General features: G+C 44.1%; 1 protein-coding gene and 1 non-coding gene across 4 annotated transcripts; one reads left to right on the plus strand and one right to left on the minus strand.

Moving 5' to 3' along the window:
* Nucleotides 1-39542: 39542 nt before the first annotated feature.
* On the minus strand, nucleotides 39543-95831 carry DHX15 (DEAH-box helicase 15). 3 transcript variants are annotated; one of them, XR_016229824.1, is made up of 14 exons: nucleotides 95599-95831; nucleotides 87898-88333; nucleotides 82732-82925; nucleotides 68731-68890; nucleotides 66484-66702; nucleotides 59505-59672; nucleotides 53467-53553; nucleotides 52089-52238; nucleotides 51614-51722; nucleotides 51030-51221; nucleotides 47760-47874; nucleotides 44361-44551; nucleotides 41393-41562; nucleotides 39543-40109 (listed from the first exon to the last, which is right to left on the minus strand). XR_016229824.1 is itself a non-coding variant. In XM_002709378.6 (14 exons), the coding sequence occupies exons 1-14, from the start codon at nucleotides 95667-95669 to the stop codon at nucleotides 39992-39994; spliced, it is 2388 nt and encodes a 795-aa protein (XP_002709424.1). In that variant the 5' UTR covers nucleotides 95670-95831; the 3' UTR covers nucleotides 39543-39991. The 3 variants fall into 3 exon arrangements, 1 of the variants encoding a protein (XP_002709424.1); XR_016229825.1 differs by having other exon boundaries at nucleotides 47760-48061; XM_002709378.6 differs by having other exon boundaries at nucleotides 47760-47882.
* Nucleotides 73750-73853, plus strand: LOC127490415 (U6 spliceosomal RNA). The gene has a single exon (XR_007918373.1). It is a non-coding gene; the product is annotated as a U6 spliceosomal RNA (small nuclear RNA).
* Nucleotides 95832-144179: the final 48348 nt, after the last annotated feature.

The raw sequence follows: 144179 nt of genomic DNA on the forward strand, positions 1-144179 counted from the left end.
GGTAAGGAAGATTTTTTTTCCCTAAAAAATGATGTTAGAGAGGACATTGAGAGATGAAAAATAATGGGCTAACTTCAGGTCCAAATAATGCTGACAGACCCTGGCTTCAAAACTACAATAGTTGTTGGTGTTTGTTTGTTTGTTTGTTTGTTTTTAAGTATCAGACCTCCAGAAATCCCATTCAGTTATCAGAATGAGTGCTGATCTCACCAATACTGAAGAGAGGGGCTTCCCCACGGCCATCCTTCTATTGTTTCTTGTGCGTCTTGGCTGTGTGTGTATGTGTGTGTGTGTGAGAGAGACGAGAGAGAGAGAGAGAGAGAGAGAGAGAGGAGACAAGCATTGTTTGTGTGGCCTCCACTCCCCCCCCCCCGCCCCCATGAACATGGTGAAATGCAAAGGGCCTGGCAAAAAGAAAATTAGGCCCAATGCTTGGGGTTTAGGGTTCATGTCGACACAGTCCTTTCGAGGACAGGGATACAGAGCATGATAGATACAGGCTGTCGCACGCTTTTCCCACGTCCCTTAGCCCAAACTAGCATCACCTGTCACCTCCCTGATTTCAGTCCGGCTCCCACCTCCACGCCGATGGAAGGTAAGTCAGTCTCTGTTATCCCCTCTCCTGTCGGAGTCAATGATTTTCTTACAACAATCCTGGGAGAATCCCCCTTTCACAGCAGTAGAAATGGGCTCAGAGACGCCTCATAACCAGCCCTAGGTCACACAGCTACAAAGCGGCAAGACCTGAAGCCAAACGTGGTGGCCCTACCTGCCTCTCTCCTCCAGATCTGAGCCTGTCCAAGCTCTGCTCTTAGCTGACTAGCTCGCTCGTGCCCACAGGCGCACACACACACACCTGCCACAAATGAGGCCAGCGAGCCCAATCTTCTGATTGCACCAATGTGAGAGCAAGCGTGCCTTTGCCCTGGGTTCTGTCAGGCAATTATTGTTTTTGTTTTATAGATGAGGACTCTGGGCTCAAATCCCTCAGACTTGCCATCCCACCTATAGCTAGCAAGCGGCAGAGCTGGGTCTTGAACCGAAGACTTCCGGCTGATAACTTCTGCTTCCCAGAAAGTTAGTCTTCCCCATTGCTAAGCACACAGCAAAACGAGTGTTATGCATGCAGGGAGCAGGCCCAGGGCTGCAAAGGCATGGGGGTTGGGGGGAGGCTCTGCACAAACAGGTGAAATGGATCCTGTCTGAACACAAACAGAATGTTTGTACAGAGCAAGTCTGGCCTCCGGCCCTAAACAGTTGGCTCCCATCAATTCTCCAGCTCTTTCTTTAAACAGGGAAGCCCCAAAGAGGGCCACCTGAGTAGGTTTCGGATCCAATGCCTCCTTCCCCGCCTAGCTTGCCCTCTCCTGGGGCAGTTTGCCACCCCCTGCAAGAATTCTGCCTCCGTCGGTAGATTTGTTCACCTGGCGTTAGTGCAGGAACATGGAGGTTTGTTTGCTAGTTCCCAACAACATAAAAACAAGCCACCCGCCCCACCTCCACTGGGGCCAGAACAGATGGAGGCGGCCCCTGGGGAAGCAGAGGGAGCTGCGAGCTCATTGAGAAAAGATCACTCCAGCCACCTTGCCAATTCCTTGCTGTGCAGTGTTCAGAAGTCTGAGGAAGCAAACCCCAGACAGAAAGCTTTTGATTTCCAATCCACTGTGGTCGGCTCTCTCCAGACAACCACTCCACTCTCTTCTTTGTGCCTTTCTCTGTTTACTGCCAAGTCACGATTTGTCACACGGAAGATGCATGATTTGGTGACTTGATATCACCCCATGAATGAGAAATCCACACTTTCCCCCCAAGAAATAAGTTTTTTGCATTAATTGCCTGTTGGAAAGTGGTTAATAGTACGGATGACGCCAGGGGTGTTTTCCTGGCTTATAAATGAGGTGCAGTACCATGCCTCTACCACTAGGGTATCATCTACACAATGGGTGCCCCGCTCTGCAGATGCGAGAGGCCAAATTCTTGCAGATGTGGATTTAAAAAAAAAACAATTGTTTCAGCTAAAATTGCAGATGGGAAGCAAGTTGTGATGCACAGAGGAAGCAGATTTTATTCAGTCTCCTGCCCTTATTACAATGAAGTCTGTTAATTTATTTTTAAAAGCCCTCCGAACACACCTGCAGGTGTTAAAGCCAGGTGGAGTGAAAACCAGTATTACCCCTGCCTTCAAGAAGGTGATAGTCTCTATCAGTTTTCTTAATTGCCACTTTTTCCTTTTAATTGTTAAGAAACAATTGTCAAGAGATATGCATTCTCTCATCAAAATTGTAACCTGGGGAAAGGCTAAAATTAAGACATAGTGAGACACAGAGAGTTGAAAGCATGGCAGGAATGATGTGACCAAGAAAAAGAGGGTCTCCCGTGAAAAGCACAGGAAGACAAGGGCAGGATGGAGATTCTCCAGCTGACGGAGAAAGTAAAGGAAGATATGAGGGGCCAGCGCTGTGGCGTAGCAGGCTAAGCCTCAGCCTATAGTGCTGGCATCCTATATGGCTCATGTCCTGGCTGCTCCTCTTCCAGTCCAGTTCTCTGCTACGGCCTGGGAGAGCAGTAAGAAGATGGCCCAAGTGCTTGTGCCCCTGCACCCCCGTGAGAGACACAGAAGAAGCTCCTGGCTCCTGGCTTCGGATCAGCCCAGCTCCAGCCATTATGGCCATATGGGGAGTGAACCAGCAGCGGATGGAACATCTCTCTGACTCTCCCTCTCTCTGTCTGTAACTCTACCTCTCAAATAAATAAATAAAAATAAAGGTAGGCATGAACCTCAAAACAGCAGCAACAATAATAAACATCTGCTGAATGTTTAAAACACACTGGGCATGATGTTAAGCACTTGACAGTCTTTCTTAACATTGGGCTTCCCTGAGACAAGGATTGGAGTACAAGTTCATTTGGGAGGTGATCCGAGGAGCACAGAAGGGAAAGTGGAAGTGGGAAGAAGACTGAAGGAAGCTGCAATGGGTGCAACTGCAGGTAGCGGGGGCTTCACACTGCTTGGGACCCTCCAGGAGGCAGAGTAGAATGTACACTCCAGATTGCCCTACTTAAGGGATGCGGTGGCTGGGGTATGGACCCCAGGAAGGCTGTGCCCAGGAGTTGTTAACTCCCCAACACATCCAGCCTGTGGCCAGAATGGCATCCAGAAAAAGTTGTCAGAAAAAGGGATGCACCTGCCAGAGGTAGGCTTAGGGGCAGTGGAGGTGGGAATAGTCAAGCTGTGAGAATATAGGAGAACCTGGCATGAAAGTGAGGAGTTGCACCTGTTGGTACCCAGCTTATATCAATTCCTGGAGCAGCCCCAGCCCCCTGCTCTTCTTTAAGTCCCTCTCTTATCTCAGGGATCTGACAGATCTGCCTTGCCCCGGGGATGCACAGGGGGCCCAAGCTGACGCCATGAAGGCACTGTCCAGATTTGCACTGGAACTGCTGGGAGACAGGTGTGCTCTTTCTGCCAGGAGGCCAAAGCTGAGAGAATGGGAGCCTGGAGCCCTTCCAGGCCGTGTTCCTCCCACGAGAGTGAAGCCAACTGCTCGAGAGTGAGCCCAGCCCGGAGGAAGCAGTGCTGAGAAGCACCACAGATGCCCGACGCAGCTTTTGAGAAGCTGGATCCAGCCCAACCTGAAGCTAGACACCGCTCTGGACTTTTCAGGGGCACAAGCCAATAAACTCCACTTTTATTTGAAGCCAGTTTGGGCCTGATTTGCAGAATTTAAGCAACTCGGCCAAGATCACAGATCTAACGAGTATGGAGTAATCCTCAAACTCTCATAACTCTAATTCCATACACACCAGGGCTCACATGCTTGATCTCCATGCTGCACAGTGACCGTTAGCATCTACAGCAAGACGGAGCCCAGAGCCACATCTCACTTCTCGTTGTCTGGCCTCACTGGGAGCCTTTTTCCTTCCAGAAGCAATGGAAAGTTTAGTTAAGAAGACAGTGCGTCAGGATGCATCTCAGCTTTGAGTTGCTTCTTTCAGCAAATCCTGAGAAGTGTGGCCAGTCTTGATCCCTTGGAGAAAGGCTGAATGGAGGTCACAGGAAGTCTTTTTTAATATATATAATATAGAACTAATACCTTCAATCCTTGCCTCTCTTTTTTATGAATTGGTTGTTAGATGCCCAGGAACAATATCTGTATTAGCCAAGACTCTTGGTCAAAGTGACAGAACCTAACTCCATTAGCCAAAGTGAAAAAAAAAATGAGGGAAAATTACTGGCTCACCTGTCTGGAAAGCCCAAGAGTAGGGCTAATTTGAGGCAAGGCTGGTCTGTGCAAATCTCAGCACCAACAGCACAGTTTCCTGCCTCTGCCTGCCTTGGAGTTGACCTCATTCTCAATTCTCCTTGGAGCCCCCAGCAGTGCCTTGCTCACCTCTTCCTTGGGATCAATGATCCTACCAGAAAGAAAGTACTTACCTCTCTCACTCTTGCTCTCGCTCTTGCTCTCTCAGCAGTCCAGGCAAAATTCTTGAGCTTTCCAACGATTGGCCCTGGTTGGGTCATGTGCCCATCTTTATACAAATGATGGAAGCCAGGGGATTGCAAGGCTCTGAGTAGCCAAGGTGAACCCAAGTCCCCCCCTTCCCTGGGCTCCAGAAGTGGACTCATTACCAACAAAGCCAAATGAACTGAGACTGAAGAGGATACAGCTTCACAGAGGAAAAGTGGGGCACAAGGTGTTAATCCAGAAGAATGTCAATTGGTCATCAACTAGGTAAAAAATGGCGGGTGTCCGCATCTCACCTGCTACCTGCTCAGCCCTGGGGCTGACAAGACGGAGTGCATGTGCTCTCTTTCCTGGCCTGAGGGAGCTCACGCTATGTTCTGGGGGAAGTATCTCTACAGAGAAAAACAACAAAGGAAACCTCTACTAAACGATGTTAACTGCTGTACACATTGCAGGCTTTTCTTTGCAGGCAAAGGAATTCACTCAAGATACTTTAAGCACATAGTCTTGGCTTAAGTCAAACAATTCCTTGGAGAATCAGAGAACTGGGTGTGGATGCTACAAATAGGAAGAAGGCTGCCAAGCAAGCGCTGGTTGAAGTAGGGATGAGACACCAGGAATTCTGCCACCCACTGCCCTGGAGGAAAAGGCAGCTTTGTCCCCCCAAAACATCTGATCCCTGCACTTAGCAGCCTCCCTCCTTTGCTCACTGCTGTCTCTAGGTCTGGAGGAGTTTGCTGAGCGCACCTAAGTCACATGACCTCACCGCAAAGGAATCTGGGAAATGTAGTTTTTAGCTTTCTGGCCTCTAAGTACCTGAGGGGTCACTGAGAGAGTGCTGCAGCGGACCCCAGGGAGTCCCTCAGGACACCTGCCGTAGAGCAGCCTCGGAGACGAGAAAAGGCAAAGACGGGCTCTAGAGTCCATCGTACGTCACCACCACGGTCTGACGTGGCTCTGACGTCTGTGGACATATGACAGGCTTCAGAGGCCAGAGGATGAAACGCCCACAGAAGCCATACGTGGACCCTACTTGGCAGGCCTGGCAGATGGATGATGTCAAATCGTAATTGAAATGTTGATGAACTTATGTCAATCGTAATTGATGTCAAATAGTAATAAAAGGAGGGCCACCAGGAAGGACAGGTGGCGAGAACAGCCCCCGTGCCTCCTGCCCTTCACCACCCCATCCAAAGTCTCTCCTTCCTCAAAGCCTCCACGTCATGCTTGGCCACTCAGTCGCTCAGGGCCAGGCCGCCCTCCCCTCCACCAGGATCTTCCAGCAGACTCCTACCAGGTCTTCCAGCACCCCGTCTCACCCTGCAAGCACACTGCTCTTTTCAATGGAGTCATGGCGGCCCGCCAGTGAATGCCAGAGCCCTTCGGATCACACAACTCCTGATTCTTCCAATCCAGCCACCTACCCGAGGTCTGGCACCCAGGCACCCCATTCTCCGAGTCCCACCGCGCCCCTCTGCAGTCTCCTTCTCAAAGGTCTCCCAGCTTTCTCGCAGCCCCGGGACAGCCAGCGTGCACAAGCTCTCAGAGACATCAGATTCTTCCGCTTGGTTCTGACTTTGCCCACGCCCTTCCCCCTGCCCAGAATTCCTTTCCTGCCGTCCCCTCCTGGCTAAGTCCTCGTAGAGGTCTAGCTTGGAAGTCACCATTTTGGGCAATCCCCTGTGTCTCTCCTCCTCCTGCCCAAAACCTTGTATTTACCTTGGCTTTTCCCACGTGCCCCAGGACCCAGGCAGCAAAAGTTGCCTGAGCAAGACTGAATAAACTTTAAAAAGAAGAAGGGGGAACAAAAAGGCAGCCCCCCTACACAGAGCAGTAATAAAGAAAATGTGTTCTGCCGCCACCTCGAGACCTCAATTAATGTACTTCGCTCCTTGTGAATCCTTCCTTCCAAACAAACAGAATGTGACAGCCCGAATTAAATCATTTATCTTTCTAGTTCTCTGCCTTGGCTCACACAGCCATGAGAAAGCCCTGATATTTCGTAAGAAACTGGCAAAAGCGAGAGCTATGGCCAGGTCCCTCGACCTACCCGCTTGTACGACCCAGGAAGACATAAACACGGGCAAAGATGCTCCTTTCCAATGCTTCTTTTACCTAGGCAGAATTAAACCCCAAATTACCGTATTCGATTGTGTTGTTTGCTGCCATATGCCCTGAAGAGCCCCTGTGTGTGTGTGTGTGTGTGTGTGTGTAATAGTGTTATCCAACTCCATACACGGCCACAGCTGTGCATTACAGAGTGCCCATGGCACAGGTCCCAAACAACACAACCAGAAAGGCAGAAAACGACTGCTGGATGTTCTGTTCCAGTTCCTTCTCAGGCAAGCTCATGCCTTTCCACGCGGAATGACCTGTGGGTTTCCAGCCCTGAGCCAGCAGGGTGACAAAGACCCTTTTCCACTTCGCCCTGTGCAATGCAGTCCTTACCTGCTTCCGTTCTAGGAGCCCACAGCTGCTGCTCAAATCCCCTCACCACAGACAGACACCCCCGGGGGCCAGCAGAGTTCGCCTTTGCAGAGTTCTGTCACTAGATTCTTCCATCAGAGCACCCCGAACGGTCTTTAAGTGTTAATCGGAGAGGCCTACGGTTATGGTGCCTGCAAAGTTTATTTGTCCTTCACCAAGAAAACGTATCCTGTTTGCAATCGCTGTTTGGACGGGTTAACACGGATATGTGCCCTCCGCCAGGAATCCCTTCTGCCGCTCAAACTCTCAATCTAGGAGCTGCTGAGAGTCGCTCAGGAGAGTGGTACGAACGTCACTTCTTCTCCTGCCGAGACCTGGAGAGACGTGCCAGGTCCATCAGAGAGAGGAGAGGAGGTGGGGGGAGGAGTTGGGGACTTGGCACCACCGGAAGCAACCTAGAAACATCGTACAAGTGGCACAGACCAGGCTGCTCCAGGTGGATGGAGGCTGTCGATCACCCGGGCACCTGCTCACAGGTTCTGGCTGGGGACGGCTGGGCTGGGGCCTGGGACTCTGCACTTTCTAGCAAGTTCCTTGGCATGCTGATGCTGCCAGCCCCAGGGTCCACTGTTCAAGCCATGAGGCTTCAGATGGCAGGCCCCAAGTCATACGGGCCTGGGCGGGGCCTGTCCTGGGGCACACTGCGTGACTCTCTGGCTGAAATGCTTCTTGCTCCTCAGCATGTCCACTGTCACATCACGGGGACCAGAGCCTGCCTCCCCCTACTGCCTGGGAAGCGGCGAGCCTCGCCTCTTTCATGATTCTGTGACTTGTCAGACTTAGACTTTTCTTTGTGTTTTAAATTTTTTTTTTTATTGAAAGGCAGAGTTAAACATAGAGGAGCAAAAACAGACAGATCTTCCATCTGCTGGTTCACTCCCCAGATGGCCGCAATGGCCTGGGTTGGGCCAGGCCAAAGCCAGGAGCCAGCAGCTTCTTCCAGATCTCCCACGTGGATGCAGGAGCCTAAGGACTTGAGCCATCTTCTACTGCTATCCCAGGCCATAGCAGAGAGCTGGATCTGAAGTGGAGCAGCCGGGACTTGAACTGGTGCCCACAGGGGATGCCGGCACTGCAGGTGGAGGGTTAACCTGCTATGCCACAGTGCCAGCCTCCCCATACTTAGGCTTTTCTTGCTTTTGTTTTCACATTGCACGAAGTCATACATGTTTGGGAAAGGCAGCAAGGGAAGGGAGATAGGGTAAAGATGGAAAGAGAGGAGAGAACCAAATGAGACAATCCTCTGTATCCATACACTTCCTGTCATCTATGCACGTGCGTTCCCAGGGGAATTACACTGCACACAACATCTGGGAGTCTTCCACTTCCACCGGATACATCACAACCACAGTGGGAACCACCGTAGTGACAGCGACCACAGCGAGCCATTCTTGGGCTCTGAGTGTGTTCCAGGACGCCTCTGACGCACTGGGAGCACGTGAACCCCTTCATTTTCACAGCAACACCTTGAAATGGACTCTCATCATCCGCATTTCATAAATTACAAAATGAGGCACAGAAAGTATCCTTCGCCCGAGCTCGCACAACTGCTAAGTGGAGAAATCAGGCTGGAAAGCAGGCAGCCTTGGAGCACAGCCCTGCCTCTGACTCTCCGAGCTTCTTCCTCGTGCGTTTGTCCTGCAGCGTGGCCTCACCACCCCACTGGCCACACCATGAACCTCGGTCCACTCCATTCCGCATTTTTGCATCATTTTTGGTGGCCGTATAGAACTCAGTCTATTATTATCAGAGCCATTTTACAGATGAGAAAAGTGAGGTTTGTTAGCTCAATAGGCTGGCAAGAGAGTACGCGGGATGACCACCTCCTCCTTGCAAGCCCAGTCTCTGCCTCGCCAGGGACGCGGCCCCTGGGTCACCAACACCCAGCGCTGCTCTGCACTGGACCTCATCACACTGGACCGCAGGTTCAGACACACCAGAGAGTAAGGAAGCAAATCCCCAAGCGGCATCGTCTACATATGCGTGCCAGAAGAACCATCCGCCCCGCGCCATGATGGTTATACTGACGGCAACGATTTAGGAAGAGTCTGAGGAGGTGAGAATTGAAGCGCTACCCTATCGCCAAGCAGGAAGAAACCCCGCGGGCATCCAGCACTAGACTGATTGAAATCTCTTAACACAAAACTAAAGCTTAATGGAGACAGCAAGTGGCATTGCAACCACAGGCCCCAGAGCCAGAGGCTGATGGCGTGGCACTGACTCTGTTCTCCGTGGTCTTCCAGGCTCAGTCACTTCATCTGCACAATGGGTTTGCGACACCTACTGCGGGGCTGGGCTGCTGGGCACAAGAAATGGAATTTCCTTGTGAACGCCCAGGCCAGAGAAAGCTGCAAACGCTTCCACTGCTGTTGACACGCATGCTGCGTGTTTAGTCAGCCTGGGTTTTGAAGGGTCAGATCTGGACATCAGTGTGAACCCACAGTAGTACAAGGCCCAGAGACCGGTCGGAGTCAGGTAACACTTTGCACATCACTGGCTGAGTCTCACCAGAGACTTGAAGATTTAGAGAGAGGGTTTTGGTTTCCCATGTACCCCATCCCCAGAAGGCTGCATCGCTCCACCATTGGTTTTTCCACGGTTAACCAGGGCCTCATTTTCAGATCCCAGTGTGTGGGTCCCTTCCTTGGTGCAACACCCATGCCATGGCTCCCCAAGCTCAGCACCCTCCTCTGTGCAGACCCACAGGTGTTGCACAAACACCGTGGAATGCAGTGAGGTTCCGTCACGGTCATGGTCATTCTCATTGTGTGTGGGCAGGTAAAATCCTGCAGCCTGGGCAGGAGGGCAGCAGGGAGTCACGGCAGATTACAGAGGAGACACACTCAGCAGGTGCATCCTCACTCTCTCTCCCTCAAGTCCCCCTGTGCCTGAAGAAACTCACCTGGGGCCCACTGTGCCCAGCCGGAAGCAAAGGGCAGCAGCGGGCCTGCCGAGCCCTCCAGGGGGAGCTGGGTGGGGCCCTGATCTCCCTGTCCCAGGCAGTGGGACCTCCCACCAGACCCTGTCTCCCGGGTCAGAGTGAGGACAGGGACCTCTCATCTCTCCGGTGCCCCAGTGTTTTGAACTTGTTCCTGCGTTTCCCCCAGGGGAGGAGCATCGTGCCCTGGGCCCCGCCATCTCCCGTGCATGTTCTGCCGGGTGTCTTCCTGCACCTTGCCAGGAAGACCTAACCCAGCCAAGCTGTCTCCATGCCTCCCTCTACCCTCGCAGACCAGACCAACCTGGCTTGTTTGCTTTCTCCTGAATTTAAGAGCCTTGCCAACACAAGGCTCCTTTTAGCTTTTAACATATTTAATAATTTATTATTTATCTGATATTTTTGTAAATGTATTCCTCAGATCGGGCTTTGCATATCCAGTTTCCAATTTGCACCTGCCTGGCACAGTGGATCCTGCATTCCCTTGATGCTGGGCAGGCAGGGTTCCCTCTCTCAATAGTTTTTTATAGTCCTAATGAACTTCTATGCTTCATTTACTCAAGGAGATGTCTCGCTTCCCCCTTTTACATTTTCCTGCTCACAGGCATACAAATCATATGTGTCACTAATACACTGTTGATTTTCCCTGGCTTGGTGCTTTTTTTTTTTTTAAAGCATGTTTGCCCTTCAGCCTGCTATTAACCAGCTTCTTCCTACTTTGAAAAACTCGCTCTTTTAAATTTCATCATTCAGTATTTCCTCGGGGATTTTACCCTTTATTAAGAAGTCAAAACCAATTTTGGAGCAATCATAGATACCAAATGGTCTCATGAATCTTTTGTATCCTCCACGGCTCTGGCACAGGAGCGGGCTCACAGCAGGTGGTTGGTCCCTGGTGGTGAACAAGAGCCCACTAGTGAGGCTGGTTGGGGGACCGGGTAAGCACGCAGGTGCGAAACCGGATGCGGCAGGTTTGAAGGCAGGTTTGATCCCACCTTAGCGGTGTGACCTTAAACTTGTAACTCAAATGCTCTGTCTCCAGAGTCCTCAGGCATAGCACGGGAGTGAGCGTATCTACTTTCATCCCAGGCCTGTTGCACGCGCTCTCGCAATACACAGTAACTCATTCTCACTGACTGCGTTGAGATCTCAGGGATCAGCTAGGCTTACAGACAGCAGGAGGTGAGCCGCACCTCCCTGCTCCTCTCAAAACTCCCGTGGCAAGAGGACCTTGGTCCAGGCAGCAAAGCGTGTACAGCATCCTGTCATTGCTGTGTGAGCATCTGTAAAATGGGACGGAACCTGCAACCCCTGTTCTCAACCCTGTCCCTTTCATTTCAAGACTCGCTTGCCTTGTGCGTCTGTACCGGGCCGCCCAGGCAGCCGGCGGGACCCAGCCAGCTCAGGACCACAGCGGCCATCCGGTCCTCTGCCGGGCTGCCTCGCCTCAGGTGGCAGAGGCAGAAGTGCCCACTAGGGGGCGAGCACGGTCATCCTTTGTTCTCCATGGAGGGTTGTCGGTCCCCGCACTAAGAGGCAAAGTGAGCATGCTCCCACGCCCGAACCCATGTGCACCACCACTTCCAATGCTCCCACGGCCCCACCCCAGGGGTGGCACTATCTCCATTTCATGCCGAGGAAAAGTGAGCGTCCAGGGGTTAGGTGAGCCTGCCGAGGGTCCCGGGGAGGGACAGCGCTCCGTGCTGTCTGTAGGAAGACGAGGTGTGCAGAGCCCAGGATTGCAGACAGGGACCAAACGATGGGCCCCGTGCATCTTCCCCAAGGTTTGCCTTTCCCAACACGTGTCCCACAGAACACGAGCCCTGCGAGGTGCTCTGTGTAAGGGGTCCGGGGGTCCTAGCAGTCCGTGAAACGTGGCATCTGCTGTTCTCACTATGCCTTTGTTAAACAAAGGTCCTGAGAAATCCTGCAGGAAAGACCAGTGTGGTGAGTTTACTGAAGCCAGCCAGCCTTCCCCTGGCCAGGGTGGCATTTGAGTTGTTCCATACACGGAGTCACTTGGAGAAATGCTGGCTTGGGAACATAAGGGACGTGCTGAAGGTGAAGAAATGGGACTTCACACTTGTGGATGAATGATTGTCCTGCATGTCTCAGGACAGAGGGACATCTGCCAAGGCCTGGTGTTTGCAAGAGTCTTGAGTTAGGAAACAAAACCACACCCAGGGCCATAAGAAAACTGAAGTGTTTATGGTGTGCGAATCCATGTCAGCATTCAGGAAGACTCCCACGAGGAACCCAGAAGACCAACTATTCCAGCAACCAAGATGGGCCACACCACAAGAGGCAGTACCTGTATTTCATGAGGTTTTTTTTTTTTAAGATTTATTTATTTATTCAAAAGTCAGAGTTACAGAGAGAGGGAGGGAGAGGAAGAGAGAGGAGAGAGAGAGACAGTCTTCCATCTGCTGGTTCATTCCCCAGATGGCCACAATAGCTAGGAGCTTCATGCAGGTCTCCCATGCAGGTGGCAGGGGCCCAAACACTTGGACTATTTTCCACTGCTTTTCCCAGGCCATTAGCAGGGAGCTGTAGTGGAAGTGGAGCAGCCGGGACATGACCCAGCACCCATATGGGATGCTGGCACCACAGGTGGAGGCTTTATCTGCTACACTACAGCACCAGCCCCATTATATGAGTTCTTTAGCTCAAAAGTACGCTCAGGTGGCAAGGTAGTTTAAGCAGCTGCTCGAAATGCCACCAGCCCATATCAGGGTCCTGGGTTCAAGTCCCAGTTGTTTTGCTTCTAATCCAGTTCCCTGCTAATGCTCCTGGAAAGGCAGCAGAAGATGGCCCAAGTACTTGGGCCCCTGCCACCCCTGTGGGAGACTCGGCTGGAGTTCCTGGCTCCTGGTTTTGGCCTGGCCCAGCCTGGGTGTTGCAGCTATTTGAGGAATAAACCAGTAGATGGAAGATTGTTACAACTCTCTCCTCTGCCTTTCCAATAAATAAATAGTTTTCTCAGAGTTAGATCTTAGCATGGACTGAGTTTATGCGTGATCGTGCTGGGTTCACCAACACACACACCCCATCAGGCAAGCTTTTGCAGCAGCTGCACTGAACAGTTTAGAAAGTGCAATCCACAGGGACAGATGGTTCGACCATGGCTGGCTCCCAAAGCCGAGTTCTCCAGTTCAGGGAGAGGCCAGTGGAGATGAGGAAGGAACCAGCTGTGCCCCCAGCTGGAACAGCTGCAAGGACTGACCTTGACTAGACCTCAGTCAGCACAGCAGCCCATGGCTTACGCTGACCTCGTGCCTCAGGACAGCCTGCGGTGGAAAAGGACAGACATCCCCTGCTCTCCGTGGGCTGGAGACAGCTGCACGCTTTTCATGCTCCTCCTTCAAGATGTGGGCTTCACTTCCCCTCCCCTTGGATGCGAGCTGGCCCTTGGGACCTGCTTGACCAAGCAAACGTGGCAGCAGTGTTGTTGCGGGGAGCTCCCAGGCTACACCCCAAGAGGCACTGCAGCTTCTGCCGCTGTCCTGGAGGCACTGAGCCTGGGACCCCAGTCCCTGCTCTGTGAGAAAGACCACTTAGGCCTGTGAAGAGGCCATGTGGAGGTCTGGCTAAGCTCCAGCCAACAGCCAGCACCAATCTGGCAGCCATGGAGTGAGCTATCTTGGAAGGGGATCCACCAGCCCGGAGCGAGCCATCCAGCCTCCTTGGCCCCTCAAATAACCTGACTCCACTTTCATGAAATGCAGCCAACGAGTTGCTGTAAGCCACTACCTGTGAGGTATTTGCTGGACACAAACAGATGAGGGGACACAATTCCACTGGCTGCTGCGATGTGACAGTGTATGTGCTCTGTGGGAACCGTCACAACCTGCTCTAACTGTACAAGTGTGAGAATGAAGACTTGGACCCTGGGCCAATTGAGAAACAAACCTAAAGTCACACAGTGCCATGGCTTGGGTGTTAGCTCAGGCAGTCCCCAAAGTCATGTGAATGGCACTGAGATGGTGGAAACTCAATTCCGTGATGGCATTTAACACTGGAAAGCGGTTTGATTGGATTAGCTTGTTGGGTGTAGCCTCTGTGACTGGATTATGGTGGCTTTATAAGGACAAAGACAAACAGGTACCTTTCCTCTTGCCCTGTGATGCTCTCTCCAGGTCTCCTCAGGACCACGAAATAAACCTCCCTTCATAAGTACCTTCAGTATTTCATTGTAGGCACAAAAAGCTATTACACACAGGACCCCTGTTTTGGCAATCTCTGATATCATTAATGACCAGGAATAGAGATAAAAATGAGGGGTGGAAGAGTTTATGTGGGTACCACAAATGCACTTTGGATTCTGGCATACAACAAAACCAAAAGCTGTAGACAATGGAGAATGCTCATGAAAGCACTCAAGTGCTCCCCCTCCATCTTCACTTCGTAATAGCATCACTTCTGCAGGACCCAAGAGGCACAGGAATGCTCTCACAATGCCAAGATATTTCCCCTGTTAAATCAGCAAAGCCAGCACACTCGCTGGGCCCTTGGTGTTTGTCTTGACCAACAGGACTCATGGATTAGCACCGCACCTGCTATGGGTAAAGTAACCACAGCCATATTTCTACACATTTTTAAGGGTTTTAGAGCTTACAAAGTACATTTACTCACCCATTTTCATTTCATCATGAGAGCAGATGCTTTTCCTGGGGAACAAACAGGGCCAAATTAATCAAGAAATGATTAATATTTATCAGGCACCACCTATGTGCTTCAGAAATGTGACTCTTCCTTGTCCCCCCGCCCCCACTGGCTTGCTTGCTCCCCTTTGCTTTCTTACTTAACAGTTTGTGATAGCTTGCATCTGTTTCCCTCATGTGCCTATAAGCGTCTTTTGTATACCAACAGCCTGAACTGTAGTATTTAGGAAAGAATAGTCAAGCGCCACTGGTGAGATGAATGGATGGATAAGTGGGTGGATGGATGGATGGATGGATGGATGGAGAACAAGTGGGTGGATGGATGGATGGGTGGCAGGTGGATGGTGGATGGATGAAAGGACTGTATGTACAGTAAAGTGACTAAGAGTGGGTAATACTCATGGAATCACCCAGTCCTTGTTATGTTCCTACATGTTTGTGGACCAGGCACATAACTTTTCTCCACGAGGATTGCGTTACTTCCATAGACTTGTTCGGATGAAATGGTACCATGCACATAACAGGTCTCCATAGCAGCCAACACATGGCTCAGAAGTGGTAGCTATGAAGAGCAGCAACAGAAGGAGGCTGAGGAGAGGGAAGAGCCAGAAGAAAAGAAGAAAAAAGCATCAGAAAGTCAGCAAATAGGCATTAAAGAAGAAAAATGATCCATTGAAAATACTACCCAGTCCTCAAGGTACCCAGACCCCACTTAGGGAGAAATCAAACAAAGATAATAAACCCTACCAAGCGTCAAGACGTAGTTCAGATACTAGCAAGTGGGGCATTAAGGGATGGTTTCAAGATGGAGGGAGACGAGCAGGATTGGGCCTGGATGGGCAGAGGGAGGCTGGGGGATATGCTGTGGGAGAAGGAAGGAGAACAACCATGCATGGGCCATGGGAGGGTACTTCCAGGGGCACTGGGTCTGCAGAACCTAGAATCAGGCTACAGTGGAGTGTCCACAGAGGGATAAAGGTGGGCATGTCAGGAAGGGCAGGTTGTACATGCAAACCAAGGAAGCAGAGGTCCTCTTGACAAACACACACATTTACTTATAGGGGCAGTGACCAAAATCCCTTAAGCTAGCTGATAAAAATAGCAGCTTAAGTGTTATAAAGACCAAACAGATAGGGTTAAGTACTAAAGTGACCATATAGATAGGATCAAGTGAACAAGTGATCACATAAATAGGACTAAGTGTATGGAAACAATAATAAACAGAATTAAAAACGAGAGAAGGCTCCAACATGGGAAACAGTCCAAGCAGCAGACTCATAGAAGGGCAATTGCTTTAGGTAGCACCCTGACCTCAGAATCAGCACTTAAGGCACCCCAGTCAGGCTGAAAAGCCCTGGAAGAGCATATCAGGCATGGAAAGCCAAGACATTGGCAAAAGATGTCTTACACAAAGGACCCCTGTGGATGAGACTGTGGAAAGAAGGGGCCACCAAAGAAGGATATACCTTTCTCTGAAGGAAGGAGAGAACTTCCACTTTGCTTATGGCTCTGCCGAGCTAGTGGATCCAAAAGGCTTCCATAGCCAAGAGAGACCATGTCAAGAACCTTGGACAATTACTGATGTCATACCTAAGAGTGTTACTTGATAAATAAACAAGAGTTTCTGTGCACTAACTTCCCATGCAGGATCTCTTTCCCCAAAGAGTTTTACTGTGAAATTTAATAGTAAAACTTGTTCTCAAGAATCACTTCTTTTTAGTATATTAAAAGGAAGATATTATTATGTCTCAGAAGTTATAGTTATGTCCAAGTGCTCACAAAAAAAGTAACATCCTTGGGTTCTTCTTCAAAGACAATTAAGTTTCTTGGGGGCTGGTGCTGTGGCTCAATAGGTTAACGCCCTGGCCTAAAGCGCTGATATCTCACATGGGAGCCAGTTCAAGACCCGGCTGCTCCACTTCTCATCCAGCTCTCTGTTCTGGCCTGGGAAAGCAGTAGAAGATGGCCCAAGTCCTTGGGCTCCTGCACCCGCGTGGGAGACCTGGAAGAGGCTCCTGGCTTCTGGCTTTGGATCCGCGCAGCTCTGGCTGTTGTGGCCAATTGGGAGTGAACCATTCAATGGAAGACATCTCTCTCTCCTTCTCTCTCTCGCTCTGCATTTCCTTTCTCTGTGTAACTCCAACTTTCAAGTAAATAAATAAATGAATATATATTTTAAAAAAAAGACAATTAAGTTTCTAAAAGGAAAGAAGGGAAAATAGGAAAGGGGGAAAAAGCATGATCACCTTCCAGAAGCAATAACATAGATCAGCCCTTGTGTAGACAGCTGAGGATCACTTCTCTTAGTTTTTTTTATTCCATTTGTTCCTTTTTTCTTTTTCTTTCTTTCTTTTTATTTCTCTTTATTGGATAAAACGAGAGAGAACAGGATGGGGGAGAATGGATGGGAAGGCAGGCACAGTGGGAAGAATTATTATGTACATAATTATGTACATAATGTTGTATTTATGAGACACACACAGATTAAAAACTTTAAAAATGTATGGGTAGTGAGAGCATAGTGGTACACTGGGCTAACACACTATTGGCGTCACCCACATCCCGTATCAGAGGGCTGGTTTGAGTCCCAGCATCTGCACTCTCAATCCAGCTTCCTGCTAATGGGAGGCAGCAGATGATGGCTCAAGTGCTTGGGCATCTGCCACCACATGGGAGATCTGGATGTGTTCATTGGCTCCTGGCTTCAGCCTTGTCCAGCCCTGGCTATTGCAAACATTTGAGGAGTGAATCAGTGGCTGGAAGATTGCTCTCTCTCTCTCTCACTTGCTCTCTGTGTATGTGTGTGTGTGTGTGTGTGTTGCCCTCCAAGTATATGAAAACAAATACATTTTATAAATAAAAATGGGAGTTGAAGTGATACAAGGGCACTATGGTGGTGGCCACAGTGGTAACTTACTGGCCTCCTGAGGATGGTGGCTCTGAGTGTGCCAAGTACTGCACTAAGACAACCCCTTGGCAGCTCATTCATCATCCCCCCACACTCACCTGCTGTGCACTGTTGTCCTCACGCTCCAGATAGCAAAACAGGTTGGAGACAGTGAGGGACTCACCCAGGAACACACACAACTCAGAAGACAGGGAGCTGGCATTGCCCCCTCATTGCCCAACTCTGAAACAGGAGGCAGCAGCATGGCACCAAACCCATTTCCCATGCAGCTTGGAATGAGTCAAAGATCAGATCTGAGCCCAGCAGACATATTTCTGTTCAGAATTAGGGCTGAGCCAGGGGATGGGCATTGTAGCACAGGGGGTTAAGTCACAGCCTGGGATGCCCTCATTCTCTTTCAGAGGGCCACTTCCAGTTCCAGCTATTCCACTTCCCATCCAGCTCCCTGCTAATGCTGCCTAGGAAGCAGCACATGTACTTGAGTTCCTGCCACCCACAGGGGAGACCTGAATGGAGTTCCTGGCTCCTGGCTTCAGCCTGCCAAGCTCTGGCTGTTGCAAGGCATTTTGGGAATGAACCAGCAGGTGTAAGATCTGTGTATCTGTGTGTGTGTGTGTGTGTGTGTGTCTGTGTATGCTATCTCTACCTCTCAAATAAATCTTAGGGGAAAAAAAAGTAGGATGAGCCAGATTTTGTTCCAAGGGAAGTAGCCCCCTAGATTGGAGCGATCCCAGCAGAGGTGAGTGGTGGCAGGTGGCACCTGCTGAGCATGCATCACGTATGGTCCTCATGTTTCCTGGCTGTCCGGCCACCAAACACCCTTCCTACACCTAGTAACACAATTTCCACATTATGTGATTGCCCACCCCAAGCCCACAGTCTGAAAACTCACTCTCCCAGCCTCCTCAGATGGCCCAGGCCCCTCCAATCCATGCATGCACACACTCCCACTCACAAGACAGTGACATGTGACATGGAATCCAGTTTGCTGAAGAGGTTGGGTTTTCAGCGTGGGAGTGGCCGCAGAGCCTGCTTCATGGCACAGCGCTGCTCCTGGTGTTGGGGACAACTCTGAAGTCAGGTCCCTGGCACAGAAGCAGCCTTGCTGCTTGGTGGCAGCTCCAGTGGCGGCTTCCTTCTCAGCCAGACCCACCTTTTCCAGGGTACGTCTGAGACACGCGTCCCACGCCCCGGCACCTGCCAAGCTCCCAACATACCCTCCACGCATTCCTCTTCAGCCCCATCACCTGTAGCCTGCCTCCATTGCTCAGTGTTTCCAACACGGACCAAGACAAGTGCTGCAGACGGGATTTCTACGCTGTGTGGGGCTAGCCAGACACCTTTCTCTTGAGGCCATCACCTGACAGGAAGAGGCCCATTCACAATCGGGAGGCTCAGTACCTCAACGTCCCCCGTGGAATCTAAACTAGACCTTCACAGAAACACCTCCAACAGCGACTGATGTCCTGGGTGAGCGCTGTGGTGGGGCAGCCAGCGTTTAAGCCACCTTCACCGGACCTGCCCACGACCCAGATGGGGAAGAACAGTACCTGGCAACCACCGCACATGGGGCCAGAGACTCCTTCTCCGTGCACCCCTCCCGGCTCTGCTCTTCTTATGGGAAAGAGCCAGCTTGACGCTGCAATGTTTTGAAGAAAATTATGCACCGGGGCCAAGAAGCAAGCTTCCTTTTGCAAAAGAAGATGTTAAGAGGCTTGGGGTCAATTTGGGGCTGTTCTCTTTTGAACAACGTGGCACACTTTGAAAAGACCCAAAGAAGAAGAAAAGGCAATCCAAGGGCCCGCCACTTACCCGTCACTCAACGGCCAGTTCCAGAAAGCGCGCTGAGTACCTGCCTTGTGCCAGAGGCTGTGGCAGACAAGAGCAGTGTTTTTAAACCATGAGCCTCCACCTGCTGGGGAGCTGGGAAATGAGCTGTAAGTGGGTCGGGCCCAGCACGATGAAATAGATAAAGTGGACATGATGCGTACCAGCACATCCTGCAGAGCAAGGGCAACCAGTATTTCGTGAAACTTTGCTTTCAGTTTTTTCGTATTTACTAGGGTACTTTATAAAGTTCCTGGAAAATGGAATTAGATTGTAAGTTTAATTTAGTGCAAAAAAAAATCCACTGAGACAAGGGGTCTTCCAAAAGTTCAGGAAAAGCGTCGATTATGAAAAAGAAACTACGCATGGATTTCGATTTTTTTGCAACAAAATCAGCTTCCTTTAATTCAACTTTTCTGTGATTGTTTTTGAAGTCCCTTTGAACTCGTCCGTGAGTGTGTAGAGTGGGCTCCCGTGTAAAACGTGTTTCTTACTGTGGGTCACTGTCCAAAGAGTGTGAAAGCCACTGGGATACAGCGTGCGCCAGGAGCTTCTGAACAATGATTTTCCGACGTGTTAGGAGTGCTGACAGTTAGGATCAAGCAGTGCGGGATCACGGAAGACATCAGTTGCTTCTGCCCAAAGTGGGGTCCAGTGGGGGAGCAGCAGAGGCTGGCTGCAGCATTGCTCACCATCTGGGCGAAGTCCCCAAGCTTGTGTAGGAGTTGGGGGTGGTCAGGTTTCAAAGACCACATCCCATAGCCAGTGGGGAACAGAACCTGGGAAGGGCAGAGTCCTGAAGACACCGTGACGTCTAGCACTGCTGATTCTGTTTTCCTTCCTCAGTTTAGAGTCTCTGAGGAAGAGTCAAGCAAATGGGGTTTCGATTCAATGAAGAAATACTGAGCTCAGCAGGCTGATGTATGGAGATTGAGCAAAAGGAAATCGCTGTAAAGAGGAGGATGCTCTGATGGACGACAAAGAACTTGAACTTTCCATGAGAATCACACAACCTGGGCTCCTGCTATACCGCCGGGTCCCCACCACGGCAGGCAGCAGGGAGGAAACTATGGGGACTGACTCTGGGGGCGGGGAGGAAGATGGACCCAGAGACTTCCAGCACTGTGTAGGTCACGTGTACAAGGGATGATCTTCTGTCAGGGTCTCCCACTCTTCCAGCAAGTACTGCACAGTCTGCACTGGCTGCACACAGTGTCAACTGCTTGGTCACTCGATGGCTGCAGCGTCCATGAACTTCACCATGTGCCCCATTTCCATGAGCATCTACTGTCCAAGTGCTAACTGACCCCATCTCCCTAGACTGGGAAGACCACCCATGGGCTTTACCCCACGCTGGAAGTGACACTGGGGAAACACATGAAAAGAATCCTGCTGAAACTTATTTGGAAAGCTAGGGCTATTTTTATTTCTCAAAAATGGTGTTCAATATTTTAATAGATGTCTTCTTTTGTTAAAAAGCACAAATGACATTTCCCAAATCTATACCTTCATTGTTCCGTGGCCCTTAAAAGGTGCACTTCCTGTTGAGAATTTTAATTCTTCTGCAGGCTTTGCTGAGCAAGCTCGACTTGAAGGGAACTTGGATCCACAGGTGAACAAGCCTTCCTGGGACTTGCTGTCTAGAAGCTTCTGCATGTCTCCACCACGGTATTTTCATGAGCTGTGGTTTCTATAATTTGTTAAACGTAGTTTCAAATATATGATAATTATACAAAAGTTGTTTTTTCCCCATACTCTGTCTCTATATTCCTGCTGGAATGGAAATGTCACCCTCTTGCCCACCTTCTGCCCTCTGGTCAAGGTGCACAGTATGTCTTTGGCTGAAAAGAGACATTTCTTTATCCACAGAAACAAAGCAGGGGCCTCTGAGTGGTGTGGCGGCTTGGGTTGCCACCTGCGACACGGGCATCCCATATGGCGCTGGTTCAAATCTCAGCTGCTCCACTTCCAATCCAGCTCCCTGTAGATGCACCTGGGAAAGCAGCAGAGGATGGCCCAAGTGCGTGGGCCCCTGCATCCACGTGGGAGACCTGGAAGACGTTCCTGGCTTCTGGCTTCATTCTGGCCCAGCCCTGGTTGTTGTGGCCATCTGGGGAGTGAACCAGAGGGATGGAAGCGCGCTAACTCTGCCTTTCAAATAAATAATTTTTTTTTTAAATGATGCTTCTAAACCCTTCCCCTACATTTACACATAATATGGCAATAGCTTTTTCAACCAACTACCTCATAACCAACTGACTGGATTGACTGTGGACCACATTGACTTCTAGAAGCCACGTTGCTGATGCCCTTGGCCCATGAAATGCTGGAAGCTAGCACGTTCCACCTCAGCCTGCCCACATATCCACGGAGTCGACCCTTGCCGGCACACCTGTCAGTGCTAGTTTATCCATTCACATGACGTGCGTCTCAGCATGGGGGAGGGGGAGGAGGGCATCGTTTCAGGTTCTGGAAACAGCAGTCTGTCCTCAGGGAGCTTTACTCTAGCTACATTTCCTGGGTCCCAGAGTTGAATTACATATTATGAAACCCAACAAAACAAGTGGGAGAAGTTCTTGTTTCTAAGAAAGTCAAGCTGAATATTTCTATTCGTGACTGAACAGAAACTGCTAAAAAAAAAAAATGCTATTGAATTTGACATGGGCCAAACTTAAGCATTCAAAGAAATGGCAAAAATCTGGAATTCTTCCTTGCAACTGCTGAACCTGCAGACTCCAGACAAGGCGTGTGTGTGTGTGTGTGTGTGTGTGTGCTGTGTTCCAGGGTGTGGCTTATGTCAGACAACAAATTCCAGTCAACCAAAGTCCCAGACTGCAAAGTGTGCACTTGGGTGAGGCAAGGCAAGAGTCGGGGATCAACATGTAAGGAAGCCTTTATTCCCCGGACCAGGCAAGTGGAGGATCAGCACCAGAGAGTGAGCGTGCGCCTCAAAGCTTTAACTTCTGCACCAGGTGACCAGCATTGTAGTGTAGCACCTGCACCACCTGCAGCACCAACACCTCACGTGGGCGCAGGTTCGAGTCCCAGCTGCTCCACTTCCCATCCAGCTCCCTGTTAATGGCCTGGGAAAACAGCGAAGGATGGACTAGGTTCTTGGGCCCCTGCACCCACATGGCAGAGACCTGGAAGAAGCTCCTGGCTCCTGATCAGCCCAGCTCCGGCCATTGAGACCATCTGGGAGTGAACCAGCAGATGGAAGACCCCTCTCTTTCTCTAACTCTGTCTTTCAAATAAATACATGTCTTTCAAAAAAAAGTCCAAGGCATAGTGCCTACTACAAGTTCATGGTCTCACTGGGAGGGATGTGCCTTTGCCACCCACCCTGACACCAGCAAAAGCTGAATGGTATTAGACGGCCAGTGGATAGGTGTCAGGTGCACAGAGGATTATCAACTGCTGAGGAAGGCAGGGGCGTCAGGCAGGGTGGGACTTAGAGACAAGTTCGAGGCAGCTGGCAGATAAGCAGAACTAGGTTGAGAGACCTGGGATGACATTCCGGATGTAAGAGTGGCAGGAGGAGACGCTCACACGCTGCACTGAGCAACCCAGCTGGTTCTGGTGGAAACGAGGAAGGATTCCCAGCTTCCGTTTCCCAGGCAGACCCGAGCCAACTACTCAGGGCAAGTATTGCATTTGAGATGAGTCCTGGAAATAGTCGTAGGGAGGTGGGGACAGGAGAGGGAAGGAAGCCAACAGCAGCCAAGGAAAGGGGCGTCAGCAAGCCTGTTTCCGTGAGAGCCCTGGAGCTCCATCCTGCTGGGACCTATCCCCGCTGAGGGCACAGGCAGGGCGCTCATCCACAGCCCACCCTGGGAAACCGGGGAAAGCCTCAGGCAGCCGGGCGCAGGTGCTGGGCCCACAGGGTCTGCCACGACCACCTGGTAGCCCTCGTGCTGACCAAGAGTGACGGGACTGTATCCCCAACAGCATCCCAGAACCTAGCAGGCTGCAGCCTGGGAAAGGTGGGACCAGAGAGGGGGATGGGGGGGGGGGCGGCAACCAAGGGGCTACTGTTCTCCTGAAGCCCAGGAAAGACTTCAAGAGTCAACGTGGCAAAGGCGTGGTGTGGGCACACAGAAGATCCCAGCTCCGGCCCAGCTCCGCGCACCTGCCAGAAGCAGCCCAGGTGAGCCAGTCACTCAGCTTCACCGCCCTACCTCAGCCCAGCACACGGTGGCCCAAAACCCTACGAGCAGTCTTAAAAAGTCCTCGGCTTTGGACCGGCACTTCTGTGATTCTTGCGTGCAGTGTAGAATGGGCTCCAATCGCTTGGTGGCAACCTGTGGCACGCCGGAAGCCTCCCACGATCTCGCGGAGTGCTTGTCCAGCTGCATCAGCTCCACGGAGACTGCACAGAGGGACCCCTGCCCTGGAGGATTGCTACCACAAACAGGAGCCTCATTTCGCCTCGACACCTCTGTGCCAGGTGAAGAGAGAGCAAAACGCTCTCCCTGCTCCCAGAAACAAAAATACACACTTCTGTCTGGTCAGCAGGTCTTGGGCAACAGGAAGGTGAGTACTGCAGGGAGAGGGTGGAGCGCCTGGAAGGGTGTGTGTGATTTCAAGCAGGACCCTGGAGCGAGAACCGAGGCGGAGCAGGTGGGGGCCCTGGGGGGAGAGGGAGGCCAGGGACAGGTCCCCGAAGCTGCAGGCTGTGCTCCGCTCCTAGGACTGCTCTCACAGGATCACAGGCATCAGGGCTCCAGGAAAACATTTCTCATCTGACAGTTCCGGAGGTCAGAAGCCTGCACGCCTGCCAGAGGCTCCAGGAGGGAAGCTGTGTCCGGCTCAAGTTTGGAGAAGACAAGAAATGTGGGCAAGCCACTTCTCAGGGCTCACTGACATGGAGACCTCGTTCTTTCCAGCCCCGCCCCATGCCACAAACCTCACTGACAGTTACTCAACACTTGATCTTGCCTGTGCTCTTTCCCCTCTGTTAGATAATCTCATACTTAATACATACAATGCAGGTGCTACCTTCATTTTACACAAGAGAAAGTGGAAATAGAGATTAAGTAAGATCCTCGGCCGGCGTCGCAGCTCACTAGGCTAATCCTCCGCCTATGGCGCTGGCACCCCGGGTTCTAGTCCCGGTCGGGGCGCCAGATTCTGTCCCGGTTGCCCGTCTTCCAGGCCAGCTCTCTGCTGTGGCCCGGGAAGGCAGTGGAGGATGGCTCAAATGCTTGGGCCCTGCACCCCATGGGAAACCAGGAGAAGCACCTGGCTCCTGGCTTCGGATCAGCGCAGCGCGCAGGCCATAGCAGCGATTTGGGGGGTGAACCAACGGAAGGAAGACCTTTCTCTCTAACTCTGCCTGTCAAAAAAAAAAAAAAAAAAAAAAAAAAGGAATATAGGAATATCCTCAACAGACCCAGGATTTCTTTTTCTTTTTTTTTTATGTGACAGAGTTAGACAGTGAGAGAGACAGAGAGAAAGGTCTTCCTTCTGTTGGTTCACCTCCCAAACGGCCACTACCACTGGCGCTACACCGATCTGAAGCCAGGAGCTTCTCCTGGTCTCCCATGGGGTGCAGGGCCCAAGCACTTGGGCCATCCTCCACTGCCCTCCTGGGCCACAGCAGAGAGCTGGACTGGAAGAGGAGGCACTAGTCCTAGAACCCGGTGCCTATATGGAATGCTGGCGTCGCAGGTGGAGGATTAACCGTGAGCCACGGTGCCGGCCCCATCAGCCCCAGGATTTCAATCCAAATCTGACACCAGAGCCTGTGATTTTAACCCGATGGTTCTCAACCCTGGATTCACATTAGAACCACGTGAGAGGGGCCGACACTGTGGCTCAGCAGGTTAACGCCCTGGCCTGAAGCGCCAACATCCCACATGGGCACCGGTTTAAGTCCCAGCTGCTCCTCTTCTGATTCAGCTCCCTGCTATGGCCTGGGAAAGCAGAAGATGGCCCAAGTGCTTGTGCCCCTGCACCCATAAGGGAGACCTGGAAGAAGCTTCTGGCTCCTGGCTCCTGGCTTCAGATCGGCGCAGTTCCAGCCATTCTGGCCAACTGGGGAGTGAACCAGTGGATGGAAGACCTCTCTCTCTCTGCCTCTCCTCTCTGTGTAACTCTTTCAAATAAATAAATCTTAAAAAAAAAAAAAAAAAAGAAAAGAAAAAAGAAACAAACATGTGAGGACTTTGAAAAACACATGTTGTGTGGGCTCAAGAATTTCAGGGGAGGTGGGAGTGGGTGGGGTTGGGAGCCGACATTGTATCTCTACTATCAAGCAGACAGTCTCCCCAGCCCCCTGAAATGTGTTAACTGCTCACACTCCATGTCCGTGCACAGAAATGCACAAATACAGCTGTAGAATAAATCAAGATGGATTCATAAAGTGTGGTAAATGATATTCTTAAGCAATTAAGTGTTGCTAACTTCCAGCTACTCTCACTTATAGTCAATGCGAATCAATGTATCTGACCTTGCAATTTCAACAAACTGAATTGGCCAAGTGCAGCACTTGTAACTCAGATCACTTCCAACTGCTTGGGGGGTCTTTTTGAAGAGATGTGATTATTACAAAATCAGGAAAATGAATCAAGCAATTTAAACACAGAGCTCTGGGAAGAGTCCAGCCACAGTGGAGTGAGCTGGAACTTTCAAACCTCTTGCCAATCAGAGCTCTGCTGGATTGAGGTGACTTCTTGCAAGGTCATGGTCATCGAGAAAGGTCAAGCGCCAGTGGAGAGACCTGTATACTTTCCCTTCAGAATCCAGAGAAGGGTAAGTGACTCTTCAACTGGACAGCTAATCTTCAGCAAGCACAAACGCCTATCAGATCTTGAGGCTGAAGCCAAAATTGGCAGTGTCCGCATTCGAGCCACAGGAGGGCACTTAGCAATCTCTACAGGCATTTCTCCAGTTGTCCATTCACTGGCGATGTGACCCGGGACATGCACTATCTCCCAGCCTTACTGTATACTGCACAACAGGAATAATACACAGGGCCAACACTGTGGCGTAGCATTTACAGCCGCTGTCTCCAGTGCCAGCATCCCATGAGCGCCAGTTAAAGCCCCGGCTGCTCCACTTCCGATCCAGCTCTCTGCTGTGGCCTGGCAAAGCAGAAGATGGCTCAAATGCTTGAGTCCCTGCACCTGCGTGGGAGACCTGGAAGAAGCTCCTGGCTTCGGATTGGCATAACACTAATTGGGGAGTGAACCAGCAGATGGAAGACCTCTCTCTCCGTAACTTTCAAATTAAAAAACAAAACAAAACAAAAAAAAACCAACAACTACATAGGGCTCTTCCCAGAGCTGAGTTAGGTTTGATTGAGCTGATTTATGCACAGTGCCAGGCACGGACAAAAGGCTCACTAAACATCACATCTCCACCTTGTCCATCAACGTTCATGTGTGGGTAATGGAAATGGGGCTTGACTGAAACAAAATTTATCTGCAAAGGATCTTGGTGCTGTCTTCTGTCACGTCCAGATACTGGTTGCGGCCCATGGATTAGCCAAACAGCACAGCACTGCCTGAAACCTGGTCAGCACGGTCTATATTATACTGAATACCAGAGAGCCCCCAGACCCCAGAGATTTCTACAACACAGATTCAGCCCCACCATGGGTCAACTATGCATGCCTCCTTCTGGAACTCTGCCACTGCGGCCTGAGACAGCGGGTGCTTCCTCACCTCCCATCCCCAGGTGCGACTCACGTCACCTCTGCTCAGTCCTTCTTGGCCTAGGAAAGTCACCTGACCATACCCACTTTCAAGCACACAGTGCAAACTCAGCACATACCTCCACACCAGAAATATTTGGAGACTAGCATGAATGACTACCACAGGGACGAGACAATTCACAAAGCATTTGTCAGAGTGATTACCCAACTTTATCTTCACAAGACAGCAATTAATTCAGTAAATGTGATAATTCAATTATAAGGTGTCGGCGAACACCAACAAATACACAAAACTCAACGTTAATCCTGGGCAACTCCACCCCCTCAAGTGACAGCACCTCCTGTGTGTGAGAGGAAAGGTGGCCACAGTCCACCCATCTCAACTCGCTCACCTCTTGATGTGTGTTGTCATCTGCGCAGGGCGCTCAGGGGATGTATTCCTGTTCCCATGAAGACTCCATGGTATCGGAGAGGAAAGTGCCAGGACTTTCTCCTCGCAATGGTCCAGGCATGCATCTCCAACACGCTGGCATCTTGGGGAGAGCCCCTGTGGAGGGACGGCTGTATCTGTCCTAAGGCTAACCTGAGTCTGATCCCTATGAAAGCTATGTGACTTCACCCCTCCATAAAAGGTGAGGGCATGAACACAGCTCTGCAGGCAAGCCGTAAGGACTCTGAACACGGAAGCAGTTCCAGAAAATCCTCCTCTCTTCAAAGCACGACCTCTGTGAAGGGCTGGCTTACATGTAGCTCAAGAACTGTGTAGCTCTCCCCGGCTGGTCAAAATATTGTGTCAATATATTTTAAATGACAAAGCAGGAGGCTTAATCAGACATCTTTGTCCCTCTTAGTGACCCCCTCCCTCCTGCCCTCCTGACGGGAAGGTTCTGGTTTCAGATCCTGACCACTGAATACAAGGCTTTGGGGGAAGAAGATAAACAGAGATGGTTTATCAACCCCACTTAATTATGCCAATAGAATTCAAGTGAGATTTGCTAAAGGAGAGAAAATCGGCTGGGCCAGGTATGTCAATATGTCAGGGAAAGCTTACTGAACTGTCACTCATTTGACTACATCAATAAATATTTATCTTTCCTACATCTGTACAAGTAATTCACTAGGCAGCACAGTGATAGGACTGCAATCCTTTCTCTTGACTTAAAGATTAAGAGGGAGTGGTCAGCTTCTCTACCCAGCAATCCCACAGACAGCTGTGAAAGCGCCCCTGCAACAGAACATCTGGAATTAGAGGGAAACGGATGTGCCGTCTTTTAAATCCAGCTGCTGAGCTTGCCAGGACACAGGGAAACCCCAGGGTGGGTGGAGCCGAAAATTCAGAGGAAGAGTGATATGACTGGATATGCTTTGATGTTTGTCAAACTTACGGACAAAGGAGTAGAGGGGGGACGGGGGAGAAGGGGAGAGCTCAACTCTACACAGAGTCAGGGTCTTCAAAAAGTGACCTGTCTACCTCCCATTCCTCCCCACTGCAAGGGGGACCAGGGAGAGGATGACCATCAAGTTCTGCTGAGGTCAATGAGCTCCGGGGACTGTTTTTCCTATCTCACCCACTGTGTCCCCAACATTTGAAACCCAGTCCTCACTAGTCCTAGACCTTGGGAGGTTACAGGACTGCAGAATGCCTCATTTGCCTTGGCTGGGCCAATGTAAAGAATTCATAAATTTAGTATATGTTCAAGTGCTTAGCATAGTAGCTGCTACATCAATGTTTAAAAAAATGGAAGGGACAAATAGAAACTGGGAATGTGTACTTCTCCAAGAGTTCAACAGATGTTTCCTAAAGAAAGTCAGGATATGGTTATGCATTAAAGACAAATCTAATGACAAGGAAATGAACTTCACCTTTGTTGTAAGGAACCAGAGTTTCACAGCCTTACTGAATGCTAATTAAGTGATTAGGGAAAAAAAATAGTCTGAAATTAGCAAAGATTTAGCATTTCCATAGTTAAGCCTTTAAAATAATGAAGAAAAAATTTTCTTTTGATATCTGCCATCAAGTTTCAGATCTCCATTATCTTAATGTCATTAGCATAGTTCAAAATCACTTTTTGTTTATTTGGGGAATCCAAGAAATTGAGTGCTTCTACAAAACCTCGCACAGAGAGGGAAAGCCCCCATTTAGAATTCGGAGACAAAAACCGGAGTGACCGCGCACAAAACTTGGCTACCACTAGGCCTTGGTTTTCCTTGAACAGGGTAACCTGAAATCAACAACTGCTGAAGCCCTTTTCAGCACTTTCTCCAATTTTATGAGTTATTCCAGTCACCAAAGAACTACTCACTTGGCCCTCCCATTCACAAAAACAAAGCATACAGTATAATTTTAAGTCAACAAGATTCTTGCTTTGAATTTGGCTGCTGAGGTAAAAACTCTTTCAAAAACCAATGAGAAAAAAAAAAAAAAAAACCAATGAGAGGATAAAGCCCAACACCAGTGGAAATCAAAGTTGATTTTCAACCTAGTAGAAAACCTGAATCGGCAAACCATGCAACAATGAGCTCCAAAAGCTCCAGCCTTCCTATATAAACACCCTGGTAAATGCTCAGTAGTTCAAGTGCTATTGTTGACAGTGACGAAGCAATGAGGATAGAAACAGGAATGTGATACACCCAGAAGACAAGAGAGACTTCTTCAAGAAGAAATAACACAACTAGAAACTGCAAAGTCTTAATCTGAAGTGTTTAATCGTTTCAACAAGAGTTCTTAGGGGAGAGGAGAGCTGAATGGGAATAAATCACAAGCTACCAATTAAGTGCCTGCAACTTGCAATATTTTACCGTCATTGGATTTACATACAATTTTAGGCAAAACTTTTCCATGTGTACACACAGGGAAGACATTTTCTCAATAACTTTTGATGTAAAGTGGAACTTAAAAAAATCACTTAAGAAATCAAATCTTATATAATGGGCATACTTTCACCACAGCATTCGCACATTTGATTGTGGATTCCAAATGCTTATCTAAACAGAGGCAATGCAATTAAACTGCCTTCACTCAAAATAGTGGCCTATTTACTAGCCACTGATAAGTTATGACAACACTATTTCATAGCCTGTCACTGTATTTCTCTACCCCCACCCCTGGCAGTAGGATCCAGGATTTCTTGAACACCGAAGGGCTTATCTCAAAGGCTTTTGTGCACTAGCAGTAAAAAACCAGGGCTGCAATACCATATTTAGAATAACTTGGAAATGAAAGGGGGAATATGATGAACTGCCACTCACCTAAGTTTCCTGTGTGCTGGTAAATAACAAAATTTTAAAAGACTTACCATAAATTCTGTAAGAAACTCTATTACCATGGAAAACTCAGATCTCTACTAGGTCTTTGCCTTGTTCACATAATTCAATGACAATATAAAACTAAAACTGACACTGTTTACAATAATTACTAAGTAGACAAAATTAGTAAGACATCTAACTCCTAACAATGAGAATGATTTTAAAAAGAGGTTCTCTAGATCTCATATCCCTAGGAAAGTACCACTTTTTAATATGAAATGGCGCATGCTAATTCCCTAACACCATTCATTTTTAAAACTGTTTTAAAAAGCTTATTTTTGTTTTATTTGAAAGGCAGAGCAACACATACAGACAGAAACAGAGACGATGAGAAAGGAATTTTCAGCCACTCCCCAAATGCTTGTTGCTAGTGGGCTGGGCCAGGCTGAAGCCAGAAACTGGAAACTATCAATTCATAAATAAAACAATTATCCATGAATTGTTTGTCACACGCCTCAGTATTTCCAATAGGTCCTTTCTGGACACTGCCCTTCAAACACCTTCTAGCAGAGAATCAGAGAAAGCATTCAGCTTAGCAAACCCTCCCAGTCACACTCACAGCAGTGCCTACTTGTACGTGGAAGACCCTCTCCCAAGAGACATCACCTGAGAATCATTAAGTCAGGAGTTGAAGGGAAACAGCCTTCTGCAAGGTCCCGGTTTCAAAGGTCACAATAAAAACTTCCAAGTCCATGCAGTGGATGAACTTCACCCAGCCCCACCCCCATTATCTATGTAGCCCCAGTTTACTCACGGGCATCCACTGGGCTAAGTGTCCGTCATACAATCCTTCCTTCCTTCTTCGAGTCCAGCCTCCTGGACATGCTATTATGATTAATCCTCCCTTCACAAATAAGAAAGCAAGATGGGTAGGACAAGTCCAGGACTTCTCTGCTAGGTGAGGGCAGAGCTGGGATGGAGAATCTCATCAGCCTATTTACAAAGCTCACATTCTCAGTACATCGTATACCTATTCCACTCCATTCCATACACTTGGACAACTGGGTTTCTACCCTACTGGGAAAAAGAGCAGATCTAAAAAATAAGTTCTATCACTACCAGTAAGAAGAGGAATCACACTAGAAAACAAAACACAGAGAAAGCCATGGTATTTAAGAAGTATTAGCAAGGAAGCTAGGCAGCAGAAGCAATGTAGATAGGTGGCAGGCCAATCACGGCAGAGCTGCTTTACAGAGTGATCTGCCATCAAGGAGACCCAACAGGCCAGTCCACTGCATTGGTTTTCGATATGAAAAGCCAAGGCTTCAGATGGGCACAGAAGTCAGCTTTTGAAGAGCCCTGGCAGCTCCGCCAGCCAAGAGTTGGGTCGCCGGAAGTGGAACTGTCATCCTGGAGCCAAAGGACGCTCAGGTCAGAGCCGTAGACCTTGCTGGCTCTAAGCTGAAAAGCCCTTCACTCAGCCCAGCTTCCAAAGTGACCACCGCTGCTGAGGTGCCGGCCTAGTAGGGTCAGGGACACGGCAGGTGGAACTGTACATTTCTCTGAGATGCCACTCAGCAGCTCTCATGCCGGCCAGCTAGGCAATGGAGATAACAGGGTGCCTTCCCTAAGAAGGTTCACACCTCCCTTAAAGTCTCTTCCAGTACCCTACGTGGAGAGAGAGGTCTGGGTCTCAAACATACCTGGCCACGCCCTAAAGCCTACCTAATTATTATCAGGCCCCTTCTGTCAGTTTCCATTTACCTCTCACTGGGAAAACTTACTCATGGTTTAGACAGCACCTTTCTTAGGTCCTCTAATAATGACTGACCTTTGTTTTAGTTTAATCTGCTTGTTAGATTTGTCTTCTACAGACTTGAAACAATGAACTTCTAGGTGGTCATGCACATGAAACCCGGGAGGGAAGCAGTCTCTGCAAGCTGACACTGCTGTCCCCCTGGAGAGGGCCCCTCCTGCTGGAGCCGTCTGCTGCAGTTCCTAATGACACCCCTTTTAGGCATGATGCAGAGCAGTCATGGCCTTTTCCCTAACAAAGTTAGGGCCCATTCTTCTGGGTGGGGGGAATGTGAGGAGTTAGGTGGGTTAATAGGCAATTGGGGTGGTCTTAATGGAAAGAGTGGAAAATGTTCTCCCCAAACATTATCTGTAGCAAGGCCCAAAGTAACCGCCTGCCCACTTGTTCAAAGTTTCCAATCTTGAGAATAGCCAGGGAGTGGCAATTCCTCCTGAACTCCCAGTTTAGTCCAACAGGTATCCCATCCTTCTGATGGCTTTTTATCACGAGCAAGCCAAACAGCAGAAAAGATTACAAATCAGGCCTCTGTTGGGTTTTGTCCCACCTTGTAACTGAATGTCAGTTTTTGTTCCCCAAAATTGTGCTTAAAAACCCCAGCACCATGGGCCCCTTTGGGTTTTGCTTCTCTTGCAGCATGCCATTCTGGCTGGGAGGTCTCTGCTTTTAAACTTTAAAAAAATAATATTTCCCAGAAATGACATTGTGGCATAACAGGTTAAGCAGCTGGCTTCTCACGGGAGCATCTCATATGGGAACCAGTTTGAGTCCTGGATGTTCCACTTCCAACCCAGCTCCCTGCTAATGTACCTGGGGAAGCAGTGGGAGATAGCCACAAGTCCTTGGGCCCCTGCACCCATGTGGGAGTCCCAGATGAAGCTCCTGGCTAGTGACTTCAACCTGTCCCAGCCCTGGCCATTGCAGCCACTTGGGGAGTGAACCAACAGATGGAAGACCTCTCTCTAACTCTGCAATTCAAATAAATCTTTAAAAAAAAATTTGCTACAAGCTATCGCATACTAGGCTTAGTGCTATAGCTATACTAGGGATATGTGACAATGCTCCAGCCCTTAAGGAACTTGGAGCCTAGCAGAGGAAAACAGCCTTAAACACTTGAACGGACTCCAAGTACAGAGATGGAAAAGATAATCAATCATCATGATGGTCCCAAGTCATGGGTAAAAGCAATACAGAGTAAATAAGCAGAGAATGGAAATATTTTTAACTCCCAAATTGAGCAAGCAACATTTGGATTAGGTTCACTGCCAGACTAACCAGATCAATGCTCCATGTTAAAAAATACAATCAAGGAATGATGGCATCGAAAACCTCTACTATAGTGAAGCAAGTCACTGGTACCAAAATCATGTTAGAACCTTGCAGAACCACTTAAGGAAGAGAAAAACAGAAATACCGCGAAGTTGCCTTTCATGCCCATCTGCATGTTAACACTAAGTAAGAATGGAAAACCACCAGAGCCACACCACTCAAAGTGCTCATGCTCAATACAGCATGTGCCTTCTAAACCTGGGATGAACATCACAGTCTTAGAACCATGCAGTCAAAGCCTCCAACATACGTAGATCCAAGCTGACACCCAGCCTAAGGAAAACAGCTAGGTACAGCAACGAATGCCAACTCTGCTGACAAATGGCCTTGTGGTCGTGGGCCTTCGTTCTTTCCACTTTATATCTTTCACCTGTTAGGTCACACCCCCGATACTTCCACAACATGCAGGGAGGGGCCGGGAAAAAGGGAAGATCTCCCATGAGGGTGGCAGGAACCCAAGCACTTGAGACATCAGCACTTCTCAGGGTTGAGCTGGGACTCAAACCCTGGCACTCCAATATGGGAAGCCAGCAGGCCACGCAGTGGTTTAACTGCTGTGCCTAAAGAAAAGCCTGCCCTAGCCTCAGTTCTCGTGAACTAAGGAAAACAATGCAACCTGCTCTAGAGCTGAGAGCTGTGATGAACACTGAAGTCTTTCTGCTACGGCTGCTTTCTTGTTTCCTCCACCATGCCGATATCCCTTCTGGAGTATTCCTGTATCTTTCTTAGAAGATGACTTTGCCCACAAGTTACTGATACTATTAAAAGTTCTCTATACCAGAAGTTAACTAAACCTACATTTTTCTGTGCTAAGAAAACAATGTGGGGGGAAACGTGGACATCAGAATGCTTTCCCCATCTCCGACACGTGAACAAAAGGTGACATGTGGAGACTCTTGAGCTGTGTATCACTTTTGAGACGCATCCAAGCAGTCAGCACTATCTGCACCAACTCTTTCCCTAAGGTAATGAAATCTGTAGAAGGAAACTCACACTTAATGCTCAGAAAATAAGCTAAAAATCATCATTCCAGCCTCTCTCAAGTGTGAAAGGGTAAACAATAAGAAAATGAAATGAAAACTGTGAATTGTAAACTGTAAATGAAAACTGAAATTTCGTGACTACACACCACAGCCAAATAGAAAGCTTGTAAGAACTTTAAGATTTTTATCAGTGTTCAGGAGGCTTGTGAAGTGAGACTGCACACTAAAAAACAAGTACGCTACTGCTGCATATGCTGATTACCACCACAAATCAGAGAACTGTTGTTAGTTTGCTGCCCAAGGCTATCTATTATTCCTTAACAATCAGTGTGTTTAACACTGGGAAGTGTCCTCTGTACAGTGAATATTAGATTCTTTGCTAAGGCTCTGAATGGTGCTAGTACCCTAGAGATGAATTTATTCCCCAGAATCTAGGGCTAGTAGTTGTACTTCAGACAACCTAACATGAAACAACACACAATTCTGTAATTATTAAAACAAATTTCCACTCATTAACAGTCTTAAGTAATCATTTCCTAAAATTGAAAGTGCTGCAAGTCCCTGTGATCCTACTCAAGAATTGGCTAAGTCAAAATTTCTACTTCAAACCACTCAACAATTCATTATACAACCAGCAAACCCAGCGCTGAAATGAAACCTCTCAGCAAAGGCATCATATGTATTAATGAGAGAATACGTGTTCAGTGCCACAGGAACCTAGACATAAAATGCCCCTGCTTCCGGCTGAGTTTGTCGGTATAATTACCATGCAAAGCTAAATACACTGAGTGCGTTAAACCCAAAGTATAGACAAAGAACAGTTATTTTGCCTCGTCTTTCTTCTAAACGGCAAGATCTGAAAGGCGAAATGCCTACTTCACAACTGGGACCTGGGATACCATGTGTGTAAACACTAAAACAGCTATCTTGGAAGACTTCGAGTTTTTTACCACCACTTCATCTCTTGCTCTTGACTAATTCTTCATGTGGTTCAATCTCATTACCTGGGTTGTTATAAGACTTTTTTCTAAACGGCTTCAGTGTCTCCTCCCCTCTGATATCTGTCCTCCTTTTAGAAACTGGATTCACTCTTAACCTTCACTCAATTCCAACCTGAATTCACAGCCTCAGCCACCTTCACTCTGTAGCGAAGGTTTGGTGCTTTAGTCACACTAGACTCCTTGCTATCCTCCTAACATACACTAACTAAAAGTGGCCCAAAACCACAAACTATTTAAGAAAGCAAACGAGTAAACAAAAAGCAGAAAAATTAGACTTTATCAGTATTTAAAAGTTATCCAAACACACTTAGGAAAATGACAACACAAGCCAACAGACTACAAAACATTTTCTATAACACATATCTCAAAAAGGTTCAAAATTCTCTTAAAGGTTCCGAATAAACAACCTTTGGACTCAGTAATAACATGAATTATAAAAGGACAGAAATGTGATCACTTAATCTAAGAAATATGAATGGCAAACAAACATAAAAAAAACTTAACACCATTAATGCTTTATCTAAGTGAAATGTAAACTAAAACCACAATGAAGCATAACCACAAACCTACTCACTGGCTAAAATTTAAGATAAAACAAATTTAATTATGAAATGTTGTTGAGGATGCAGGACAAGGGAAGCATATACATTGCTGGAATAGAAAAACAAAACAGTACAGTATTTTGGAAAAATTCTTGGCTAGTTTTCATAAACACACACTAAATCACAAAACCTCATTATCTTCAGTTATTTATGCAAGAGAAACAAGAATCAATGTCAACATAAAGACCTGTACACAAATAGCCTACTAGAATCTAACACCTGGTAAATGTATAAACAAATACGGTCTACAATGGAGTACTATTATACAGCAATAAAAAAGAACATATTTACATACACAACGTGGATGAATCTCAAGAGCATTATTAAATGAAAGAAACCAGACACACAAATACTAAACACAGTTTGATTCCATTTCTATGAACTTCTGCAAAAAGCAAAATTAGTAGGCAGTTCAGTGATTGCCACATGAAGGGTATTAGCTGTAAAGGGAAATGTGGAAGATCTTTGGGTGACGGAAGTATTAAGTGTGATTAAACCATATACATTTCATCACACTTCATAAGCAGTAAATCTCTTTAAAAAGGTAGTTTACTGTATGTAGATTTAAGCAGAACTGTTTCCAAACCATGTGTCTTGGCTTGAAATGCTGCTCATCACCTGAGAAATCCTGAGTCTGTTGAAAGCCTAGGAATTGTCTGAGGTCCAACCAAAGTACTACCTTCTTCACATAATTTCTCCTGGTCACTTAACCCAGAAGTTGCAAATGGCCACCCACAATCCAACTTTAAGAGTTTGGAAAAAAAAATCTCAACTCTATGGAAATTTTACAGAACAAAAAATTCCCAGCTTTGTCTTCAGTACTATCTGGTAGTCGGACAGGGCAACAACTGGCTGGAGACAGGGAAGGAAGCTTATCCTAGACCCCAGTCAGGCTCTAAAACTCAATGGCTCACACTTTACAAGTTAGGTTACTTTTTTCCAACACTGTCCTGGCAGCTATTGGGGTGTGAATTTCCAAAACTTACCTAATTATGTCTTTCCTTCCCAATTTCTAATAGCACTCTAATCTTACCACATTCATTATACCTTGCTTTAATTTACAGATCTCTCTGCATTTTTTTAAAAATCCCAACCAGATTTTAAGTAACTTACCAATCTTTACAGTTTCACACAATGCCTTCCAGAGTTAGTTAATAAGTACCGCTCATGAATTTATACAGAAATATTACAAAGAAATAGCACCAAGTAAAATAAAAACTGTCAACAAGGTTACCTAAATGTGGTGTTCCCATATTTATGACTTGAGATCTCAAACAGCAAATACACTTACAAATATTCTACACAACGTAGCATCTTTCAAACAAATTTTTTAAATTCTAGGAAACTTGCCAAAACATAACTCCCAAGTTTGGGTTAAACTTAACTAGTGAAAGAGGTGGCTAAAGCGGGCTGCTTCATCTAGATTTAGTTCACGTACCCCAATAATGAACCCCTACAAAGAGTTCATCCAAAGAATTCACAATAAATGAAAAAATGTTCCCATAAGGTAGCCATGGTTATACTAATTACAAGTGACAGAAATTGGTTCTCAGTTTTCTTAGGGACCACTAAAAATGCCTGAGATTAGGAAACAACTCTAACATAAAGAAAAACTAAAAATCAAATCAATTCTAAGTAAATGATAAAAACTGCATCTAAGACAATGTGTAGGTTAATTTTTCACTATAAGAACTCCAAGACTATGAAGAAACATTTATACTTAAGACATTCCTATTGCACCTTTAATTCTTAAAACTGTTCTTCACTTTAATGTGGGGTGAAGTCTCCAAAAATTAACACTGCTGAAGGTCTGTGAAGGTCTTTGTTCTCAGCACTGAGCCACAAGGATCAAAAACTTTTATATAGTAATTAGATCCCTTCAACTCTTGAAAACTACGCTTTGGTAGCTTGAAGTGTCAATGTCACGTTGTGCTGTAATCATAGAAGCCAGTGGCAGGCCTGCTCTCCTGGGAAACCTATGTCCAAATAAGGTTGGCCCAGCTCAGATCACAGCATGGACAGCAATCCAGACACTATCTGGCAAAGGTTAACCAGGAGTGTGGAGGGGATCTAAAAGCACGTTAAAGAGGAAGGTTGGTTGAGGGAATGGCTACTCACCTCCAAACACCCCTCAAACAGCTTTATTTAACGACCTTTGCTCTACCAAAAATAATAATAAATCAGAAATAAGTAGTTACAGAGAAATACTGCTAGCTCAGAATTTCTAATGGAACTAAGACTTCAAAGGCAATGAAAGATTTTTCTTAAGTATCTGAGTAGAAAGGTGGCCATTAAAATAATTCCCCAATTCTCATAGGTAGGCCATAAACCTAAAATTCTAGGAATAAGTCATTATGAATATAAGAATTGAGTGTAGACTGCATCTTGTGTTTTGGATGCTAACTAAAGGCAGTACTATTTTTGAATAGGTTTTATCTTTTCCCATTTTTCATAAATTGTGTTAATTTCCTCAGCTTTCTCAATGTCAAAGGTTATATACTTAGCTGGCTTTCCTTATGTAACATTCACAGCAAAATTCAGCTTCCCTATTCTAAAAGAATGATATATAGACCCCCTTTGATAATCTTCAAAAATATTTTCTAAATATTATCTCAGAAGAAATTTTGAAATGTCGTTTTCTTGATCTATACCACAAAGAGATTATGTGGTAGGCACAATCGTGTTCACCTGCCGAGCTGGAGAACAGAAGTTCTAAAATCCATACCCTGGTTAATATCAGCCTAGCAAAACTGCACACACTGGGGTAGATGAAGAACAAAGCCAAGTTTACTCTTCTGATTCCATGGACATTCCCAATGTACACTCATCTCTTTCAAAATGGAAATAACACTTTTAATTCCTAGAACCTACAGATCCCAAACTTTGTTCTACCTATCCAAAATTCTATATGCCTCTGAATATATTTAAATCTTATTCCATTAACACTTTAAAAACTTTTAAAAGAGAGTCCAGAAATCAATCAGCACATTATTTGGTCTTCCAAATGAAAACAAGTGATTTAATATAAAATCTTAAATGGGCCTCATTAAATACCCCATTTTTTGTTCCAAAAGTGTTAAACTGTCAACTGCCTGATACAGGGAATGGAAGGCCAAAGAAACATTTTAACACATCATATGATTTTGTATAAAGAATGCAACTTCCAGCACTATGAGTTTAATGAAACGGATTGAGATCTATATGTGGTTCCCTCCTAATAGAAACAAATATGTTTTAGAGGCTAGAGTGCTTAAAATGTATATCTAAACATAATAAGACCTCATAAAAAGTGGCAACAAGATAATAAATTACAAACCTTAAAATATGAACTTTAAGAAAGGCAAAAAGAAAATGCTATCCTTTCATTAGTCTCTAGGGATCCAATTTCAAATGAATGCTATATGCTTTTTATCACATTATATCATGTCCTGGTTAATCTAACAAAGCGCTAAACTATGCTCTAATATTTTTTTAATGACTATCTAAGGGGTACTCTGCAGAAAGATGCTACATGTGTAATCGTAGTATAATTATAAGAAAAAAACAGAAAAGGCCCACTCTGGGGAAGAGAAGCAACTATACTACAGAGACTACAACAAAGATACCAGGGGGCTTTAACCAAAATTAGTATAAATAGACTTTATTGAAGTCAGTGCCTCTGTACTGAGACAGAAGATTGTGTCTACATAAGCACAAGTTGTAACATTTCACAACTTCTAAAAGGAATGTCAACAATTACAACGATCATGCATACCATGGTCGATAATCACATTTTAGAAGCATTTTCAACCATTTCTAAAGAAATGCTTGTAACATTGTTATATATAGAACTACTTTCAATAAACTGCAAAACATTGATCGACTTTTCCAGTATAAGCTACAGTGTCAACACAAAAGGGAGGCATAAATGTTTAATTTATGAAATCAGAATGGAATATTTACTGTAAAGAAAAATTAAAAAGCTTTCAAATAAAGGCCATTATTGAACCAACGTGAAGAGCACAACTTGAACTTTTGAGTTCATTCATCTTTTAAAGCTGTCCTCTGAATAACTTCAGTTCTAAGCATTGAATTCAGTACTGTGAATATTCCTTGGATTGAAGTTTGGCAATGATGCGGTCCAACTGTCTCTTTGCTTCACACTGTGGGAAATTGCTCATGTCATAATATTGAGGGGCAATTTTCACCAACCTGTCCAGAAGGGGGGGAAAAATTACTAAATTAACATTTATCAAAAGTAATGGAGTTGCTAAAAGGATAGGCATTATTCATTAACACACTGATGAAAAGGAAATCTAAAAATAAAATTCAATGATAAAACACAAACTTTCCAAAGGCCACTTTTAGAAATGTGTTATGTATTTTTTGCTAAGTTATGCATTTTTGATGGGCTTACCAAAAACTTAAAAAAAAAAAAAAACACTCCTTAGAGCTGTATTAATTAAAAACCCTTCCTTTATGTTAATGTAAGTAGAGTAACACATAGGATCACTGATTTCTTCATTGTGCTCTATCATATTATTTTGACCCAACTTGCTAAGGTGATAGAATAAGCTCCATAAGAAATACCTTCATATTTGAATGACTGGATCATCTCATTTTCAATGTTTTAATAACAAATATAACTCTAGTCTCAAAGAATGTAATGAAACATGAAATCTTTTATGAGGTTTAACATGCAATTTTTTCCCAACAGATCATTTATGATAAAATGGTAATACTCTACACAATTTAAATGTCAGAAGTCATCAGTGTATGAAAGAAACCCCACAGTAGACAGTGACATCACCTAATAAGTCAGTGCTTTCCGTGTTACCACTCTTGCCTGACATTTGCCATCTTAAGTTACAGACAGAATGATTTCTAACAAAATTCATAAAAACAGAAACACCACGGAGGAGGAAGAGTTACTTGGTTAAAATAATCAGTTCTAACACATTTTGTAGAAAGATACAAAGAGTTTTCATTTTTATACTTAAATAACTCCTAAAACATCAGTACCTAATAACTGACACTACCAGCCATACCACCAAGCCAATTCCTAACCTGTCCACATGCTGGAGTACAATGTATTTCCCTACCTGAGGAGGAAACCAGGTTCCCCAATAAGTGAACAGAAGCCGAGAGTTAGATTCCACTTTGAAGGAGACACTAACAAGGTATTAGAACAAAAGGCGGGGCGCCGGATTCTGTCCCGGTTGCTCCTCTTCCAGTCCAGCTCTCTGCTGTGCCCCGGGAGTGCAGTGGAGGATGGCCCAAGTGCTTGGGCCCTGCACCCGCATGGGAGACCAGGAGGAAGCACCTGGCTCCTGGCTTCGGATCGGCACAGTGCACCGGCCGTAGTGGCCATTTGGGGGGTGAACCAACAGAAAAAGAAGACCTTTCTCTCGGTCTAACTCTGCCTGTCAAAAAAAAAAAAAAAAAAAAAGAAGAAGAAAAAGAAAAAGAAAAGAAAGAACAAAAAGTGTGCTTACCATTCTGGCTTGATATCTGTACATGTCCGGATGTAATTCTTTGTTGTTAGAACAAACTCATTATAGAGCACCCATTCAGGCTTGTGATCAAGAACAGTAGAGGGATGCAGCTGAACCACCTGGTTGTCTTTCACAGTTAGGTAGTGCCCTGTCCGTTCTAGATGAGCCACCTGAAATCAAAGCCCAGGAAAATTAATGCAATGCCTCAGATGCACTAGGTTACAAAAGTGGTATAAAGCAACCTATATAATTAGAAATAGACCTGCCCCGTGTTTTGTTTTATATTCTATGTCTATACTTATTTAGCACTGCCCAAGATCAGCAAACTACAGCCTCAGCACCAAATCCAACTCAAACTTCTATTTCAAATGAGTTACGAATGGTTGAGATACATTTAAAGAATTGGAAGAAAAAAACTATCAAAAGAAAAACATCTAATGAAACATGAAAATGATATGAAATCCAAATTACAGTGTCCATAAGCAAAGTCTCACCAGAACACAGGCACACCCATTTGTCAGTGGCTGCTGTCATGCTACAAGGGCAGGCAGAGTTTAGTAGTTGTGACAGGGGACTAATGGGTCTAAAGAACCTCATATTTACTGTCTGATTCTTCCTTAGACTATCTCGAGCAAGCTCTTTAGCACCAGGTGCCAACTACAAAGAAGATGAACAATTACTGTAATATTCATGTCTAAGGTGAAAACTAGAGAGCAAAAATGAGGAGAGAAGCAACAATAAAGTGAGTAAAATAATGGAGAAAAAAGGTACATGAGATTCTTTCCCACATTTTCCCATCTTGATTGGTGACACCCAGCTAATATTTAATTAACAAACACTGAAATGGATGACAATTTGTCTTCTCCAATTCTACAACCTGTTACATGAACAATGTGCATAAATAATAGAAAACTAACTTCATTTTAAAAAAATTTACTGGGGCCAGCACTGTGGCACAGCGAGCAAATATGCCACATGCAGTGCTGGCAACCCATATGGGCTCCAGTTCAAGTTCCAGCTGCTCCATTTCCAATCCAGCTCTCTGCTGTGGCCTGGGAAAGCAGTAGAAGACGGCCCAAGTCCTTGGGCCCCTGCACCCACATGGGAGACCCGGAAGAAGCTCCTGGCTTCTGATAGGCCAACTCTAGCTGTTGTGGCCAACTGGGGATTGAACCAGCAGATGGAAGACCTCTCTCTCTGACTCTCCTTTTTTAATTTTCAAATAAATAAATGTATCTTAGAAAGTAAATAAATAAATAAAAAATAAGCAGTTTAAAATAAAATTTACTAACAGGAACTAATCTGCAGGCTATTGCCACAAATTTTAATCTCAAGAATTAGAAACCTATAATACTTGAAACTAAAAAGTTGTTTTTTGATGATTATAAACAAATTTAAGTTATGTCAAAAACATGCATAAGTATATGAAATGAATACCAAAACCAAATACTGGAAAATTTAATACCTAATTGTTTTATTCTCCTAAGTAAACAAGCTTAAGATCAACATTCTTACAAAATTTTGCTTAAAATACAGAGTTCTCAATGAACTCTGATTTTCAAACACAGTACACCTTTAGGTCCACATTCTATCTACTGACCTCATTTGGCCCTAAGGCTGGTCATGGCTGGTCACATTTTGTTTAACAGACACAGTCAGAGATAGAGACAGAGAATGACCCACCAGGAATATAAAGAAGAAACAGTATCAATAACATCTCAAATAATAGAATGTTTTTCAACCTTATCATCAAAAAATTCTGGATTTTGTCAAATATAATTCTGTTCTAAACCCCTTACAATAATTACTTCAGTTCCTATAAATCCCAATAATAGCACACTTAAAATGCCAGTGATTAGTCTGTAGAACTATAAATGTCTGAATATTTAGATTCTGAGGTGCTTAGTGAACTGTAGTTCTGGGTCCAACCAAACTGCTCTCTTTAGTGCTGTGCTATGACAATATATTTCCAATCAAGATCCAGATGCAAAGAAACTTCAAGACATTGTCAAAAGTCTTAAAGCTGAAAATCACAGTTATACCTGAAAATGGCTAAGGTGTCCACCTGGCATAAACAAAGGCTCCATTAATAAAGTAATTCTAGGGGCTCACATTGTGGCACAGTGTGTTAAATCACAGCTTGCAACACCAGCATCCTATGTAGGAACACCGGTTTGATTCCCAGCTGCTCCACTTCCACTTCCAATCCAGCTCCCAGCTAATATGCTGGGAAAGCATCAGAAATGGCAAGAGTACTTGGAACCTAGCCACCCATGTGGGAGATCCAGATGTAGTTCCACGCTGCTGGCTTCCCAGGCCACTGTAGACATATGGGGAGTGAACCAGGAAATGGAAGTAGCCTGTCTCTCTCTCTTTCCCCTTCTCTATCATTCTTTCATAAATATAAAATATTTTTAAGAGGAAAGTACACACTGCCAAACACTGCCACCTCAATAATAAACAAATACCTACTACGAAATACGTTGTTTTGAAATTGATTCCTACTTAACTAGATTTCAAATTTTTGCCACTGAAGGCATCATTTTGCTATTTACTAAACATACAGTTTTGGAGTGAATTAACTCATTCAAAGAAACTGGAGGAGGGCAAGCATTTGATGCTGCGGTCATGACAATCACTCCATACTGGAATGCCTGGGTTTGAGTCTCAACTGCTCTGGATTTCAGCTTTCTGGTAAGGCACAATCTGAGCGGCAGCAGGTACTTGGTCCAGTCTGGCCCAGCCCTAGCTACTGCAGGCATCTGGGAAGTAAACCAGCAGGCAGGAGATCTCCTTCTCTTTGCCTTTCAAATAAAAACAATAAAATAAAAAACTGGATGAAACATTAAAGATTGATTTTCACAGGTGTTCTGAAATTTCTGTTTTAAGTAAATCCAATATCTCTTAATAGAAATCAAACCATTATCATACAAACGTTTCATTACGTATTTCTGTATTAGCCACATACCTGCATAAAATACCCAGTAACCAAAGCTTTTCTTATATTAATATAATAGTCCCTGCTTGTAAAATCAGTACTTCGACGAGGCAAGTTAAATCTGTCCATAATTCGCGATAGCTGCTGGCGTACATTGTCTGCAGACATCAGGGACCTGTAGTTAATGAAGTTGTCATAACACCACTGAACCGATTCATGATCTAAAAAGTTGAGAGAAGGAGAGAGAATGGTCATGAATCATCCATATAGGAATATTTTCTAATGAAGAAAAAAAACTACTGTAAAAAATAAGTTAAATAATCCAGAAAGTAAGTTTACTCACATCATTTTCTTTCAATGAACTATAGTATTACCAACATTCCTAAAAATCAGTAGTATAGTTCAAAAGTCAGAAATACTATCAAGGTTCTTGACTATTAAATATAGCAAATTAAGGACTTTAACTAAACTTTTTTTTAGTGAGATAGTTAGTTTACCCATTAATATCTACCTGTTTCCAATAGATGGTATAACAGAAGTGGGTTTGGGGAATTTGGTAAAATGCCAGCCATGTCTTGCTCATTTTCAAAGAAAGCACAGTGTTAGATTAAGATCATATACAACATCAAAGTTATGAAGGAAACTTCAAAGGACTGCTGTGTATGTACTTTAGTTATGCCTGACTTAGAGCACTCCAAAATCTCAAGAGGCTAAAATGTTATTGTGATACACATGCCTCTGAGCAATGAACAGGCAAGGTCTGAAACACGAGTGATAAAGTGTACAAGGCAATCTGGAACCACCACTCATGTTTAATAAATAAGGCCCATGTTCAAGCTATGCACTTTAAGTAATTTCATTACATGTGTTATCAAAATGATAGTATTTCTCTACTAATGAATCCTTGATAAGCCTCCAAGTAACCCAGTGATGTTCATCTAAAGGAAAAGCTCAAACTGTAGCCTCATGAAAAACACTGCAGTGACATCTTCACGCCCTAAAGACAGCCAGAACAGACTTCATCATTTGCTTCAGGTTTCAAAATAAACAATACTGAGTATTCGAAGATGGGAACAGAGTGAGGCACAAAAATTAAAACTATGTTGCTCTTTCTCCAATTACTGTGATAAACCCTTATCTTTGGCATATTCTTTCTCCCTGGTTGTAGGATTCTACCCCTTGTAATGTACAACTTTTTCTTACGAATTTAGAGAAACAATGTATAAATCAGGTATTAGCCATATAAAACGCACTTCCATTTGAGAAAACAAAAGATGGGGAAGGACACAGATGTTCACAATAAAGAATACGATTACATGCTGAAGCATCCACCAATTAACCCATTTAGAATGGGAAGTAAAAAGCGTCCATCTGAAGTTGTTGGCATTTAAAAACAAGACACTGAGGGTTTTTTTTGTTTATTCTGATATTATGCAACAAGCTGAAAGGCATATAAAAAAGCTTTTGAAAAGTTGTTCATTTGTGACTCTGGCCTGCAATGTAGCTTTCTTGAAGTTCTAAACTTTGGCTGGCACCGCAGCTCACTAGGCTAATCCTCCACCTGCGGCGCCGGCACCCCGGGTTCTAGTCCCGGTTGCTCCTCTTCCAGTCCAGCTATCTGCTGTGCCACGGGAAGGCAGTGGAGAATGGCCCGAGTCCTTGGGCCCTGCACCCGCATGGGAGACCAGGAGGAAGCACCTGGCTCCTGGCTTCAGATCAGCGCAGCACACTGGCCGTAACGGCCATTTGGGGGGTGAACCAATGGAAAAGAAGACCCTTCTCTCTAACTATGCCTCTCAAAAAAAAAAAAAATTCTTCTAATTATTACACTGAGATTTTAATGGAAAATAGACACATAGTTCTAAAACCTTATCAATCTCAAATTTCATTTTCAAAGCACAATTATGAAATTGAAATATACTGCTGTGCTTTGTTATCAAAAGCTTAATTTTTAAACATCATTTTACAGTTACAGGGTTAAAAAAAAATGCTGGTCCCTCCAACAGCTGTTCATTATCACTTAAAACAGTATCTTAATATCAAAGGAGATTTTAAGAAACAACGATTTACATGAATGTGCCCAACTCCTTCCCCCTTAGAGGGGCTGGTTTATGTAGTCTGTTGCTAGGTACTGTGCCTCATGGTCACTCAGTATGGTACTTAGCAGCAAACAGGCATATAGTTTCTCCTGATACACCAAAGTGAAAAGGTTCCATTTTAGGGGCATAAATATAATTTTTGAGACAATAAAAATCAATTATAAATGTATCACTAGGCACAAAATGTGAACATCAATAAGCTAATTTCTAACTAGCAGAAATCACAAAGTAAGAATGAATGTGATACCACACTTTTGGAGCAGGGCAATCAATGTCTGAATAGGGACCATCATTAGGTCAGCCTACAGACATGCAGAAATCAAACCTTCTGCACATCCTGGTACATCCATTCTGTATTTTTTTCCTCTCATTTTTGTCAATGATACACTCTAAAAACATAATGATTTTTATGTTTTCTAATTTTCAAATAACTAAACATTTTTTAGGCCCCTAAATACTCAGATAACATGAACTAAAGCTAGAAAAATATTTTATTGTGTATCCACAGCAGAACTTATTGAAGCACCTTTCTACTGCTGGCTATTTAGGTAGTTTCCACTTCATAGTAACCTAAGTAATTCTGGGTCAGAAAACTTTAATCACGATACCCACAAAAAAAAAAAAAAAAAAGCCACACACCCTTCCTAGGTTATTTCTGAATCAAAGGGTACAAAGTTGTTAAGGTTCCCAGCATTATGAAATTTTTCATAAAGACCACATAGATTCTGAGTTCCACCTAAATTGTTTAATATTGTTCTACTAGTCCTTCTTACAGTTTAGGGATTTTTTTTTTCTTTAATCTTTGTCAATGTTATAGGTGAGAAAATGACACCTTTCAATTACGTATTTCTTGAGCTAATAGAAAAATTAAATCTCTTTACCCCCATACTTTTTAAAAGCCTACGAACTACCATTCACATCTATTACTAATTTCTCTTTTTAGCTGTATTTTAATGTAAAGAAATTTTAAAATGTTAAGAGTAACGACTGCATAAATGCTTGCAAAATTCAAAATATATGGAAATAAGCAGTTTAAGTAAGTATCAAAATTTTTATTTTAGTAGTACTATAAGTCTTTCCTTTTTATCTCTGTTATTTTCCAGGTTTTCTATAAACAGTGCTTTTCTTCTTGATTATAGATACAAACAAGTCTGAAAAAGATTTAGCGATTTCTATTTTAAATGCTAGTCAGGAATTTTTCTGAAGTACCTCTGGGTTCCTAATGTAAAGTTGTCATGGATAATAAATGAAAGTAAAATGAAGAAACAACATGCATGCTGCTAGTGACATTTAGACAAAGGAGTATACCTTCAATCTAATTTACACTTACTTTGTTTAAAAGCATGGTAGACATTCAGCAGTGTCAGATGATCTCCATCAATGTGGGCAAATCTCATCTTGGCCTCATCTGCAGCTTTCTTGGCCTCCGTGGGGCGAACAAAACACTGTGGGACTAAACAAGGTTGGTATGGGCCCAACACAAACGCCCATATCGATGAGTCACGCATTCACAGATAGAGGAACAAGGCCTAGCTAGGTCAGTTCACAGAGCATAGGGCAGGGCAGGATGGCCTCCAACTGCATCTTGGACTGTTTACTACCTTGATTTGGTACATCAACACCTAACCACATCTGTAAGACAAGAGGGTTTCAAAGCTACAGAGTACCTCATTATTTTAACTAAATCTAAAAAGGCATCAAAACAGCTATTCTGAAGGCCATCAAGATCCTAGGAAGCTCAACTTATTTCAAAAACCAGTGCTGATAGCTCTACCAAAAAACACAATTACAACATCAATAGCTAACTCTAATTTTTCAAAACACCATTCATCAAATCCACTCAATGGCTGTGAAAGTTAGGAAGTTATGCTTGCCCACTGTAAAGCTAAAAACAATTTTGCAACCAATCTACTGTCACATTTCTATTAGAATATTTTTGCCTTAATGCTATGGCTATTACCAACTGGCAGGTATCACTATTAGCACCGGTGAGCAGAAGCATATGAAAACATCAAAATATGATGAAATCTTGGGTTTTGATGATAGCAGTAGTGGTGGAAGGTTAAAAACCGCCTCTGAATTAATAAAATTCAAAAAGGCTAGGATATTCAGCCTAGTGTTCCAGCACTTTAAAAAGTCCCAAGTTTAAAAAAAAAAAAGAACTTAGTTGAATCAAAACCTCAATATAAAATTAAAATCCAGTATTAAAAAGGTTGACAATTAGTCTAAAACAGTCATTATTTCAAAGGTCATCAAAATATTTAACTACAATATTTTAGAGCCTCATTAGTGATTCACACAATACTTTTAAGTTGTTACAAAGCGTGCACTACATTTTTTTAAAATACAACTTTCCTTAATTCACTTTAGCAATTCCACAGTCATAAAAGCAGCACGAAAATAAAAATATTTAACAGCTTGGGACTTTCTCAACACATTTTTAAATCTCTTAAAACCTTGTCAATGAAAGTCATAAGTTATTAGCTCAGATAGAAGATAATGGGAATAATTGACAACAAAATCAAATACAGTATCCAGTTACTCTTTCCCATACAGTTTCCCCATGAATGCCAGAGTAGCCAAATAGACAACGAGACATGATCACAGTGGATATTAAAAGTCTTGCTTAATGTAACTGAAGCAAGGTAATTCATAAAAGTACAGAAAATTCTAACAGCCATGTTACTGTGAACTACCCACCAGATTTAAGTGGGAATGCGTAAGTAGCACTCCGTAAGGCCCCTGATTTGCATGGTTATATCAGGACCTCAAAACTTCAGAGAAACAATTTGAAAGGAAAACAATGCATTATAAGCTCAGCAAACTGTTTTGGTTCTATGACCTTTTCCTCACCCCTTATTTTTTAAACACTTTTCCCACAAATGGCCTGTTTAAAAATTGCTGCACATAAATGCTTATTCTCTTGATGTGCTTAAGCTGACCACCAATAAACTGTTTTTCCTAACTACTCTTACAAATAAGAAGAAGATGTAGCTGAAGACTTCAACCTCACACAAAGACCAATTTTTTAAAGGGCTAAGCACTCTAACTGAAACAATGACAATTATATAGTATGTCTGAGAAGAGAAGCTGGAAGAATAAAAACTGGGCGGATAATAAGTACACAAATAATCTTGCCCCACACTCTCTGAAACTAATCTTGGGAGAATCTAACAAAACTGGTAAGAAAGGCAGACAACAACCTACCACCACCTCCGCAAACAAAACTACAATTTAATAAAATATTTCGATACTGCCCTGCCCATCTGCTCTGAGTCTGATCAGTCATAACTCTGCAAGAAAACATTTTAGCTAGTTCTTAAATTAAAAAAATTCACACCATTAGAATAGTTCATACATCTACACTAAGCCGTAATGATGTATTTAGAAATTTTTCAAGTTATCTTTTAATTACATAGAAGATTGTGAATTATTTGCAGCATTAAGTAATTAAGACCAATAAACCACTCTGGGATTAGAATCAGTTGTGTTCAGCTGTACACGTAGTAGCATAGAACATTCTAATGAACAGTAAAAACCTACTTATTCTTAGTAAGAATCATCATATGTTGACTTATTTCTTCTCTTTTTTGCAAAAGCTAATTTCTAAGTTACTAACCATTTGCGGATTGAATTTTATTGCTACTAAAAATAATTCCTGGGGCTGACGCTGTGGTACAGTGGCTTAAGGCCCTGGCCTGCAGCACCGGCATCCCATAGGGATGCCAGTTCGAGACACAGCTGCTCCACTTCTGATCCAGCTCTCTGCTACGGCCTGGGAAAGCAATGGAAGATGGCCCAAGTCATTGGGCCCCTTGCACCAACATGGAAGAACTGGAAGAAGCTGCTGGCTCCTGGCTTCGGATCGGTGCAGCTCAGGCCATTGCGGCCAATTGGGGAGTGAACTAACGGATGGAAGACCTCTCTCTGTGTAACTGCTTCTCCTCTCTCTGTGTAACTCTGACATTCAAATAAATAAATAAATCACTCTTAAAAAAAAATACTTTCTTCTTTTAAATTAGCAATTTTATCTATTAGATACATTTCTTTCACTAAGTGTTTTTCTGTCATTGTAAAAAATACCGGTATTAGACTAGATTTTAAGTATGAAATTATACATTACTATTTCTATTTACTTGAATCTAAATTTGGAATTCATGCTTTACTGTCACTGGAAAATGTTATCTATACATGAAGAAAGGCTCAAGTTGAAATTAAGTGTAGTTTGTGTCTGTCACAGGCTCACTTAATAGGTGCCAAGTACTAAAAAAAAAAAAAAAAGTTTCTGTACTCTAATAAACTAAGATAGCACTGATGGACCTAACGAAGAATTCAGCTACAACTGTATTCAAGCTGATTTTTATTTGCACTCACAAGAGAGCCAATGTTTTACTCTGTTTTGTGCACAATGTGGTACTTTACTTTTGCATATCCTATGTCATTATGCAGCTATTTACAAGGTATTTAGGAAACAAAATGAGATCCTGAAAGCCAGCTATAAAATCCACTATCATACTAAACAGTAAAAACCAAAAATTAAAGTGAAGTCCACCCAAACTTTGTAGAGCTGGGCTTTTTTTAGTTCTGTTCCCTCTATTACCTGACAACATAGCAGTAATAGATAGGACCTCATTAGAACAGTTGTAGTCACAACTTGCAATAACCATTTTAGCGAGCTGTGGATCTAGTGGAAATTCTGCCATCATGGATCCCAATTCAGTCAGATCTCCATCATCATTTAAAGCAGCCAGATAATTCAAAAGTTCTAGGGCTCGCATCAGAGTTTCAGGAGCTAGAGGGAAAAATACAATCTGTCAGACAACTTGCCCTAAGCAAGCAAAAATGTGACAAAAAAACAAACGATTGCAAGCCACCTCATTTTTCATTCTACAGTGGACCAAACTCAAAATTCAAATTGTCATCAAATTCAATTACACAGCTATAACAAACAATGAATCATAAAAACTGCAAAATTTTCCTGTAAACTGTCTTCTCCCAAAATATATTATATAATTGCTAATTCACCAATCCATTTATTAAACTTTTTCCCAAAGTTAAGTTAGAGAATTTAATTCTTGTATTTTCACGGCTAATTAACCTGAATTCTAGAGAAAGTTCTGAAGAAAAAAAGGTCAGATCAATTTTGGCTAAAAAATCTGTTAAAATGTACTTGATAGGTCATACCTGGCGGATCCATAAAATCAAAATGCACCAAATCATCAATACCCAGTTTCTTCAACTGTAACACAACTGATCCTAAATTGGAACGCAAAATCTCAGGATAGGTGTTATCCTAGCAAACAAAACAAAACAAAAGTTTGTTTGTTAAACATTCCTTAATACTCCTGCTCCTGAAAACAAAACCTATGCTTACTGCCTCCTCAGTTATTATGTTGGCACTATTTCTACACCACTGTCTAGAAGAGAAAAATTCTTGCAGGCCAGACTAAAGAAATCAGAAACCTTTCCTTAAACTATCTTTACAGTGTTTGGTGTTGTCCCACTTCAGATCTGTAAAAAGAACTGTACTGGTAGATCATCATAAATCTAAGGCATTCATGGCCCTCAGATCGAAGACATAAATGAAGTAATTCTCTTCTGGTAGCAAATTCAACATAACCTTGCGAACCAAAAGGCAGGACACAGCAGCACTCCTTACCTGCATCTCTGTCTTATAAGCTTTCTCTGTGTACAGCCGGAAGCACTTCCCAGGGCGGGTGCGTCCAGCTCTACCAGCCCTTTGCTGCGCAGAAGCTTTACTGATTGCTGTCACTAAGAGAGACTCAACTCTGATTCGAGGATTGTATACCTATTAGAACAGAAATCATGTAAGATTCTTTATTTAAGGGAGTGTTTCTTTAAATATAAAACTGTTATCCAAGTTTATGATTACTCGGGATCACACGCCAAGTGCATGATAGGTCCCAAAATAAAAAAATAGTATTGATATCTGCCATAAATCACACTACCACAGTAACAGGCCCAAGCTTAACGTTCAGGTATTCTGACAGATTCAAGTTAACAAAAAAGCTTGACTTCTCATAGAAATGGCTAAAAAAATTACTCCTCCTAATTTAAAGTAACTTCAGGGGCTGGCGCTGTGGCATAGCGGGTAAAGCCGCGGCCTGCAGCACCAGCTGGAATCCCCGCTGCTCCACTTTTGATTCAGCTCTTTGCTAATGTACCTGGGAAAACAGCAGAAAGATGGCCTAAGTCCTTGGGCCCCTGCACCAACACGGGAAACCCAGAAGGTGGTCCTGGCTCTTGGCTTCAGCCTGGCCCACCCCAGTTGTTGTGGCCATTTGGGTAGTCAACAGTGGATGGAAAATTTGTCTGTCTCTCCTCTCCCCCTCCTCTCTCTCAAATAAATAAATCTTTAAAAATAACTGAATAAAGTAACTTCATCTCTACCTAGTTTTACCTAGTGTCACAATTTTTAAATGCTGGACAGTGAAGGATACAACACCTAATGTTGAATGGACATAGAAAAATACTTCTGGCTTTGTCTCTAGGACAAACTGCAATCTTTTTACCAGGGAAGATTTCCATCAATAATCTGATATACAATCACATATCACAAGAAGACATTTTGGTCTTCGACTGACCACACACACTATACAAGTCCTAGTGAAATTCTTTTGCCTGGCAATGTTAAAGTCATCTTACTTTATGTTAAGAACACACTACAATGTTTGCACAATGACAAAACCGCCTAACAATGCAATTCTCTAGACATCTTTCTGCTGTTAAGCAACAGGACTAACCTTACAAAATGCTATCAATTTACCCCATAAATGTTTCAAAACACTCATCCACTACCATCAAACAAAGCAACTCTAAGGACATTTTTTAAAGTCTAAGCTTAAACAATAAACAATGCCTTCATTTTTAAGAGTCATCTAGAACACAAAGGGTTCAGATGGCAGAAACCTGAAAACGAAAGAAAACAGCCAACAATTCGCAAAAGTAAATTTAACTTATTAAATAACTGAATGGTTATCAGGAGGCAACAGTAATGCAGTCACTAAAATACATACCTTTTGTTTTGCAAATCCAGGATCAATCACGAACACCACACCATCTATTGTCAAAGATGTCTCTGCAATGTTAGTTGACACAACAACCTGTGAAGAAACAGGTACAACAGGCAAAATTAACATGACATTTAAGATTACCTTCACTAGCACCAGGACTTTCAAACCTCTAAATAAACAAGACCAGGTTTGATCTTCTGTGGTCAATATTTTAAAAGATAAATTAAAATCTAAGAATTCAGATTTTTATTTAGCTCCTAATAGCAATTTACTTTTCCTACAAAGTCTTGTTTCAGGTTGGCACTCGACTACATTATGTGTCAAGTATTCAAATAGAAAGACAGCACAAAAAGAAAAACACTAATACGAAAATACCTTACGGAATGTCTTTCATATAAAACATTCCTTAATATCAAAACATCACTCACATGTGTATCTTTCAGTTTTCAGGTAATATTCAAAAGAAAACTTTGTACTTTATATCACAGAAAATGAACATTTTAAACAAAATGACACATGGGAAAAATTCAATTAGTGATCCTGTAAGAACTGGCAGATCACCAGAATCAAATGTAGATGTTTTGGAAAATAGTTTCATATGGATGAGACATGTTATTGTATACAAAGCCAACTGACTTTTTATCAACATGGAATAATGGTTAAAATATTTACTTATAATAGGATTGTTTATGCACTGTTTCACTTTCAGAACTGTTCAGGAACTTGGTTTAAGGACTTCAAAATGTGATACATATAATCATTTCCTCTTTTAAAAATGGGAAATAAGTATTCCTCATTAGTGTTTTTACCCACAACATGAGATTTTCAGGAACAAGTTATTGACATTCCTTTGGAGATGCCTGATATACCAGCAGTTGACACAGGAGAGGAATAAGATAGCCTGTTCTTCCAGAGCCTTTACAGTTTGTATGGAAAGATTAGACATGGACAGAGTGTAAATGACACCAAAGATGTGCTGTGAGGTTGAAAAAGGGTTTACCTCCACCACAGAGAAGACAAGGACAGCTTTACCGAGAAAATGGCATTTAGGACAGTACTCTCAATTAAGATGAGAAATACTCACAACAAGAGAAAAGGCAAAAACATTAGCAATAGAAGCTTCAGCCTAAACAGGGCATTATGGGCACAAATGTCTACAGGCATATGTTGGAAATGAACTTATATTTATCTTCATTAAAAAATTAGTTTTGTAAGTCAAATGACTTCAAAAACTCATGGATTTATGTTCTATTACCTCTTTTACTTAAAATAGTATTAACATTTAATGTGGGTGTTTGGTGCAGTTAAGCATGTGTTCCAGAAAACCTGCATCCTGTACCATAATGCCACTTGGTCCAGCCACTGGGTTTCTGATCCAGATCAGGCTGGATCAGAATGCGACCTGGGTGGCAGCAGATGATAACCAAGTTACTTGTGTTTCTGCTACTCAAGTGGGAAACATGAATTAAATTTCAGGCTCCTGGCTTCGACCTGGCAACAACCAGCTGTTATGGGCAAGTGGAGAACGAACCAGTGGATGAAAGATCTTCCTGTCGCCCTGTCACTCTGCTTTTCAAATAAATAAAAATTTAAAAACTACTAAATCATATAATACCCTTTCTCCATGATATAAACATTCTAAGACTCCTAGTACATGTCTGAAATCCTGCATAGCAGCAGGTGCAGAAACAGATTATCAACAGCATCCACGGGGCCAGTGCTGTGGCAGAGGGTTAATGTCCCGGCATCCCATATGAACACCAGTTTCAGTCCCAGCTGCTCCAATCCAGCTCTCGGCTATGCCCTGCAAAAGCTGAAGATTGCCTAAGTGCTTGGGCTCCTGCACCCATTTGGGAAACTGGGAAGAAGCTCCTGGTTCCTGGCTTCAGATCAGCTCAGCTCTGGACATCGTGGCCATTTGGGGAGTGAATCAGCAGATGGAAGATCTCTCTATGTAACTCTTTCAAATAAAATAAACCTAGCAAAATAAAATAATTAGGACAACACATTGTAATAAATTACCAGCATCACCACTCTTGCACTTCAGGTACCATTATCAAGAGAAATGACGGTGAGCTGAACACAAGTACTGTGACACACCTGGACAGTCAGTCTGATAACCAAGATGCTAACAAATGACTAATGGGCAGTGTGCCACGTGGATATGTTGGATAGAACAAGATCTCATCACAGTGCACATAATTTCAGGCTTAGCAATTATTTCTGGAATTTCCATGTTATATTTTTGGATGGTGGTTTATCACAGATCACCAAAATCCAGAAAAACAAAACCAAAGATTAAGGGGAGACGGGGGGGGCTACCGCATTTGATTTCTCTCCACAAGATAATTTGATTGTACACGTACGATTCCACAAGTGTTTAAGATTCGAGTGATCGTGCCAACTTGGCAAGTTCCAAGACACTATTAACAGTCTATGTCAGTAAAATACCAAACCCCAAAATATGAATATTGAATGTGTCCTTAAAATTATTTTGGGGGCCAGCGCAATGGTGCAGTAGGTTAATCCTTCGCCTGTGGCGCCGGCATCCCATTTGGGCACCGGTTCTAGTCCTGGCTGCCCCTCTTCCAGTCTAGCTCTCAGAGAGCAGTGGAGGATGGCCCAGGTCCTTGGGCCCCTGCACCCACGTGGGAGACCAAGAGGAGACAGCTGGCTCCTGGCTTCACATTGACGCAGCCATTTGAGGAGTGAACCAACAGAAGGAAGACCTTTCTCTGTCTCTCCCTCTCACTGTCTGTAACTCTACCTCTCAAGTAAAATAAATAAAATCTTAAAAAAATATATGATTTTGGTGTGTTCGACACAAGGCTTAATAACAGAGGCATCAAAATGTTTTAATGCTTACCTATTCATTTTTATTTATTTGAAAGGCAGAGTGACAGAGACAATTCCATCTACTGGTTCATCCTGCAACAGCCACAGTTGAGGAAAACCCAAGGCCAGGAGCCAGGAACTCCATCAAGGATCAAGGTCTCCCACAGGGCTGCCAGAAGGGACTCAAACTGAGCCATCATCTGTGGCCTCTCAAGCTTGTTACCAGGAAGCTGGTTCAGGGAGAGGCAGAGGTGGAAAGGTGGAACTAAATCCTAGGCAAGGGGCAGTGTTGTGGTACAGTGGGTAAAGCAGCCACCAATGCTGGCAATGCTCTGCTCTCTGAGTTTATTTCATGCTGTATATAATATATATTTAAAATATATATTTTATTTAATAATTGATTATAAATAATATTTTAAAATAAAATACTTATATTTAAAATATTTATATAATATATATTTCCATTTCAGGAAAGACATGGTAATTCTTTAGTGGTGGCAGAATTAAGCATTGGCCCTTTGTCCTCTATTTTCAAAATCTAAGCAGGATATTATAAAATTAGAGCACTGGGAACAGGAAAAGAGCAATTGAATGGCGTTTCTTCCTGCTCTAGTATCAAACCACTTTCTCTCCATAACCTGAGTCCATTTGAGCTCGTGCCCCTCCTTCTCTTCCAAAATCACCCAGTTCCCTTTCCTGTTTTACAAGGGACTATGTTACTTGTCCATCTTGCCTGCCAACCAATGGTCTGACAGAAGCATTTTCCATCTACCTCACGGTTTCAGCTTAAAACTCTGTCTAGGAAGCCGTCCTTCTAGGCACTGTAAAGACATACTTTGTACAAATTTTAACTTTCTGCTTAAACATCCTGGGTCTCTGATTTTTCTCATAATGTTGCCCTAAATGCCATGAAAATCCTCCCTCACTCTTCCTGGGATCATCCAGGGAGGCTATCAGAGGGCTCTTTTCAAATTCTAGGATAAAGCTGACTCATGCCAAGAGAAAGCATGATTTCCCAGCTTTAGCTGAAGTATCATGAATGAATGAATGAAGGGATTAGAAAGAGAACCCAAGATGAGCCCGAACCCTGGGGATGGCAATGTCGTTTCTTCAGCTGAGGCCACACTGGATAGCTAGCTATTGCTAAGATATTCTTTTCAGTAAAATAAAATTCTCCTCAGCATTGTAAGGATTTACAAGTAAAAACAAACAAATAAGAAGAAAGAAAAGGTCAGAAATCCAATTCTGCTTCATAGGTTTAAGTTGCAAATTTTTTTTAATTTATTTTTATTTATTTGAAAGTTGGAGTTACACAGAGAGGTCTTCCATCTGTTAAATTCACTCCCCAGCTGGCCGCATTGGCCAGAGTTGCACCAATCCGAGGCCAGGAGCCAAGAACTTACTCTGGGCCTCCCATGTGGGTACAGGGGCCCAAGGACCTGAGCCAGCCTCCACTGCTTTCCCAGGCTATAGCAGAGAGCTGGATCGTAAGTGGAGCAGCCGGGATTCACACTGGTGCCCACATGGGATGCGGGCACCACAGGCGCCGGCCCCTTAAGTTGCAGATTCTGCAAAATGCATCCTCTGTTATACCGGCACCACAGTAATTCTAAATTTCCAAAATACTAATAATTAACAAATCAAAGGGCTCAGATGTGAATTTTAGTAAGTATGGGCTCATTATTATAGTAACTCAACAGAATGAGGAGAACTACATGAAAAGCATAAATGCAGATCTTATGTATGCCAATTTTACTCAATGGCAAATAAACTTAACATCGACAAATGCAGATATACAAAGCACACATGAGTTCAAGACAAATCGAGCTCTTTAAATGGTGCTTGGAGAAGGCATTAAATTCCTCTGTACTATAAAAATAAGAAATAGGTAATATATATTCCTGTTGATATGGAATGGAAATAAAGTCAAAAGAAAACAAATGAACCTCAAAATTTTAGTGATATCACTTAAAGTGTCAAAGCAACCCCCTAAAGCTCAGAAGATATACTAACATGACAAAACTTTTTGCAAGTTCCAGAGACAGCACTATGATAAGAAAATTAAAAATTTAATATAATGAAGTTATACATCATTTTTTAAAAATGCCAACTTACTATACTTGAAAATCTAAGAAAATCCAAACTTTTTTTTTCTGTTAATTTACATTCCACTAGGCTGGTACTGCATATCCACACACTAACTTCTTTCCTCAATTTGAAAAATATATCTGGTTCTCTTGAGTTTTACACAGCCATGTAAAATATAATATGCCATCACATCCTACATTCCCTATAATCATCAAAAACGGCAAAAAACATAAAGTAAACATTAGCCATTATAAATACAGAAGAAATCAATGGATTCCAATTTTGACTAACGAAGTTTAAGTCAGAGAAGCTTTTTTCTATATGAATAAACAAGAAATTTTAGTGGTTACCAGAGCCCGGTAAGTTATTACCTTATATACATCAAGCTTAATCCTTGGCAATTTCCCAAAATAATAAAGACGAGATTAAGACTATCACCAAAATTCACATGCAGCTAGTGTGTATACACATTAAAAACTAATAAATAGCTAGGTCTTAAAGTCAAGATCACTGTTGTTCTAGATCTAAAATTTAGAAACAATGTGATCTATTTTCAAATAATCTATTAGAACCCTTACATCTTAAAAAACTAATTAAAAACATTGCTGCGATTTCAAACCAGCACTTGGATCTTTTACATTCCACCCTTGTCTCCCAACAAAGTGTTCTCAGATACAGAGTTGTAATAACTTTGCTCTCCACCCTGTGCCAAGCACACATCTCCACCAACGGATCTAGAGGTAGCTCCCACCTTCAAGCAATCCACATATTTATGCAGTGCGATTAAAACGATTATCATTAGAGGTCTGCACAGAGTCAACATTTCACAATTACAGACATGACATCTGGTTAAGCCTCAAAGAAAATTCTAGGCAGAAAAAAAGGAATTAAAGCACGCGGCCATCTCCCCCTTTTTCTTAATGTGCACTAACCCACTTTCCAGTTGAACAGCGAATGTTTCTGTGTGGCAGGCAATGCAACAGAGAAGCAGTGTGTGTTTTTAAGCTGGAGTCAGAAGATTCGCAGAAACTTGCACCATGATTTGATTCTCCATAGTTTAATACACTTTGATATATCAAACAATTCTTTCACTATTAACGAGAAGTTTCTAATGTTACCTTTCTTCCAATTGCACCATTCTGCTTTTTTGGAGGAGGCGGCTCAAAAATACGCTGCTGCTGCTGAGGTGGAAGCGTAGAGTACAATGGAATGATTTTAATGTCACCAACTTCAGGGCCCAAATCATCAACCTCACGCTTTATTCTTTTACAGGCCTCATCAATTTCCTACAAAATACAAGTTGAGTCTTAAAATGCTGAAACATTTTACATATTTATCATAATCTTAGCTCTATGCAGTTTATTTTATGTATACAATTGGCTTTCATTACATAGACAGCCTATTTTCAATTTAATAATCAAAATTCAATAGTATTTTCAAAAGAACCCAACAAACTTTCTGTATTCAAATGAATCTGTAACTGCCTTATTTGCATTCAACACACCTTTTCGTAGAATCAGATTTCCTAATTAATTCTCAACAAATTGTACTAAAATTGAAATTTCTCACCCAGGAATATTTAACTGCACTTATGACCTTTTCAATTTTCACAATCTAAAGGAAACTGATGTGCTAGATATTTTAAATAAGCTAATTAGGCTTTAATGTCACATATCACTAATGCAATTATGTGGAAGATTTGCTTCATTGTGTCTAATAAGAACAAACACCTTTACAGTATCAACATGGATATTTAAGAACTAGGCTAACCCAAAATCTTAAAGGAGCGTCAAAATTTCCCCCATCACAGAAATGCATTTGCATTCAAATCAAAGTTCAAAGGGAAGAAGACATAACAAAGAAAGCGATGGTGAACCACAGCAGTCCTGGGAGTGGATGAGGCACAGCGGCCAGATGTTCTCTGCTCTAAAACATAATTCATTTAAACCCAGAAATTAAACAGATATTAGGCAGTCTGTACAATGAACCAACAAATTAAACATTAGTCTCATTAAATAACCTTTTACTGGAAAACAAGAATTATATAAGAGGATAGGGATTTTTGGTTTAAGTTATTCAATATTTTTATTATATTAAGGTGGAATTATTTTTCTTAGAATAATTTTTAAATCGAAGTACACCTTTGCTTCTATGTCAGAGTACAAAGCTCTTGGGTACATAAGAACAAAGATTGTTTTCACCTATTTGATGCATACCAGTTTTCTTAATATAAGGTTATTTGTCTACAAAACTGTGATACAGAAAATTACTTTTAAGGACTCAGTGTTAATAGAGCCCTTTGAGATCTCAATCTCATAAAAAATGAAAGTAGGATATTATTAATTAAAATATAAATATATATAAAACAAAGAAACAAATATTTTTAGAAACTGCTTTCAAATGCTGTATCTAGATTAGAATGCCCCCTGCTGGCATGCAAATACAAAATTAAGGTCCATTATCAAATTAAAAGGATTTGAACTTAAAAATAAGACCAAAATTTCTAATACTCAGAATACCTGCAATTATCCTAACTTTATTACATCATGACTGGAAAATAAACAGAAGTCACTTAATATACAGATTTCAGATATTAAGAAAGTGAAGAAAGCATGCATTTACTCTATTTTTTTTTTTATTTGACAGACAGACAGTGAGAGACAGAGACAGAAAGGTCTTCCTGGCCGGCGCCGCGGCTCACTAGGCTAATCCTCCGCGCCTAGCGGCGCCGGCACACCGGGTTCTGTCCCGGTTGCCCCTCTTCCAGGCCAGCCCTCTGCTGTGGCCAGGGAGTGCAGTGGAGGATGGCCCAGGTGCTTGGGCCCTGCACCCCATGGGAGACCAGGAAAAGCACCTGGCTCCTGGCTCCTGCCATCGGATCAGCGCGGTGCACTGGCCGCAGCGCGCCGGCCGCGGCGGCCATTGGAGGGTGAACCAACGGCAAAGGAAGACCTTTCTCTCTGTCTCTCTCTCTCTCTCACTGTCCACTCTGCCTGTCAAAAAAAAAAAAAAAAAAAAAAAGAAAGGTCTTCCTTCCATTGGTTCACCCCCCATATAGCTGCCACAGCCAGAGCTATGCCGATCCGAAGTCAGGAGCCAGTTGCTTGCTCCCAGTCTCCCATGCGGGTGCAGGGGCCCAAGCACTTTTACCATCCTCCACTGCCCTCCGGGGCCACAGCAGAGAGCTGGACTGGAAGAGGAATAACCAGGACTAGAACCCAGCGCTCATATGGGATGCGAACACCGCAGGTGGAGGATTAACCAAGTGAGCCACGGCACTGGCCCTGCATTTACTCTTGATCTTCCAGTATTTTAAGATGGCAATCACAAGTTTACCTGGGAGTGGACCACTCAATTTGCTAAGCATGTATGGAGCTAAAACAAAATGACACTGGCATGAGACATAAAGGCTTCCTCTGAACTGTTGAGAAAAAAATCCCATACTGTTTCCTTTTTATATAAACAAGGCTCTAGAGTCTTAAAATTCTATAGAAAAAAAAATCTACCTGAAGCTTAAAGTTCCAAAGAGTTAACCCTATCAGCATAGAATGCCATTCATCAGAATATAAACAGAAAAAGAAATTGTGAACTTTCCAAGCATCCATCAGCTATCTACTTAGTCATCAGCAATACTGAGAATTAAAACAGAAGTTCAGGAATTTCTAAATTGAGGAAAGATTTTTCAGCTACAAAAGTAAATTATCCAAGTACATTAATAAATTACTTATCAACTCATTACATGTTGAAAACAGGTTACTGAGCAAAACTAAAGAACAAGTTGCTTAAAAAATGGTTTCAGTATCAAATTTCAAATATTTAAATAATTGATATTTCACTTACAATCATTTTCATATCTTACTGAGTAGCGTACCTTTCCTAAGGACTTCTAATAAGCAATAATTTTAATCACAAATCCAGATCTTATACATTAACATAACACTCTAGAATTAAAATCTTCCATAACCTTTCACCAAATTTTTAAAAATTTAATAATTTTCACTTTTATTTGAAAGGCAGGAAAACAAAGAGATAGGCAGAGATCTCCCATCTGCTGGTTTACTCCCCAAATGGCTGCAAGGAACATTAGGACTGTGTTAGGCATAAGCCTGAAACTCAATCTGGGCCTCCCCTGTGAGTGGCAGGGGCCCACGAACTTGAATCATCATTTCCTGCCTCCAGGGGTGTGTGTGAGCAGAGAGCTCCATCAGAAGCAGAGGAGCTAGACTGCAACCAGGCAGTCAATCTGGGATGCAAGGGTCCCAAGTGGCAACTGAACCCCTGTGCCAAATGTCTTTTTTCCCTTTTAATCTAGGCTCACCCTCCCAAATGGTAACAGATGATTACAGAAGCACTACTGTTTTTTGCACAAGTGATCAAAATGGTAAATATGACTGCAAAAATCCATTTTAAAATTTCATGGATGTTATTCACATTTATGAATTAATGATTTCTCAGAATCTGCCATTTAATGAATCAAGTGACAATAACAAAGCTTCACAGAAAAGATGAGCAGTGTTTTACAAACTAGTATAGTTAGGTCAGTTCTAAACAAAAATCAAATACACAAAATACACATTAGGTGCTCTACCTACTACTTTCTCCCCTAAAGAGCTTCAGATTCAAGACTAGGCACATAAACAAACTTAAAACCTAACAGTATATATGTTCACAGTTTATAACTACTTCATTTCACGAAAAACATCACTTCAGGGGCCAGTATTGTGGCACAGGGAGTAAAGCTACTGCCTGTACCACTGGCATCCCACATAGGCATCTGTTCAAGAACCAGCTACTCCAATTCTCATCCAGCTCCCTGCTAACGTGTCTAGAAAAGCAGTGGAGAAAGACAGCCCAAGTCCTTGGGACCCTAATCCACATGGGAGACCCAGAAGAAGTTCCAGGTTCCTGGCTTCAGATTGGCCAAGCTCAGGCCACTGCAGCAGATAAAAACCCCTTTCGCTGTCTCTCCCTGACTCATTTGGTAATTCTGCCTTTCCAATAAATAAATAATTTTTTTTAAAAAAGCTGAAAGCCACAGGGGCATTTACTGCCTTCCTTCCCACAACAAGATTCAGTTACCAAAATCTAAACTGTATTAAGTTGGCTTAGAGAAAAAAAAAAAAAAAAGCCTTTAAAGGTCCTCATCATGAAGCCAATGCAGTATTTCTGATAGAATTATCATATGCTTGTTTATCAAAGTATAAAGACTATTAAATACAGTCATTTATGAAAAGAAAACACTGTGCACTTTAAAGTGAGAAACCAGAGAGAGCAGACACAGGAGGACAAAAAGATACCTCAACTGTCCCAATACAAATAAGGAAAAAACTAAAGTCCATGCATAATTTATTCAATAGATTTCCCACATATTAGGAAACTATTCTACCAAAACAAACTAATACTTAATCCATTGGCCATATGTGAAAAAAATTCCTTCAGGAGAATATTAGTCATTGTGCTCACAGCCATTCAGCATTTGGCACAGCAGTTAAGATGCCATTTGGGACACACACATCTCATAACAGAGTACAGGGAATCGTGTTCCCAATCTTTTTGTTTGTTTCCATTTATTTGAAAGGCAGAGTTAAATAGAGAGAAGAGACAGAGATCTTCCATCCACTGGTTCACTCCCCAAATGGTCACAATGACCGGGGCTAGACCAGGCTGAAGCCAGGCATCAGGCACTTCCTCTGGGTCTCCCAAGGGGATGTAGGGGTTCAAGGACTTGAGCCATTCTCTGTGGTCTTCCCAGGTACCATCAGCAGGGAGCTGGATCAGAAAAGGAACACCTAGGATCAGAACTGACTCCCATATGGGATGCCAGCGTTGCAGGCCATGGCTTTAACCCACTGTGTCAAAACACCTCCAACCCTTGCTTTTTGATTCCTGCTAATATGCACAAGGCAGCAGGTGATGGCTCATGTATTTAGGTTCCTACCACCCATATGGGAGACCTGAATGGAGTTCCAGGGTCCTGTTTTTGACCTGGCTCAGCCTCAGCTGTTTCAGCATTTGGAGTGAACCAGTATAGGTAATATCACTTTCCATCTCTCTGTATTTCAAATAACAAAACCACTTGACTAGTGAGTCACACAAAAATAAACTAAGAGGTGGGTTTGGTTGTGATTAAATTAATATTCTGTTTTAAATGAAGGCTGAGAGTTTGGTCCCTCGTCATACTAACCCCCATTTCATCACCCAGAATCCCTGGGGGTTTGGAATGGCTGCTCTGGTGAAAAGCACGTACACAGTCTATTTCCAGTACTGCAGAGTTCTGCTGGACAACAGTACTCTAGAAGTGAATCACTCAAATCCCGAGGAGCATCAGCATTATCTGGACACCTATAGAAATAAGCTCACCATGACCAACAAAATCAGATTCCGCAAATCTTCTAGGTGGTCTCCATGAATACTAGCTTCAGAAGTATATTCTGGGAGCCAGCACTGTGGCATAGCGGATAAAGTTGCCACCTGCAGTGCCAACATCCCATATAAGCGCCAGTTGGAGTCCCAGCTGCTACACTTCCAATCCAGCTCTCTGCTATGGCATAGGAAGGCAGCAGAAGATGGCCCAAGGACTGCACCCGTATGGGAGACCTGGAGGAAGCTCCTGGCTCCAAACATTGGAACAGCCCAGCTCCGGCCTTTGAGGCCATCTGGGGAGTGAACCAGCAGATAGAAGCTCGCTCTTGCTACCCACTCTATCTCTGCCACTGCCTCTCTGTAACACTGCCTTTCAAACAAAGAAATAGTTAAAAGAAAAAATTATATTCTGGAAAATTCACAAGGCCCATGAGATCAAAAGAAAAAAAGCTCATAACAATCTCTATGAAATGGTTTCCTAAAATGTTGTTTTATCCAAATAGCTTTTCTTGCATTTAGCCTTTGAAGAATTTAATAGCATACCTATAAATGCCCTGCTGTAAATAGAAATAGTAGGCAGGCACCGCGGCTCACTAGGCTAATCCTCCGCCTAGCGGCGCCGGCACACCGGGTTCTAGTCCCGGTCGGGGCGCCGGATTCTGTCCCAGTTGCCCCTCTTCTAGGCCAGCTCTCTGCTGTGGCCCGGGAGTGCAGTGGAGGATGGCCCAGGTACTTGGGCCCTGCACCCCATGGGAGACCAGGAAAAGCACCTGGCTCCTGCCATCGGATCAGCACGGTGCGCTGGCCGCAGTGCGCCGGCCGCAGTGGCCATTGGGGGGTGAACCAACGGCAAAGGAAGACCTTTCTCTCTGTCTCTCTCTCTCACTGTCCACTCTGCCTGTTAAAAAAAAAAATAGAAATAGTACACTTGTGGGGCAAACACTGTAGTCTAGTGGGTGAAGCAGCCATCAGCATCCCATATCAGACTGCCAGTTCAAAACCCTGCTGCTGTTTCCTATCCAGCTCTCCATCAATGTGCCTGGGAAAACAATGAAGATGGCTTAAGTACCTGGCACCCTGCCATCCTTGTGGAAGACCAGGATGGAGTTCCTGAAATCTGGCTTCCACCTGGCCTAGCCCAGCCCTTAATGCCATCTGGGGAGTAAACCAGCAGATGGAAGATATCTCTGTCACTCTACCTCTCAAATGAAAAAATTCTGAAAAAAGAAAAGCTACTAAACATGAAAATCTGTTGTCTAAAAATGAAGTTCTAACTAGGAAACTTCACTGATCCCTTCAATCCTCAGCACATGCAAAAGAACGAACAAAAAGAAGACAAACATTTTGAGGGTGGATGGACACCTAACTTCACTCATAACCAAAACAACCAATTTTGAATTGAAGAAATGCATGATTTTACAGGAGCTGGGATTCCAATTCATGCATCAGCAAAATAACACAACCCAGGCTGCATCAAAATTGATACAACTGCTAAATCCTGAAATTCTAAAAGCACTTAACACTCTTGCTATAATTAACACAATCAGTCGCCAAAGAAAAAAAAATTTCCCAGAGTACATAAATAAAAGGGTCATGTTTTATATGTTAGTACAATCAGGTTGAAGAAAAACTTCAAACAACGGGATAAGAAAAATATAGTTAAATATCTAAATCAAGGCCGCTGCTTGATAGAAATGTGTCAAAGGCTATTAACGAAGGAAACAATGACAATACCTCTTGACCAGTTAAGAAAAGCAGAAGATCTCCCTCCTCCTCTTCACACATATGAATCTGGATCACTGTTCGGATTGCTGCTTCAAGATAATCTCTCTCCGGTTCTGGAGTATAGAAGATCTCAACAGGATGTGTACGCCCAGGAATAGTTAAGAGTGGACAGTTATCGAAGTAAATCTGGAATTTTCCTGCATCCAGAGTAGCACTCATAACTATCACCTGAAAGAAAACAGTAAACTACTTGAAATTGTCTTCAAGGGTTCTTACATGGTCTCAAAAAACAGAATAGTAAAGGTAAAAATATTTTCATTGTTATCTATTATAAAGCTTAAAAATTTCAAATACACTGTGATTTAAATATCAAATGCAGAAAAGCCTGAACTACAGCAAGTTATGTTATTTATTACAAATTATTTAAAAATTTTAAGTAAAACATTAAACATGTAAATTTACATGAACCAACACTTTCAAAACCAAAACTTGGGGACCCGCACCATGGTGGCACAGTAGGTTAATCTCCACCTACAGCACCAGCATCCCATATGGGCGCCGGTTCTAGTCCCCAGATGCTCCTCTTCCAATCCAGCTCTCTGCTTTCGCCTGGGAAAGCAGCAGAAGATGGGCCAAGTCCTTGGGCCCCCCGTACCCACGTAGGAGACCGGAAAAAAGCACCTGGCTCCTGGCTTCAGATCAGCTCAACTATGGCCGTTGTGGCCATTTGGAGAGTGAACCAATGGAAGGAAACCTTTCTGCTTCTCCCTCTCACTGTCTGTAACTCTGCCTCTCAAATAAATAAATAAAATTTTAAAAACAAAACTAGCTGGTGCCGCGGCTCAACAGGCTAATCCTCAGCCTAGCGGCACCGGCACACCGGGTTCTAGTCCCGGTCGGGGCGCCGGATTCTGTCCTGGTTGCCCCTCTTCCAGGCCACCTCTCTGCTGTGGCCCGGGAGTGCAGTGGAGGATGGCCCTGCACCCCATGGGAGACCAGGAGAAGCACCTGGCTCCTGCCTTCGGGTCAGCGCAGTGTGCCGGCCGCGGCGGCCATTGGAGGGTGAACCAACGGCAAAGGAAGACCTATCTCTCTGTCCACTCTGTCAAAAAAAACCACTTATGAAATTATATGTCAAAGGACTGATAAGATAATGTCAGAAAATATTCAGTCAGCTTTAAACCCTTAACACGGCAACCCTGGCCAAGATCTAAGCGGTATAGGAGAGAGAAAAAAAAAAGGAAGACACAAGTGTAAACAAATGTCCTTCTGGTGAGTGCTTGTCCTGGTAGTTGTTCCAGCGTTATCAGTGATTTTGAGGGCTGAGATGACAGGAATCTGAGCAACAAAGACACTGCTTAAAGAAATGAGCCCTCTTGTACGTAATGAAGGGATGAAAGACAAGGTGAGCAACAGTTACAAAAATATGCTAAAAGGGGCCAGGACGGTGGCATGGTGGGTAAAGCCACTGCCTATGGCTCCAGCATCTCATATGGGCACTGGGTCAAACCCCAGATACTCCACTTCTGATCCAGCTCCCTGCTAATGTGCCTGGGAATCCAGAATTAGATTGCCCAAGTGTTTGGGCCCCTGTACTCATGTGGGAGACCTGGAAGATCCTGGCTTCAGATCAGCCCATTCCAGCCCTTACAGCCATCTGTGGTGCAAAGCAGCAGATGGAAGCACTCTCTTTCTCTCTGAAACTCTCTTTCAAATAAATAAATTAATTAATATGCCAAAAGAAAGGATCAGAAACTAGTAAGATATGCCATAAAAATATATTACTGGGGCCGGTATGTGCTCTAAGTTACTGCCTGCAACACTGACATCCCACTTGAGTGCTAGTTATGTTCCTAGCTGTTCCACTTCTGATCCCACTCCCTGCAAATGCTCCTGGGGAAGCAGTGGAAGACGGTCGCAGTATTTGCGTCCTGTTAACCCATGCAGGAGACCTGGATGGAGTTTCAGGATCCTGCTTCGGCCTTGGCCCAGTCCCAGGGTTGTGGCTATTTGGAGAGTTAACCAACAGATGGACAACTCATCAGTCTATCACTCTTCATCCCCACTCTGGAGAAATAAATTCTAAAATAAAGACCTAGCAAAGTTAGCAGATTAGAAACAAAGATAGATACTTTTGGTGGCTTCTTTTACAGGTAGTTTTTTTTTAATGGCTGATTAGTGATTAACCATGAAGTAAGTGTTTCCCATTTCATACACATACACAAAGAACTAAATGAGCAAAAGAAATTATTTCACCTTTAAATCTGATCTCTGTCTTACAACTTCCTTTAGAACACCCATGAGAATATCTGTAGCCAGTGTCCTTTCATGAGCCTCATCAAGAATTATTACACCATAACGTTCCAGGAGGGGATCATTCATAGCTTCACGAAGTAACATTCCATCAGTCATATACCTGTATTATAAAGAACATGTTCATTTATGTTAATTTTAAAAGCATGCCATAAAAATGAAATGCAACAATAGGTAAATCAAATAAATTGTTTCATAATCAATTGTAAAATTAAGCTTAAAAAGACATTTTATAACGGTATGCATCTAACAAGTCAGACTTCATCATATCTTGTGAAATTTGAGTTTAGCATGAAAATGTATTAAGAAAACCCAATGTTTCTGATCATGTGGCTCCACAGAAATACTGAAGCAAAATTACTCATTTAAATAAATGAAATTCTTAGAACTTTTTAGCAAATCCGTTTTCAACCTGCAAAACAAAACCCACAAACTCCTTTAAGCTGCTTCATAGCATCACACCACTGAAATGTTAACAGATACAAATACATACTTTGTTTAAAAGCACTAACAATTTCTTAAAAGCTAACAATGAACTCCTGGTTCAAAAGAATCGACAGAATGTGAGCCTACCTTGCCCCCCATGAAAATATCCTAAGGAAGCACTGATTAAATTCCTGACTAAGGGAAAGGTAGCATCAACACTATAGAAATACTGCCACATAACAGGAAGATAAACAGCAAAGGACATCAGACTGATGCATAAATCAAAAACAGATGAAAACCAGTCTTAAAAACCACCATAGAGAAGGCAGCTAATATGGAATTAGGCCACATGCAAGATTCAGGTAAAAATGAAACAATCAGACCAAGGGTAGTTTATGTGGGTAAGTCACCTCGCCTGTGCACTCCACTTTGGCTTGCTGCCATCACTAATACAAAACAACTCCCCTTAGTCTGGCACCAAAACACAACACAGCATGCCTTAAAATGCTGAGTCTCAACTCAGTTAAACAGAAAGTCTTAGTTTTATTTAGATTTAAAACTGGCACAAAAATATCTGAAATCATCATTTATGATTTCACCACTTTGGCTCTTTTTCATGATTGGGCTAACCTAATCTTTCATAGAACTGATTTTTTTAGGCTAATCTCATCTGTTGGAGCTGAAAGTTCAACAAATTCACCGTATACAACAGTGAATCCTCTTTATTTCATCTAAAATTAATCCTAAATTTAGTAAGACTTTTGGCAAACAAGTCCATCTTTACTCCACTAATATACTATTTCTTCTTCTTTGGTATTATTTTAAAAATAAACTACCACATTTCTAGAGTAGACAAGAGTATTAATTGCAACATTAGTTCATGTAAGAGCAGGAATGAAAAACACTGCCCATTAAACTACGATGCAATAGTTAACAATAGTGCAGCACATTGCATGAATCATCACCACCATAGGCTGGATGTTTCAAAGCAAGAGCTTTGTCTCTTCTATATAACTCTGCCTTTCATATAAATAAACACATCATTAAAAAAAAAAAACTAGCAATAACCTATAGTCTTTTTTTTTTTTTTTATCTGACAGAGTTAGACAGTGAGAGAGACTGAGAGAAAGGTCTTCCTTCCATTGATAACCCCCCAAATGGCTACTACGGCCGGCCTGGTGCAAATCCGAAGCCAGGTGCTTCTTCCTGGTCTCCCATGTGGGTGCAGGGCCCAAGCACTTGGGCCATCCTCCACTGCCTTCCTGGGCCACAGCAGAGAGCTGGACTGGAAGAGGGGCAACCAGGACTAGAACTCGGCGCCCATATGGGATGCCGGCACTGCAGGCAGAGGATTAGCCAACTGAGCCATGGTGCCCACCCCTACATACAGTCTTAATATTTCAAACATTTTTTTCTGGCTTTCATTTTAGAAAAACATTCTTCCTTTTCTGTGATCTTTATTCCTTACTTGTGATTTTACTATGAACTGTACACTTGGGATGTTTCAAAAAAATTCACAACTATAAGTAACTATTACAGGAGATTACTGTGCTTTTCAAATGTGAATTGGTTATGTCAATTGGGAATCAGCTGTAGTAATTTGCATGTGTCTATTTCAAAAAAATATTTAAAGTATGTTGGGTTTTTGGTTTTTTAAATTAAACAGTCAGTTAGAAAACTGAACAGTGTTTTTACCACACACACACACACTGTTAAACTGTCTTTGGTTAACTTAATTTAGACTAGAGCTTCTTACATTTTAATGAACACCAAAATCACCAGAAAACTTGTTAGAGCAGATTGTTATCAGCACCTTGAAGCTTTCTGATTAAGCAGATTTGGGATGACACCCAAATTTTATATTTGGAATCAGTTCCCAGATGATGCTATTGACTTTTTAAGTAAATCTTGACCCCCAAACTGTCAGAAAACACTGTAAATAGGCAGGTTACTCAGTAAAATGAGAGTTGGGCTACCCTGAAACATTTTTGTTTACTAATGCATTATCCGGACTTCAAAGTTATAAAATATCAGTTTTATTATTGTGATTCTTTATTGTCCTGACTCACTCCTTACTTAACCCGGGTCAGTGTTTCATTAGTAAATCTTTTTTTTTTTTTTTTTTTTGATAGAGTGGACAGTGAGAGAGAGAGACAGAGAGAAAGGTCTTCCTTTTGCCGTTGGTTCACCCTCCAATGGCCGCCGATGCAGCCGGCGCACCGCGCTGATCCGATGGCAGGAGCCGGGATCCAGGTGCTTTTCCTGGTCTCCCATGGGGTGCAGGGCCCAAGCACCTGGGCCATCCTCCACTGCACTCCCTGGCCATAGCAGAGAGCTGGCCTGGAAGAGGGGCAACCGGGACAGAATCCGGCGCCCCGACCGGGACTAGAACCCGGTATGCCGGCGCCGCAAGGTGGAGGATTAGCCTATTGAGCCACGGCGCCGGCTCTCATTAGTAAATCTTAAGGAAATGTGTTATGGTTGCTATAGGACCACAAGCACCTGGTTCTGCCTTTCCTGTGTTCTCTATCGGGTGACTTCCTTCCTTCCTTCCTTCCACATCTGCAGTATAGCAGAGCCATCAGGCATCTTTTTCTTTAGTGGCTTGGAATTAACAACAGAAACTTTCCTTCACAATTCTAGAGGCTGGAATTTCAGTCAGTGGATAGACAGGGTGAATTCCTCCTGGAGGCTCTGATAGAGAAGGTCCATTCATGATTCTCAGTTTATTAGGGTGGCTGTGACAGTGCTTGTCATTCCTTTGTTTGCAGCATTGTAGCTCCTGTCTCTGCCTCCAGGTTCCCATGGCTTTTCTTTTCTCTCTCATTTGTGTCTAAATTCCCTCGCCTTTTTTTTGCAAGGACAGCGAACTATTGGATTTAAGACTTACCTTAAATCTAGAATTCCTTCATGTGAAATTTAATTTTATCTCCAAGATTCTTAAAATAAGGTCACATTCATAGATACCATGAATACTTGAACTTGATCTAGCCGAACATACTAACTTCAAATAAGTATGCGAATTGCTGAGATTACGCAGACCAAGCTTACTTGCTAATTAAGAGGTCTTAAAAAATAGTGCACAAGGATTCCATGTTGAAACAAATAGTTACCGAGTATACAGAAAAGACTGGGAAATGGAATAGTAAGGTGTAACTATCACAACAATACTGTTGTTTAACAGTGACCCATCTGTTTGGGAGGGTGGCGTCAAAGGAAGCAAGAGCTCTGTTGAAGTTAACAAGGAGATTACTGTTTACTCCTGAGATAATGCAAATAGGGTTACTTGTTTCATGTCACTAATACATCTGAGGACAGGAGATACTGTGTATGTAGGGAATCAATTCCCCATAATTATGTGTTAGGGTATTTGGTGCAAGGGTAAGGGAAGTAGTAAGAGAAAACTCCTTGAATCCCTATCCTGAACCTAAGAACCATTCCCACAAATTCCAGATTGATCAAAGATGTTTAAAACATAAAAGGTTACATTGATTTAATTATTTAAAACCATCTGGGGCAGGACATGACAATAAATCTAGATGTCATGAAAAGGTAATTAAATATCTAGTCAAAAGTCAAATTTCTGTATCACATGATGTGTCATAAAGTCAAGAAACAAGTAAAAACTGGAGTTCATGCTGATTTTAAGAGCTTCTACAGGGGCCAGCACTGTGGTATAGTGGGTAAAGACACCACCTGCAGCACCAGCATCCCATATGGGCACTAGTTCAAGTCCTGGGTGCTCAACTTCCAATCCAGCTCCCTGTTAATGTGCCTGGGAAAGCAGCAGAGGATGGCCCAACTCCTTGGGGCCCCTCACCCATGTCTCCTGGTTTTGATCGGCCCAACTCCAGCTGCTGCAGCCATTTGGGGAATGAACCAGAGGATGGAAGGTCTCTCTCTGTCTCTCTCTGTAACTCTTTCAAATAAATAAAATAAACCTTTAAAAAAAAGAGCTTCTATAAATTATAAGAAAAAGAACAGCCAATCAATAGAATGATGGGACAAAGAATATGAAAAGCTATCAAATTTTGTCAATTTTTTAAAGACATTCATTTGAAAAAGCCAGAGAGAAAGAAATCTTCCACCCACTGGTTCACTCTCCAGATGGCTGCAATGGCCAACACTGGGCCAGGTAGAAGCCAGAAACCAGAAACTTCTTACAGGTCTCCCACATGGGTAGCACAGGCCAAAACACTTGAGCCATTCTCTGCTGCCTCTCCAAGGCCATCAGCAGGAAGCTGGATCATCAGTGGAGCAGCCAGGAGACAAAATGGTGCCCATATGGGATGCCAGCATTGCAGGTGGCAGCTCTACTCACTACACCACAAAGTTGGGCACAAAGCCAGCTACAAATTTTGTCAATTCTACAGAAGTGCACATTTTGTCAAATTTAATCTCTTGAAACTGAGACACATTTTAAAATAGTGCTTTACTACCTGTCAACCAGGTAGCAATCCTTTCAGAAGCACGAGAGAAATGATAATCTGATGCAAAAAAAATCTCACAAATGACTGCTAAAAAAACGAAGGTGTTGTGCTCGCTTCGGCAGCACATATACTAAAATTGGAACGAAATATAGATTAACATGGCCCCTGCACAAGGATGTCATGCAAATTCATGAAGCATTCCATAAAAAAAAAAGTGTTTAGTTTCATACAAAAAGAATGCAAATTAAAACCATAAAGACCTGGCCGGCACACTGGCTCACTTGGCTAATCCTCCGCCTGCAGTGCAGGCACCCCGGGTTCTAGTCCCGGTCTGGGCGCCGGATTCTGTCCCGGTTACTCCTCTTCCAGTCCTGCTCCCTGATGTGGCCTGGGAAGACAGTGGAGGATGGCCCAAGTGCTTCAGCCCTGCACCCGCATGGGAGACCAGGAGAAGCACCTGGCTCCTGGCTTCGGATCTGCACCAGGCCGGTCGTAGCAGCCATTTGGGGGGTGAACCAACAGAAAAAGGAAGACCTTTCTCTCTGTCTCTCTCTCACTGTCTAACTCTGCCTGTCGGGAAAAAAAAAGTTAATAGATAGTGTGTAGTATGAAAAAACTGCATAGATTTCAATTTTTTTCCTATATATACGTACCCAAGTTGTATACATCAGAAAAAGATTAGTCACACACACAAAAACATGAAGAGGTTTGAATTTCTAGGATTACAAAAAACTCTATTCAATTTTTAAAAAAAGAATACCTGGGTGTTTCTGTGTTTAAACTTTTTAATTCTGCTTAACAACCAGACTCTTAGTAGCAAATTGGAACTCCAAAGGGCCCCTATTCAACAAAATGGTTCTGGCCAAATGGCAAGAATAAAAAGTAATGTATGGATTCTATGTTAAGGTATACTTTAAATTTTTTAAATTAGATTAATACAATCAAGTCGACTCACTCACATCTGAATGCCTCTACTAAATAAAGCCAAGCTGCATTAATCTGCCTTATATAAACAACCTTTGTGTTATTTAACTTCTTTAAGTTATAAGGGATAAATACTTCTGAAACTCTCTATAGTTTACAATATATTTATCAATTTACTTAATTATGTGAAGTTATGTAAAGACAACTCCCAGTGACCCTGAACCATGCAAGCAAGCAGTTTACAAAATCAAAGACATTTTGTTCCCAATATTAACACTTCCTGATGAGGAACCTATGTATAATACCCCAAGCCCGCCTCCCTACCCTGGGCCACCCATTGCAGTCCTTCCAATATCAGGTTTACACTACTTTTATAAAATCTCAAGTCATATCCATAGCCAACAGAATACACTACTTAGATACAGCAAATTGTTTAATCAATATGTTAAAAGATAACCTAAATCTAGCGAGAAATAAATATGTTTCTAGTCTTAAAGGTTTGAAACAGTTTCTGTGACTGTTTTTCATATTCAACATATAGGACAAACAGAACCTACAGTGAAAGGTAGTTCAGAGTTTCACAAGTAGACCATATGTTCCTTCTGATGTCATATTTGTGAAGCTAGATTTTTTGGTACTTGCTGTGATAAAAAGCCAAGTGGGCAAAAAATCCATGTACAATGGGAAGTAAGTATGGCAGCCTTCAATCTGACCACAAGCTTTGAGGGACTACAGTGCTCAACAAGCACAGGCACTGACTTAACAAGAAATAAAGATTGTCTCAATGCTATGTGTAGTTTTTTTTCCTTTAAAAAGGGATAAATACTTACTAAGTTCCAAGGACTCAACTACTTAATAAATGAAATCCTGAGTTATTTCTTACAGCCTGGTGTACCATGAGAAAAATTCATGAGATGTTAAGTATACTGTGAATTAAGAACCTGCACTTCAGTCTTACTGAAAACCTAGCTCATCTACCAAGAAACAATTCTATGTTATTGGCCACTTCGAGTCAATCTTTCTAAGTCTCTCCATCCTTTCAACTCAATCCTATTCAACCTTTCCATAATTCCTCCTGTGAAACTTATACATTTAAACTACCTTACCAACATCAGAATTCACCTCCTAGTCAAGGCAGCGAAGAGCCAGGGGTACTAACAGGGTACTAACATTCCTTTCTATACTTAATATTTTCCTTTCATTGATAAAGGAATAATAAAGATTTATACAAATCAAATTTATCAATTTGGTATATTCTTTGCAACAACATTAATATGAGCAACACTAATTTACTATAACCACGACAAACAGTATAACAGGAGTATATAGCATGGTATACATAAGAATAAATTATTAGATGTAAATGACCACATAAAAATAAACATTTTGAATCCTCTGAAATCTCCAATGTCTTAATTTGCCAATATAAGGGAGACAAAAAGAAAAAATATCAAACCCTACTTGTACTAGGTACAGATTCACACCAGAAATGCTCAAGACCATTTAATCATACAGCTTTGTTTATGGCAAATAGCTAAAATGCATTTTGTGTGTTTCACAGTTAGATAGAAATGCCTCAGAAATTAACAATGTAAAAAAGCATTTGTTTCAAAATATGCTGAGGCAGATATTGTTGTGCAACAGGTTAAACTGCCACTTTTAACACCCACATCCCATATTAGAGCACTGGTTCAAGTCTTGGCTATCCCGTTTCCTGGTAATGTGCCTGGGAAGAAGCAACAGATGTTAGCTCAAGTACTTGAGTCCCTGCCACTTGCACACTCCCATGATCTGATGGAGTTCCAACCCCTGCTGTTGCAGACATTTGAGGCATGAACTGGATGCAAGCACAGCATGTGTACGGGTTCACTCTCTTCCCTGGTCACACTGTCTTTTACATAAATAAATCTTTTTAAAGGAATATACTAACCATTCTTCAAATTTTCACAAATTTTGAAGGAAATGTTTTTATCCTCAAAGTATTTACAGAAAGCTGGAATGCATGTACAGGTTATACTGAATATTTTGCAAGTACTGGCACTGTGTAAACAAAAGACAGTCTTCTATAAATAATCCTTTGCAAGTGCTTAAGTACAAACACAAAGGTCAATGCAGTAATATATGCAGAACTTCAGAAAATCAAGTTAGCTTTCTACGAATTTAAAAAGCCAATAGAATTCTACTTCAAGGGTAACTACAGCAACTTTTTACTGTCTCTGGCAGGAAATTTTAAATGATAAGTAACCATATTCCTCCTTTATTTCTACCTCTTTCTACCTTTATGTGCCACACATAAATTAGATGTTCAATAAATTAACTCACAATGGTTTGTATAATTAATAGTCTTTAAAGTACACCTGTTGGAGCCAGCACTGTGGCGACAGCAGGCAATGCCAGAACCCCATGTGGGCATGGTTTGAGTCCCAGCTGCTCCATTTCCGTTTCGGCTCCCTGCTAATGTGCCCAGGAAAGCAGCAAAGTACAGCTCAAGTCCCTGGGCCCCTCCCTGCACCCACTTAAGAGACCTGGATGAAGTTTTTGGCTCCTAGCCTCAGCCTGGCCCTGGCCCAGCCCCAGCCACAGCAGTCATTTGGGGAGTAAGCCAGTGGATGGAAGACCTCTGTCTCTCCCTCTCTCTCTAGCTCTGCCTGTCAAGAAAGTAAAATAAATCTTTTAAAAAAATAAAAAATAAATGAAGTATACCTGTTTTCACCTCTTAGCTTCATTCCTGAAACAATATTTGAGATGCATTCATTCCACAGTGACAATTAAAGTCAAGGATGAATTCAAGCTAGCACTCCCTAGTAATAATTCAATAAAAGAATTAAAGACCCTTATTTAATTGGTCTTGTAAATACCTTTCTGTTTGGGTTAATAAGTTAAGTTGATAAGACCCAGTAATTTCCCAGCTGGAACTCTAATACAATTAATTGCCAGCAGCAGCCAAGAGTCAGCAGAGTTGACTCAAACACTGCGAACTTGAGAACCAGGAATTTCTTCAAGAATTGTACAAATTAACATATTTGGTCTCAGAACAACCTTCTGAGGTAGTTATTATCAATTCCATCTACTGAAAAAGCAATAAGCATGGTAAAGTTAATTAAGTGGTAGAGCTAGGACACCGCTCAGGCACTGTAACCCTAGAGGCTATGGGCCTGCGATCCCATTTCTTTTTGATTCTTCTCAAGTCATCTATTTTTAAAGGAGATTGCCCTGTTGGAAACCCACTCTGCAGTCTCCAAGTAGTCCTCATGCAAAACTGCTTCAGGAATGTCATTTCCAGGGGCCCCCAGGAAATTTGCTGTGACAATCCCTAGTAATATTCCTAGTGTTAACCCTAACAGGTTCTGCACTAACCAGCTCCCAAGGTAGCAGTGTTTGTTTTAGCCTCTTCTATTTGTTTTTCTCTTCTCTTTTACCTTATATGCCTTTTTGAGATTTACTAAAAATCTCCAGGTTTATGACCTGGGTTCTGTGTATTAGCAATTCTTGACTGGTGTGTTCAAAATTTTCTCCCTCAAGCTTTAGATGGGGCAGTTATCACTCCCTGAAATCTAGGACTGTTCATTTCTCCATTCAATTATACATTTCAGCCACATCTGTCCACCTTTTCTTAGCTTTCTAATAACATTTTATTAAATTACATTAAGATACATGTCACAAGGGTGCATAGTCTAACACATGATCCTAAGAGCTCAAACATTTGTATTTCATAAACATTACCCTACATTGGGTATCTGGCTTTTCCAATGGTTCCAAAATAAGTGAATCCAGTATCCCAAAGTCAAAGATTTCAGAATAAAAGGCCAATTTAGTTAGTACATTAAATCACACTCTCACTATAAACTTCCTGCACTAAGTTTGTAACAAAGTCAGAGAATGTTTTCCATGAGAAATCTATCCATTTCTCATAATTATGCTTAAGATTCATCTACACTCTACACTGCAATGACAAACTACACATTCTTCTGTTATCCCTTTAATATCCTCAAATTTAAAAACAAGGGGGGAGGACAGTACACAGAAACAAACTTAGTTCCCAAAGATTTATCATCTAGTCAGTAAGGGAGAAAATAACTATTGTTGATCATCCCATACTCAGACCATAATCTAGTCCTTTAACATCTCAAAACTGATCTATCATGAAAATGCTGCCCCCCCCTCCCCACACACAAAAAATACCTTCTCAAGTAAAAAATCTAATTTTTCCCTTCAGAAAAAGAAAATTATCTACATGCCTGGAAAGTTCTCATCTGTGACCTTCGTCCCTGTTCCGACTAGCCATTACTTTCAACTCAGGCCTCAAATTATATTCCAGTTACTCTAATCCAATCGAAATTGAATTATGGAATCATTCTTTTATTTAATCACAAAATTCTGTTTCAGAAGCCTAATCACAACTTTATAGTTTTGTTTCAAATTTGTTTATGAGAACAAGGACTAGATTTACTTTTATTATTATCCCTAGGACTTCTCAACACAAAGGACTCAATCAACAGCTCACTGAATGACTAAACATTACTAGCATAAATTGGATTCCTTCAACATCAAGTAATTTTTCAGATTGGGAAAAATATTAAAGTATCACCTAACATACCAACGAAATCAGCTACCAAATTAAAATTAACATATTCAAATACTATGCTTTCCTATAGGCAAAAGATTATCAACATGTCTTCTTTACTAAAAATTATGGAAGCCCTCAAAAAACTGAAGAATGAACGTCTTTAAAAAAGTGATTCTTAGAGAAGTCCACTGCAGGGGGCCCGGTGCTGTGGTGCAGCAGGTAAGGTTCCACCAGCAGTGCTGGCAGCCCATATGGGCACCGGCTGCTCCACTTCCAATTCAGCTCTCTGCTATGGCCTGGGAAAGCAGCAGAAGATGGCCCAAGTCACTGGGCCCCTGGACCTGCATGGGACACGTGGAAGATGCTCCTGGCTCCTGGCTTCAGATCAGCCCAGCTCCAGCCATTGTGGCCATCTAGGGAGTGAACCAGTAGATGGAAGACAGACACACACACACAAAACCCTCTCTCTCTCTCTAACTTTACTGCCTTTCAAATTAATAAATCTTTAAAAAAAACTACCAACAGCTGCTTTGTAAACATGCTAATACAAGACAACTATGTAAGACTACACCAACAGTATGCAGTAAGATATTAGATCCAATCCTCTGTACATAGCACACTATCAAATCTAGAATTTATACATGTGTCCAAACAGTGAAGAAACTATCTTTGTACCCTTAATCTGTATAGGAACAACTTAAAAATAACACTAAGTTATATAAAGAGCACTCCCAAACTGTGGCCAAATTCCAAGTAGCTCAAGTGGAATCTTCACAAGCTAGTTCTCTTTAGCACCCTTCTACAGTGAATATTAAAGCTCCTCTGACTACAGAGTGAACATCTATGCATTTTATGCCCTCTACCAAAGACAGGTAATGGAGGGTGGTTGCCTGATGTAGTCACTCTGCCCACTCGACTGACTATGTAACTGATCTTCAGCAAGTCAAGGCTTTAGCTGTTTTTAACATCTGGGTTCTCCACAAGAGGTAACGGGCCAGCTTCATGGAGTAGGTGGTTAAGCCACCACCTGCAATGACAGCATCCTATCTGGGTGCTGGTTCATGTCACACATCTAGCGTTCTACTTCCGATCTAGCTCCCTGCTGATGTACTTGTGAAAGCACAAGATGGTCCAAGTGCTTGGGCCCCTTATACCAACCAAGTGAGAGACGTGGATTAAATTCCAGGCTTCTGGCTAAACCGTGGCCCAACCCCGGTCATTGCAGCCACTTAAGGAGTCAATCAGGGGACAGTTCACTCTGTCTCTCCCTGTCTGTGTAACCCTACCTTTCAAACACATCTTTAAAAAAAAAAAAAAAGAGCAAGCTAGTAACTATACAAAATATATCCACAGACCCATAAAATATAGCACTTACAAAACATTCCCGGTAATTAAAACTCTTTACTAGCTATCTTCCTGTTAAATGTGGAAAAGCTGGGGCTGGTACTGTGGTATAGCAGGTAAAACACCGGCCTCAGAGCCAGCATCCCATATGAGCGCTGGTTCAAGTTCCGGCTGCTCCACTTCCAATCCAGCTCTCTGCTATGGCCTGGGAAAGCAGCAGAGGATGGCCCAAATCCTGGGCCCTGCACCCACATGGGAGACAAGGAGGAAGTTCCTGGCTCCTGGCTTCAGACTGGCCCAGCTCTGGCCACTGCAGACATTTGGGGAGTGAACCAGTGGATGGAAGACCTCTCTCTCTGTCTCTGCCTCTCTGTAACTCTGCCTTTCAAATAAATAAACCGCTAAAAATAGTTTCATTCAAAAATAAGCCTTACAACATCATAAAGATGGCTTAGGTATTTTAAAATTCAACTACTGTTAAATATGAAAGTGAATTAATAGAATGAGATCAAACTAGAAAAATGACAGAAAACTTGGAGGTCAATATTTTGATTAAAGAAATTTTTAAGTGGCGATATGGTTTTATTTTAAACTATCTCTGAAAGATACATACTAAATTACTTAAATGTGAAAATATGATGTCTAGGATCTGCTTCAAAATATTATGGAATAGGAAAAAGAATGGGATATGAATGAAACAAAATCGGTATGGGTAAGGATAGGTGATAAATTCATAAGTCATTCTGTTACTCAGCTTCTGCATACATTTGAAAATTTCTACAAAATATAGTTTAAAGAAAACTGAATGATGAGCAAGACTCTTATCACAACTGTCTCCTAATACTGTAGTGCTCTCTGCCATCCAAGATTCATGTTCTGGCTCATGTGTTTTGTTTCAAAATGTACTTTTGAAAATTGAGACGAACTGTTTTAAAAGGTAAATTTTTTAAAAAAAATTTTAACTTATGTGCTGATTTATTTGAAAGGCAGAGAGACAGAGATTTATCTTCCATCTGCTGGTTCACTCCCGAAATGCCTAGAGCAGCTGGGATTGGGCAAGGCCAAAGCCAGAAGCCAGGAACTAAATTCAGGTGTCCCATATAGGTGGCCGGGCCCTAAGTGTGGAGCTCTCTCCTGCTGCCTCCTAAGGTACACGCAAGTAGAAAGCTGGAGTAAAGAGCAAAACTGGGACACAAACTCAAGCACTCTGATGTGAGCATCCCACACGGCATCTCAACAGCTGCTCCAAATGCCCACTCTGACAAGTCATTTTTTATGTTCAACTAAATGTTACATAAATAGGCAATAAGCAGAAGCAACAAGTAGCAAATATGATTTTTAAAATAATAACCAGGCAACATGTGTCACTATTTATGCAGAATTCAACTGTGACAAAATAAAAACTAGTACTGTCAAGCTATTACAAAGAAACTCAAAGGGAAGTCAATTGTATATACCACTATAAAGAACCAGGACTTCAGGGAGGCACCAAGAGTGTATTATACAACAAAGATCTCCTCCTTTTATGCACAACAGGAGCTGCATAATATTGTTTCCTCTACCCCACATAAGTTATATCCCATCCCACACATAATTTTCTAAAAGTAGCTGTCTTTAGTACCTATGTATCACTACATTTTTTATCATTTAAATAATTCATCAGAGTACAACTACAACAACCAATAACACTTCACCTAAGATACAACATCAAGTAACAAAAATCTGACCTTGCCGGCGCCGCGGCTCAATAGGCTAATCCTCCACCTTGCGGCACCGGCACACGGGGTTCTAGTCCCGGTTGCCCCTCTTCCAGGCCAGCTCTCTGCTGTGGCCTGGGAAGGCAGTGGAGGATGGCCCAAGTGCTTGGGCCCTACACCCCATGGGAGACCAGGAGAAGCACCTGGCTCCTGCCTTCGGATCAGCGCGGTGCGCCGGCTGCAGCGCGCCAACCGTGGCAGCCATTGGAGGGTGAATCAACGGCAAAAAGGAAGACCTTTCTCTCTGTCTCTTTCTCTCTCACTGTCCACTCTGCCTGTCAAAAAAAATAATAAAAAATCTGACCTTAATTTCTACTGAATAGCTATATATATTAATACTAATAAAAAAGATTACATATTAAAAAGCATCCAGCAAGTCCAAGGCTTACTTTGGATTAATCTGTTTTGAATTCAACTTTAGCCTCTACTATCAGTCTCTTTAACTAGTGACAGAAACCTTCAGACAAAGAAAGCAACCATTTTTACAGATACTTACTTAAGAATGGTTTTTGCACTACTGCAGTCTTCAAATCGAATGGAATAACCAACTTCCTGGCCCAACATCACGTCCATTTCATCAGCAACTCTCTGGGCCACACTCATTGCAGCCACTCTCCGGGGCTGGGTACAGGCAACTCCTCTCTTGGGTCCTGGTAATGATCGCATATACTCCACACACCACTGAGGAATCTGTCAAATAATTTCACATTTAAAATTAATTCTTTTCTGCCTGTCAATGAAGTATATTTAACATAAGTCACTTTATCTCATTTCAATAATTTAAAACAAAATTCAATTAGGTAGACAACAAAGTTACTTATGACACAAAAAGTTACAACCTGAGCTCCCTAGGGCAAGGAAGGGTCATATGTAATGCTGATATGACATAGTTTCACTCCTGAGTGGATATGCTCAACAGTGTAAAATGTCTTATGTAATTTAAGTATTTCTCTATATAAGAAAAAACAAAGGCCAACTTAGAATAAATTTTACTGTTTAAGAAATGTTCCTGGGCCGGCGCCGCGGCTCACTAGGCTAATCCTCCGCCTAGCGGCGCCGGCACACCGGGTTCTAGTCCCGGTTGGGGCGCCGGATTCTGTCCCGGTTGCCCCTCTTCCAGGCCAGCTCTCTGCTGTGGCCAGGGAGTGCAGTGGAGGATGGCCCAGGTGCTTGGGCCCTGCACCCCATGGGAGACCAGGAAAAGCACCTGGCTCCTGGCTCCTGCCATCGGATCAGCGCGGTGCGCCGGCCGCAGCGCGCCAGCCGCGGCGGCCATTGGAGGGTGAACCAACGGCAAAGGAAGACCTTTCTCTCTGTCTCTCTCTCTCTCTAACTGTCCACTCTGCCTGTCAAAAAAATAAAAAAAAAAAAAAATTAAAAAAAAAAAAAAAAAAAAGAAATGTTCCCAAAAACATTTTATGAAAAAGAAAACTCAAATTTATATACAATCTGAGCTACAAAACACATGTAAAGTATAAATCTTACCCCTTTGTAGCTATAAAGCTGTATCTTTTCATTCAATTCAAATTTGTTTTGTAAACAAGCAGAATCTAACTCCTAACACCTTACTCTTTAGCATCCATATCCTCTTCCCCCCAGGAGCAGTATGAACAATCACAACACAACACAGTTAGGTACTGTCTTAACAGTCAATTTTTGGGGCAAGCACTGTGGCACAGGTTAATCTTCCACCTGAAGCACTGGCATTCCATACTGGCGCTAGTTCTAGTCCTAGTTGCTCCCCTTCCTATCCAGCTCTCTGCTATGGCCTGAGAAAACAGTAGATGGCCCAAGTCCTTGGGCCTCTGCAGCCACATGGGAGACCCGGAAGAAGCTCATGGCTTCGGATCAGCACAGCTCTGGCCATTGCAGCCATTTGGGAAGTGAATCAGAAGACCTTTGTCTCTGTCTGTAATTCTACCTCTCAAATAAATCAAATCTTTAAAAAGTCAATTTTAGTAATTGCTAGTCTCAAATTCAACAGGACATACAGCAGCAACTCTTCCCTGAAGGACAGCTGAGGGGGTGGGGGGGCACCCCAGGCACAGGTTGGTTGCCAGGATAACAGGACATTTGTTCCCTGTTTCAATACCAATAGAAATTAGACACTAACTAGAAAAAGGAAAACAGGAAAAATTTAAATGCCCACATGTCAGGAATCCCCTGCCACAGGAAAGACACCCATGTTTGGTCTCCATCAAAGCTTCCAAAACTATCAGATACTAAAGCTATATAGGAAATGTGGGCTTTTTTCTACACAGTAGTGGCACATGACATCTAATGAGCATTGGTTGCTATACCATTATTACATTTCAGTTTAATTACAGTTTAACAATATTACAGTTTAATAATATTACATTTCAGTGGTTAAAATGCCACTTGGGACCCCCTCATCCCATTTCGGAGTGCCTGGGGTTCATATGCCAGCTCTACTTCTAATTCCAGTTCCCATTAATACACTCCCTGGTAGGCAAAAGGTAATGGCTGGAGTAGTTGGGTCCCTGCCATCCACATGGGAGACACAGAGTTTCTGGCTCCTGGTCCTTCCTGGCCTAGTCCCAGTGGCCAGGGACATTTAGAGAATGAACCAACGGAGGAAAGATATCTCTTAGTTTGAGTTGCCTTGATCTGCCTCCATACTAACTGTTAATAAACTCATATCTGAAATAAGGTTGACCACATCCTACCACAACATAGCAGCTTGAAAAAATTGACTATAGTTTTAAATGCCAAGCCCGCCTAAATCAATAAAACTATGTACTAACTCATTAATTCTAAGTTCTCAAAAAATCTAAGCCTCACTTTACTCATCTGCAAAAGGGTGATTAGTAACTTCTTGCAGGACTACAGAAAAAACTGAAATCATATATGTAAAGTATGCAGAACCTACCTTTATCCAAGCACTACTAAAATGGGTGCTCCTATTACTCAAAGTGGTAAAATATTTGCAATTAATAAAAATACTTTATCACAGCCTTTCGTGTATTCCTTTAAATTTTTAAAATTTCAATAGTGATTTTAAAAGCCTCAACAATTTCTGTTCCTAGCATCCCCACTGAGTTCTTCATTTAAAAAGAAAACTTATACCCACTAAGACTGACTTTGATCAAAGCTTCCACTTTAGGATACAATTGTAGCTTAAATGTCTCCATGCAAGATTCACACTGCATTTTGGTGTATGTTAACTTTAAAAGGATAGACTGTACATGAAATATGCTCAACTGTAAAGATGCATGATAAGGGGCTCCTGCAGTCATGTGGGAGGCCCAGAGAAGTTCTTGGCTCCTGGCTTTGGATTGACCAAGCTCTGGCAATGTGACCATTTGGGGAGTGAATCAGCAGATGGAGGACCTTTCTCTCTAACTCTACTTCTCAATAAATCTTAAAAAAAAAAAAGAAAAGAAAAGAAAAATGATGTAATTTGCACAAACTGACTGCAACAATTTATTTAAAAATACACCATAGGAATATTAACAGGGAAAACAGACCAGAAGGAAACAGTTACCTCTACATGGCACAATGAGCAATTTTTTTACGTATTTTTTAACTTAAAATTTACTTGAAAGAGTTAAGAGAGATCAGAGGGAGAGATCGATCAATCTTCCATCCGCTGGCTCACTCCCCAAATGACCACAATGGCTAGAGCTGGACCAAGCCAAAGCCAGAAGCCAGGAACTTCTTCAGCGTCTCCCATATAGGTTCAGGGGCCCAAGGACTTGGGCCATATTTTGCTGCTTTACTGGGCACTTATACCATGCAGCTGGATTGGAAGTGAAACGGCCAGGACTCAAAGCAGTGTCCACATGGGCCAGCACTACAGGTGGCGGCTTTATTCGGTGTACTGTAACACCAGCCTCAGGGATGGATAATTATTAAAACCACTTCAATGCTTTCCTGAATTTTCCAGATTTTCTTTAACAGCCAGGGACTACTACTTTTATAACCAAAAAATGTTTAACTGATGGTACAGACTCAAGTATATGAAAAAATTATTAATTTCACTCAATAAGAAATGGCAAACTAAAAATTATACTTGTAAGTTTTCACTATCAGCTTTGTAAAACTTAAATGTTCAGCAGTACACTGTAATAGTTTCCTGCACATGTCTTCATACATGCTAATAGAAAGGTAAATTGATAGGCTCCCCGTAGGAAGTTATTTGACTGCATGCATCACAATTATAAATGATCTCCTGCCCCAGCAATTCCCACTGCTGAGAATTTATCATACTAACGTATGTGCCCATTCAAAACCACCATTATGAACAGTCCAGGGGGCTGGTGTTGTGGCATAGCAGGCTGAGCTGCCACCTGCAGCGCCAGCATCCCATATGGGCACCAGGTCAGGTCCTGGATACTCCACTTCTGATCCAGCTCTCTGCTATTATGTCTGTGAGTGCAGCAGAAGACAGCCCAGGTACATGGGCCCCTGCCACCCACGAGGGAAGCCTGGAGAAAGTTCATGGCCCAGCCCTAGCCATTGTGGCCATCTAGGGAATAAAGATCTCCATCTCCATCTCTAATTCTGCCTTTCAAATAAATAAATCTTAAAAAAAAAAAAAGCCTAGATGTCTTTCAGCAGAGGCCTAGTTAATAACAGCTTATTTGTAATTGAAAAATATTCCATAAATTACTAATAAGATACTATATTAACTATGGCTTTGCAGACAGGGTTAGTTATCTAGACAAATGGAAATCATAGATAGAGACTTTACTGTATGCCTTCTAATACTTTCTTTTTTCCAAAGAATACAAAATTGGGTCAGCATTGTGGCAGGGCAGGTTAAAACAGCCTGTGACATCAGCATCTCTTTTGAACACTGGTTCAAGTTCTAGCTGCTCCACTTCTGATCCAGCTCTCTGCTATGGCCTGGGAAAGCAGTGGAAGATGGCCCAAGTCCTTGGGCCCCTGCACCTGAGTGGGAGACCCAGAGGAAGCCCCTCTGGCTCCTGCCTTTGGATCAGTGCAGCTCGGGCCATTGCGGCCACATGGCGAATGAACCACACAGAAGATCTCTCTCTCTCTCTCTCCTGTCTCTTTGTAACTCTGCCTTTCAAATAAATAAATAAATCTTTAAAAAAAAAAAAAAGTATTTATATGGCTCAAAAAAATTTTACCAAATGACAAATACAAAAAAAACTCGACTGTTTCACATCTATTTAGCCTAGCACTGGCAAAACATACTTTGTGCCCACAAACATACCATATTTTGTTGAAGTAATACCTATTCTAACAGATATGCAGATGGCATTCGTTCATCAGAAGCTTTATTACTGAGAAATATAAAGCACGGGAAGCATATGATGCGTTCTGAAGACAAAGATTAGACAGTGCTGTGGTGCAGTGAGTTAAGTGGCTGCCTGCCACACCAGCATCCCCTTCAAGAAGTGGGAAAGCGTCACTCTGTCATACTTAAGGTTAAAAAAAAAGTCAGAAAAGCCAGGCCTGCTATTCTCTCTTGCAGTTAGGAAAGACAGGAAGACAGGTAGTCCTTATAGGATTCCTACTTTGAAGGAATGGTGCAGTCACAAAAAGTGCTAAACATTAAATCAACTATTTTTCAAGGTATACTACAAGACAAAGGGAATGACCATTAGGATCAAATATGCAACAAATAAGTAAACTTCAACAAAATCATGTACCATGGCATACATTAACTCACCTGTGTTGTTTTACCAGACCCAGTCTCACCAACCAGTACAAATGACTGATGTCTAACCAGAATATCTGTAAACCTATCCTTGTATTCCCACACAGGGAGCTGAAGCCGTTTCTTTAGAATATCATAGTATCGAGGAGTATGGGGTAAGTTGGTGAATGGATTAATGCACTGTGGAAGTGATGTGTGCCCTGCATGTCCGGTGTGGGCTGAATGAGCAGAATGTGCTGAATGTGCTGAGTGGGCTGAGTGGGCTGAGTGGGCTGAATGGGAAGCTTTTAAAGGTGGTAATCCAGCACTGATAAGCATAGCATTCGTCGAAGCTCGTAATTCCTTCTCCTTCTCTTTCTCCCTCTCCCGCTCTCTATCTCCTCTATCGCGTTCTCGGTCTCGATCTTTGGACCGATCTTCACGATCCCGGTCCCGATCTCGATCCTTCCTAAAAATAAAAATTTAGAGTTCAGAATCTGAATTTATATATAAGATATTCCTGGCAGCATTAGTGTCACAAAGAGTGCAAGTGTCCAACAACTAAATGAATAAACAGGTATAAAATCCAATGGGTTACATAACTATCAGAAATAATGACAATATTGTCCAAGCTCCACCAGAAACATTTTCCTTCCTTAATGAGGCCTCAGATTTTTTTCTGTAAACTTTAACATAGGAAAATATAAGAATTCAGACTCCTGCAAATAAAACCCCCTCTCCTATTTAGTCAATAAATGGATAATCTGCTCAATACATGTATATTACTTACAAGAAAATACATGTATCTTCCTTACGAAAAGAAAAATTAATATGAAAACTTTTATTCCAGAGAACAGTCACTGTGGCACACTAGGTTAGCCTTCACTTGGGACACCAACAGCCCATATCACAGTGTCTATCAATTCCTGCCTCTGCCTTCTGATCCAACTTCCTGCTAATGCACACCCTGGAAGGCAGCAGTTGATGACTCAAGCACTTGAGTCCCTGCCAACCATGTGGGAGACCTGGGCGAAGTTCCTGCCTCCTGGCTTCAGCCTGGCTCAGCTCAGGCTGTGCTGTGTACCTGGAAAGTCAATCAGCACATGGAAGAGATCTCAGTATCTCTCTCTCAAATAAACAAAAATAAACACTTAAAAAGTTTATTCCTTTGTTTTGATTACTCTTGCATTTTAGCTTTAACAGAATATTGTAAACAGTCCATAAACACACACAGCTTAGTCAACCATAAAACAAAATATAGCCAAGTTAAAAACGAGCTTCACTAAACACTATTAAGTTGTTTTTAAAATGTGTTAAAATTATGCAAGTAGTCAGTTTATTGAACTTGAGTCGACCTTAAGTAGTCAATTCTGGCATCTACTACTAGCTGCTAGAGATGGTCCCTAACACAAAGGTAATTCTAAAATAACCTATGCTGGGAAACCTAACAAGCAGCACCGCTTGTCACAGAGTTGTACTTAAAATCATCTATGCTTGCTCACTTTAGCAACCCAGTTCACTTTCGACTAAACCCTGTGGCAGACAAACTTGCCAGGTGTTTGGATCCGGACTTGAAACAGTGAGGCAACATGGAGCTCTACCAGCCCTGAAGTATGTCATAATTCTCTACCCAGAACACATAAAAGGATACACTTCCTGTGCGCCATACATGGACAGCAGAGCAGGACAGCACACTCATTTTCTAAAATGGTTTATCAGCTGAACAACAGTAACTCCTCTAAGCAGAATATAGATAACATAGTAAACTCAGCATTGACTTTAAGACAGTTCTTCATTCACAGAAAGGTAAGGTAACCAATTATGTATTTAAATTACGTAATTTTATTCCACATAAATTTACTTAAAGGGGACAGGAGTTTTATGAATGTATAAGAAGTACTCCTTTCTTCTACCCCGATGTTCACCTTCTACAGAATCAGAGGGCACAGAAGTCTCTCAACTCAACTGACTTAATAAAGAATATCAGCAGTAAAGAAAAACCAAAGAATAACTTAATAAATATACAATGAATGGCTCACAATTCAAAACTTGAGAATCCTGGTCTATCTTTGAAAAATGCCATCAAGCATCTTTGGTTCTCTCATCCCTCCTCTGCTATAAGGTGTTCAATAATTATCTAAGTATTTAACGGCCCCAAAAATGCAAATGGCGAATAGTTTAATAAGGCAAATAGAAAAATGCCCAGCAAGAGAAATACTGAAGTTGCAAATGGTTCAAAGACTAGACATCTTAAAGATTATGGGACAAAAAGCTAAAAAAAAATAAAATAAAATAACCCTCAAAAAACATCTGGTCTAAATAAAAAGGATTCATGTTTCTAACACTCCACCACAGGACAGAAAAGGAGAGAGGGGACTTAAAAAGGTTTAATGAACTTCTGCACAGACATTTAAGATTTGCACCTAACCTTTTAAGAGTTATAGCATATGCAGTGCACATTTTGCTTGGTAGTGTTAAAATGCCTCTTGGGATGGCCAGCATACCATATCAGAGCACCTGGGCTTCCGGATAATGCACACTCTGGGAGGCAGCAGGTGATGGCTCAAATAGTTGGGATCCCAGCCACCCATATGAGACACCTGGATTGAGTTCGCAGCTAAGGCATTTGGGAAGAAACCAGTAGACAGACATCCTCCCCTCCCCTCATAAATAAAAATTAAAAGAGAACATTTAAAGAGAGCAAAGAACAAAGTAAATCAAATATATTGCTTTGCTTAAGTAATACCTATACTAACAATGATGTGTAGATGATTTTCACTTCATCAGAAGCTTTATTACTGAGAAATACAACTAGAACACAGGAAGCACAGAATGCACTCTGAAGACAAAAAGATTAGCCAGGTCCCAGCTACTCCACTTTCGATCCAGCTCTCTGCTATGCCTGGGAAAGCAGTGGAAGATGGCCCAAGTCCTTGGGCCCTGCACCAGCATGGGAGACCCAGAAGTTCCTGGTTCCTGGCTTTAGATCGTCCCAGCCCCAGCTGCTGCATCCACTTGGGGAATGAACCAATGGATGGAAGATCTCTCTCTCTCTCTGCCTCTCTGTAACTCTGCCTTTCAAACAATAAATACATCTTATTAAAAAAAAAAAAAAAAAGATTAGCCAGTGTTGTGGTACAGTGGGTTAAGCAGCTGTCTGCAACACCAGTATCCCATGAATGCCAGTTCTAGTCACAGCTGCTCTATTTGCAATCCAGCTTCCTGCTAGTGTACCTAGGAATGGCAGAAGATGGCCCAAGAGCTTAGGTCCTTGTCACTCACGTGGGAGGCCTGGATGGAGTTCCTGGCTTTGGCCCAGCCGTTGAGGCCATTTGGGAAGTGAATCACAGATTGAAGAACTCTTTCTCTGTGTCTCTTCTTCTCAAATAAAATCATCTTTGATAAATAAACAAACTGGGATCACAGTTATATAACCACACAGGCATAAGCTTCAATTTACTTTAATCTACAAGTCAACAGCATTAATAAAAGTTTCTTGGACTAAAATAGAGCAACAGGGGCAAGTGTTGTGGTACAGTGGGTTGTCATTGCCTGGGATCTCTGTGTCACATAGTGGCTATTCTGCACTTCCTATCTAGTTTCTTGTTAATGTACCTGGGAGATAGCAGACGACAGCCCAACGACTGCGGTCCTGCCAGCCAGGTGGGAAACCCAGATGGAGTTCCAGGCTCCTGGCTTCAGCCTGGCCCATCTCCTATCCCAGCTGTTGCAGGTTATTTGGGGCATGAACCAGCAAAGTTGGAAGACCTGCTTCTTCCTCTCTTAGCCATTCAGACTTTCAAATAAAAGCAAAACCATGATTTATGATTAGCTACAATGCTGCAGGGACAGAGACAATACAACAGTTGTTGAATACATGGTTCTGTACTACTGAATCCTAGCTCAATCTTGGCTTAGCATTTAAGCTATCTCTATGACCAGTCATCTTTCCTTATCCACAAATGTAGCTATTAGTATGTCTTGTAAAGTATCAAAAAGAGTGAGTTAATACACATAATGTGCTTAGTTGTCTGGCTCATTGAAAATGCCCAGTAAATATTGGTTATCATCAAAGATTTTTTTAAAATTATAATACCATGTTAAAATTTATTTGAAATATGTCAAAGTACTGCAAATGTAAACTGGTCAGAAAAGTTAGAATATTTTAAATAACTATCCCTTTTTATCTGGTAATCTTACCTCCAGGTGCAAATATATTCAGACATGAACATTCATCACACTCATATTCTTCATCTACAAATTAATGACAACTAGAAACTGCCTAAACATCAACAGGCTACCGCTTCAAGTTATGATACGTTTTTCTTTTTTTTTTTTTTTTTTAAAGATTTATTTACAGAGTAAGATAGAGAGGGAAAGACAGGTATCTTCCATCTGCTGGTTCACGCCCCAGATGGCTACAACAGCGGGGTCCCTACCAGGCCAAAACCAGGGGACAGGAACTTCTTCCAGGTTACCAACATGGGTAGCAGGGGCCCAAGCACCTGGACCATCTTCTGCTACTTTTCCCAGGCTATTAGCAAGGACCAGGATTCGAAGTGGAGCAGCTAGGACACAAACCAGCACCCATTATGGGATGGGATGCAGGCATTGCAGGCAGCAGCTTTTATGTGCTATGCCACAACACCAGCCCTATGATACATCTTCAACTGGAGTGCTTTGCAGCCAATGAAAATTATGCCATATTTAAAAGTTTTGAGAAAGTAAGCCCAAGCTTTAGCGAAAAGCCATTTGGGAAAACATCAGAGAGTTGTTCCCTACTCATTCCTCTCATCAAACATGGGCCATTTTCTAAGAGTTTCAAAGGATTCTGGTAAGCATTCACATTAAGTCCTGGCTTATTTTTGCTTCCTCATCTTAAAAAAATTATAATGGATACCCACTTTTCTTCATAACATAAAAACACTGCATTGATATGTTTAAATTGCCAGGACCTCTGGTTTTCAGAGATTAACTAAATATGTTTACAAAAGTGTCTCAAACTTGATGGAGTATATGTTAGGGAAAAAAGTTCTTTGTATTCTATCTTTTCATTCCATGTTCTGCATATCTTATGTCCCCTAGCATGAGGCATCTGGAAGAGTTCAGGAGCACAGTACGTACCTTAAAATTGTTGTACCTTAAAATTGTTGTTATTAACAATTTAGCTCAATCTCTCCACAATGAACAGAAATAGCTCTTTTCAGGAAGTAGTATCACAAACCAACGTCAAAATGAAAAATGTCCCTATCTTCAAAAGATTTTTCTATACTTCTACACATGACTGTCATCTTAGCAATAATTTTATACCAAAGATTCTGTGAATTGATGGAAGGAACAAGGTTGAACATTTAACTGAAACCTGCAACTTCTCCACCTGACTCCAAAATTAAAATATGCTAGTAGTAAATAAAGCCTTATATAGTCTGGGAACATGAATCTAAGTGAAATTTCCCACTGAATTACCTTCCCTTGTCTCTCCTGAAGAAATGGGACAGTACTGGGTAGCAGGTTTAGTTCACAAGATCAACAAACCCATGCTCTAAGATAAAAACCACCTAACACCAGAGCTAAAACAAAAACATCCTACAGAATTACAAAATTATCAGGCATGAGAAAAAAAAAATCCTAAGCGCTAGTAAACACTGTAAGAAATCGCCAAAGAATACCAGTTCCATGGAAAATGGCACTTAAGCCACACAGCAATTAGGATTAAAAACTTCTCTCCAGAATGTCTTAATAACTTAACATGAATTTTTACCCACAGGATAGTTTCAAATAACATCCAAAGGAATCCTAAGATTACCAGCATAGACCCCAAAAGTTAACATTTTTAATAAAAGATCTGTTTTGCAAAAACAAGGAAAAAAAATCACATACAGGTAGGTTGGGACCAGTAGTCTCAAAGACCTCATTTTAAACAGTGCACAAATATGAATGACTGAATTAATCCCCCTCAGTATAAACGCTCTGTTCCAACCTGACCTCTGAGACATCAATTGCATCTTAGCCAGATAATTTATTTTTGCTTCACAGGAATCAAGAACCAAGTGTTCCCTACTTTACTGATGCATTAAAAAAAAAAGAATTCATTAAAACAGGCCATAATGACTCTTAACTCTAGTATCAGGCTGTGAACTGAGAGTGACAATGAAGAGCAGTGTTCCAGATGCTGCTGTAAAGCATAAACCTGCACCAGCCACCGTAACTGTCATCTTTTTTTATCCACTGAGTAGAGCTCACTACACTCTAAGTTACTTCCAGCTCTTACAGCTCAGACTCACTGCGTTTTGCTGGTTTTTTTTTTGGGGGGGGGGCAGAATGGGGTCACATTCAGCTGTCTTATGAAGTAATCACTATGTATTACAATGTAGAGCATCAAACTAAAACTTTCCAAAGTTAAAGTGAGACAGACTTCTATTTCCCATATTTAATAATACATGGGAAAGCACCAACAAATATAACCGATCCTGACTGCACTCTACACTAACCAGATGGCTGGAAATCAATTCAAATAAAGTTTAGAAGAACAAAAATTCAAGAAAGTTTCTATCAGTGACTCTGTGTCACACACAGTAAAAAAATTAAGCAACATATTTGGATATTGGGATTTCTGTGATTTGCCTCTCCTTTTTTTTTCTGTACTTTAGAAATGAAAACACAACCTGCACTAGAAATAATTTTTATCCAACTACTTAACTGCTGAATTCCTCTGTACCTTTAAGGAAAGGCTAAGAGAATGGAAAGAAAATTCGGAACACCAACAGTCTGTTTTAAGTATTTCAACTTCCAAGCTGCCCAAGGACATCATTTTGCCATAGAAAACTAAAAATGTGTTTTGAAAAGGGCTCACAAGGGAAAGCGGGGAGCAGACAGACAATTTTTAAATGAATGAATGAATGCCTTCCGACTCCCCCCCCCCCCCACCGCAAGGATGCTCAGTGAGCGGCGCACGGTTCTCAGCGAAGCAGGAAATAAAGGAGATGGCGGGAGCGTAGGCCGAGGGCGGAAGTTTGCCTACGATCCACTCTCAAGTGTTTGAATGGACCGGGCTCGCTCCCCCGCGCCAAACTACACAACTCGGCCGCCCCAAGACCCCGGCGGCCCGGCCGGGCGGGGCGACTCCGCGTCCGCCTTCCTCCCAGCAGGCCCTCGCTCGGCCTTCCCTTCCGAGGGCTCCTCGTGGGCTCGCCGCCCGCCCCGCCCGCCGCCCCCAGCCCAGCCCAGCCCAGCCCGCACGAGAACCCGGCGCCTCGCTCCCTCGCCGCCCCCCGCCCCGGCGCTCCCCGACGCCCCCCGCCCCGGCGCTCCCGCGGCCGCCCTGGTGCCCTTGGCGGCGCGCACTCGCGCCGCGCCTCCCCCTCCCTCGGCGCCAGGCCTCGCTCGCTCGCTCGGGGCCGCGGGCCACGAGGTCCGCGGCTCGCTCCCTCCCGGCCGGCTCCGAAGTGGCTTTCCCGCCGGCCTGCGGGAGGCGGCGCCCTCGTGGCCCCCCGACAGGCCTCGCCAGCCTCCCGACCGGCCCGGGAGGCGGCCCCGCCACACACACACACCCCCCGCGCCCTTGCCGGGCCGAACCGGCGCCGTTCCGCCCCGACCCGCCGCTCGCGAGCAGAGCCCGGAGGAAGACAAAAGCGCAGGCTCCCGGGCCCACTCGGCCAAGCAGGCCTTGGTCCGCTCCCCTCCGGGACCCCAACAAAGCCCGAGCCGCTGCCTCGCGCCCCGGGCCTGGCTTACCCATCGGTCCCCGCACGCTTCTTGCCGGAGGGGTAATCCTCCCCCAAGTCCAACCGGTGGCGCTTGGACATCTTCCCACTCTTCGACCGGGCGGTTAGGAAGAAAGAGAAAGAAGAGAGGCTGGCGGCTGTTTCGACACAGTAGAGAACAGCTACTTAACTCTGGAGGACCCCTACCCCTCCCGCTACAACAGCCCACACCGTGCGGCCGGAACCAGGAGCTAAAATGGCGGCGGCGACGAGGGCTGGGCCTGCGCGCGCGCCTCCGCAGCGTGCGTGCGTGCGTCGTGCGCGCGCGCGCAGCCCAGAGGCGGGAACTCCAGTCCCGCCCGCGCGCCTCATTGGCCAGACCTCCCTCCGTCCCGCGGCCTCCTCCCTCTTCCCGGAGCTCTCCGCCGAACTGTGGCCGCTGGGGGAGGGCGGGGGGAGTGGAGTATGAGTCTAATGGTGCTTACGCTCCGCTTGGGTCTCGCCTTACCCCTCTGATGTAGGAAATGGAGAAGGTCTAGTCCCAGATAGGAGAGCGTATGGATCCTTCCTTTCGGGAAACCAGAAAGGTTGAGAGATGGATGCAGATCCTACAGCCAGAAATGGAACAACTATTTTATAACTCCAGGTCTAGAACTTGGCAGTCGTTAACGCCAGACGCCCTCACAAGTGCAGGGAGAAAATGTTAAGACTTGCCCTGATCCCTTTGATCTCTTTACCCAACACGGACAATGTACACTCAGCTTGTAGATGTTACCAGAATATGGAACAGATAATTGGCAGTAAAGGCACAATCCCCCCCCCCCTTTTTTTCCCCAGTGTGCCTATTTTGTGTTTCCACAATGTTAACCTCACCTATGTCATTCTTGGAAGTAACCTTGCGCGGTGGGTGTTATAGATGTGGCTGGGGCAGCTAAGAAGTTTCAAAGCTGTTAGGGTTGTACCTGCAGTGATAGAAAACTGAAGGGACAAAGATGACCCTCATGACCTTTGTGGATCTCTGCCCCCAGATCCTCCGTGCTTGCTCGATTAAATCCATTCCCACAAGAAATGCGAGAGAGAAGTTTCTGTGGGTCAACTCCAGCAGAGTGAGCGCTATCGTTCATACCACAGCCGTATCCAGATGCTCTGGTAGACCATACTCTGTTTTTATTTCTTTATTTTTTAAGATTCATTTTATTGGAGCTGGCGCTGTGGGCAGTGGGTTAAAGCCCCGGCCTGCAGCACCAGCATCCCATAATGGGCGCTGGTTCAAGTCCCAGCTGCTCTACTCCTGATCCAGCTCTCTGCTATGGCCTGGAAAGCAGCGGAAGATGGCCCAAGTCCTTGGGGCCCTGCACCCGCGTGGGAGACCCAGAAGAGGTTCCTGGCTCCTGGCTTTGGATCAGCTCAGCTCTGGCCGTTGCGGCCATTTGGTGAGTGAACCAGCGGATGGAAGACCTCTCTTACTCTCTCTCTCTCTCTCTCTCTCTCTCTCTCTCTGGCTCTACCCCTCTCTGTAAATTTCTCTTTCAAATAAATAAAAATCTTAACAAAAAAGATTCACTTTATGTATTGAAAGGCAGAGTTACAGGGAGAGGTCTTCCACCCACTGGTTCACTCAACAAATGGCACATTGGCCAAAGCTGCATCAAGGCAAAGCCAGGAGCTTTGTCTGGGTCTCCCACGTGTGTGCAGGGGCCCAGAGACTTGGGCCATCTGCTGCTGTTTTCCCAGACATATTAGCAGGGAGCTGGATCAGAAGCAGAGCAGCCAGGACTCAAACCGGCACCCATATGGGATGCCGGCACTGCTGGCAGTGGCTTAATCTGCTACGCCACAACTCAGTCCCCATACCACGGTTCTCAGTCATACATAACCAGAACTGCGATAGCTAAAATTAAATACTACTTAAATATTGCAAATAATGAAGGTGGGTTTTATTTTTGTACTAGATCCTCATTTTAAAGTTAACACAAGGGGCCGGCGCTGTGGCGTAGTAGGTAAGGCCTCCACCTGCAGTGTCGGCATCCCATATGGGCACTGGTTCCAGTCCCGGCTGCTCCACTTCCGATCCAGCCCTCTCTATGGCCTGGGAAAGCAGTAGAAGATGACCCAAGTCCTTGGGGCCCTGCACCAGCGTGGGAGACCCGGAAGAGGATCCTGGCTCCTGGCTTCGGATCAGTGCAACTCCAGCCGTTGTGGCCAATTGGGGAGTGAACCAGTGGATGGAGGACCTCTGTCTCTCTTTCTCTCTCTCGCGCTCTCTCTCGCACGCGCGTGCGCTTTCACTCTCTCTGCCTTTCTGTAACTCTGCCTTTCAAATAAATAAATAAATCTTTTAAAATAAAGTTAACACAAAGTAAGGTGTATTTGTGTATAAGATAGCGCACATTTCTACCTTAAATGTAGACCATTCCTGTATGCTGACACTTGTCAGAGTTCATAATGCAGAATCACTGAACTGCAAACCTGGAAAAGAGTTCCAGCTGATTTTCTGCTTATCTGAAAATGAGGGAGCCTGAACCCCCATGCCATGCCCTCGTTCACACAGCAAACTAGTGTCAAAGCCAGAAAAAAAAATCCAACTTTTGTTTTGTTTTTGTTTTTTTGACAGGCAGAGTGAACAGTGAGAGAGAGACAAAGAGAAAGGTCTTCCTTTTCCGTTGGTTCACCCCACAATGGCCGCTGCAGCGGCCGGCGCACCGCACTGATCCGAAGCCAGGAGCCAGGTGCTTCTCCTGGTCTCCCATGGGGTGCAGGACCCAAGCACTTGGGCCATCCTCCACTGCCTTCCCGGGCCACAGCAGAGAGCTGGACTGCAACCGGGACAGAATCTGGCGCCCGACCGGGACTACAACCCAGTGTGCCGGTGCCGCAGGCGGAGAATTAGCCTAGTGAGCCACGGTGCCGGTCAAAAATCCAACTTTCACTCCAACTGTTCGGTGCCAGTCTTGGATTCTCATCTTGAGACCTGGTGTAAAAATACCTTAACATTTTAAAAATACCTAAAAATTATCAGGGAAAAAAGCAGCACTGCTTAACTCTCAAAGAGATGTCAGCCTCTCGTGATTGAACAAGGAGGCTGGAGAAAGGAGAAACGAATTATTTAGGGACTAAAGGGTCCGTCTGCTTGAAGGATCACCAAATAGCCGGCCTCAAGCGGGAGGTGCTCAGAGGAAAGAAGACAGGGAGAAGGCAGAGCTGCACAGGAAGCTGCCTCAGTGACAAGCAGCTTGCTGGGGCTTTTGTAGCAAGAGTTAGGGAAGTGTCCAAGATGTAGCACAAAATGAGGCAGGAAGCAAACATATATCTTCATACATGGCGGGTTCAGAAAATAGTGGCAGGGCCAGTGCTGTGGCATAGCGGGTAAAGCTGCCGCCTGCAGTGCCAGCATCTCATATGGGCGCCGGTTCAAGTCCCAGCTGCTCCACTTCCGATCCAGCTCTCTGTTATGGCCTGGGAAAGCAGTAGAAGATGGCCCAAGTGCTTGGGCCCCTGCACCCACGTGGGAGACCTGGAAGAAGCTCCTGGCTTCCAATCGGCTCAGCTCCGGTTGTTGTGGCCACTTGGGGAGTTAACCAGCATATGGAAGACCTCTTTGCCTCTGCCTCTCTGTAACTCCCCCTTTCAAATAAAACTTTGAAGCAAAGAAAGAGAAAGAAACAAAGAAATAAGGAGAGAGAGCAATTATCACACAGTTATTCTTAAGTGTTGAAAATTAACTGAAATGTGATCCCTGTTAAACATAAGAGTGGGAATAAGAGAGGGAAGAGATGTATAACTTGGGGCATCCTCGGGCTGACTTGCCCCAAATGGTAGAGTTAGAAACATACCAGGGGATTCCAGTTCAATCCCATCAAGGTGGCATGTGCCAATGCCATCTCACTATTCCAAGTGATCAATTTAAGTTCACAATTGATCATAATGAAAGGACTAAGAGTCAAAGGGAGCACATAAACAAGTCTAGTACCTGCTAACACTAACCGATAGAATAAATAAAGGGGAGAGTGATCCAACATGGGAAGTGAGATACTCAGCAGACTCATAGAATGGCAGATGTCCTAAATAGCACTCTGGCCTCAGAATCAGCCCTAAAGGCACTCGGATCTCGCTGAAAAGCCCATGAGAGTATTTCAGGCATGGAAAGCCAAGACACTCTGGCAAAAAGATCTCTGTGAGTGAGATCCCAGTGGAAAGAACAGGTCTTCAAAGAGGGAGGTGCCTTTCTCTGAAGGGAGGAGAGAACCTCCACTTTGACTATGACCTTGTCTAGACAAGATAAGAGTCGGAGAACTCAAGGGGCTTCCATAGCCTTGGAAACTCATGATTGGTGCATAGGGAGATTACTGATGCCATAAACAGGAGTGTCAATTTGTAAAGTCAACAACAGGAGTCACTGTGCACTTACTCCTCATGTAGGATCTCTGTCCTTAATGTGCTGTACATTGAGGCTTAATGCTATAACGAGTACTCAAACAGTATATTTCACTTTGTGTTTCTATGGGGGTGCAAAAGGTTGAAATCTTTACTTAATGTACACTAAACTGATCTTCTGTTAAAAAAAAAAAAGAAATTATCAATTCCCAACTTGACTCTCACTGGGATTAAACATGACAATAGGTCTGATCTGATTCATCATCATTTAAAAAAAAATCATCTATTATTTTTCACTTTATGTCTCTGTGTGGGAGCAAACTGTTGAAATCCTTACTTAAGGTATACTAAGCTGATCTTCTGTATATTAAGATAATCGAAAATGAATCTTGATGTGAATGGAAGGGGAGAGGGAGTGGGAAAGGGGAGGGTTGTGGGTGGGAGGGATGGTATGGGGGGGAAGCCATTGTAATCCATGAGTCGTACTTTGGAAATTTATATTCATTAAATAAAAGACAAAAAAAAAAAGAAATAAGGAGAGAGAGAGAAATTAGTGGCAAATTCCTCCTGTAGCCAAAGAATTTAGTGTTATACCAAGGAAAATCCAGCTTAGATTAGGAAGGTCTGACTTAAACTGGTTTCTTGCTGTTTTTTTTTTTCCCCTAAGATTTATTTATTTGAGAGGCAGAGTTATTTATAGACAGAGAGAGGTCTCCCATGTTAGGAAACTGGCACAATTTTATCCATGCCATGATCTGCACCCTGATTTACAAGCTATGCCCTGCCCCCCCCCCCCCCAAGCCAGGTGGCCACAGGGCCCAACCACCGGTGTCAAGCTCCACCCCCACCCTAATGGGATTCGCTGCTCCTGCTTCCCTGGCCGCCCTCTGGCAAAGTTTTAAAAGGGCCTGTTCCTGAACACGTGCTCTCTTGGCTCTTCTCTCCTGCGCTTTCTTGGCTCCTCTCATCTGCCCTCCTCTCCTCCTCTCTTCTCTCTGCTCTCTCTTCTCTCCTCGCTCTTTCTTGCCCACTCTCTCTAGCCTCTTCTCTCTCACTCCCCTCTCTCCTCTTTCTCTCTTACTCTCCTTTTCCCTCTTCGCCCCTTGCCTCCTGTCTGCTGGGTTTTCCCCAATAAACCCTCCAGTGTTCAGTGTGCCTGTGACAGCCTAACAGAAATATATAACATCCCACCTGCTAGTTCACTCCCCAAATGGCCATAACAGCCAGAGCTGGGCCAATCCACAGCTCGAACCGGCACCCATATGGGATGCGGGCACCAGAGGCAGAGGCTTAGCCTACTAAGCCACAGAGCCAGCCCCTTTTGCTGCTTGAGCTACTCCTTATACGAGGTGGTCTAGTCCCAGTCTGAGTGTGATGTCCAAGATAGCTCTTGTGAAAAATCCTGAAAACCAAGCTCAAGAGAGTTCAGATTCCCCACCCACAGTCCCGTGCCCCCCACCTTCCATTTTTGCCTAAATCATACTATCTTTTTAAAATTTTTATTTATTTATTTGAGAGGTAGAGTTACAGATGGAGGGACAGAGAGAAAGGTCTTCCTCCCATTGGTTCACTCCCCAGATGGCCGCAATGGCCGGAGCCACGCTGATTCAAAGTCAGGAGCCAGGAGCTTCTTTCGGGTCTCCCATGCGGGTGCAGGGGTCCAAGGACTTGGGCCATCTTCTGCTTTCCCATTCCACAGCAGAAAGCTGGATTGGAAGAAGAGCAGCTGGGACTAGAACCGGCGCCCATGTGGGATGCCGGCGCCCCAGGCGGAGGATTAACCAAGCGAGCCACGGCGCCGGCCCCAATCGTCCACTCTTGGTTATAAAACTTGGCGGATGAGACTTCTTCCTGGAGCCTAGGGTATATCTGACAAAAACTGCAACTTAATCATTTGTGTTGTAACCTGAAAAAAGGCCACGTTTATCAAAGGGCGGTGGCCTTTCTGGAATCTACAGTGAGTGGAGCAAAGAGCTCAGACTCCTTGGGGGGAGGGGCCGATTCCCAGGTCTAAATGACCCACCCTAGGTTTTCAGACTTGCAGGAATCCTCCCTTCTCCTTGGGGCAAAAGTTCCAAGATGTCCAACTAGCTGAAGCTGCAGAGTGCGGAACCTTCCATGTACTAGGTTGTGTTTTTTTTTTTTTTTTCCTATGCATGCATATCTATGGTAAAGTTTAATTTATGGAGCAGGCACTGTAAGAGCTGAACAATTACCAACGATTAAGGAGAGCAGGTGTAACAATATACTATGAAAAAATTCTAGGAACGTGGTTTATCTCTCAAAATATCTTAGTGTACTGCAGTCACCCTTCTCACAGTGATGGTGTGAGCTGAAGTGAGGGGTGATGTGGACATTGTAAGGTAGCGTCAGGCTCCTATGGGCCCTCTGATACTACGTCACACACGGTCATCCAGTCGTGACACTGTCGGCGGCAGGTAACCAAAACCAAGGAAAGTGAAACTGTGGCTGTGGTGGATGCCGGTGACCACCCCCAGGGAAGAGATACCAGCCAGGTCCCCCTCACCTTCCTGGAAATGTTTCCAGAGAATATCCTGTCTTCTTTACTCTTACTTTAAAAAAATGTTTAAGATTTATTTGTTTGAAAGTCAGAGTTACAGAGAGAGAAAGGGAAGGAGAGAGAGCGATCTTCTGCTGGTTTACTTCCCAAATGACCACAACAGTTGGAGCTGAGCCAGGCGGAAGTGAGGAGCCAGGAGCTTCATCCTGGGCTCTCATGTGGGTGCAGGTGGACAAGGACTTGGGCCATCCTCCGCTGCCTTCCCAGGCGCATTAGCAGGGAGCTAGATTGGAAGTGGAGCAGCTGGGACTGGAGCCAGCGGGATGCCAGCACTGTACGCCACAGCACTGGCCCCTGCTCTTAACTCGTTGTCTATTACACAACTCTCTGGTCGACTATCAGTGTGTGGCAGGAAATGTCCAGTGCAGCTAACCAGCTCCAGGTCTCAAGCCAGAGGGTGGCCCAACCAAAATTCATAAGTGATGATAACAGCCAATGCATATAAAGCACTCACTATGAACCAGACACTGTCACCTGCATATTTTGGCCTGTTGTGAGTTGGATGCTGTGTGTTACGCTCACTCACAGGGGAGGACACTGGCGTGCACAGAGGATAAGTGTTGTGGCTAGGGTGCAGTCCTGGAGTTCAGCCCATGCGGCGTGTGTGCTCAGCTGCTCTGCTGTGTTGCTGCTACTGATAAGCAGGTGTTCTCACTGCCCGTGGTTCTCCTAGCGTGCATGATGGAGATAAGGACTCCTCGCCCGACACACTCAGTGCTGTACATTGTTCACTACAGCACAAATGCACACCCCTCTCAGTGGACTAGTCAGAATGTTGACGATTTGAACCCAGAGCCACACTACTCACCCCTGCACTGTATCGGTTACCCATCCCTTAATTACTCCATTTCTGTATTTACTCAACAAATATCTATTAAGTCACCGTGTCCGCCATTGGTGTAAGAGCTGGGGAAAGAGGGAAGAAAAAAAAGAGCCACAGTTTTTGCCTTTATGAAACTCGCCAAAGGAAGAGAGACAGGAATTAAATAACTAACCTCAGGGCCGCCGCTGTGGTGTAGTGGATAAAGCAGCTGCCTGCAGTGTCAGCATCCCATGTGAGTGCCAGTTTGAGACCTGGCTGCTCTACTTCCTATCTAGCTCCTGGCTAATGTGCCTGGGAAAGCAGCGCAAGATGCCCCAAGTGTTTGGGTCCCTGTACATTCGTGGGAGACCTGGAAGAAGCTCCTGACTCCTGGCTTTGGATTGGCCCAGCTCCTGCCATTGAAGCCATTTGGGGAATGAACCAGCAGATGGACAATATCTCTCTCTCTCTCTCTCTCCCCCCCTCTCCTTCTCCCTCTCCCTCTCTGTAACTGTGCCTTTCAAATAAAATAAATAAATCTTAAAAAAAAAAAAAAAAAAAAAGCTGGTCAGGGCTGCTCTGGTCCAGTGTCATGGCCTCGTCCTTGAGCTGGAGCTTGTGGGCTTTGAATCTGTGATGCTGTTGCCCACTTCCCACCCCAGATGCCTTCGTCCTCCAACCTTGCCCCCTTCACCCAGCGCTAGCCTCCTTTCCTGGCCTGTTTGCACCCTCACTTGTAGGAGGGGAGGAGGCAGGCCCCTGCCACGTGTGCAGGAACCAGGAGTGGGGCAAGCTGAGGCTGGGTGGGCTCTGCAGGGAGTGGACTCACGCTGTTGCCTAACAGGTTGGGGCCTTGTGCCTTCCCTGCAAGGCCTGGGACGCCGAAGCTGGGGAGTTCAAACCCTCAGAAGGGAAGTAGGGACGAGAAGAGGGATTCTTTTGTACTTTGCACATAGACCACACATTTGTGTCAACTGTTTTTAAATGAAAGTTTTTTTCTCATACAAAAAAAATTAAAAAATAAAAATAAATTTAAAAAAATTAAAAAGCTGAACTCATAAATAACTATGTTGTTCCAGCTGTAATTAGTGCAAAACAACAACAACAAAACCCACACCATCTACATAGGGCAGGGGCGGGGCTATCAGAGAGCATCTAGCAGGTGGCCTTGACCTAGACTGAGTGGTAGGAAAAGCCTCTCCGAGAGGAGACATCTAGAAAAAGACCTAAAAAATCATTACATGCTGGCCAAAAGAGAGGGAGGACAGCATTTCAGGCAGAGAAAAAATATAGCCTGTGTGAAGGCCCTCAAACATACATAGGTGTGACTCATAGAACAGCATGGGTGCAATGAGATGGGAAAGATGAGGTCCTGCTGCCCCACGGGGTCCACGGGAAGTTCACAGAAATCCACCGGCACAAACTTCTCTTTCAATTCTGTTCTTGCAGTACTCGCTCGCCAGAAGGGGCCATAACACCTTCCAGAGGATCAGAGTGTTATCCTTCTTAAAGCAATAGGAAGAGGGCAAATAGATTTTATTAAGAGGGAAAAAGAGGAGGCTGGTACTGTGGAGTAGCAAGTAAAGCCACTGCCTTCAACGCTGGCATCCCACATGGTTCGAGTCCCGGCTTCTCCACTTCCAATCCAGCTCCCTGCTGATGGCTGGGAAAGGCAGAGAAGCCCCTGCACCCACGTGGGAGACCCGGATGAAGCTAATGGTTCCTGGCTTCAGTCTGGCCAAGCCCTGACCATCGCGGCCATTTGGGGAGTGAACCAGCAGGTAGAAAATTCTCTCTCCCCCTCTCTCCCTTCCTCCCTCCCTCCCTCTCTCTCTCTCTCTCTCCCTCTCTCTCTCTCTCTCTCTCTCACACACACACACACTTTCCCTGTAACTTTGCCTTACAAATAAAATAAAATAAATCTTATAAAGAGAAAGAGAGAGAAAACAGACCAACCTTGTGGTGTAGCAGATAAAGCTGATGCCTGCAATGCCAGCATCCCATGTGAGCAATGGTTCATGTCCCAACCCCTCTACTTCTGTTCCAGATCCCTACTAATGTGCCTGGGAAAGTAATGGAGAGGCCGGCGCTGTGGCGTAGCAGCTAAGGCCACCACCTGCAGTGCCGGCATCCCTTATGGGCGCTGGTTCAGGTCCCAGCTGCTCTACTTTGGATCCAGCTTTCTGCTATGGCCTGGGAAAGCAGTGGAAAATGGCTCAAGTCCTTGGGCCCCTGAACCCATGTGGGGGACCCAGAGGAAGATCCTGACTCCTGGCTTCAGATTGGCTCAGCTCCAGCTGTTGTGGCTATCTGGGGAGTGAACCAGTGGATGGAAGGCCTCTTTCTCTCTGCTTCTGTCTCTCAGGAACTCTTCCTTTCAAATAAATAAAATAAATCTTAAAAAAAAAAAAAAAAAAAGGCTGGCACCGCGGCTCACTAGGCTAATCCTCTGCCTTGCGGCGCCGGCACACCGGGTTCTAGTCCCGGTTGGGGCGCCGGATTCTGTCCCGGTTGCCCCTCTTCCAGGCCAGCTCTCTGCTGTGGCCAGGGAGTGCAGTGGAGGATGGCCCAAGTGCTTGGGCCCTCCACCCCATGGGAGACCAGGAAAAAAGCACCTGGCTCCTGGCTCCTGCCATCGGATCAGCGCGGTGCGCTGGCCGCAGCGCACCGGCCGTGGCGGCCATTGGAGGGTGAACCAACGGCAAAGGAAGACCTTTCTCTCTGTCTCTCTCTCTCTCACTGTCCACTCTGCCTGTCAAAAAATAAAAATAAATAAATAAATAAAAAAAAGGAAAGTAATGGAAGATGGCCCAAGTGTCTGGGGCCCTGCACCCATGTGGGAGACCCAGATGAAGCTCCTGACTCCTGGCTGCACACTGGCCAAGCCCTGGCTGTTGCAGCCATTTGAGGAGTGAACCAGTAGATGGAATGTTCTCTCTCTCTCTCTCTCTGTAACTCTTTCTTTCAAATAAATAAATAAATAAATCTTAAAAAAAAAAAAAAAGAGGGAAAACAATGTAATCACTGATGAGGATTTTGCCACGACCAATCCAGCAATCTCCCTCTTTGAATTCTCATTAGCTACCAAATCCTTACACAATGGAAAGAAGTTTTGTCGCTACTTTTCACAGCTTTATCCCCTCTCTCTGCTTCATTTAAGAGACAGAATAGTTACAAGGAGCAGTGGCTCAAGTCTCTGACTTGCCATCGGGGCCTCACCTCCAGATTGAGACACCCTCAGCCGCTGGGAATGTACCTAGAGACAACCCTAGAACAACCATCTGGAAGCATCGAGAAGGAGAGCTGCCTGGCAAGCTAAATGCAAGGTAGGGATGGAGAGCCCTGACCCCTCTCCCCTCATAGCACCTGAATGAACTCCCTACAGGACTGACTAATGCTTTCTTTTGTTAGGAAGTCATTTGCTATATTGCAATGCTTCAAACAATCCACAAGTTAAGGAGACAGTCCCAAACACAACTGAAGATGTCTTCAGACACCATTCACAAGCTCAGGGGTCTACAGGCCACCTGCACTTCTGCCCAACTGGCTGCAAATTCAGGGTTTCGCACAATCCCATCTTATTTGATAATTTGCTTGAATGACTTACAGAACTCAAGAAAGCATTATACTTATAGCGACAATATTCTTTTTTAAGATTTATTTAATTCCCCAGGTGCATTGGCAGGGAGTTGGATAGGAAGTAGAGCAGCTGGGACTCAAACCAGTGCTCATGTGTGGTGCCAGCACTGCCGTCAGTGGCTTAACCCACTATGCCACAGCACCGGCTTCAAGAGTTACTTTATAAAGGTTACAAATCAGAGTGTCTGTGCCCTTGCTTCTTTGAATTAGAACAATGACCCTCCCGCAAATCCAGCATCCTCTCCAACAAGGAAACTAAGCTGATCTTCAGTCTGGAGTTTTTACTGGGGTTTCATTAAACAGTCACATTTGACTGAATTGGCTCCATGACTGAACTCAATTCTCAGCCCTCTCTCCTCCTGGGGTGTCAGGAGGTTGGACTGATACCATGTGGTTCAACATCTTTTAATCTCCTGATTGGTCTTTCAGACATGGCCAGTTTCCATTCCTTCCATTCCTGAGTCATCACATTAGCATGGAGCCAGATGTGGTCCAAGGACCCCAAATAAATAAAAAGGACACACCTATCACTTGGGAAATCTCGGGGACTTAGAAGTTACCTCCCCAAAACAAGGGATAAAAAGAGTCAAATTCTTAAAAAAAAAAAAAAGATTTATTTATGTTACTTGAAAGAGTTACAGAGAGAGAGAAGGAGAGGCAGAGAGAGAGAGTCTTCCATCCGCTGGTTCACTCCCCTCCCCAACTGGCCACAACGGCCAGAGCTGTGCCTATCCGAAGCCAGGAGCCAGGAGCTTCTTCCAGGTCTCCCATGTGGGTACAGGGGCCCAAGGACTTGGGCCATCTTCTACTGCTTTCCCAGGCCATAGCAGAGAGCTGGATCAGAAGTGGAGCAACTAGGACTTGAACCGGCGACCATATGGGATGCTGGCACTGCAGGTGGCGGCTTTACCCACTATGCCACAGTGCTGGCCCCATCAAATTTTTTATTTCGCAATAACACTAGTCAAGTTTTCCCTGTCTGATTCTACTTTCTTTTTTCCTTTTAATTTAATTTATTTATTTGACAAACAGAAAGAGAGGGGAAAAGACACAGACAGACAGACAGAGAGGGCTCCCATCTGTTAGTTCACTCTCCCAAATGCCTGCAAAGACTGGGGCTAGACCAAGGCCAAAGCTAGGAGCCAAGGACACCATCAAGGCGGGAAACTATCACCCACATGGATGGCAGGAACCCACTGCCGTAGCCACTGCCTCCCAGGGTGTGCGTTTGCAGGAAGCTGGGATCGGGAGCTGGATCTTGGAATTGAATGCAGGCACTCTGAAGTGGGATATGGATGCTTCAACTACTAGTTCCCTGCTAATGCACCTGGGAAAACAGCAGACAATGGCCCAAGTCCGTAGCCCCTACACCCATATGGGAAACCTGGAGGAAGCTTCTGGCTCCTGGCTTCAGCATGGCACAGCCCTGGCCTTTGAGGCCATTTGGGGAGTGAACCAGCAGATGGAAGACTCTCTTTCTTTCTTTCTCTCTCTCTCTCTCTCTCTCTCTCTCTCTCTCTGCCTCTGTCTCTCCCTCTCTGTAACTCCACCTTTTAAGTAAATAAATAAATAAATCTTAAAAAAGAATGCAGGCACTAGGGAACCCCTTGGGTCATTGGATCTGCTTTCAAGTAAGGAGCTAAAGGCACTCATAGGCTTATGTCCTTGCTCATCCACTCCTGATCTCATTTTCATCTCTTGCTTTTCCACTGATGTGGATCCTCAGTGTGCTCCCTACTAAACTTCCGGAATACAAATCCTTGCCCCAAAGTCTACTTTTCATAGAACCTGACCTAAAGGATTTGGTGCCAGGAATGACCCAAGAAAGCAGATATCATGACTGGATTTTGGAGCTGGCCACCCTTTGGTGGGTGCAGAGAATCAGTGTGGACATTAGAACATAGCTTCTCAGGGAAGTAGAAATCAGAGCAATTGTTGAAACTCTCACCGTAGTGTACTGAAGAAAAACATGCAGTACAGAGTGAAAGAGTGCACTGATCTCAGGCCAGGGAAAATGATAAACACACACACACAGTGGAATTTGATGGCTGTTGCTAAGTGGTACTTTGGAAAGTGATAATGAAATGCTGAAGAGTGATTAATCTGTGACACAAAGTTAAAGGTGAGAACCAGAGGTCCTTCAAGAGAGCATATAAAACAGTTCTCACGCCCTGCAGTGGAAAGACAGAGAAAGCTGAGGGCCCATCCCAGGACTTAACATAAAAGTGGCAGAACACCGAATGGAAACTTCCAAGGACTAAACTCTCCACTTGGGCAGGTGTGATATGTCAAAGTTGGCACCCTGGTTGGAAAAGAGGGGGACCCTGGCATGTGAGATGGGGTTGTTTGATTGATGTACCTGAAAATTCTGGAATCTCGGTCTTCCTCACCTGCTAGGCCTGCAAATGTCCCACTCCTCCCGATATTGAGCTAGTGCTCCTCCCTGTGAGATCATGCAGAGGTCTCCTGTCTATAGAATAATATTCATCTCTCCCCTGATGGCTTCTGGGCAATAATTAGGATCAATTCACAACAGATGATATTCAGAGGACATCATAGGACTACAACCCTATCCCAAAAAAGCTATAGGACCCAGCCAATAGGTCCCAGCACCAGCCAGAGAGTATGCATGGGACTGAATCTTCCCCAATCTGTGGACTAGGGAGGAAGAAAGTGTTCTCCAGTGGAATGTAAAACTACACAAGGGAGAATATCCATTTGGGAAAACTCCTCCAGGATACAGCATTTGACATTTATGCAAGGGCCCCAGATGATGGTGTGAGCACACTTAAATTGTTATCTGGAAGCAAGGATAAATCAACAGCCTACCATACATGAAGTTAAATAGAAATGCGAGAATGGCTATGGGTGACAGTGTAAAAAAAGACTTTGCCACATGAAGAAGTAACTATACTGAATTGAAAGTACTTACAGAAAACTGAAAAGACCAAAAGATGGATGTATTTCCTATGTAAATTCAGAGGATACACTAATGATCGATCACTCATTAGAGGAATTATCTGGCGAGAGAGGCGCTGACATGACTTGGAATTCTAGGGGTGGCTCTCCCCGCAATCCAGGTGTGAAGGTAGAAGATGCCTGTGCAGAACTGGGCTCACTGGGAGCAGCAGGGATGAGAGTACCTTGTCCCATGGAAGTCACATGGTGGCATTCAAACAATGAAAGTCAAGCGACTACTATGACGTAAGAGTGGCAGTCATAGAAGTCATGGAGATGGGAAGTAGAATGAGGCATCTAGAGAAAATAGATGAGCAGACTTCAATCCGAACAACCAAAATGATCAGGACACTGAGGCAGTTTCCCTGATAAAAAGCCACAATCACGCGCTGCGGCTCACTAGGCTAATCCTCCGCATTGCAGCGCCGGCACACCGGGTTCTAGTCCCGGTGGGGGCGCTGGATTCTATCCCGGTTGCCCCTCTTCCAGGCCAGCTCTCTGCTGTGGCCAGGGAGTGCAGTGGAGGATGGCCCAAGTACTTGGGCCCTGCACCCCATGGGAGACCAGGATAAGTGCCTGGCTCCTGCCATTGGATCAGCGCGGTGCGCCGGCCGCAGCGTGCTGGCCACAGCGGCCATTGGAGGGTGAACCAACGGCAAAGGAAGACCTTTCTCTCTGTCTCTCTCTCTCACTGTCCACTCTGCCTGTCAAAAAAATAAATTAATTAAAAAAAAAAAGCCACAATCACTTGCCTACGTTGTAGACTTGAACTAGTTTTTGGACCTGGACTACCTTGACAAAGGGAGGGACAAAAATCCTTAGGAGAAAGGACTCTGAAACATGTTCACAGTAATAAATTACACTGGTGCTCTGTAGCCATTCACTTAGGCAGCCGTATACTGAGGAAAAGGGAACATCTCAACAGTTCAAGGATGACTGAGTGGAGTGTGGCCTGACATCGATATCAATAGACTTGAAGGGTCATTACGGCTTCTCTCTGAAAATGAGGGCTTATAGGATCCTAGGATGGAGTTCTACTCACTTGCCATGTCATCAGCATGCATACAGGGCCAGCGCTGTGGTGTAGCGGGTAAAGCTGCCGCCTACAGTGCTGGCATCCCATATGGACGCCAGTTCAAGTCTCGGCTACTCCACTTCCATTCCAGCTCTCTGCTGGGGCCTGGGAGAACAGTAGAAGATGGCCCAAGTCCTTGGGCCCCTGCACATGCTCCTGGCTCCTGGCTTTGGAACAGCCCAGCTCCGGCCTTTGAGGCCATCTGGGGAGTGAACCAGCAGATGGAGGACCGCTCTCTCTTTCTCTGCCTCTCCTCTCTCTGTGTAACTCTGACTTTCAAATACAATAAATGAATCTTTAAAAAAAAGGTAGAATAGGGCCGGCGCCGTGGCTCAATAGGCTAATCCTCCACCTTGCGGCGCCGGCACACCGGGTTCTAGTCCCGGTTGGGGCGCCGGATTCTGTCCCGGTCGCCCCTCTTCCAGGCCAGCTCTCTGCTATGGCCAGGGAGTGCAGTGGAGGATGGCCCAGGTGCTTGGGCCCTGCACCCCATGGGAGACCAGGAAAAGCACCTGGCTCCTGGCTCCTGCCAGGATCAGCGCGGTGCGCCGGCTGCAGCGGCGGCCATTGGAGGGTGAACCAACGGCAAAAGGAAGACCTTTCTCTCTGTCTCTCTCTCTCACTGTCCACTCTGCCTGTCAAAAAAAAAAAAAAAAAAAAAAAAAAAAAAAAAAAAAAGGTAGAATAGATATTCTTAGTAAATATCTATATAATTTTTTTGGATTTTGTTTTTATTCCATAAAAAGTAAATTTTAAAGTAATCACAGATCATTAAAACTATAGTGGTATAACATTTTTAACCATTGGGTTGGCAAACATATAAAACAAAGTTTTACAAAGCTATATTTGCTGCAATACTGATACAGAAATTTCTTTCTTTTTCTTTTTTCCATGTTACGTTCTTTTTTTAAAAGATTTTATTTATTTGGAAGACAGAGTTACAGAGAGAGGGAGAGCCAGAGAGAGAAGTCTGCCACCCGCTGGTTCACTCCCCAAATGATTGCAACAGCCAGAGCTGAGCTGATCTGAAGCCAGGGGCCAGGAGCTTCTTCTAGGTCTCCCACACTGACGCAGGGGCCCAAGGACTTGGGCCATCTTCTACTGCTTGCATAGCAGACAGCTGGATTGGAAGAGGAGCAACCGGGACTCAAACCAGCACCCATATGGGATGCCGGCACTTCAGACAGTGGTTTTACCCTCTGTGCCACAGCGCCAGCCCCCACCCGTTAAATTCTTGACCTCTAAAGGGTATGCGCTATCCTGGTGGAGAATGCCAAGTAAAAGTGTGTGAAACCACACACACGTTCCTGAGGCTGTCCAGTGGGGCTGGGGGTGGGGGTCCTGTGGACCCCCCAGAAGCAGGCAGAACGTCCTTCACAAGCAGCCTGCTAGCTGTGGCTGGAAAGCCTGTCTCCAGGCCAACTGGCATCTCCCCCACTAACAGCTTCTTGCGCTGCCCATGTGACCTTGCGGCTTTAAATCACACCTCTGGGTAGCTGAATCTTTCACTCGGAGCAAGGAGAGGGGCTGAGCCCCTAAGGAGACCCCCGCTATCTCCATGAGCCCCAAGCCAGTGGACATACAGTATGTGAAACCCCCTGTCCAATGGGCACCCCCAATATGATAACCCAATGAACAGACCGCAATGCCTTGAAAACCCAGGATGCTTCCTCAAAGCCAGTGTCCCACTCAGGCACTCCACCTGGTCTCCTCTTGCACCAGACGCTTCTTCTGTTGCTTGCCAGTCAAATAAGAGTTTCTTTTCTGTCTAATAAAAGATTCTGCCTCTTTGCAAATTGTTTTCTAGCTTTTTATTTCTATATTAAGCTGAGGAAAAGAACCCATGAACTCGCTCCTGCAACCACCCTCCCTTCTGTGACGGGTAACACTTCCCACCCCTGCAAACTCAGCCAAGACACTAAATCAAAGCAACCCAGAGAGGGATCTCTAGCTTCAGCTCTGACATGCCAAGAGTTCAGAAGTTGTCATTCCCATTCCTACACAAAGAAAACATTGAACAAACTGAAAATCGAGAACTTTCCTTCGAGCCCTTTCGAGAACAGGGGTTGGAGGAGAAACTGCCACATTTAAATCTGGGGAGATGGGCAAATTCAAAGAACCACAGCCAAGATCTGCTTACTGGGAGCAGAAGCAAGGAGAACCATCAACTGCTGGGAAAATTTAAGTGACTGTTTTGAGAAACTATCAGGAGCTGAGTATGGACTCTCCAGAGGGTGGGAAACTCCTAGAGGTGTAGGCTGGGAGGTGACATTAGCAAGGAGAAGCTGCCCCGCCTGGCCTGCTATGGAATGGCAATGAGGCCCCTACTTAATCTACACTCCCTGTCCTGTGCCACCCAAACCCCCATCTCCCTCGCGCACCACCCAAGTCCGCTTGGCATGCACCGGAAAGTGCCCCTCCCCTGCTTTTGTCTTGTGGAAACCTAGTTCTGTGACTTAGCAACTTCAAACCAGTGCCAGCTAGAAATGTTCAACATGGCTGCGGGCTGCATCCCTGTGATAACTTGTAAGTCAATGTAATGTCCTCATGCTAGAATTACCATGGCCGACACTTGATGCCATGATTCTCCCAAAATTCCAAAAATAGGCACAGGAATGAAACTGCCCTCTGAATAGGCAACTGAGCCCCACCGCACACACCACCCCCTGTGCTTCCAGATCTGATAAAAGGATAGCCCAAACTTTGTTGATTGCAGCTCTCTCTCCTGAGCTGGCCCACCCTTCCTCGTGAGTGTGTACTTTTGTTTTGCACATAAAGAAATCTTGCTTTTCTGCCCACCTTTGCCTGTATCTCTTGCTTGAATTCCTTCTCACATGGAGACAAGAAACTGGACCAAGCCTGGCCAGGGATCACCTCACAGCATTTGAAGCTTTTATCTTCCCTGGCTTTCGCTACCGGGAAATCCACCAGGTTTTCACAACAAAAAGCAAAGGAAGATGCCCTCGTGGCTCTGGCAGAGACGGGAAGGGGAATCATTATGAAATATGCTGGGGCCGTTCTCCATAATTGAATAGTTACTTTCCAGGGAGAAGACTAACCGAACCTTATCTGACTTTGAGAAAGGGCATTTCTCCTACCCTCACCCCATCTAGTTTTCTTGTCTCACCTAATGAAGTAATAAATAAAAACTGACAAACATTTGTGAAGGTCATAGCTCAGGGACATAGGTCCATTAAGACTAAAATTTAATCCTAAGATTACAAAACACTTCCCCTCCCGCTCCTTAGGACCATACCAAACTCAGCTCTAGTACAATAACACTCAGGCACAGCTGACGGTGCTACAAGACACAGACTCTAGTAGAGGAAGTGTTCTTAGGGAAGCCCTAAGCCGCACAGGAGGCCAAACAAGGACACTAAAGGAATTGGAAACCGTTAGAACCACCACCCACAGCAAACATGAAACATGGCCCAACTTCTAGCCAGATTAATATAAAACCACACACTAAATGCTTATGTATTTCAGTTCCAATTATCCAATACCTCATCCTGGATTTCAACAAGACATTATTCCAAGGTATGCTAAAGGGCAAGAGAAAAATCTATTCTGATGGGATAAAGAAAGCATTAGAACTAGACGTGGATATGATGCAAATTTTTGAAATTATACAATAATTTTAAATAATTATGATTAATATGTTAAGGGCTGTAATGGAAAAAGTAGGAAATGTACAAATGCAGATGAACAATACAAGGAGAGAGAAGAAAATTCTAGGACCCAATAAAAAAGAAATGCTGTACATCGGGGCCGGTGCTATGGCTCACTTGGTTAATCCTCCACCTGTGGCGCCTGCATCCCATATGGGTGCTGGGTTCTAGTCCCGGTTGCTCCTCTTCCAGTCCAGCTCTCTGCTGTGGCCTAGGAAGGCAGTGGAGGATGGCCCAGGTGCTTGGGCACCTGCACCTGCACGGGAGACCAGGAGGAAGCACCTGGCTCCTGGCTTCGGATCAGCGTAGCTCCGGCCTTAGCGGCCATTTGGGGGTGAATCAACGGAAGGAAGACCTTTCTCTCTGTCTCTCTCTCACTGTCTAACTCTATCTGTCAAATAAAAAAAATTTAAAAAAGCAATGCTGTACATCAAAAATACTGTGACGTTAGTGAACACTGAATTTGACAGACGCATCAGTAGACTGGACACAGCCAAGTAAAGAGGCAGTGAACTTGAATACGCGTCAACACAGGCTCCCCTAAGTGATCTGCAAAAACAAAAACAAAAACAAAAGCCAGAAGATGCAAGAATGGTAAGACAATGTCAAAAAGTATAGCATATGTGTGTAATTGGCATTACAGAAGGAGAACAAAAACAGAATTTATCAGAAGTATTTGAATTAATAGTGATTATGAATTTTCCCAAATTAATGAAAAGCCATTTAAACGTTCCTGCACGTTTATGGTAGGAGCAATCCAGGAAGCTCAGAGAACACCAAGCAGGATAAAAGCCCGAAAGCATGCAATGAGTCACATTGTAATTCAAACTGCAATAAAGCAAAGGCACAGACAAAATGTGGAAAGACATCAGAGGCAAAAAATGCCTGATAGAGACAGGATAACAATCGCAGTGGGATCTCATCAGAAACCAAGGATGCAGAAAGAGAATGGAGGAGGTGTCCAACGTGCTGAAAGGAGAAACTTAGCAACCTCGAAATTCAGGCATAGCAAAATTATCCTTTAATATGAAGGAGATTTAATGACTTTCATAGTCAAGAAAAGATGGTAGTTCATTACCAACCAAACTGTGTGCAAGCAATATTAAAAGACACTCTGACCTCAGAATCAGGGTGGATTTAGATTTGTTAAAGATGCAGGTGTGGGTGTTGTGACAGTGGGTGAAGCCACTGCTTGGGATGCCCTCATTCTGTGTCAGGGTGCCAAGTCTGGCTACTCCATAGTTTTGATTCAACTTCCTGCTAATGCACCTGGGAGGAAACAAAGGATGGCCTCCGTGCTGGGTTTCTGCCACCCACAAAGGGCACCCATATGAAATTCCTGGCTCTTGGCTTCAGACTGGCCCACCCCTGGCTGTTGCAGTCATTTGGGGAGCATGCCAGTAGGTGGAAGATGTGGGGAGCAACTCGGACTATACTGTTACTGGAATTAAGACTTATTCTATGCATCTGCTCTCCCACAATATGGCGCTGGGAGAGGAGCGTACAGCTTCTACCCAGCTGCCTCTCACCAACTTGACAAGCTGCAAGAGCCACTCCTGATTGGAGGAGAGTGGCGCGCTCGGCGTGTGGGTAGCAGAGCACGGATTGGTGGAGAGGGCTATATAGGAGGAGAGAGACGGCATGGTGGTGTGGGTTGGTTGGAGAGTGCGTTGGAGAGTTCGCGGGGAAGTTCGTTACTTCGTTCTTTCTCATTTCTCTCTACTCATTCTTGCTTTGGGAGTTTGCTGTTTACTTATTCTTACTTTACTATAGAAAGGACTTGTAAAAAAGGGAACAACAAGCGTCCGGTCCGGTGCGGCTCCTCCGCGTGCAGAGGAGCAGCAAATGGTGCCGTGACTTGGATATGAAGCCTAGGCAGGGCTTAGTGCCGCTCCTCCGCGAAGAGGGGGAGCGACATAATGGTGCCGTGACTCGGATAGGAAACTTAGGAGGGAAGAAATGGGAAGAAGTGGAAAATACCGGAGAGAGAGAGACTAGCAAAGAGCCTAGGGGAAAGCCTGACGAAAAAGGTGCCGGAAGAAGCTATCAAAAGCCTAGGCATAGACTCAGATACGGACTACGGGGGGAAGCTGGGAGAAATCTCTAAGGTCGAAAGCGAAAGTGAAAGCTAGAACAAACAGACTCGGATACGGACTGTGGGGAGAAGCCAGGAGAAATGAGGGAGGAATATTGTTGGAAGAAAACTTAGGGAAATATACTGGGTAGAGCAAAATGTTAGGGAAATTGAAGCCGTGGGGGGCAGGCCGAGGCGGAAACGTAAGCCAGTTTGGAATTCTTTAAGTCAGCCTGGGGGGCAAAAGGCGAAAATCTGGAACCAGAGGCAGAGACGTGGGCCGCCAGGTTGGAATCCATCAGATTACCCCGGGGAGCAAAGGACGGGAAGCCAAGCTGAAGGGCGCAGACGTGAGCTGGGTTGAATTCGCCAGATTAGCCCGGGGAACTTAGATTGAATACCAGTGGTGGCGGAAACGTGAGCTATGCTGTATGACTCGCGGAAGCCGCCGCGTGCAGAGAGAGCACGGGGCGGGAATAGATAGGGAACGTGGGGCTAGTGCGAGGCCGTGGTGCGGGCGCGCGAAGCCGGGAAGCCTCGCAGATGAGAGAAGCACGGGCTGAAGCGGCTCAGAGCCGGGAAGCCGCCGAGAAGCAGCCTCGGGGCAGGCGCCGGGAAGCCGCAGGGATAAGAGAAACAGAAGTTTAGAAGTAAAATGAGAGAAATAGGAATGCTGGTAGATAGAAGTAAAATGGGAGAGATAGGAATGCTCGGAGATAGAGATATGGAGAAAAATAAGGCCTCCCTCAACATGGCAATGAGAGAGCTTGGATTCGGTCTGCCTGATTAGGGAGGTGGTGAGCACCTGCGGGCGGCTAGCAGTTTATGTGCCGCAGGTCACCGAAGACAGGCACGAATTAACATCAATAAGTCTCCCCACAATACCGCAATGAGAAGGCTTGGATTCGGTCTGCCTGATTAGTAAGGCGGTAAGCACCAGCAGGCAGCTCGACCAGAGTATGAGCTGCAGGTCACCAAAGATAGGCACGAATCAACACCAATAAGTCTCCCCACAATACGGTAATGAGAAGGCTTGGATTCGGTTTGCCTGATTGTTAGGGCTTGTAAGCACCTGCAGGCAGTTCTAGCAGAGTAGAGCATGTGCTGCAGGGCACCGAACACAGGCACGCATCAGCGCCTAAAAACCTCCTCACAACATGGCGAAGAGAGGACCCGGATTCGGTTTGCCTGATTGATAGGACTTGTAAGCACCTGTGGGCAACTCTAGCAAGCAGAGCAGAGTGTGTGCCGCGGGGCACCGAAGACAGGCGCGTATCAACGCCAAAAATAAAAAGAAAGGGGGATCTGTGGGGAGCAACCCGGACTGGACTAAGTTACTGGAATTAAGACTTATTCTATGCATCTGCTCTCCCACAATATGGCGCTGGGAGAGGAGAAAACAGCTTCTACGCAGCTGCCTCTTGCCAACTTGAGTGATGACCTCCAGGAGCTGATCCTGCTCCTGATTGGAGGAGAGCAGCGTACTCGGCGTGTGGGCAGCCGAGTTGGGATTGGCGGAGGAGGACTATAAAGGAGGAGAGAGAGAACATGCACCGGGAACATCTAAGGGGAACACCTAAGGGGAACACCTGTGCAGCCCCCGAGAGAGCCGGCCGGTGGTGTGCCGCTCCCCTGCGGAAGTGGGGAAAGTGGCTAGGGGGAACCGCCCTTCCACGGAGGTGGAAGGGACGGTAGCCAACCCGGGAAGAACCAGCAGCAAACCCGGGGAGGGCCAAGCAGAAGAAAGAACAGCGCAGGGTCCTGTGTCGTTCCTCCACGAAGACGGGGAGCGACAGGAAGATATCTCTCTGTTGTGAATAAATCAATCAACGTTTAAGGGTGTATCTGGAACACTCTGGGGTCAGGTGGAGAACACGGCAGAGTGGGCAGTTTGAGGAATCGGTGTCTCCACTTAGAGAACAGTGTGCTGGCAGAATCTATCTGATGTTAGCTATCTTGGAACTCAGGAGTCTGTTGAAGGTTTACAGCTTCCGGGGAAGAGTTGGAGTGTAAGTTGATGTTGTTTTCAGTAAATTTCAGCTATTACCATGGTGGTAGCTATCTGTTCTTACTCTAAAGCCATATGCGGGTTGCAGTATGTAAGTTCCCAGAAGAGCTTAGAATGACTTGTAGTAACCAGAGTGGGCAAACAGCATCATGTCTTCCAATATAGGAACTTTGGTCTGATCACTGATTGTTGCTTCTGATCACAGAGGTGCCCACCAATACCCTTCCTTCCCTTTTGCTTTCTCCCCCATTTGGAGCTGGAGATCAAACACAAGGACATTAAAAAGGACACACACAAGGGAATAGTAGAAAGTGATTGCATATGCCCCAAGAAAGTCCCAGAAAAGATCTCAGAGGACCATAAATTTACAACTTAGCCTGGTCCCTGGCACAGGGAGGAACTCCAGCAACAAAAAGATAACAAATAATAAACACAGCAAACCTTGGGGAATGGGGAGAATCTGATTTTCAGAGTTAATGTTATGAAATTCAAATGTCCAGTTTTCAAAAACAAACTCCACAGGGCATGCAAGGAAACAGGAAAATATGGCCCAAGGGTAAAAGAATAAATCAGCAGAAACTGCCTTTTTTTGAATGAGGTTTAATGGCAGTAATCACAGATGTTAAAGCTCCCAGGAGCTTCAGCAGGGAGCTGGATCAGAAGTGGAGCAGCCGGGACTCAAACCAGCACCTATATAGGATGCTGCATTGCAAGCAGCGGCTTAACCTCTTATGCATGGTGTTGGTCCTAACAAATCTTTTTTTTTTTTTTTTTTTTTTGGAAAAAGGAATGAAAGGAATTACAAAGTCTGACAAATAGAAAGAGAAAGGATTGAAGAAATATGATCAGAGCCTAAGGGATGTTGGGACACCATCAAGTGGACCCATATACATGCTATGGGAGTCCCAGAGGAGAAAACAGAAGATATTTCTAGAAACAATGTCTGAAAACTTCCCAAATTAAATTTCATGAAAATTAAGAAATGTTCATTAAAGAGTAATCAACAAAGGAAAAAGACAAACCAAAGAATAGCATGAAATATTTTTTAAATATGTATTTTATTTATTGAAAGGCAGAGTTACAGAGAGGGAGAGACTAAAGACTTGAACAGGTTTTTTGCTAAAGAAAATATGCAAATGACCAACAAACGCATGAATACGAAGCATCACTAATCATCAATGAAAAGCACAGCAAAAGCACAGTGACTTACCCCTTCACACCCAGTAAGAGGATTATTCCTTTTTAAAAAAAGATTATTTATTTGAAAGAGATACACAGAGAGAGAGAGGAGAGGCAAAGAGAGAGAGTTCTTCTATCTGATGGTTCATTCCCCAAATGGTCGCAACGGCTGGAGCTGCGCGGATCCGAAGCCAGAAGCCTGGAGCTTTTTCCAGGTTTCCCATGCGGGTGTAGGGGCCCAAGCACTTGGGCCATCTTCTACTGTTTTCCCAGGCCATAGCAGAGAGCTGGATCCAAAGAAGAGCAGCTGGAACTAGAACCGGCGCTACACCACAGCAGCACTGGCCTACTGTTTTTCAAAAAGAACACAGCAAGTGTCAACAAGGATGTATGGAAATTAGGAACCTTGTCTGTTGTTCATAGAAATGAAAAATGGTTTATCTGCTGTGCAAAACAATATACAGATTCCTTAAAACATTGCAAGACAGATTATTGTGTGATCAGCACTTCCATTTTGGGGTATATACTCCCAGAGAATTAAAAGCAGGAACTCATGCACAGCAATATTCATAGCAGCATTACTCACAAGCAGCCAAGGTGGAAACTATCCCAATATCCACTAACAGATCAACAGATAAACAAAATGCCATCTACACTGATGTGGAATGTTAGCTAGCCTTAAAAAGAGCAGATTATCATAGCCTAAGGTATATGATATGTGGCCAGGGATCTGGCAAATCTCTTTCCCACTATGGCACAGCGGGTTAACGCCCTGGCCTGAAGTGCTGGCATTCCATATGGGCATCGGTTCAAGACCCAGCTGCTCCACTTCCAATCCAGCTCTCTGCTATGGCCTGGGAAAGCAGTAGTAGATGGCCCAACTCCTTGGGCCCCTGCACCCATGTGGGAGACCCGGAAGAAGCTCCTGGCTCCTGGCTCCTGCCTCTCTGGACATCACAGCCAGTTGGGGAGTGAACCATCGGATGGAGGACCTCTCTCTCTCTGCCTCTCCTCTCTCTCTGTGTAACTCTGATTTTCAAATAAATAAATAAATCTTTTTTTAAAAAAAAAAAAAACCTCTTTCCCTATCCCTGTCAAAAGTACAATAAAAAATTTACATTCTTTGGGGATATGTGACAGTATCCATTTACCTCTGTGCTGCAGAGCTGGGTTCACTCTGGTGTCCTCCATCATGACATAGTCTGAAAAGACACGGACCAGTTAGATATCGAAGGAATATCACGCTGGTCTAGTAAATCCATGACATGACTTTAATAATTCCTAGTTGGACCATATGAACAAGAAGGCATTAGGAGGTTGGAGGCTTGATAATTCACATGCAGTGTTGAAGGAGACAAACCTTAGAAGGCTCGGGAGTCTGGAGCTGGTATTGTGGTACAACAGGCTAAGCCACCACTTGCAACATTGGCAGCCCATATCAGAGTGCTGGTTTAAGTCTCAGCTGTTCTACTTCTGATCCAGTTTCCTGATACTGGGGCTAGAAAGGCAGTGGGTGATGGGTCAAGTATTTAGGCTCTTGCCACCCATCAGAGAGACTCAGACGGAGTTCCTGTACCCTGGCTTTGGCCTGGCCCAGCACTGGCTATTGTGGCCATTTGGGTAGTAAACTAGCAGATGGAAGATCTTTCTGTACCTCTCCCTCTCTCTCTGTTGCTCTGCCTTTCAAATAAATAAATAAATCTGTAAAACCACAAACGATTCAGGAACCTGTCACACAAGTCATTTTTTAGTCCCTGACTTGGGGCATGCTGGGATATTCCTTACCGATAGAGAAACAGCTTCATCAGGGAGCTCCCATCACAAGAAGCGCAGGCAATGCCTACTGGGTAGGCCCCTTCTGGTCCTGAAGGCACGGTATTCCTAGAGGCAGTGCTCCACTCCCATACTGGATGACACAGGATGCCATTTGTGGGGCCCATGAAAGGAAAAGACCCTGCATCGTATCTAGGCTCAGGGCAAACCCCTGACCACATGACCTGGAGGACTCTATAGAGCAAGCATATCAGTGGTAGGAAAGGCAACGTGTGAATTTCATAACAGGTCCCACTGGGGAAATCACAGCCTACAGCCTAAGTGATAGTCATACCAACTGCAAGATGGAATTCTGTATCTTTACAAAAACAACTAGGCCCTATAAGAGAGAAGATCCTCCCTATGGAATAGCAAGAACTTTAAGACCTAAACTAGGGGCTGGCACTGTGGCATGGGGAGTCAGGCAACTGCCCGAGGTGCGGGTCCAGCTGGAGGTTCAGTCTCCTGGTTTTGGCCAGGCCACTGTGGGCATTTGGGGACTGAACCAGCAGATGGAAGAGGTCTCTCTCTCTCTATCTCTCTCTCTCTGAGTGCATATGCCTGTGTGTGTGTGTGTGAATCTGTAACTCTGCCTTTCAAATAAATAAAATAAATCTTTAAAAAGAAATAAAGCAGAACTATTCCTCAAGAGTTAAGTTCTGTTGCACCTACCAAGCCACACGTTGGGATGGGTCTGGATGGGAAGAAGTACATCTAGAACCGAACATCAGTAAATCCAGCAGGCACCAGCAAGCTGCGTGATCAGGTAACAGGGAGCTCATGTCATCCACCTCTGTGACATACCACCTGTCCCCCAGCTCTAGGGACACGCTGAAGCCAATTAGCTCATTGACTTTTTAGGAACCTTATTGAATTCAGCCATCTTAGAAGCACAAGCATTTGGGCCATCTTTTTGCTGCTTTCCCAAGCACACTAGCAGGGAGCTTGATCGGAAGTAGAGCAACCAGGACTTGAACTGGCACCCATATGGTGCCCCTCACAGGCAGGAGCTTAACTTGCTGCACCACAACGCTGGCCTCTTTTTGTTGCTACTGTAAATGGTATTGTTATCTTAATTTCTTTTTGCATAATTTGTTTTTATTGTATAGAAACGGTACTGATTTTTATATGTTGGCTTTGTGTTCTGCAACTATTGAATTTGTTAATTAACTTTTGACTTAAAGTCTGTTTTGTCTTATAGAAGTATAATGCTATCCTTGATTTTTTTCATTTTCCATTTGCGTAGAATATCTCTTCTTCCCTTTCACAGTGTCAGTATTTGTTTGCTATTAAAGCTAAAGGGAGTCTCTTGTAGGTAGCATATAGTTAAATACTGTTTTTAGAAAAAGTTTTTTATTTCTTTCAAAGGCAGTGAGACAGAGAAACAAGGAGAGAGAGGGAGTGCATGCTCCCCTCTCCTAGTTCATTCCCCAAATACCCAAAATGGCTGAAGTAGGGATGAAGTCAGAAGGCAGGAACTCAACCCAGGTCTCTGGCCAGAGTGGCAGGAACCAATTCTTCAGGCCAGGACTGCTGCCTCGCAGGACCTACACTGTCAGGAAGCTGGTGTCAAGAGCCACGGCCAGGTGTCACACCCAGGTACTCTAATGTGGGACGCAGGCATCTGATCAGGTGTCTCAGCCACCAGATCACAGGCCCACTTTGAGTTTCGTTTTTCAAATCCATTTAGCCACATTGATTAGGGAAGACTGCCTGTTCACATCGCAGGTGGTTGTTTATAAAGACTTACATTGCAGTGGCTGTTTCGTGCTTCTTTTCTTCATCTCTCACTGTCCTTGTTGTTCGATTGTTTTCTCTGGTGTCATGGCTTGGTTCCTTTCTCTGTGTCTTTCGTGTATCTGCTGTGGGTTTTTGTTTTGTGGCTATGGAGCTGACATAAAACATCTTGCAGTTTGGATGGTATAATTTTAAGCTGATGACAACAGAACTTTAATTGCACACAAAGACTCGGTTTTTTTTGCTCCCCTCCATATATTTTGTGCTTTGACATCATAATTTGCAGTTTTCTATTATTTATCCATTGTGAAGTTGTTGTAGCCATAGTTAATTATTTATTTGACAGGTAGAATTATAGACAGTGAGAAAGAGACAGAGAGAAAGGTCTTCCTTCCGTTGGTTCACTCCCCAAATGGCCACCATGGCCGGCTCTGTGCCGACCTGAAGCCAGGAGCCAGGTGCTTCCTCCTGGTCTCCCATGCGGGTGCAGGGCCCAAGCACTTGGGCCATCCTCCACTGCCTTCCTGGGCCACAGCAGAGAGCTGGAGTGGAAGAGGAGCAACCGGGACTAGAACCCGGTGCCCATATGGGATGCCGGCACCACAGGCAGAGGATTAACCAACTGAGCCACAGAGCTGGTCCTGCCATAGCTATTTTTAATACATTTGTCCTTTAAGCCTTTGTATTAGAGTTACTAATAATTAAAGTATTAATTATTAAGGCTAATTGATAAGTAATAATTATTAATTATTAGCCCATTAAAGTATTAGAGTATTCTGTAACTACACACTCACCTTCCCCGTGACGATGAGCCTTCTGTTGGGTCCTGCACTTGCCAGCCACAAGGGAGCTCCCCCGTGTCTGTGGATCAGGTGGGGGGGGGGGGTCTGTAAGCGAGGCCTCCCAGGCAGTTCAAGTTCACAGGCAGGACCGTGGGCTTTGCTGAACTGTAAGCCCGGGCGGATGCGAGTCTCCACCTTGTCTTCCTAGCTCCCAGCTTCTCCCAGCTCTTCACTCACGCCCATCCGGTCAGTACTCTGGGTGGGGTGCGTGTTCCGGGTGGGTTCCTGCTCAGCCTGTGTGAGCTGCTCCCGCACAGCTGGGGAAGCCGGGTGCCCATCTCCATTACCGGTTTCACTTTCCCCTGCAGGGGTGACTGCAGGCTGCGCCGGCCTCCCTGGGTGCTAAGCTGGGCTACCACGGAGGAAGGGTGGTTCAGCCAAAGTGGCTTGTTCTTTTTACCATCTTCAGCGCATCTCTGCTCAGTGATTTGCTCCAAATGGCATGCTGGAGCCTCGCCACTGCACTCGCAGGCTCCCACAGAGCACTCCCCTCTGTGATCTGTGGCTGGCTGTCAACATCGCTGCTCCTGTGCGCAGGCGATGGTGGAAAACCACACCGCCACCTTGCTGACGCCCCTCCTGTGCCTAGAAGGTTCAATGAAGCCAAAAACTTCAGGTTTTGCCTTGTTAAAGACTGGATTTTTGTGTTCTTTTAAATATCTGGGGGTCTTTGGTCTTGGACACGGTTCATTTTGGGGGGCATGCACTTGATCCTTTCAAAGTTTGCCTTTATGCTTTGTTCGTTTAGTCTGGAACAGCCTGCAGCCCGGGGGTAGTTTTGGGGGCTTTTCTGCCTGATCCATCCTGGTGGTCTTTGCTCTGCTTCATGTGATTTTCTCAAATATGTTGCTACAGGCTCAATGCTCATCAAGAGCCTCACCAGGCCAGCAGCCTGCTCTCAGACTTCCAGACCCTCGATTTGTGACAAACCAGTGCCTGGGGCCGCCCCTGTGGCATAGCGGTAAAGCCGCCCCTGCAGGCCTGGCGTCCCATACGGGTGCCTGTTCAAGTCCTGGCTGCTCCACTTCTGATCTGGCTCCCTGTTAATGTGCCTGGGAAAGCAGCAGAGGATGGCCCAAATTCTTGGGCCCCCGTGCCCACGTGGGAGACCCAGAAAAAGCTTCTGGCTCCTGGCTTTGGCCTTCCCAGCCCTGGCCATTGCAGCCATTCAGGAAGTGAACCAGCAGATGGAAGATCAATCTCTCTCTTTCTCTCTCTGCCTTTCAAATGATAAATAAAGAAATCTAAAAACAAAAAGAAAGAAAGAAAAAGAAATGTGTTGTCCGGGTATTTGTTACCAGCGCCTGAGCTGACGGAGGCATGGCCAGGGGAACAGCCTGCAGATCTTTCCAGCATGCTCTCTGGGGCTCTTTGCTCTCTGGCCTTGACCTCAAGTCAGGGCTGCCCCCCTGCACTGCAGCAGAAAAATTCTCCCCAGGCCACTGTTAGGATTCACCTTGTGGGCTTTCCTTCCCTGTGCTGCCTGGTGCCCAATACATGATAACTGTTACTTGTGTGTTTTGTCAAGCAACATAGTTATTTAGGAAAAAGGCTAACTCTGGGCTCTGTTGCTTCATATGGCCAGGAGCAGAAGTTTTGTTGCAAGATAATAAAATAAGTCAATAATATAGCTGTATTATCATGGTATTATAGTAGAGTATGTGCCAATATGTGGTAGGGAGACCTCATCTTTATTAGTATTTCCCTCATCCTTAATAGTATTCAAAAATTCTCTTTGCCATTGGAATCCATTTTTATTTCATATGAATTATCTTTAAAAATTCTGCCAGGATTTGGTTTGGGATTGAATTAAATTACACACTAATATATGACTGGTATCTTTGCATTTTTGTATACCTTGTTATTGGTTGGAAAAAGTGAACAGGAAAAAAAAAACCCACACAGCTTCTCAGGGGTGGGTACTGTAGCACAGTTGGTTAGGTCACCCCTGAGTTGCCCATTTCCTGTTTTAGAATCCCTGGGATTGAGTCCTGCCTCTGTCTCTGACCCAGCTTCCTGCTAATGCATCTGGGAGATAGCAGAAGATGGCCCAAGTGCTTGGGTCTCTGCCACCAGTGTGGGAGAACCGGATGGAGTTCTTGGGTCCTGGCGTCCCAGCCCAGCTGTTGTGGGAAGCTGGGGAGTAACCCAGCAGACGGAAGATCCATCTCTCCCTCTCTTTCTCTCTGTGTCGCTCTGCCTTCCAAATCAATAAATACAACTTGGAAAAAAATTTAAATACAACTCCTTGCCTGGTGGGCTCTGTGGATAGTCTGGAAGGTTGGAGGCCTGGTATGGTGGGGTTGTGCACTGGAAAACCTGGCTGAGGACCTGCTGGCCAATTCGAGGCTGATCAGAAGCCAGCTGAGGGGCCGGCGCCATGGCTCAATAGGCTAATCCTCTGTGGCGCCAGCACCCGGGTTCTAGTCCAGGTTGGGGTGCTGGATTCTGTCCCGGTTGCTCCTCTTCCTGTCCAGCTCTCTGCTGTGGCCCGGGAGTGCAGTGGAGGATGGCCCAAGTCCTTGGGCTCTGCACCTGCATGGGAGACCAGGAGAAGCACCAGGCTCCTGGCTTCAGATCAGCGCGGTGCACCACCGGCCACAGCGTGCCGGCCACAGCAACCATTGGGGGGTGAACCAATGGAAAAGGAAGACCTTTCTCTGTCCACTCTGCCTGTCATTAAAAAAAAAAAAAAAAGAAGCTAGCTGGGGTGGCAACATCATGGGATGAAAACACTAAAATTCAAAAGATCAAGGAGAGTGAGAATTTTTGGGATAGCTTGCTAAATGAGCAAGCAAGGAGAGAATATGTAGTTTTCTACCACTTAAGAAAGCAGAGATACACATAGAAACACATGTATGTAAATCTGTGGCTACTTATATTTGAAAAATGAAAAGTTAATTACCTATGAGAGCAGTTCTATAAAACTTCCTCCGGGGAAGTAGCAGAGACAAAAGCTGAACTTTTCTGAATGAGCTTTGCTCTTACATTTCACTTTAAAGTCATGTATAAATGGTATAGCAAACTTCGATGCTTCAAAAGCAGTCCTTAGAGATGGACAGTAAAACAAAACAAATGACCCAATCCAACTGGAATCAGGTTGATGGCACAGTCACGCAGACAGAACCTACTTAAAGTGTCTTGAAAGCACAATAATTTGGTTACCCATTCTTTGTGGAACACACCCTAAAGGCAAAAGGAATTGTAAAAAATAACTCAGACTGCTCTCAGAAGTCTCTTGTTTTAAGGTAGCAATGACGACATTACTTTGACTCTGCAGTGTGAACAGAGTGCTTTAAAATAAACAAATAATTCTGCTGGGATTGTTAGCAGCTACAATTTCTCCTTGTGGGAGAAATGAGATCAAAATCAAAAACCTGTGGTTAGGGGCCAGAGCTGTGATGTAGTAGGTGAAGCTCCTGCCTGCAGTGCTGACATCCCATCTGGACGCTGGTTCAAGTCCCGGCTGCTCCACTTCCCATCCAGCTCTCTACTATAGCCTGGGAAAGCAGTAAAAGATGGCCCAACTCCTTGGGCCCCTGTACCCGCATGGGAGACCCGGAAGAAGCTCCTGGCTCGTGGCATCGGATGGCTGTCGCAGCCATTTGGAAAGTGAGCCAGCAGATGGAAGACATCTCTCTTTGTCTCTCCCTCTATATGTTTCTCAAATAAATAAATTAAAAAAAAATCCTCATAGTTAAATTGGAACTATTAGTACAAACTCATGACATACGTAATCTTACAAACACTATTTTCTACTCTGTCCCCTGAAAAAAACTCAGAAACAGTGACTAAACCAATAACAAGTACACAAGCAGTGGTGCCAAATCCTTATTTCTCCTAGAAGTTGACTGGTCTCCTTGGAATATAACCTTGACAGGAATAGGGTGGGAAACACTCCACTTGCCCTAAGTACCCTAAGCAGTTGATCTTTTTCTGGTTTTGTCTCAGAAACTACGGGTGGCTCTGTGTGTGTGTGTGTGTGTGTGTGTGTATAAGCCCTCAAGAGCCAACTTGAAGAAGTTCCTACAGGCCACTGAAACACAATAATAGTTATCATAGAAAAGAAAAAAAAAACACACGTGCAATGTGTTTATATCTACCAGTTACTAATGAAACAAAGAAACAAAACAAAATATGATGGTCACCTCTACAGGATTCTTGGAAATGAGCTCATTTGAAATCAGTCTTTGGGGCTGGTGCTGTGGCGCAGTGGGTTAACGCCCTGGCCTGAAGTGCTGGCATCCCATATGGACACCGGTTTGAGACCCGGCTGCTCCACTTCCTGTGCAGCTCTCTGCTATGGCCCGGGATAGTAGTAGAAGATGGCCCAAGTCCTTGGGCCCCTGCACCCACGTGGGAGACCCGGAAGAAGCTCCTGGCTTCGGATCGGCGCAGCTCCGGCCATTGCAGCCATCTGGGGAGTGAACCAGCAGAGGGAAGACCTCTCTCTCTCTCTCTCTCTCTCTACCTCTCCTCTCTCTGTGTAACTCTGACTTTCAAACAAATAAATAAATCTTTAAAAAAAGAAAGAAATCAGTCTTTTACCTTGTTTTGCTGCGGAACCTGCACTCCCAGGTACCAGGTGGTTGAAGAAGACACTGCACCTTTGCAGAAGAAACCTCGAAAGCTGCTCCAGTTAATAATGAAAAAAAGTGATAGAATCAAAACATCACCACTGCGCAAGCCCTAACAAACTAGCGGATGCAGGAGCGTAAACAGCCAAGACAGGTGATCAGCCCTTCTGCGCCATCTTCCACAATGAGTCGATGATTTGCCGGAAAATTAAATATGAGTCTGTTCAAACTTCTAGAGTTAATCACCAATGTTCAGGAGCTACAGGGGACAGATGAATACCTTCAATGACACCACAGAGGTGCCGTGAACAAAATTCAGGCCAGGGAAATGCTCCTGGACAAACAACCCCTTTTCTGCATGATACTGCAAGAAAACACGTCACAGAGGGAGGAGTCTACGGTTTTAAAAAGATTCGCACACCACCATCACCACCTGCAATGTATGGCCTTATTATATATATACATATATAATATATATATATAATATGGCCTTATTTAGATCCCGAGTCTAATGCATAATCATGAGATAATTGGAGAAATTTGAACATTGACTAGACATTTAGTCACACCAAGAAACTGTTAATTTTTATGATATATTGTTACTTTGTTTTTAAAGTAAATGATTACTGAAAGTTTCATAGATTAAAAAATATTCTCCCTCTAACTGAATGTAGCAAAATCCCATATGTTATTCCAGTAGTTCTCTTTTTGGAGGTGGAGAGAGTTGGATAACATTATTTGAAAATCTATATGGAAATAAAAATGCCTGAATTGCAAAGAAAAGTATGGAGAAGATAAATAACGAGAGACTAGCCTTCAGTTGAAAGCCATGGTAATAAAAATCACCGCAATGCAATCAACATGGTATTGGCATAAGAGCAGACAAATCAGTGCAACAGAAGAGTGAGTCCAAAAATAGACCTCAGTATACATCATAATTTAATATCTGACAAAGGTAGTATTTCAATTCTGTGGGAAAGAATGGTTTATTTAATAAATAGTGCTGGCATAACTGGCTATTCATCTAGAACAAAATGAACTTGTATCTCAATTTCTCAACAAATCCAAAAATAAATTCCAAATGGATTAAAAATGTAAACGTAAACAATAAGCCTTGGAAAGACATTTAGGTGAGTGCATGCAAATCTAAAAGACAGAGAGCATCTTTGTGGAACCAGAAATTTAGAAAGTATACAAGGTAGCAGGATAGGCATATTTGATTATATTAAACACAGAAGACTTCTATGTGGTGAAAAATACCAAAATGTATGTAGCAAAATATATGTCATGCCAATAACAGATACAGGGCTGACATTGTTGACATACAAAAAATTCTTACAGATTGATAAGAAAAAGAGGAACCATTCCAATTTTTAAAAGGGGCCAAAGGTATAAACAGGTAATTAACAGACTAGCACATCCAAATGATAGTAAATATATTAAACATATCCACACTCACCAGTAGTCAGGGAATTTCAAATTAAAATAATAATGAGGTATTACTCTACACTCTCCAGAGTGGCAAAAAATGAAAAAGAATGGTCTTATCTACTGCAATCTCATGCATTTCTTGTGAAAATGGGAATTGTTATTGTCTTTTGAGAAAAAAGAATCTGAGATATCTGTTCAAATAAAGAATTGGCATACCCTTTGACCCAGTGATTGCAGTCCTGAAAATGTAGTCAGTAGAAATAAAAGAACCAAGGTGGAAAACGCCAGGCAAAATTGTTTACCGCAGAATCACAGTAAGAAAAACCTAAAAGCAAAGTGAATCTATATCCCTAAGGAAATGGTTCAATAAATTGTGTGTGCATGTGTAGCCTAAAATACTAGGCAGTTACTAGGAAGGGATCAGACTTGCACCTTGTGAATTAGCAGGTTTTCAACAAGGTGTTGAATAAGAAAAGCAAGATGTAGAGAAATGTGTGTGCTATGGTTCCTAGTAATACACTAGAGTTTATGAGTATTTGTATATGTGTAAATGTATGTATTGTCACACAAATTTCTGTTTGTTTATGATGGCATGAGCTTAAAGAAAATGTATAGGTTGCTCTCCACGGGATGGTTAATAGAGGTTATGCCACATTGGGCACAGGGAGTGAGATTTGGGTAAATTCTGAAAGGAAAGGGTACAGAGAAAACTCATCTAAATTTTTTATGCTAGCATAATTATATCTTATTAATGTATATATACACATACTAAATGCATATTCATTATATAATGTACATATCATATGCATATATAACATAATCCATTATAGTGTGAGTGTGCATTTATTATGATATGATATACAGTGTAGTAAGAGAAACAACTTGAGTTATTTAAATCCCCATCTACATATTTGTAGGGACATGCATGATATGCTGTTAAATCTTATTTAATTTTTGAAAGACTTATTGATTGGAAAGGCAGAGTGACAGAGAGAGGGAGGGAGAATCAGAGGGAGCTCTTTCATCTGCTGGTTCACTCTCCAATGGCCCTAAGAGCCAGGGCTGAGGCCAGGCTGAAGGCAGGAACTCGGAACTCCACCTGGTCCTCCCACGTGGGCAGCAGGGGTCCAAGTACCTTGAGCCATCAACCACACACAAAGCTGGTCCCCTGATGTCTAAGTTTTTAATGTGTATGGTATGATTCTATTCCGTCAAAATGAAGCAGATAAAACAAAACTCTATATCTGTGTCTGCATAAATGCTTGTAATATGGAATGAGCCATGGCAAAGATGTGAAGGGATAAATGTCAGCTTATTAACACTCGTTACCTCAAAGGGGCTTGAGGTGGAGATGAAATGCTGGTTAACTGTTCTTTACACATCATTGGACTGTTCTACTACTTCAATGAGCCTGAATTGCCTTGTAATTTGAGGACAAAAAGAAAAATATACATAGAGAAAGAGTCTTCCTTCTAAGGGTATGTTATCTTTCACTATGTATTGAGATCTTTTTTTCTCTTAAACAAATATTTCTTTGTGTTTCTAGCTGCTAAGAATTCTGTTCTTGCGTCTCCTTCAGGAACAAGTCTTGGAGGTTAGTGACACCTTTTTTGGCATCCATCTCGGTGATCATCTGGTTTTTCTTTAACCAGTCAAGGTCATTTTTCTCTTTCTTATCTTCGCTCTTCCCTGTGGTTATCTCATTCAGTCTCGTGGCTTCAAACATGATACACACACACACACACACACACAAACATACCAACAACTCCTGAATACAAGGGCACTTCAAAAAGTTTGTGGAAAACGGAATTAAAAGATAAGCTTATTTGCATGAAAATTGTTTAAATTCGGGCATAATTTTTTCATCATACACAATGTCCATAAACTATCTGGGAAGTCATCATGTGTTTCTGCAGCCCAGGCCTCTCTTCCGAATTCCAGACCTTGGATAATACCTATTGACATCTGCACTTGAACATCGGGGTACACCTGAAACTCCACATCTCTGCAGTGTGCCCCCCTCCTAAGTCCCTCCAAACCTGGGGGACCAAGCAGGGAAAGGCTCATTATGTACCTGCAGCTGCCCTATCTCAGCCCCCCTAGTGCCACGGAATGTTCTTCCGGTTCCTTCAAAAACCTATTCAGCATTGACCAGGTTCACCGCCCCCACTGCTTCCAGCCTGCTCAGAGTCCTCGTCCTCTCTTACCCGGGTTACAAGTTCTCTCTAAGTCTATTCGTGCCCCTCCTTGGGTGAGGTCTCCATATGTCACCCAGAATCAAGCCCTTGAATACGTACATTAGATCACTCCTCTGCTCAATACCCAGCATCTCTTCTCCTGTCTACACTCACCACCACCCCCAACTGCCCTCATTTCGAGAAAGCATAAGATCTATAAAAGACTTTCACAGCCCAACTTCCTGTGACCTCTCAACCTCCCCTCCTCCCACTCTCCTCTCTCACAGCCACGCTGGCTTCTCTGAAGACCTTGAACTTGCCAGGCACATGCTCTCCTATCTGGGTGGCTTCAGACTCCTTGTTCCTCCTGTTCGGAACACCCTTCCCTTGGACAGCTGCGGGGCGCATTCTCTCCTCTCTCAACCAGATCTGCCCTGTTTTAACAGCATTCCCCTCCTACCCTGACCCAACAAATCTCCCCTGCCCTAGTCTCCTGGTTTACGGTCCATAGCACTCATTCCTTTCTGATACACTAAAATGTGTATGTAGTGTTTTTCTCTTTTATTGTGTGTTTTATCTCACTAGAACGTAAGCTCCCAAACACAAGACTTTGTTCGTTTTGTTCACTCTTGTGACTCCAAAAGCCTGGAACTGTGCGAGTGAAAGAATGAATTAGTACACTCCGTTAGCATCATAGCCTAGGCCAAGCACCTGCCCCTCATGTGTCTTTTAAGCTGTGACAATTTCTTTTTTAACGATTTATTTTATTTATTTGAGAGGCAAAGTTACAGACATAGAAAGGAAGAGACAGAGAGAGGTCTCCCATCTGCTGGTTCACTTCCTAGATGGCTGCAATGGCTGGGGCTGGGCCAGGACGAAGCCAGGAGCCAGGAGCTTCACCTGGGTCCCCTACGTGGGTGCAGGGCCCAAGCACTTGGGCCATCTTCTGCTGTTTTCCCAGGCTATCAGCAGGGAGCTGGATTGGAAGTGGAGCAGCAGAGAATCAAGCCCGAGCCCATATGGGATGCTGACGCCACAGGCACAGGCTTAACCCACTACACTGCAGCGCCGGCCCTGACATTTTCTGCGACTTTATTTTTCTTAAATATGATTCCTGCTGCTTTCTCTCTTTTAGGAATAATTCCAAATTTCTAGCTTATTAATGGAGCTTTTGACTGTTGCCCCATTCGTTACAGCTTATTTTGAAAAGCACCTTTTCCATGATTTCATCAGATTTGGTGAGGAAGGAAAAGCCTTTGCCTGTCGTCAAACAACCTTTGCTTTAGAGAACTGAAGATCTGTTCGTGGGAATCAGTCTCTGAACTTGAGTGCATCTAATGGACTTAAGTTCCTGGACTTTGGCCACTGGTTGATCCTATGGCTGCAGGACAATCTTGTGAAACTGTCCGCCAGCTAGCCTTTCTCTAGTTTATCCAGTGCTAGCCCTTGCGGTGACACTTGGTCCACATGAACCAGTATATTACAAAGTATTTTTTTAATCTAGAGAGGAAGTGATTTGCATAAATGATAGGTCATAAAAATGAAGCTCGAATGCTTGAATCGCATTTCCTTTTGACTAATAGACTCAGTCTTAAAATCAAAGAAGGGTACTCATTGAAAATCGTAGACAGCTGAAAAGATTTCTGATCTCCTTTTACCCTGGCTCTAGTAGTCAATTAAAGACTCTTCAAAAATGTAAAGCATGCCTTTTTTGTGTCTGTTTTCAAAGTTACTAAAGACCAGATTTTGACCGTTGACTTATATGCTGAATATGCATGCCCAATGAAAAGAAATTTGGTTAATTTGGGAGCTTGGGAATGTGATAAACTATTTTTATCTAACTTTCCTACCAGCATAGCATTTCTAACTCACAGAAAAACATGCTTTTTAACTTGTCTTCTTTAAAAAATTGTATTCGCAATGCTTTCCATTTTTTAAATGTAATTTTATGACTATGTTGGATTTTTTTGGGGGGGAAATGTTCATTGTTGGCCCGTTTGTCCAAGGCCGAGTATGAATCAACGTAGATTACAAGATCACAAAGCTATGACCAGAAGTATTAGTTTGAAGGCAGTGGCTTGCACTTTGATGACTGCTATCAAGCAATCCTGAGTGAGCTGACTTTCTAGCTACCAGCCCAGACAGCACCCCACCCTCAACAGAGGACAGGATAAACCAGTTCTTCCACATCTTGCTATTAAACCGAAGGCCCATGCCCTAGTCTGACTCCAGACAGTCCTATCGCTATCCTTCCCCTTACACAAGATAATCTATTTAAGAACTGTTTTGTAAAGCATTGCTTAATCGTTAAGGAGGACTGGTGCCTATTATCTTGATAAAACCTAGGAGACTGAAGACCCTTATCTCATTTTGGAGTTCATTCCATTGTTCTAAGTACCCTGATAGTTTTTCCTTCTGTATGTCAAAAACTTTTTCGCTTTGCTGTAAACACATTTTCCCTTAATCAAAATGATCGGACATGGAAAATCATGCTCATCATCCTCTATATTATTCTTGGGGACAATATCTGTGATCTGTTCTATTTTAACTTTTACTCATGAAAAATGGAAACCTACTTTTCATTTCTCATCATTTTCGGATGCTATTCAGAAATTCCATGTGACTATTGAAATGTGGTCGACAAAATGGGATCCCATTTACTCGATCTTTGTAGAGATGGTAGCTTTTGGAAGACGGAAACAATAGGAAAAATTAAACAGGAAGTGACAGTTTTAACTGTCTACATTTTTTGAACTTCTGGATCATAAAAATTATAAAGCTAGTTGGGAAAGTATAAGGGGGCTTCAAAAAATTCATGGAAAATAGAATTAAAAAGATATGTTTATCTTGGTGATTTGAAATTCATGCATAGTTTTTTGCATTTTATACATTTCCTTCAACTTTTTGAATCCCCTCATATTTGCATCATATATAATAGTTAAAAATTCATATATGTGTGTTTTAGCTAAAGAATTCACTCATAATAAAGTTAACTGAAAATAAATCTTTATAAAAAATAAGAATGGGAATAGGAGAGGGAGAAAGAAGAATGCTAGGAGTTCAGACAGGAGGAAGAGTGGGGTGGGAAGTATCATTATATTCCTAAATTTGCATATGAAAAATGCATGAAGTCTGTATCCCTTAAATAAAAGGTTTCTAGGTTAAAAAAAAAAGTAACTCAAGTTAAATAAAAAGTTCCATGGTGGGAGGGATGGGGACATAAAGTGAACAAATGTTTTGGCATTAAAAAAATTCTCTCACATGTATAATAATGTGCTTATATAACTTCAAATTTTTAATGAATACTTTTGTAAAAAAGAAAGTTACTTTTAATTAAAGCAATATTTTTGAGTAAGACCAAGACTTTAGTAGACACATGAATGGAGAATACGGTTTTGGGTCAACACTCACTTTTCTTCAAAAACTAGTTGGTCTATCATGTCTTAGCAGAATCCAGCAAACCCTTGGGAAAGTAGACTCTCCTTCCAACCTTCTGCCTCTGTATTCCACAACATACTGCACTGTGCCTATTCTGGTGCTCATTACATCATTCAGAATTATTTTTACAACTCTCTTCTCCACTAGAAATGACCACCTGAGATTTGTTCCATTGTTCCTCCATTGTCCACCATGGCACCTGACACATATAGTAGGTACTCTCACATTGCTTACGTAATAAATTAACTCATCAGTTCATGTTAAATTATGGCAGGATCTCCCTCCTTAAAATCAAAAATAACTCCCATGATGCAATGCTATCTTGTTCAAGAAGACTTTAGTACACTAATAGACATGTATCTCTATTTTTTAAAAATTAAAAAATATACACTTAAAATATATTAAATATAGGAATTCTCCTAAAAGCTGTGTGATGCCAGAAAGAATGAGGGGCTTTCAAAAAACAAAATCTGACAAAACTATTCTAAAGTTCATCTAGAAAAACAAACAGCCAGAAAAAAATCTGCAGGTAAGAGGGGATAAAGGGAAATAGCCCTATCAAATATTTGCAGATTTCATTACATTACAGTAATTACCACGTCGTGGTCAGTGTGAAGGGAGAAAATTCTATTGAATAAACAGAACCAACAACTCAGACATGAACAAAAGTACATATGAAAATTGTTTTATTTTTAAAAATTAATTTTTTAAATTTATTTGAGAGACAGAGAGTTCTCACGTGGTAGTTCACTTGCCAATTGCCCATAAGAGCAGGGGCTGCGCCAGGACCAGAGCCAGGAGTTGGAAACAAAATCCAGGTGTCCCACATGGTGGCAGGAATCCAATTATCTGAGCCGTCACCACTGCCTTCTGAGACTTGCTTTCTCGGGAAGCTGGAGGCAGGAAGCCGAGCCAGGCATTGAACCCAGGCACGCAGCGTGGGCTAAGGGCAGCTTAACCACTGTACTAAACTTCTGTCCAGAGCATTATTTTAGAATAAAGTGACTCTCTTAAATAATGGTGAAAAGCTGACTTTTCCCCTACCTTTTCCATACTTCATTAATAAAGTATGTTGTAAAAGATGGAAGCCGTTTAACAAAGGTCACCTGGATTGCTATATTACTTCATTCAATCAAAGGACATTCAATAGCTTGAACTATGCCATATCAGCAACTGCCCTACAAGAAAACAAGAATACATTTATTAAAAAAGCTTCAATGGAGAAGGCTACACTAAATATGACATGGAATTGAGAATCCAGTAATAAAAAAGTTGGTTATTTAAATTATTTTTAAATCCTGAAATTTGTATGCAGCAAAAAAAAAAAAAAAAAGCCACAAAGCAAGCAGTAAACCCTTCATCCACAAAATGGAAAGGAATAGAGAAAGTCTGCAAGATGCGATACACAAAGGACTAACGTCTTCAATATGCAAAGAGTACAGAACATGCATGGGAGAAGACCAATAATGGCCCAATAGAAAGATAGGCAAGGGGCCGGCTCTGTGGTGTAGTGGGTAAAGCCTCCACCTGCAGTGCCAGCATCCCATGTGGGTGCCGGTTCGATTCCTGGATGTTCCATTTCAGATCCAGCTTCCTGCTATGGCCTGGGAAAGCAGTAGAAGATGGTCCAAGTCCTTGGGCCCCTGCACCCGCGTGGGAGACCTGGAAGAAGCTCCTGGCTTCAGATTGGCGCAGCTCCGGCCGTTGCGGCCACTTGGGGAGTGAACTAGAAGATGGAAGACCTCTCCCTCTCTGCTTCTCCTTTTCTGTGTAACTCTGACTTTCAAGTAAAAGAAATAAATCTTTTAAAAAAAAAGATAGGCAAAGAATATGAACACCAAATTCCTAAAAGAGCAATAAACGGCTGGCAAATCTATAAAAAAGATAATAAAACAGTATCAAAACAATGATACTACTTATCAGATTAGCAAATAGTATTTCAAAAATATTAATGACATCCAGCGTGGGCCACGGAGAAGGGAAATGGATACTCTACACTGTTGGCAGAGAGTGAAAAAATGCGGGAAGTCTTCGGCAGTAGTGAAAAATTGAAGCAGGGAGCTCATTTGATCCTGTCCTGATGTGAGGACACAGCTAGAATGTGCCACATAGGAACCAGAGCCACACGCTGACCACTGCCTTCATCTTGGGCTCCCCGGCCTTCAGAACTGTGAGAGAGAAATGCCTGTGGTCTGTAAGTCAGTCTGCGCATGGTAGCGGCTTGAATGGACTATGCAGGTCAAACAGAGCAAGCAAGAATAGCCGCACATGGGAAAGTGTCTTTATATCATTAATAGGAAAAAATGGCAAGTTGAGAACAGGGGTGTGAGCCCTGTATACAAGTACATATCCACTTTGCATGTACTTGTGTAAAACTCCCCTGGAAGGCTACATAATTTAGTATTAGAGTAAATGTAGAATTTATTCCAGAAACGAGATTGAAAGGAGAAAGATATGAGAGATTTTTACCTTTTCCTTTATACTCTACTTTTGATTTTCATGAGAACGTAGTATTTTTGTAATTAAATTTAAAAACATTGTAAAATAGTGCTTATATGTATATACTTAAAAAAGAAAACCCTTTTTAGGAGCTTTTATTTAGGAATCTACTTTATCCAAAAGACAGAGGGAGAGAAACAACATTTCCATCTGCTGCTTCATTCCCCAATTGCCCGTTATGGCCGGGGCTGAACCAGGCCAAAACCATGAACTAGGAACTCAGTCCAGGTCTCCCATGTGGTGACAGGGATCCAAGTACTTGTGCCATCACCTGCTGTCTCCCAGGGGGCTCATTAGCAGGAAGCTGGATTTGGGATCAAATCCGAGACTTGAACCAGGCCCTCTGATATGGGATGCCGAAGTCCCAAGCAGCGTCTTTTTTTTTTTTTTTTGACAGGCACAGTGGACAGTGAGAGAGAGACAGAGAGAAATGTCTTCCTTTTTCTGTTGGTTCAACCCCCAGTGACTGCTGCGGCCAGCCCGCTGCGGCCGGCGTGCCGCGCTGATCTGAAGCCAGGAGCCAGGTGCCTCTCCTGGTCTCCCATGCGGGTGCAGGGCCCAAGGGCTTGAGCCATCCTCCACTGCACTCCCGGGCCACAGCAGAGAGCTGGACAGGAAGAGGAGCGACTGGGACTAGAACCAAACAGAGTCTTAACCACTCTGCCAAATGCCTGCCCCTAGAAGCCAACCTCTTTGACAGACAGTTTGGCAATCCATAATGAGTCCAGGGCTAAGCGTGGAGTGAGGGTATGGAGGCACTTGCTTTGGGCACAGAATTTAAAGGCGCTTCAAACAATTCTGTAATAAAGATACATGGTATGTGTTTCTTATTGTCTTTGATTTTTTTAAGAGCAGTTTTAGTTCCTAGCAAAACTGTTGAAGGTAAGGAGATCTCCCTATGTGTCTCCACACACATAGCCTCTCCTATTATCAACATCCCCATCAGATCTGAACCCACGTGGATGCACCATTATCACCAAAGTCCTCAGCTCACACCAGCATTCACCCTTGGTGCTGTCCATGCTATCATATGAATAAACTACAATGACATGCATCCATCCGTATAGCCTTGTGCAGAGTAGAAGCTGCTGCCAGTAGAATGGCTTATCTTTAGGAACAGGAAGACCTGAATGGAGAGATTTCTAGAACCTGAGAGATAACCTTTCATGGTGTATGCTGCAGTCATACACCATGAGCCTGTTTCTCCCTGGTTTGAAAGTTGTGCTAGCTACTCCTGGGAGATGGGAGACACCTTTTAATTGCATTGCCCATTGAAGAGAAGCCTTTTATCCTATGTGCTCAACATTTTTGTGTCTTAATGTTTCATCACAGCATAATCTTTTGGAAGACATTTTTAGCAACAATTCAAGATTGGATATTTAGTCAAAATTTTGTCACCGATGCAGATAATTCATTGCAGTGAGGAAAAGGTAAGTATATACCTATGTGCTTTGCTCAAACACTTCTATTTTTTTAAAGAAACTCAAAGTTACACAGAGAAAGAAAGAGAGGCAGAGAGAGAGAGAGAGAGAGAGAGGTCTTCCATCCACTGGTTCACTCCCCAGATGACCGCAACAGCTGGAGCTGCGCCAATCCGAAGCCAGGAGCCAGGAGCTTCTGCCAGGTCTCCCACGTGGGTGCAGGGGCCCAAGGACTTGGACCATCCTCCACTGCCTTCCTAGGCCACAGCAGAGAGCTGGATCAGAAGTGGAGCAGCTGGGTCTTGAACCGGCATCCATATGGGATGCAAGCACTGCATGTGGCAGCTTTACCGGCTACGCCACAGCTCCAGCCCCTCAAACACTTTTCAATTCCAGCTATATCAAAACGTAAGGAATGCTTGCCTTCACAATCACGGCGGCAAGATGGCTCTTACAGTTTGTTTCCTTCGCAAGACGTAAGTGCCTCTGTTCTGCCATTGGTTCTGCATCTCTGTGTTCCCAGAGTCCACTACGGTGCTTGATGTGGCGTATGTGCTCAACAAATTCCGGGCCGTATCTATTGAGTGCAGATTGCTTCTGTACCATCAGAGAGTAGAAAAACTGTCAGCTGGACCATGGAAAGTGAGGGGCCATCTGCGTATGATTCTCAGTCAATCCTGAGCTGCTGTGTAAGGAGACTCCCCCGAGGCCACCACGAGGGAAAAACACGACCGTGGACAGTCCCAGCAGAGCCGCCACCTGTGGTAAGTCTGCCTGGACTCCTGGTCCACCCAGCCTCGTGTCAATACTGCCTGGTGACCATAGCTCTTGCTACACGGAGTCCGTTGACTGACCCCTGCCTAAATTCCATAAGCACGAAAACATGAGATGCAGCAAACTGGTTTCTGATCTACGTTCATACACTTGGGGGACAATTTTTCTGTAGAGCAAGGATAACCACAACACTCTCTGGCCCCCAACTTTTCGTGCCTCTCTCTTTTTGAAGAGTCTCTGGGGAAATTTGTTATTCCAAAAAAAAAAAAAAAAGTGTCCATGTTGTTTCACTGCAATGAGGTAGCTTTGAGCGTATGGGTCTCAGTGTGTTCTTCCTTGTTCCATGAATTGTGATGGATGCACTTTGTTGCCCATTTGGAAAAGTGTTTTTCTCGAATTGTCTGTGAATCTGTTTCCATATCTCTTACAGGAAATAACTCACAAAGAAGAGAGGGAACTAGCAACAAACATACTACAGGACATCTGCGAAATGGCGGCTGTAGATTGTCTGCAGATCCAGACAGGTATTCCTAGGAAAATGGGGGAAGTTTGTGATTCCGGATGGTAAACAGTGGTAACACCATCTTTGGCTCATATGATGAATTAAATAAACCAATATGTCATGATATTATTCAAACGAACTTGTAACTGGGGCTTAGGGCCAGACCCACTGTCAACCCAGAGACTCTTCAAATAGGAAGGCATGACAAGTTGGGGGCTGGGGAGTGTGGTGGTTACCCTTGCTATACAGAAAAATGGTCGCCCAAGCTGATTGACTTTGCACAGAAACCATTTTCTAATATCTCATGCGTCTGTGCTTGAGGAATTTAGGCAGGGGCCAGTAGGTGAGCTCCAACGTGGCATTAGCTAAGATCGCCGGGCAGTATTGACAGGGAGGCTGGGTGGACCAGGAGGGTCCAAGACAGCTTTCTCACATGTGGTGGCCCTGCTGGGACTGTCCACTGGAAGGCTTTTCCGTCGTGGGGGCCTCAGGGTAATTAGTTCCTTACACAGCATCTCAGTATTGCACAGGTCTATAGGACCCAAACTCCGAATCACACACACAGACGGTTCACATGGCAGTTTTTCAAGTTTACTATGGTACAAAGACAATCCTCATCCAGTAGAAACAGCACTTAGGCTTTTAATCTTTTCCTGGGTTATTGACATGTGCTATGATCCTCTCTTAAAATGGTGGACAGCTCCTGGTCAGTCACAGGGTCACGTGGAAAAACAACGGATACTCAACAGTGTGCCATGTCACTCGGTAAAGATGTCTCATAAATTAGGTGTGTTAGGGCATTTTCAGCTTACCACAAGCTTATTGATATGTAATCCCACTATAAGTTTTTTTTAAACATTTATTTATTTATTTGAAAGTCAGAGTTATACAGAGAGAGAAGGAGAGGCAGAGAGAGAGAGAGAGAGAGGGAGAGAGAGAGAGAGGTCTTCCATCTGCTGGTTCACTCTCCAATTGGCCAAAACAGCCAGAGCTGTGCCTATCTGAAGCCAGGAGCTTCTTCTGGGTCTAAGGACTTGGGCCATCCTCTACTGCTTTCCCAGGCCACAGCAGAGAGCTGCATCAGAAGTAGAGCAGCCGGGTCTCGAACCAGCGCCCATATGGGATGCCAGCACTGCAGGCTGCAGCTTTACCCACTACGCCACAGCACCAGCCCCTGCCATTCTCTAAGATTATTTTGGCCCAGATTCCAGAGTTGGAGACAGAGACCCTACACCTGGAAGGTAAGCCTGTCAAAGAACTGGCAGCTTTGATTTAAAGCCTGTGGAAGCAGAAGAATCTAATGGGAAGTCAAATTATAGGGGAAAGGACAGTGTGCCCATCAAACCATGGTTGAGGTTGCAATTGGGAGAATGAGAAATAGAATCTAAGTGGCAAGAGTCTGAAACTAAGTGACAGGAGGAGCTGCTGGCGTCAACTGTGAGCTGTAGGAAGTGAGATGTGGGAGTAGAGAGAGGCTGGCGGCTTCCCTTAATGAGGGAGCCGCGTGATAGGGGTGATATTGCTATCAAAGGAGTTCAGGCGGCTGGACAGACACTTTTTGAAAATTTTAAAGATTTATTTATTCATCTGAAATACAGAGTAAGAGAAAAAGAAGGAGAGATTTTTCTGTACACTGACTCGCTCCCCAACTGGCCCCAACAACCAGGCTGTGCCAAGTGAAGCCTGGAGCCAGGAACTCCATCCAGGTCTCTCACATGGATGGCAGAACCGAGGTACTTGGGCCATCTTCTGCTGCTTTCCCTGGCACATTAGCCAGGAGCTGGGTGGGAAGTAGAGCAGCCGGGACTCGAACCAGTGCCAGTATGGGATGCCGGTGTTGCAGGCAGCAGCTTAATCCATTGCACCACTGGACAGTCGTTTTTCATGTTTGGATGTCAGGGACAGTTTGACAACCTAGTTGCTGGAAATCACTGTTTCCTCAACGACTCAGTCTCTTATCTATCCCACAGGTGGCTTAGAAACCCTGACCAGGGACCACTGTGCTCCTGGTTTCCCTTAAGCAGAGGCTTCAGCTCAGTTCCCAGACCCCTAGTATTAAATTTCGGGGGCCAGAGGACACGGAGGGTGACTTGGGGCACCCATGCCTTCTTTAAACTCCTAGCAGGGCTCCTGTCTTCATCTGCAGGTTTCAGATCTGTCCCCTGAAGTCTGTCTTCCTCTACTCTTCTCCCTACCCTTGGTCCTCTTCCCTCCCTCAGTCGCCCAGTTCTGAACTGATATTTTCACCAAAAATGGTCTTACAAGTTGCACTTGGGAGAGATTCTTGTGAAGTTCTCAGGAAGCTGGCGTGTTGGTTGAATTCACAAGGATAGTGAGAACCTGGTGTTGGCAGAATTCTTTATCACAGTGTAAACCAGCCACCTCCACCCCATTCTAGAGCCAGTTGTTAGGCACCTGTCAGCACACCATTGCCCACCTCTTTATGACGTGATTTTCTCTCGTCTTGTCTCCCTTAGCCTCGGTATGACTTTAATTCAGAAATCACCACTCCAGCTCCCCATGGCATCAAAGAACACTTGCACTTGAAAAATAAAATGCCTACCCACCTCACCCCCAGCTTTGTAGTGTACTGGGTTAAGCTACTGCCTACCATGTATAATGCCAGCATCCCAGTACAGGTCTTGGCTGCTCCACTTCAGATCCAGCTCCCTGCTAATGCGCCTGGGGAAGCAGTGGAAGATGGCTGGAGTGCTTGGTCCCCTGCACCCACATGGGAGACCAGGAAGAAGCTCCTGGATCCTGGCTTCAGCCTGGCTCAGTCCTGGTTGTTGTGGCCATTTGAAGAATGAACCGGAGGATGGAAGATAAGAAATAAATCTTAGAAAGAAAGAGAGAGAGAAAGAGAGAAAGAGAGAGAGAAAGAGAGAAAGAGAGAGAGAAAGAGAGAAAGAAAGAAAGAAAGAGAGAGAGAGAAAATGGTTACGAGCAAGTGGCTTTGCCTACCTAAGCCATCACTTATCTCTAAAGGGGTGATGATGATGTCTTCCTGGTAGATTGTGGTGGGTTGAGACAAGATCATGCAC

The sequence above is a fragment of the Oryctolagus cuniculus genome, chromosome 2 (assembly GCF_051225735.1).
Source record: "Oryctolagus cuniculus isolate XC-2025 breed Fujian yellow rabbit chromosome 2, ASM5122573v1, whole genome shotgun sequence".
In the NCBI taxonomy this organism is placed as follows: Eukaryota; Metazoa; Chordata; class Mammalia; order Lagomorpha; family Leporidae; genus Oryctolagus; species Oryctolagus cuniculus.

Bases quoted from the DNA above. Each gene is read 5' to 3' on its own strand.
- DHX15 (XM_002709378.6), bottom strand. From the start codon at position 95,669: ATGTCCAAGCGCCACCGGTTGGACTTGGGGGAGGATTACCCCTCCGGC. The intron at 68,891-82,731 runs GTAAGTATCTGT...TTTATAATACAG, and splicing joins AGTGCAAAAACCATTCTTAA to GTATATGACTGATGGAATGT. The intron at 53,554-59,504 runs GTAACATTAGAA...GTTTCTTCACAG, and splicing joins ATGGTGCAATTGGAAGAAAG to GTTGTTGTGTCAACTAACAT.